At 49.2% G+C, this 142619-nt stretch overlaps 1 protein-coding gene and 1 long non-coding RNA gene across 7 annotated transcripts; both read left to right on the plus strand.

Moving 5' to 3' along the window:
• Positions 1-680: 680 nt before the first annotated feature.
• On the plus strand, positions 681-91302 carry Bcl11b (BAF chromatin remodeling complex subunit BCL11B). 6 transcript variants are annotated; one of them, XM_041633169.1, is made up of 4 exons: positions 681-1741; positions 14552-14914; positions 38714-38929; positions 84652-91302. In XM_041633169.1, the coding sequence occupies exons 1-4, from the start codon at positions 1684-1686 to the stop codon at positions 86661-86663; spliced, it is 2649 nt and encodes an 882-aa protein (XP_041489103.1). In that variant the 5' UTR covers positions 681-1683; the 3' UTR covers positions 86664-91302. The 6 variants fall into 6 exon arrangements, with proteins under 6 accessions (XP_041489103.1, XP_041489102.1, XP_041489104.1 ...); XM_041633168.1 differs by having other exon boundaries at positions 682-1741; positions 14549-14914; XM_041633170.1 differs by having other exon boundaries at positions 682-1741; positions 14549-14914; positions 38714-38881.
• On the plus strand, positions 2691-7056 carry LOC121434328. Its single transcript, XR_005972416.1, has 3 exons — positions 2691-2710; positions 3115-3179; positions 6991-7056. It is a non-coding gene; the product is annotated as an uncharacterized LOC121434328 (long non-coding RNA).
• Positions 91303-142619: the final 51317 nt, after the last annotated feature.

The following is a 142619-nucleotide window of genomic DNA, read 5'->3' on the forward strand; positions in this document are numbered from 1 at the left end:
CCTCTAGCGCGTGCTTCCCAAGGAGACTAGGGTGTGGGGGCGGGGCATTGCTTGACCCCTAGAAGTTAATGGGGCCCGGAAAGGCGAAGATCCCTTCTGGAAAGAGAGCCAAACAAAATGAGCCCCCCACTGTGCCCTCTTAGTATCTTTTATTTAGTTCTCTAAGACCAAATCCCCACGGTTTATATGGAGACACTTTTTGGGAAGTTTCTACAAAGCGTGCCCCCTCCCCCAAGTAAAGCCTACTGTAACTACTTTTTCACGGAAGTGAAGCAACGGTATATATTTCCCCAGTACATTCACACCCCCCTTCATTTCCATCCCCTCTTCCTGAGTGGGTGGATTTGGACTCGCTTGGACTCAGTGTACCTCAGTCATTCACACAGCACCCCGCCCCCTTTCTCAGGGGGTCCTGCTCCTGAGGGAGGAAGAGTGGTGGTGGGGCTAAGGTTTTATTTTATTTGCTTCCCCTCCCCCCGCTTTCGCGCAGCCGGTGCTTGGGGCGGGGGGATAAGACTAGCTCACAAAAACAGCAGTTTGCACGTGTGACCGGCCTGGCTTGCGGGTGTGCGCACTGGCGAGTGTGTGTGAGTGCGCGCGCGCGTGTCTCGGTGTGTGCTTTCTTGTTCTCTTACAGGGTACAATGTTAAAAAGCCACCGCTAGTCGCCCCCAGTGCTCCGACTCTCTGGGTCTTTTTGTCTCTAGAGCAGATTAAACGTCACGTCCGCACTTGAACTTGAATTTTATCCCATTGTACAGAGGCAGCCCCAGCCACAGAGAGACCGAGAGCTCCCGGAGAACCCGGACTCCGCCATCTTCACGTTGCAATCTATAGCTCCTGTCCACGCCCGCACCGACCCGGGCGCACTGGGCGAGCCGCCCCGCAGCCCCGCTCCCCCTGGGCCCGCAGAGCCGGGCAGTGCTGGGGAGCGCGCGCGGGGACTGCAGCCCCTCCGGCCGGCGCCAGCCTGCCAGGTGACCCGGGAAGAAGCCGCTCCCGGAGTCCCCCAGAGCTTCGGAGGGGTCAGCCTCCGAGAAAGAAAAAAGCAGGCAGCGCGCAGAAAACCCAGAAAGAGCCGAACCAAGGCAGTTTTTCATTGCTTTTGGGCTTTTGAGGGGGCGGGGTGAGGGGGTACGAGACAAGTCCCCAAGTTTTCTTTGCTTGTTTTTTTTTCTTCTTTTTTTGAAATTTGTTTGCATTTTTTCTCCCCCCTCCCCTTGGGTGGAAGTGCGCGTTCCACCTACCAGACCCCGAAAGAAAAGTGTCAGAGGCCGGTGCAAAACCCGGCGTAACTTCAAGAAGACATTTACAAGTCTAAGAGGCCAAACACTTTGAAGAAGTGTGAGAGATATTTTTCCTCCAAAAGAATATATTTTTAAAGAAACCAGCCAGTCCGCGGCGAGCAACAGCAGTTTTATCATTTATTTTTGCCTTTTCTATTTTAGACCAAACCATCTTCCTGGCTTTTTCTTTTTTTCAAAAACAAAAACAAAAACACAGCCCAGAAGAAAGAGCAAAATAAAGACGAAGAAGAAGAAGAGGAGGAGGAGGAGGAAGCGAGGAAGGGCAGAGGCACCAACCCGGGCAGAGGAGGAGGCGCAGCGGCGGCGGCGGCTCGGACCCCCTCCCCGACCCGCATCTGTGCAGCTCTCCGGGCGATGCCAGAATAGATGCCGGGGCAATGTCCCGCCGCAAACAGGGCAACCCGCAGCACTTGTCCCAGAGGGAACTCATCACGCGTAAGTGTTTGCGGCGCGCGTGAGGGGCCGGCGGCCGGGACTTCGGGCGCCCGGGGCTGGGGACACCAAACCGGACGCAGCGGCTGGGCGCGGGGCCCTGGGAAAGTTTCTCTGCAGCCTGGGGTAGCAGCTGCGGGCTCCGGGTCGAGGAGGGGACGCGCGGGTTTGCAGGCGGCTATGCGCGCCGAGCCCGGCTGGACGCTCGGCCCTCCAAACGGCGTGTGTGGCGGCGGCGGCGCTGGTGGCAGGGTTTGGAGAGGAGGGGGAGGGAGCAGAGGAGCGGAGGGGGAGGGGGAGCCGAGAAAAGTTGGCGAGCGCGTGGGTCTGCGCTCGGAGGAGCGGGTTGACCAAGCCCCAAGTGCGCCCCGGACCCGGGGACCCGCAGGGCAAGGGGGTGGCCGCGGGCTCCCGGTGCCGGGATTCTGCGCCCCGCCAGGCCGGGCGCCGGCCGCGCTGGTGCTAGGATTCCGAAGCCGCCGTCCCCTCCCCTCCTCTCGCTATTTGCAAAAGAATCCAGCTGCGCAGCTGTTTGCTGGGCTGGAGCACCCCCTCCCCATTTCCCCACCTCCGTCTCCTGGGACGGTCTTGTCTTCCCCCCCAACTCTAAAAGGAAAAAAAAAAAGGTGTGGGGGGAGGATTTGGGTTGGTGAAAAAAAAAATCCCTGCCACGAATTAAAAAAAAAAAGATTGTCAGGAGTGGGAAAAGAGGGATGCACTTATAACAGTAAAAATGAAGAGGAAAAAAAAAGGAAGGGGAGAAAAATACCTATCGACCTCTTATCCATCTCTCTATCTCAATATCTTTCATCTTCCCCATCTAAATAAACAAGGCAGGTCGCGGTGCAAATCCGCCGGATTTCAAGCAAGTGGCGGGGCTCGCGAAGTCAGGCAGCAGGGCAGGCACGCAGCAGCTTCCAACGCCCCAGCTGGGTTCATTTAGAAAAGAAAACGCCGGCGAGAGCCGCGCAGGTACGCAGTTCTCCCGGAGCCCGCCGGGTCCCCGCGCTGGTACCAGCGAGGTCGGCTTGGAGAGCTCCGGGCCGGCCCCAGTCGCCACAGCCTGCTCGAGCCTCTCCCCGCGTTCTTTTGGTCGCGGTTGCTTTTTATTTATTATTATTTTTTATTGCAATAGAAATAAAATTTCCTCTGGGTGCCATCGAGACCTCAGGCAGGTTGTAATCTTGCAATCCTTCGCTCACCTCCCTGCGCCGGGGCCGGGCTCCCCGCGCTGGAGCTGTAGAAAGCTATGAGCGACGGCTGCCGCCTAGGACTGGCTGCCCTGCGGTCGAGAGCCGAATATTTATGTTATATTTTAAAGAATTTAAATAAATAAATAAATATATAAAGGGGCTCTCCCCTCCCCTCCAACCCAGCACAGGAGCCATCTGCTCGGAGCTATTGCTGTTCCCATCTCTCCTTTGTTACCGCAGACACGTTAGTAAGAATTTGTGCATTTATTATTATTGTTTGGGGGATATATATATATATATATATATATATATTAAAGTGAGGTTCTTGGGAGAAGGATGCCTTTTAAGGGAGGAGGGAAGAGGAGTCGCCTTTATTTTTTCAATGTTGTAATGTCAAAGGAGACTTGCTGGTTGTATTTAAAACAAAATGTTTTGCAATCAGATTTGAGCCTGGTCTCATCAAGAGGCATTTGACCACTTGACGTTTATTTCCTTCTTTAGTAAGCTACAGCCACGGGTTATTTCACCGCTCCTTCCTACCTTTAGGTGAGGTAGTTGTTAAAATGTCCATACTCCCAGAGCTTAATTTGTCCAGGAGGCGGTTTGCCCCTGGGAACCCCTGTATCATTGTAAAGATTGTTTTTGGGGAGGGGAGAGAGTCGATGGGAAGGGGGAGAAGCTGGTAGCCTGGTACTGGAGCATTTGCTGTTGAGTATTCTGGAAAAGGCAAGTAGGTTTGCTGTCCCTCTCTGGGCATCCCTGGGACATCCTGAGCAAGCTCGGACCAGAGGGACGGGTGGCAGCTGGGCCTGGGAGTGAGGGGTGCTCGGTGTGACATCCTTCCAACCTGCATTGGTTCACTGTGTCACCCTTGCTCAGAGCAGCTGGGAAAAGGCAGCTGACGTTGTAGCAGAAGCAGAGAAGGCAGAGTGTTGGGAAGGAGAGGGCCAGGAGACTAGGCTGCCTTCCGGGGGGCCTTGGGAGCCCGGGCATTGTTTAAGGGGTTTAAGCAAGAAGAGTGGTCCAACCAGTGCTCAGAAAACACTGCTTATCCCAAAGCAACCGGCTTCCCTTTCTCTGCTCTGTCACCCCGGAGGTGGTAAGACGGATGCAGGAGATCCACCGTGGCTGGGGAATGCGACTAGTGACAAACTGAAGGATGCAGGAGCCTTGGTTGCAAGGATTCTGAAGCCCTGGCCAGGAAAGCAGGTGTTGTCACAGCCCCTTCAGGCGTTCACATGTGAGATTTCAGATGTGAAGGAAACCATCTAAAATGTGGCGTATCGTTTTCAGTTGGGTGACAGCCTTGGGCCTGTGGGGCAACAGCTTAAGGTTCTTTGGGGGTGACGCAACTTAGAATCACCGATGACCAAGGAAACCAGGAAAACACAAAAATAGCATCCATGATCTTGGTGTGTTGGGTATGGGGGTAGGAGGAGGACCCCCGTAATGAAGTTAGTTACATTTTAAAGGCAGGGCAGGTAAGAAGGGGAGCGGGGAAGCTAAGAGTGGCAGACTGCTGGAGAGGAAAGCCTGGCCTTCTGGTTTCAGAAGGTTCGACCCAGATGGATTTGGCTTTTCAAACAAGAGGACAGATACAGACAGCCATTAATAAAAACAAACACAAAAGACACGGGGACAATGGTAGAAGGGGGGTAGGAGAGGTAACCTCTCCTACCAGGCAGAGGGAAGGGCCATGCTGCCAGGCAGGGTCAGGCAGAAGGAAATGTACTCTACAGTCGGTGGGGAAGCTCAAGGCTTTCTGAAGAAATAAGGGAGGTAAAATGGAGTGGTCAATTATAGAACCCTAATTAAGCCAACTTTTCAATAACCCACCAACAGGTTTCCGAGGAAGACTAGTAATTTTTGTATGCCTTCATGATTTTGCACAACAACCAGACACCCAAAATTTGCTGCAGAAGTTAGGCTAGCTGTATTAATTTCATACCAGCCTCTGCAAATAGGGTTTGTGATTGTTGCATGTTTTAAAGGTGGCTACGTTCACAGTGACCCGAACCCTAGAGTGCAATATGTCTATAATGGCCCACTTATCTTACTAAATTGTGTCCCTGGTAAATTTCATAGGACTTGGGCCCTCTTTTATTTTCGTCTTTTCGGTAGTCAGGTAGGGGCAATGAAGTTTGTCTGCCTTTTGCACAGAAGGGAACCCCGTGTCATTAGAAGTGTGATATGTCAGCAGCTTGGATTCCATGGGAGAATAAAAATGTGTTTGTCGAAGGTGTTATGCCAGGTTGATTTTATTCATCTGTAATTCACACCGGAGAGAAAGCAGCCATATGCATATTCTAACAACCCCAATATTTTTAAAGGGTATTTCTCCCCCCTCTTATTTGAAGATTTTTGTATATATGCATGTTTATTGTTTGGAGCCTGGGCTTTGGCAAATTTTGTCTGGTCTTCAGGATCCTTCATAACAGAAAAGCGAGTTGATTGTTTAGTCCTGGGGTGAATATGGTTGCTCCTGGGGAACTGAGACTTGGGAGGGTCAGGGTTAGATGACTAGATGCACCTGGTGCCTTACCACCGAAGGTCTCAGCAAGTCTCCCTTGGCCGGAAGAAAGGGCGACTTTCAGCATGTTTGACAGTAATTGGAACTATGTCTCAGGTGAAATAGATGCATGTAGAACAGTCTAGTTACAGACTCCGGTTTCCTACAGCAGCCAGCCGGCAGGTTTCCAGCACCTAATCAGACTCTAACTGCTGACCGGTCCTCCTAACCTTTGTGTATCCATTTTGCACCTCTTATCTCATTGCCGTGGACTCTTTGTTGCTTGTTGTGATAAAATACTTCACAAAGTAAACTTTTGGTGGAATTGGCTTTGGTTAACGGCAACCCTGATGCTTCAAGCCTCGCCTAGCGCCTCTCGTCAGCTAGGGGGCGCTCGGTGCCCGTGTCATGGTGGTGGCGGCTCCGCTATTCCTGGGAACCCGTGTCCATCAGCAGCATCGGCCGGCAGCAGCAGCACGGGCTGCAGTTTGTGTCGCTGCAAAATGTCTTAAGCGTGAAGTTGTAATATTGATTTTCCAGCAGAGATTCGTGCAGGATAAAATGAGAATATAAGTTTGAGAAATCTATTTTCAAGCCATCGCCATCGATTTGTAAGCCCTTACCTGGCAGGTGGGGAGGTATTTTCTTTTCCTTCAATTTCCTTTTCTTTTTAAACAATTAAAATTGCTATTCCTGAATGAGCATATGTCCCCTGATCTGTCCATGGTCTTGACGTTCTGAACATTTTGTTTTGTTGTATTCAGAATCCATTTGGGGAGTCCGGGAACAGTGAATACCATTTTAGGGGTGGTCCATCTTGGTGCATGTTACCAGAGACGGGGGCACATATCACTGTGAATTGCTGCTTAAGGAAGTCCTGGTCCCAAGACGGCTTTATGGATAACAGTCCTTTCAGGTCCGATCTGTAGCCCGCTCAGCGCCATCCATCCCATAGTGAGCCCACAGAACTGAGGTAGAACCAGCTCTTTCCCTAAAGATATAACATAGCTCAAATCATGTGGGTAATCTTGTGTGCAAGGAGTGTGTGCTTGCCAGGGCCAGCAGCAGCCTTTCACCCCAGACAGTGCCCTACGTGGCTGGCTTATCATGCGGCTACATTGCTCCCCAAACGTGTGATTTAGGACTGGGGAATATATGTACCGTGTTGGTGGTGGGATTACTAGATCTATAACGTCTTTGCTTTAGAGTTCAAGAAATCTGAAGATAGCACAGTGAGCTGGAGTCCTATGCATGAGTTCAGTGGGTGAGCTCAAGAGCTTGCCCTGACACAGGAAAATGCTTTTCTTCTAACCTGAAAGAGAAATAAATTAGGTCAGACAAAAGCCTTCCCTGTCATCAGCTGGAGGAAGAGGGCCAGCCATTTATCTGATGATTTCTCTACTTCATTTAATGTTTGAACCCGGCCAGTTGTAAGCACACTGTGGAGGCCAGCACAGAGGGTAGCTCTGAATTGAAGAATGCAGTACCTTTCAGTTTTGGGTCTGGGCAGTGGCGTTTGGCCTACAGAAAACTGTTTTTTTTTAATCCAGTTTATAGGAAACCCCCAATCATTTGCCCTGGAAGCTGAGGACCTTCTTGAGCGGTGACTACACACCAACACAGACTTTCAATTCATGGGAATATATATATATTGGACTATGGGGTAGGTGGTGGCTGTGAGAAGCTCTCTCTTTTTTTTGGCTGCCTGGTTGTCATTCTTTTTAGCCTAAACTCTCCAAGGATTTTGTTCCTAGGTTAATGCTGATGTTATATCTGGGGAGGATAGGTGAAAATAAACTCTTTTGGGGGACTGTACCCTGCACTGAATGGCCAAGGTATTGATGCCGGCTGAGCATCCAGCCCTGAAGACTTCATTAGCCTTAGGCATACTTGTTTTCTGCTTAGTCGGGAGGAGACAGAAGAAGGCTGGGGATGGTGGGCCCGCATCATACAGCTGTTCTGATCATGGCTTTGTCCTGTCTCAGCACCCCATTGACTCGTTGACTCGTATGATCCTGCCTGGGGGGGTCTTGAGTGCTCTGCCCTCTCTGTCAGTTCTCCGGCCTCATAAATCTGCTTTCCCGAACTGAAGCTAGATATCGGCCTGTGAGCTCTGTTCACATTCCATTCCCCGTGTCTCTGGTTTGTGGACTGCCTCCTTTGAAAGCTTAGCTTTCTTTCCCAGGGTGTGCCCAAAGATTGCTGGGAGCAGGCTGTCAGGGGGACATACATCTTGTGCCCTCCTCAGGAGCTGGTGAGAGGTGGGCATAGCGATCTCTTGTTTACTGGCAGGATGAGCACACTAGATGGTGAGCCGTGTTGTGTTCCGGGGACTCGTGCTGGCGTTTTTGACACATGCAAGTCTTTTGTGTTGCCACTGAAATTCCAGAATTTCATTCTTTTTTTTTCCCCCTCTCTTTCTCTGTGGAAGCTGATAATTTGCTTGGGTGTGGAATTAGCCGGCTCAAGCTATTGACTGCAATGAGATGCCAGACCACACAAAATTAAGTAACTTCTAAGTAAAAAGAGGGTTAAAAAAAATCCTGTTTTGCTATAACTTTTTACGACCTTGTTTCACTGAACTGCTAAAATACAAATACATTTGCGAACCGCTCCAAGGGGCCTTCTAGAACAGCATGCCGAGAGACTGAAGAAAGCTGAGAGCCAGTATTACCGTGATTAGCAAGTGCCTCAGATGGAGGCATTGCTACCGACTGAAGACGATGGGGTTGGAGCCGTGTTTAAATTTCTACCTTGGAGAGGAGACATGGGAAGAAACTGGTGCCCTTGTGGGCTTCTCGTACCCTCTGAGGATCTGGATCCCCTGGAGACAGTCTTACGTGCATTGTACCCATGGACATCTTCCCCCTGTGTCTTTGAAAACCCAAATATTCAACAAAACAAATGCTCTCATTTGGCTGCAGAGAACAGTCTTATATCAAATCATTCCTAGCCCCGCTGTGGCTTGAAGATCGAAGGCACTTGCAGTTTCATGGGCAAATGTGTTTAGAAGCTGTTCTGTCGTTGATAGATTTTTTTCTTCCTCTTTTTTTTATAGGCAGCTGTTTTATTTATCAAAGCGTATGTCAATTCATTCTCACTTGTCATGGCCTTAGCTTTTCATTTGGACTTTTTGGTATGATGAGGGTCTATGAGAATATCTGAGTATTAATTTTTTTAGTCTGTTCTTAGTTTTTAGGGGATCCAGCCTCCTGAACTCTGATTTTGGGGTTCTGGAGAGTAGTGCGCAGTGAGAGAGAGGATGAGGACTAAGCCCGCGGAGCACTTTAGGACACATTTAGGGGCTGATCTTAATCTACCCACGTTTCCCCCAGGTCAGGCTGATAGAGGACAGTCTGCGCAGATGGAGGTCCCCTGCCCTCACCGTGTAATTTCCCTACCTAGAGTCTGTCAAACAAGGCTGTATAAGTGAGGTTCTCCCTGCAGCTAAGATGTCTTCATGGATCAGAAACTCCCTACCTTCCTGGAATGCTGTCTAGGCTCCATCGTGCCCCTAGGTGGTCATATCAGCCCTAATCCCGGTCAGTTTCCGAGGAGGAGAAACCCACTCCGTCCTCACATTCTGTGACAACGGATTTCTGTCTGTCTTTATCCCATTTGTCAGAAATGATGAAAATTCAGGCCAGGTGTGGTGGCACACGCGTTTAAACCTAGCGCGGAGGCAGAGGCAGGCGGATCTCTGAGTTCAAGGTCAGCCAGGTCTACGGAGCTAGTTCTAAGATAGCCAGGACAATACAGAGAAACCCTGTCTTGAAAAACAAAACAAAACAACAACAACAAAAAGAGAAAGCAAGCAAGCAAGAAAGAAAGAAAGAAAGAAAGAAAAGACAAAAGAAAAGAAATGGTGAAATTTTCAAATTTCAGTTTGAGTTGTGTGCTGTGGCTGGCATGAAACAGGCGGCTGGGGGGGGGGGGGGCAGCAGCCTGATGTGTGCTATGGCCCTGTCCTTCTGGGGAGGTGGTTCTTGGAGAGTCTTAGGGAGATGCTGGGAACTGACACTTCTAAACCCTGCCGCACTTCTAAACCCACTGAGGGACAGCGGTCAGGGCAGAGGGAGTGGGATAGATGTGTAATTCCTGCTTTGGATCCTGGTAGTTGGGACCTGCTAGAACGCTGTTGGGAACCTAACCCTTTGCGACCCAGCGTGGGCCTTCCTCCCAGTGTGTGCGTCCTCTCACTTCCACCTCACACTCTCTGGGCACATCAATATTCCCTCGGTTGCAGAACTCCATAAAACCTCTGGTTGTGTCTTGCGTCATCAAGTCATAGATCATTTTCTCCCCCAATTGATTCCTGCTTTCTCCCACCCAGCCCCCTCCTTCCCCTCCCTGGGGTTGTTATTTTCCCCGTGATCCAATAAATTAAAAATTGATGGGAGTTCAGAAAGTGTTGGGCTCTGCCGGGTGCGAGTGTAGGTGGGGCTTCCTGTTGCCATGTGCACCTCTTGGTGTCTCAGCCTCTCCAGAGTGTCCACCCAGCCGAGCGTGAGGAGAGCCTTCTGCAGACTGTTGGTAGGCACAGGCCAGCTGCCTGAGACTCCGGCTTCCTGGGAAGCAGGCATAAAGTCTCCAGTCAGAGGAGGCAGAGCTCGCTGGATGCTGAACGTTTCTTGTAAACATACATATGCATTGTGATGGCGGCTGTGGGCTGTGACGTTGGCGGCACACTGTTTTAACAGCCAGCCCCCTCTCCCCATCCTTTCTTACTGTCTCCACCTACCTTATTGAGACCGTGCAGACTGTGGGTTAGCCATTAAGGATAGAGACTTGGAGTTGAACAGAAGCAAGGGGGAACATGAGCCCATGTACACAATAGTGTGTGTGTGTATGTGTGTGTGTGTAGCAGTGCACACACCCCATGGCCTGGGCACAGCAGGTAGCTGGTTTTCTGGCTGGAATTCCCTGAAGGGCAGGTGTAGGGCGGTTGTTGAAGGACCAGGACGGGCAGGGTCCTGGGATCTGTGTGCACACAGAGGACTCCCAGGCCAGGGGAGGCTTTCTGAACCCCACTGGAGATTTGATGGCTGCCTGACTGGGCCAGTGTGAACAGCTCCTCTCCACTTCTGTCTTCTGTCCCAGATTCCTTCCCAGTGGGGCTGAGACATGGGAAGTTTGCCTTAGGATCAAGGGTTTCCCCTTCCACTTAACAATGATGCCCATTATTATTTGTGAAGCCTGATTTCATTGCCTCTAAATGCGTTTACCAGCTGGGAGAAGGCCCAGCCTTGTAAATAAAGTGTGGTTTTGTTGTAAAAGAAAATCTAGCTCCCCCCCCCCCCCGTGTGTGTAAATATATATTTGTTCACGTGCTTTAGATTTAATATTTCAGAACTCTCTCCAATCCTGTGGTATCATATTCAAGCAAGTTGCTGGCTGCATCCGTCCATTCATTTTCCTCTTTAATGAGTCAAACATTTTAGCAACCGCTGCTCTGATTCGGCTCATGGTGTATGGAAAGCAGTAATATTTCGCAGGCCGCCTGACACTCGGAGTTTTTCAGGGAAGCGCGTATCTTTTCAGAGAAATGTTTTACCTGTGCCCAGCTTGTTAAGGCCTGAGTTTGTGGGATGAGGCTGAGGGAGGGGCTGGTTTGTTGAGTCTGGGGCTGGAAGGCCGGTCTGTCTTCTCTCCTGTGGCAAGTGGGACTCTCTGCCTATGGAAGTGGAGGCTGGGATATGCAAGTGTCTGGGCCAGACCTCCGCCTTCAGTGCAGGGCTGCCGAGGAGGGTTCCCAGAGGGCCAGCCTCCCTTTTCTCAGGACTTGGCCAAGAAGTTCTTTTCCCTTTTCTTTCCTCTGTTATTGATACAGTTCTTAGAAGGGACACACACACACACACACACACACACACACACACACACACACACTACATGCCCAGCCCATATCCGCCTGCCAGCGGAAATGAAACCACAGCTTTTGGGGTGTCTCTCAGAGCTCTGCCTGAGCTTTCAGGCCCAATCAGCTGCCTGGTTCACCCAGAAGTTGGGGTTCAGTGGGACTCTGCTGCCTGAATGCTGGGGGGTGATCTTGCCACCTTCCCCAGGAAAGAATCACTAGCCACAGGCCCCAGTTCAGAGACCCACTCCCATAGACTGGAGGTGGGGAGAGGAACCCCCACTCCTTGGCGTTCATAGGGCGAGCAGGCCGTCACCTTCAGGAGTTTTACTTTCAACACTGGAAGTGGGAGGGGAGGTAGTTTTTATTTTTTTCCTGGTTCCTTCTCCTCCCAACTCCTTGAGTCGTGGCAGTGGGTTGGGTCCCAGTTTTAAAGGCAAGGCCTGAGTTCTGAGCTGAGCCTGTGCCGGCACAGCCTAGCCTGTCTGTAGGGCCCTGGTGCTCCAGGTTGGCTGCCTGTGAGGGGGAGGCACAGAATTCAGAACTACAGCTTAGTAAACAGAATTGGGGGCACTACACCAGTAACTGGGGCTCACGGCCTCACTGTATGAGGGAAGTGAGAAGACAGATTGAACACAGATGGACAGACCTACACCTAGATATTACAAAAGACGATGCTGGTTTGGCGTCTTGGTCAAAGGAAATGTGGACAGGGAAGGAATATCGTGCAGACATATATGACATTTACTAATTTTTATATAAGCCTGTGTTTCTTTGGAATTAGAGAATCACTTTGAAATTTTGTGACTTGAACCCTCCTAGCAGAGAGGGCATAACTCAAACTCTAGAGAATTGTCCGGGTGGGTGGGCATGGCTGAAAAAAAACCTTATTATTATTATTATTGATGGTAGACTCAATTAAAGGTCTGTGGAGCACAACATTGGGTCGGGGATGTGGGTTTATTGTTTCTATCAAAGGCTGTAAGGACCAGGTGCGCTGCCAGGCCGGCTCAAGGTGAGCATTGAAAAACCACAACACAGATACACCTCATCTGCTTCGTTTGGATTCTCAGTTTTATTTTGCCCTCCTTTTTTTCTTTTCTTTTCAGCTCATTTTCTTTGTGCCCCCCCCCCCCCTTTTTTTGGACCAAATAATACTTTGACAGGCTTCTTCTTCCATTTATTAGTGTTTCATTTCTGCAGACGGGCACAACCCAGCCTTCTATTTCTAAAGGGCTGTTCGCACAGCCCTCTCGTTTGGCTCTGAAATTATGTATATGTAATTGGTAATTAAAGGTACAAGCTTTTCAATATAAACAGTATTGCTCAATGTTAGATTATTAAAGGGAAAGGAGGCAACGAACAATTACCTTCTACGTCCCGACAAACGGTTTATAGGAACCCAGTCTTTCCCTCGAACCTTCAGCTTGAAGGTTGTGATTACATTTTAACCATGGCAAGGCAGCTTTTCATAAGATAAATCGGTAAATTAATTACGTAGCATTGTCTTCGAGCTCCCTTTTAAGAAAACTCCGATTTCTTTTTCAAGTATAATTAATGGTTTCTGGGCAGTGTGGCGAGGATTGCCCCTTTACCTATTATTTTTTGTTGTTGTTAAGGTGCAACAACAGATTTAGGATTTACACATCTGCGGGGTGTTTCTGAACTGCCATGTTTTCGGGTGCCTGTCAACATTTAATTCACAGCGGGCCTGCGTACCTCCTGGTGACCACGGGCAGAGACTCAAGGTGTGATTTCCATTGGCGGTACCTGCTCCTCTCTCCCTGCATCACGCGTGGCTCTAGGGGCACATTCTACGTCACCGGCCTCAGACGCTGCAGTCAGTTTTGCACATGGACTCACACAGGCACCGAGCAAACTTATGCTCAGAAAACACAAACAGCGACTTCCACGTAGTATTGGAGATGCCCCAGACTGTTTCCCTTCATGTTTCCACTCTCTGGCTCTGGCCCATTAATAACCTCACTGTCATGGAATGCCTCTTCCTCCTCTTCACCCCTCCAGCTCTGCTGTGCCAATCATTCCCCCTTTCTAATTGCCGTATAGCTTACGATTTACCTTCCTCCTCGGTGTCAGACCTGTGGCTGTTCCCAGATCCCGTGAAGACCTGGCTACTTGTACCTTCTTCCCAGCTGACAGGGAAGAATTCCAGCCAGGGTTGCCCAGACCCCAAGGGGAACACGGAACCTCCCGTCCACTGCCTTTGATTTATTATGCCACTCTGCTGTATGGCTTTCCAACGGTCCCTTGAGGGAGTGGCTGATTCTTGAAGCGTTTATTAGCTTCAAAATATTTAGGTCGTGTGCCCCTTCCAAAATAATAACGCAAACAGCAAAAGGAAGTGCTCTGACTGCTACAGACCCATGGAAAGTGCACTTTGAGATCTGCCAAACAATGATTTTGGAGTCCGAAGAGGCTTCCCCCCCTTCTTTTCTCCCTGTCTTGAATGAAAAGAAAACCGACCGATAGGAAAGGACTGTGTGAGCTGATAAAGCCCTGAGCGTGTTTGAAGGTCTGGAGGACTGAGCAGGAGCCCAGCATGTGGGGAAGCCGGCCTTCCCTTTCACATTCTGGAATCTGACTCTTCCCTCTGAGCACGGGTGCTTCTTTCTCTGGGCAGGACTGGCTTTCTAACGCCTGTCTGGGTTTCTGGGTTTCTGTTTTCCAGTTTGGTGCCTGGCCAGGACTCAGGTGGAAGAATGCGAGCAGGAAGCTCATGAATGGGGAGGCTAAGAACATGAATGAAAGCTGGTGGGGAGAGAGCCCAGCTCCAGATGGAGAGAGGGGTTGGGGCCCAGCGTTACTGCCTTGCTTCTCAGCCTTGTCACCCATTGGAATTAATGGGGGGGGGCAGCTTAAAGAATGCCGATGTTTGGCTTCCAGAGTCATTGATCTGGAGTGAGAAGCTCGCTCTCCCAGTGATGCCCAGATACCCTGAAGTGTGAGAGCCTCGCCGCCTCCAGCCCATGCTGCTGGCAGTCGGGGTGTGCGTGTTGGGAGAAATTGGCAAGGTGTGCTCCAGGGAGCAGAGAATCTGTGCTGCTGTGATGACCTCAGGGCTATGATGGGATGGAATGGCAAACTCCAATTCTGGGAGGATTTGGGGAGCCACAGAAACTGGCAGCCAAGGGGCCTGCTTCTTAGTGGGAAGGGGTGGAGGGAGCTGGTGCCTGTGATCACCTAAGCCCATCTTTGTCTTCTCTGCCCCTCCCCTGTCTCCTTTCTGTCTCCAGCAGAGGCTGACCATGTGGAGGCTGCCATCCTCGAGGAAGACGAGGGTCTGGAGATAGAGGAACCTAGCAGCCTGGGGCTGATGGTGGGTGGCCCCGACCCTGACCTACTCACCTGTGGCCAGTGTCAGATGAACTTCCCTCTGGGGGACATCCTGGTGTTTATAGAGCACAAGAAGAAACAGTGTGGGGGCCTGGGGGCCTGCTACGACAAGGGCCTGGACAAGGGCAGTCCTCCACCCTCCTCTCGCTCTGAGCTCAGGAGAGTGTCGGAGCCAGTGGAGATCGGGATCCAGGTCACCCCTGATGAAGATGACCACCTACTGTCACCCACGAAAGGCATCTGTCCCAAGCAGGAGAACATTGCAGGTATGACATTTGCTCGCCTGGTGGCTGCTGAAACCGCCTCCCCGGCTCGTCCTGCCCCTTAACCTTGGAGCCTTGATTCTTAGGGAGATCCAGGGCCTTCCAAGATGGCCTCTGGGTCACACTATCTGGGGCAGTGGCCCTCTGGGGAAGACAGCTGAGGGAGGCCCGACTCCCGACTGCTGCATGTTGGGTACTTTGCTTTTGGTGAGGGAGCCTTATCTTGAGCTTAATCCAGAGGTGGCCTGGAGTGCAAGACGGAAATTTGGAGGTTGTCTTCGTCCGTAATCTTGGCTCAGTCCCTGGCTTTGAAGCCAGGCTTGGTCTGGACTCTGTTATTCCCAACCCGGAAATGGTGTTTTTCTCATCTCTAAGATGGAGTTCAGGAGACCTTCCTGGTATCTGTCAGTTGCTGTAAGGACTCAGAAGATTCTGAGTGTGGCAGTACCTGGAGGCACTTACATGTGACATTTGTCTCCTCTCCTTTCTTGGGACTCAGTTTCCCAAGCTGTGAAAAGAGGAGGTAGGTAGACCATCTGACCCATAAGCCTGCTTCCTGTTTTGCCTGGCCCTCAGTTTGTGGGAACCTGTCTGAACTCTGATCCCTTAGAGGAGAACGGATATTCTTTTTTTTTTTGGCTAGCTATTTGGTTCTACCTAGATAGCTGTTTTGTTGCCCTGAAGACCAGGTATGGAGCTTCAGCCCTAGGTACCAGTGGTGTCTTTCAGTGGGATGTACCCACTTGGTGACTTTGCTGTATGTCTTTCCTTCTTGGCCATACTGTGGCATGCTAGAGTCTCCCAGGGAACCTCCGTGTGTTGTGCAAACCAAAGGTCTTGCTTCTGGGGAATATGAGAGATTTGTTCTACTGTGTTTCCCCAAAGAGACAGCAAGACAGGCTTTAGGGTTTGTTCAGATAAGGGTTCAAGTTCTGCCTTTTGACTTTGGGCCTGCTGCTTCATGCATTTGAGCCTCCGTTTCCTCTTTTGTCAATAGGGAGTGAATAATCCTAGCAGGCCTGGTATGGGAACGGAGAAAGAAGGGGCTCCACAGGTGCTTGGGCAGCGGAACTTGCTCTCAGAGTTTCCTTCTGACTTGGCCTCATGCAAGTAGGTAGCCAGATGGAGAAACATAAAAACAGTCCCTGTGGTGTTTGGGTCATGAACCCTAAGGACACTGGGACACTGTGTGTTCTGAGGAGGTGACACAAAGCATAGGCCAGGGCCTCACATTAGAGGCAGTCATCGTCCCGGCCAGCCCACCTCCAACACATGCCAGTTGCATGTCTTTGGGTCCCAGTTTGTCACCTGTTTGCTGGGAGGAGCTGCACAGTCTGCAAACGTCTGAAGGCACAGGCTGGGCAGCGGGGAGCAGGCGAGCCTGTGGACGATCTTGGCCTAGACTTTGCTTTCTGGTGGGTGTCTTAGTGGGAATCAGGTATGAAGACAATGCCAACATAACCAGGCACAAAAACACGGCCAGCACGACGCATCACCATTAAGGCAAGAAGGGCGTCTGGTCCCTTGTCATTGCCAGACATACCACTTGGGATGGATTTCAGAAGTGGGGGGACACCTGGTGTCAACAGTGTACAGCAGCCATTGAGGGATGCCTGGCCCTTATTTACTTTCATCTAAGCCCAGCCTCCAAATCCTCATTGTATGTTGAAGTCTTTCCCAAAGAGAGCCTGTGGATCACCGTGGGGAAGTTTGCTTAAGAAAGCAACTAAATGTGATTTTTCAAAAAGTGGTTCATCTCCCGGCAGCTTCGTCCTTATCCTCCAGCTCCCCCGATACCCTGCGTCCCCCATACTGTTAGTGACCCATCGTATTTTTATTTATGTGTGATGGGAGATGTCCTCAGCCCTTCTGTTCAGTGGCACGGCAAGCGACGCAAGGTGGGGAATGGATTTCTTCCATAGGTGGAATAAGCCCTTAGCAGCCTAAAGCGATACGTTTGTTCAAAGCATTTCAGATGTTATTCTAATCAAAGGCACACAGCACTCTGCCTGCCGTGTCAGCTGCCACTGACCATTTTGTTCTCGTGACCCAATCCACCCACCCTTCCTTTCCACGCCCGGGTCTCCTGGCCCCTCCCTACTTGGGTACCAACTTTTCTTTTCTTTCTTTCTTTCCTTCCTTCTTTTTTTTTCTTCATTTAATAGAAAGGAAAGATTAAAGAATAAAACATCAGTGGCTCAAATGTATAAAGTAATTTAATATGGTGAGAGCATTAATTATTTTAGCTTAATTGAATTCTGAGGACTCTGCAGTCCTTGCAGCTTGGTAGACAAGGCCTGTTTATTATTTCTCTGTGTAGATTAACAGTAAAGGAAACACAGATAACTTTCAGTTATTTATTGTAAAATAAATGTGTCAATTCGTGTGTGAAGCAAGCTGCTCAAAGATAATTGAGTCTTCATATTTTAAGAGGGGAGCCAGGAATCGTGGACTCTTCTATATCCAGGCTTCCGGAAATCCTTACAGCTGCTGTCCAGGCCGCTGGCACACTGGCCTCAGTGGGCCCCCTGCTCCTGCCTCCTGGCTGTGGCTTCAGGGGCACTTCCCAGCTGCCCCATGCCCTGCGGCTGTCTTCTCTGGCCTTGCTGGTCCCTGCCAGTAGCTGGTGGGCAGGTGGCTGGTGATCCTCGGGACTCTGCTTCTGGCTGGCTGGGGTAGCAGTGAAAGTATGTCACGTTCTGCAGCCTTCACTTGCTTCCCATAACCTTTCCTTTCTACCAGAAACTTCTAGAAGCAGGGCCCCAGAGATGGATGGAGGTGTTGAGATTTTTTCCTGTCTTTCACTGTGTCCCCAGGGTGAGAATTGAGCTGAGATCTGACTAGTCATCCAACTGAGGTGTGAACTCTGTCCCTACTCTTTCTTTGGCAATATCATTCTGAAGATGTCTGTAAACAGTCTGTGATCTTTTCATTGTTTTAATTGATAGAGGATTAGGAAGGTACAGAGAGGAATTTATAAAGCTCAGCTCCGGGAGGAGGGCACTCTTCATTCATTCATTCATTCATTCAACACCTACCACTCTTCTCAAGAGGATTGTGTGAGGAGATAGCAGCCCTGTCCTTGATGCTGGCCTCCTCGATGATGCTCGCCGATGCTCACTGGCTGTGGTAGAGGAAGTTCCTGGTGGCTGTCAAGGCCCACCTAGGGACAGCGGTGATTGGCTGAAGTAAAGCCTTTGGCTGAGGTCTGAGTCAAGAGTGCAAGGGGTGTTGATGGTAATACTCACCCGTGGAGGTCCTGGGTGCAGCTAGTGATGCCTCCCTATGGGCCTCTCTGCCTCTAGCAGGGATGCTCCACTCAGGCACTAGGTCCATGCACCCAGGCTGACCTGGGTGGGGGGGTGAGGAGATACAGGGTTTGCTGAGGGGCTGTCTAGGGCAGGGACAGAGAGAAAGGATTTCAGTTGTTTGGGGTCTGAAGCTGTGTAGGAAAGACAGGACGTGAGGCCACCCTGCTCCCAGCTGTCCAGCCCTTCAGAGACTCAGTTTTTCTTCTCTGTGCTAATGATGACTCAGGCCTGTGTGTGGGTAGCTGGTACAGGGAGGGCACAAGTACAGTGTACATGTGAGTGCATGCATGTGCTCCCCCCAACCCGAGGTTTTCTATCATGGCTCTCTGCTTCCCAACCGCACACAATTTTGGGTGTTTTAGGAAAGGCTCAGTGAGAACCGTGGAAGCTTCCACTGGGTTCTGAGACTCACACATCAGGAACAACGGCAGGGTGAGATGGGCAAGGGTTCAAGCCCACCCTTCTATCTTTTATCACATCAACGCCATGTTGTGATGTCCGGCACAGTGCCTCATCCTGGGAAGGGGTTGGGGACCTTGGTGTCCCCCAGACTGAACCCAAAGGCATTTACTGCAGTGGGTCTGATGGAGACCCTCTCTACTTTTCCAGTCTCACTTGCTTCTTTTTCTGCATCATGAAGAGGACTTAATGAAAGGAGACCTAGGATATATCACATAGATTGTGGCCTTCAAAGGAAATTTGGTTCTTCATGTTATCACCCGGCCATACTCAAAAGGGGTTTGGTCCAACGGGGAGGAATCTGCTGTCACCATCTTTTCCTTTCCCTGAATTAAAAAGGAAACAAAAGAAGGACATGACTGTTCTTAAGGGGTTGAGGTCTTTTTTTTTTTTTTTTTAATTACAGATATAAGGGAGAAAGCAGGCAGGCAGGCAGGGACAGCAGCATCTGGGAAAGTCCAGAGTAAACATGGCCAGGGTGAGCTGAAGCACGTTTGAGGGAGCGGGAAGGAGAACAAGAGAGATGCCATTTAGACGAGTGCTTGGACTAAGGAACTGGTCAAGAGATGGGCATAGCCAAAATGCCTGAGTTATTTAGGGGCCAGAGAAACTGGGGGAAGGGGAAGCCCAGCCAAGTCCCTGGGCAGGAATAGTTTAGGGTGGAGGGTGGAGGTATGCCGGACAGGAAGACCCTGTAACAGATAGGAACTGAGGGATGCTGGGAGCACCTGGCGACCTGAGTCTATTTTGATGTTACTAGGCATCTCAGTCATTTGTCCCAGGTTTGAGCCCTAACACTCCCAAACCCCAAATGTCAGGCTTCTGAAATGCAGGCTATAGGATAGTAATGGCGGGAGGTGGTAGGTCCCTAGCCTGGAGGTGACAGGTGGCTGTCACCATGGTGTCTGTGCTTGCTGTATGTGTCTTCATTGGAAAACCTGAGCTGGGCCTAGGATGAGCCTGGAGAGCCCTTGGACAGACAGGAGTTTGGTTTATGGTTTCAGAATCCCACTGCTGGAGAAAGGGGGTCCTGGTGAGCCCCATGGTTTCCATGCTGCTCTGAGAATAGTCGCTGCAGGGTATATAGAAAATTCAGTGTGAAAAACAGAAACGTTACCCTGGATGTGAGAGAAAGTGACTAAGTGGCTTGTGCTGGAAGCTGGAGATAACCCAACTTGAGGGGCGTCTCAGAACCCTTGCATTTGATCCATTGGGAGCTGCTATTTTCCCTCAAAATTAAGATGAGTTAAATCCATGTATATTGTGGTATGGATTATCTCGTTTTATTACTAAGTCGTGACAACTAATTATTAGTCCTGTCTGTAGTGAGGAACAGGTCCGTGTTCTGCCTGAGGAACCATAGCCGTGGGAGAACACTGGCTGGTGGACTGACCTCAGGGCTCAGGGTGGCCTGCCGGGAGGTCCAGATAGGCGCCGCTGGATTTTTCTTGTCGTTGTCCTAGAGGAGTTTCCTCAGATTTCTCACTTAAGTGTTAAGCCTCCAAATAGATACTTAAAATCCTATATTGAATTAGGGTTTGGAAGGTTCTTGGAGAAGTTAAGGAACTTGCCCATAGTCACGTAGGAAAGGGGAGTGAGACCTGCTTGACCTGGCCAGCTGACATTGGTTTTAAGGAGAGGAATTCTGTGAGTTGCCTGGAAGATCTGGGGGTAGCGGGCACCAAACACCTCTATTCCCCCATCTGACCTGAGTTTGGAAGCCCATGCTGGAGTCTGGATGCAGCCAGGAATCCTCAGGCCCCCAAAACTTGACCCTTGCATGTGAAGGTGGCAGCTGAGCAAGCTCTAAGATGTAAATTTCCATGGGCCTGGGTTGAAATTTTTTTTTTCTCACTCATGAAAATTATTTGCTTTATTTTATACTCCTTGTTGCAGTTGTTTGTAACCCACAAATACAAACCATTTGTTTTATTTTGTGGAATTGTGGGTTTGAGGAAGTATTAGCTGTTCATTTCTGGGAGTCTCCGCCCCTGTACAACTCGATGGTCCATTGCTTTCCAGGACAGGCTGCTTACTGTAATTTTTACTCAATGTTGTATGGCTGTACACTCAGCCCCTAGACCAGGAGCTGTGGTTACAGGGGGTCACTCAGAGGAAGGCTGGCCTCAGAGATGACATGGAAGAGCTGGAGCTGGCAATGTCACCACAGACTTGGTGGCTTGTGTGAAGTTAGCACTCATGATCCCGAGTCAGGACGGGCACTGACTGGAGGACAGTGCCCCTACCTGTCCTGTGCCCATCTGTGGTTATGTGTCCATTGTTGATAGTGTGGCCCCAGCTGCAGGATGGTAACCAGCAGGCGGCTTCCTGGGTCCAGGGAGAAAGAGTCAGGCTGAGGGGCGGGGGTCTGGCAGAGACCTGGAAAGTATATCACTATCACTAACCATCACTGCCCAACCCTGAGTCTTGGGGCCTTTCATCTCTCCAACAGGGTCCCACTTTACCTGTAACTGGGGTGAGCTTCTGCATAGCAGGGGACAGAGGCTCCCTAGCTGTATAAACCAGAGCAGTTCTAGTGACAGACACGACTTCAGTTCTGAGCTGTAGTCCAAAATCTTAATGGATTTAAAAAGCATTGGTCAGCAAGAAGGGTTTTCTCCCCACCTCCTGTTAGGCATATGTCTCTATTTGCTGAATGACATATTGGCCCATTGCAGTTGAGAAAGGAGGAGAAGGAAGAGGGAAAGAAAGAAGCCTGGCTCTGAGGGAGAATTTAGCCACACTCAGTCTGTTATTGTTTTTGGTTTGGCAGTAGTTAGCAATTGAGTTTCTTTTATTTTGTATGTGCATGTGTGTATGTGTGTGCATGTGTGTGTGTGCATGTGTGTGTGTTGCACAAGGTTTGTTGCTGCTGGTGGTATTAGTCTCATGCAAAGCTAGGGAGATTTGTGTCCACGACTATGCAAAGAAGACAGCCTGGCCTTCGCTCCTGTCCCCCTGGGCTTGTCTTTTCACTGGAGGTTGAGGTTTTCATTGTTGGATTTTCAATTTAATGCATGCTTCTTGGAGCTTAGTATGTGCTATGTGGCCCTGTTTTCAAGGCCTTGTAAAGATTAACCCTCCATTTAATCTTTTAACCTTGCGCGGGAGGTGTTAACCCAAACCCCACTTTACAGAAGGGCAAACGAGCAGAGATGCGGTCATATTTGATTCTTGGTTCCATCTGCGCTCTCCACCCTCTGAAAGCTGTAAGTCAGTTGCTACTTTCGTTTTGTAGGAGAGGCAACTGAGTCCTAGGCAGGGCAGTGTCTAAGTCTGTGGGTGGTTCACTGGAACCTGCCGCCTGCCCCGAAGGGGTCTTCACTGGGCCATCCTTCTGGGGGACCCAGTGTTTACTGTGGTAGGCACAGACTTTCTGCTTCTAGCTGAGCAGTGGGTACTGTGTCCTGGAAGCCATTCTGAGAGGACAGTGCCCCTACCTGTCCTGTGCTTATCTGTGGTTATGTGTTCATTTTTGACCGTGCTGCCCCGGCTGTAGGATGGCTTCCTGGGTCCCGGGAGAAAGAGTCAGGCTGAGGGGCAGGGGTCTGAGACCTGGAAGGTATATTCTTGCTGTGTGACCTTGAATCGGTCCCTTTCCTCTCTGTTTCCCCTGTCTTCTAAGCTAAAATATGAGAAGGTTGTTAGGCCCCTCAGCTTCTCATCTAAGCCCCTCCTACCCAACCACCCGGATTTGACTCATTTACATATGGGGTTTGGGGAGTTAGTTTCCCTGAAGAATTTGCTCTATTGAAAATGAAAACCATTGATTGGGGGGGGGGGGCAAACAGAGTTCCGGGGAGGGGGGTGCTGAGAGGGAAAGCACAGGTCCAGATGTCATCTGTTTGTGGCTTCCCATACAGCATACCTAGACCTCATTCCTGGGGTGAAAGACCCCACTCCCGGTGTAGACGGGAGACAGGCTGTTCAGATGTACCTCCCAAGGCAGAGCACCCCCCTCCCCCCAATCCAAAACAGCCACACCTAAAGATGTGTGATTATAGCTGTCGCTCATAGGCTAGAGCCAGAGGGAAGTTTTCCAAGACTCTTAGGTCGTCAGTATGGACCCAGCCTTAAAGGGGCAGACCAACTGCCGATATCGGGATCAGCGTCTGAATGCAGAGCCTTGTAAAATGGCTGCAGCCCCAGTGCCTGGTTCATGCCCCCAATGAAGGCACAAACGAATCCCAGTTAGCGTCCAGCAAGAATAAACCTTGAACTGTCTAATTGGTCCCCTTTCAGCTTTTCCAAGGCAGGCCAGATTTCTGGAGAGGGCAGGAGTCCATTTAGGGACGGGCTCCTGAGGATGAGGGGCAGGGACTGTTCTAGGTTTAGGGTGAAAGCAAGGGTCTGCATTCTTTTTTCCTTAAAAACAAACAGGCCTATCTTCCCTTGACCCTTTTCCACCTCCAGCAAATGGCTGGCAAACCGTTGTGGGGTCCTAAACCAGAACTAAGTTCTTTCTTGGAGCCCGAGCTGGGTCTGCCCCCACCCCCACCTTAGTTCAAAGCTAGCCAATTAAGAGACCTAAACAGTGCGGTCTTCTCTGCATCACTGGCTTGTAAAACTTTCCCTGAAAACCAGGCGACTTTATTCGCTGGGAAGGGGCAACAAAGGCTTGTAATTTTTCCAACCTGGCCTTTGCTTGGGAGAAAATGGGAAAGAAAGTCATTTTCGTAAACAGAGTCTCTCAGAGCCTCAAAGGAGGTCCGCGCTTCGGGTCGGGGTCTGCACATCGTAGGACAGTGGTCTAGAAAGTGGCCCGTGGTTGTGGTGGTGGTCTGTTAGGTTTTAGGGTGTTTTGAGGCCTGTGATGGGGATCGAGGATGGGGGTAGACATCACTGAATCTCTTCTCAGGCTCTTGGCTCAAGGTACCACTAATGCAATTTTCCAGGCACCCGGACGGTGCTACTTGAAAGAATCCTTTCCCGCCTCTCGGCCAGCAGTCCCTCCCCCACACGGCCTCAGGCCCTCTCCTAGGCTCCTGAGAGTGGGGGTACTGGAACTGCGCTCCCCCGGCCTTGTCCACGTGGTGTGCACCTCAGACCCTGTCTCCTTGAAGGTCACTCTGAAATTTGGGACCATTGACACCAATTCACCCAGCAGGAGAGCACAATGATTTTTCCCCAGAGCCGGCCGCACACTTTTTTGGCCGGGTGCGCGGTGTGGTATGGACATTAACTGCTCGGTGACTGCACCCGGGCCTCTCGGCTACGGGTGACCCTCCCCAGACTCACCCGGGTCTCCTGGGGGCCTCCACCCCACCACTCCTGGGCCTTGGGGCGGGCCCGGTCCTCCTCGGGCCACTCCTGCCCGCCCTCCCCGCCATGCACGTTGATTGAGCCCTGGGCTGGAGGCCGAGGGGCGCCAGGTCCATGCATAATTCGGGGGCTTAATAGACCAGCTGCCCGCGCGGGGCGCAGGGCGGGCGGAGGCGCAGCTGACCCTGTCGGCGTCTGGCCTCGTGGGGCAGGCGCGCCCCTTTCTTCTCCGCCCGCTTTGGCCCGGGTCGGAGAAAGGGGTGGGGGCTGGGTGAGCCGAAAGGCCACTCCACGGGGAGGATTCATGCAACTTTTCTTTTGGGTTTCGGGCACCGCGCACCGAGTCGCAGCCGCCAGGGCCGGCTCCTGCAGGAGTTGCAGTCCGGGTTTCCGCGAAGCGAGCTGAAACCCTAGATTCTATTCTTTTGTTTTACGTACCCCTTTCCCTCGACCCCCCACCTCCACCCCCGCACCTTGGAGCCCTCCCCCACCTCCAGCTCAGCCGCAGTCCAGCAAGCACGCTCCTGGCTCCAAGCCAACCCCTTTCCCCGGCTGTAAGAGAGGGATGGAGGCGGAGACCCAAGGTCAACGGCGGGAGGCCGCCCGGCTTTGGAGCCCTTTGTGCACGGGACGCCCCACCCCCACTGCTCGCCCCCTTTCTGCCCAGAGTGTAACGCGGCGAATCGAGTGACCCCTGGCCTGGGAAATTGCATTTTAGAACCCCTTGGAAGCTGCCAGTGGCCCTTCCCCGAAGCCGCCACGGCAAGGGGCAGACCTCTCAGCCCGCGTGACTTTTGCTTAGGGTCCTGGGACCGTCCAGGGACCCTGTCTCCTTTGCCGCTATTGCTCAGAAGGGATCTTAAGTTCACCTTGGCCTAAGGATCCAGGTGAGACCGGAAGGCAAGGGTCTTGAGATCCCTTCTGTATGCTTGAGTTCCTGCAGGGCAGCTAGGCCTGCCCCAGAGAGGGAAAGAGGGGTGTTGGGGTTGTGACTTTGAAACACTCGGGACAAAAGTTTTCCCCACTGTGTGGGAATGGAACCCTCCAGTGGAGTGAGGCAGAAGCACGAAAGCACGGGATTCCTGGGACTGGAGTAAGATCCCTCCTCAACCTCCACTCTGCCTCTTCCTCTTTCTGTACCTCTAGAGAGATTTGTATGCAAATTATCACCTTGCTAGAATTCCGGCATTCATGCTGCGTCTTAAAAATTGACCTCATTGTTGGAGCTCTCCAAGAGGCCCTTACAATCAGTGGTGAATTTCAGGATCAACCAATAAACTTTTGTTTTGTTCGTTTTGTTCTTTTTTTTTTTTTTGATTTTTTGTTGTTGTTTTTTTTGTTTTTTTTTTGAGACAGGGTTTCTCTGAGAAATACCCTGGCTGTCTTGGAACTCACTCTGTAGACCAGGCTGGCCTCGAACTCTTGCTCCCGCCTGTCTAGTGCTGGGGTTAAAGGTGTGTGTCATCACGCCGGGCTTAATCAATAAGCTCTTAAGAAAACTGGCCAGCATTCTTCTGGAGCTGGTACTCCTGAAATAAAAACGAGTGTTGCTTGCCTGTGGAAGATGAAGTATTTGCCTTCACTGGGACATCTTTTCCAGTCTAGGATTGGGCCCAGCTCTCCACTCACCATTCAGAAATCGGTGTGAGCTAGACAGATTAAATGCATTAGAACAGTAGGCAAGGTGGTTTTAAAATGTGTGTCCATGTGTGCTTATGGTTTGGGCTTGACACGGCAGACTGCGCTTCTGACCTCTCTGGGTCCTGTGTCAACAATCCCTTCCTAGCATTTTGAGAAAGAGTTGCTCTTCAAAAGAAAAAAGGAAAAAACCCCACAGGTTTAGCTAATTTGAGCTTCCAGCAACTGGCTTTTCTGGTGGCGTCTGAAGTACTTGTCAATTTATTTGTTGAAAGGCCTTGGGGAGCAGCAAGTTGTTCCCAGGAACGGAAACCTGCCCGTCCTGGACAAGAAGGGTTTCTCTCTGCCCGAACTTGCTCTTGGATTTCTCAGACGTCCGTTTATGTCAGTTCCAACAAGATAGAAACTGCCTTTGGATATTGTAAATACGGGTAAAGATCACAACCCTGTCCTCAGAATGGGCTGCGACGAAAAGGCAGGTTCTGTGTTTGATTAATATTTACGTACCTGGGTCCTTTTACACAATGAAAGATGAAACACCATGTCTCTGTGTGTGTGTGTGTGTGTATGTGTGTGTATACACATCCCAAATCTGTAGTCAAAAGAGATGGACGTGTTAGTGTGTTTGGAGGCTAGGTATGAGAGAGGATGGGTCCTGTTCATGTTTTGCTTGTGGGACCAGTGCCCAGGGGTTGGCTGGCTTAACGGTTACCACCCTAAGAAGTAGCCCGGGTCTTCACTTGTGTTTTTTCTTTTACTTTGACTGCTTGAAAGTGATTTTAAAAAATTATGCATGATTTTTCCCCCTCTAGATTTGAGCTAAGACTACATAGTGGAGGGTTTTCCTCCGGGGCCTGACCCCCCCCCCCCAATTCCTTGGTGGAAGGGTGTTTAGATCTTTCATGCCTGGGTGTCAGAGTGACAGAGGGCTGCCTGACTATGTGGCTCTGAGCCCTGGGCTGTGTCCTCAGGGCACAGGTGGCTTTGCTTGGCTTTGTTCTGGAGCAGTGTGTGGGAGGTGTGCATGGAAACGGAGCCCTCTGTCAGCTGGATCCTGTGGCAGTTCAACCATCGGGTCGGTAGCTGAAGGGGCGGAGGAAGCCTGCTGCAGCACCACTGCCCGGCGCTTTCCCTTCTGCTGCTTGGAGAAACAGCCACTTTTTTTTTTTTTGTAGGATTTCCTACAGCATTTCTTCCCTCGGGGGCACCTGCACCCCCGCTTAGGCGTTGGATAAATATTTGTGGAGATTGGAGTGTCAGGTGCCACTCCAGGGCTTAGGCACTGGGTTCACCCTTGGCCCCACTGGGTTCTCGTCTCCAAGAACCCAGGGCCAGCCAGCCCCTCAGCCGGTGCCTGTGTCTGTAGAATGGGGACGTATTATTTTTACTTAACAGTTCCCATCTATACAGGAGTGTACGTAAGCCAGTGGTGAGCAAAGTTATGGCTGATTTCGTAGACACCATACCCGCGAGACTGTTATTGTTTGGGCCCTGGGGGCGGGGTGACTAATTTGCAAAGAGGAAAGGCGTCCAGCAGCTGCTTGTATATAGAGGGTGTAGTCTTTAATGCGAGTGAGGAAGCCTGTGGGGGCTTCCGGGAGAGGCTGTGGCGTGTACCACTAGAAAACGTCCCTCACCCATCCCCATTCACGTTAGAGGCCCTTCTCTGCAGCCCCCACCTCCAGCTCCTTACTTTTGGGGAACACCATGTGATCCATGATCTTAATGCCTAGTGGTGTTACTGTTGCCCTTGACCTGAACACCCCAGAAAAGGCCCTTTCCTATCCTGATACTAGCTTCTGGCCTCGGAAGGGTAGGGAGCAAGTTGGGGGTGGGTAGTAGGGTGGGTGTGGGGGGATGGGATCTAGACTGGGAAGCATACAGCAGGTTGCCTTTAAGTGCAGAGTCTTGCTCAATGCAGGTGAAGAAGGGACTCTGGCCAGCCCGATGAGGAAATTCTCCTTTTCCTTTCTCTACCTCCCTACCAAAGCTCACCGAAATGGGCATCTGTGCCCATCGAGTACACAGCTGGTGGGCGATGAAATGGCACCTTCACTAGGGAGATTCAGACCTCCAGTGGCCTGCGGGGGGGCAACATTTTACCTTTTTTTGTTGTAAGTTTGTACTCAGAGAGGTATGGTTTCTTTTCCCTCTGCAAATGCTGGGTGACCTGAAATCGAGTTTTAATAATAACCTCTTACTGGACCCAAAGCCTCCAGGCTCCTCCTGCTCTTTAGGTATACCGACCTTGCTGCGTGTCTGCAGTGTTTGCCAGCTTGGGTTTGGGACAGGGTGGGTGTGTGCGCTCTCCTCTTCCCTCTGGGGACCTAGGCAAAGCCCTTGTTCCAGCTTCTGAGGTGGAGAGGGGTGGGGACTGCAGATAGATGGGAGCTGTATTGTAGCGTAGGCTCTCAGCCAGGTGTGTGGCATTCCATAATTGAATACAGACCTGAGTGAGTTCCATGTGGGCATGCAAAGACGGGCAAGGGAGGTACCGAGGTTCCCTGCGCTCTCTCTCTCTCGGCTGAACCTGGAATCCCAAAATTCTATGGAGCCCAAATGGTGCGTGGAAAAGCTAGGGAGCAGCAGAGATCATAGAAGCCCGAGCATATTCTGTTCGCACGGACAGGCTCTTGCATTTTATTTTTTGTTAGTGGCAGTTACTTAATTAACCCACAGATTCGGGCTGCCTTCTTTTGACACGTGCATATATTTTGGGGGAGAATATTCTTGCTCTCCTCAAATTCCAACCGGAACCGCTCAGCTCAGCCGCCTCCCTGGGGAGCTGTGACCTCTTCTCTCCTTCTTGTCTTCCCAGCTTTCCCTTCCTGTTCCTCCTACCCACCCTTCCCTTAAACTCAAGTGGGCTTGGAGCTGAGTGGAGGACAGGCGTGTTACACACAGCTAAATAAATCATGTTTACGCTTGGCGTTCTTGGTAGTGAAGAAGCTGTTGGCTGTTTCCACTTCCTTATTTCTCAGCGTTTGCTTCCTACCTGTTTTTGAGTACATGCCCAGAATAGTAGTTTTGTCAAATGAGGGGATAATGCCAGCCAGTCTTTTCCGCTGCCAAGGAAGCTGCTGGATTTTGCAAAACAGAGTGACGTTTTTTTAGTGACACTGATTCCTCTCCCCCCTCCCCAAAGAAATTAGGGTGTAGAATAAGGGGTATTAAAAATGCAAGCAGAGAAGGAGAGGGGAAAAAAAGCTTCCTGGCTGCCTTTGCTCAGGGCTTATAGCAAGCAGGGTTAGAGCTGAAAGGTCTGGAGTTTTTGTTGCTAGTGGCTTCTCCCAGGGCGGCAGGCGGCCTTAGGAGGTGCAGAGGCTGTTCTGGGCCCTGAGAACTGAGGCGAGCTCCTCCTTCTTAGTCCCAAGACTTCATTTTCTCAGATTTGGAGATATGGCACAGTGATTTTATTTCATTTTTTTTTCTTTCCTTCTGTTCAGTTTTTGGGTCTGTTTAGTTCTAGAGGCCTCCTGCATGATACTTGCTTCTGTCTTCCTCTGAAGTACCAGTTAGGAATCTCACCCTGGGCCAGGGTGGGAGCTTTTGGGGCCGGACTGAGACTGTCATTGTTTCTGTACAGCACGAGCTACCCAGGCCTTCCCTCCTCCACGTTTCACTCAGGATGTTTTAGGGGCACCTGAAAAAGTCACTTTCTTGTTGGGTCATCTCTGTCAGGCAGAGGACTTCCTGGGTAATTACAGCCAAGTGCAGGCTTTCAGATTAAAAAGAAAAAAAAAATAAAGAAACGATTTCAAAAACAAGTGAGTGGTAGGTGAACACATTGCTCCTGGAGGAAGTTGAGACCTGTGTTCTCTGAAGGATTCCCTTCCGAATTCTATCCATGGTCCAGCAAAAAATTATGATAAAAATCAAAGTAGGCGTGCTGATTTTCCCACAATTTCTAATGGGAATACTCTGTAGTAGAGATGCTTCCATTGAGGACTTGCTGCCGGCGTCTTTACTTACATTAAATAGTGGTATATAAGCCTTCGTTGAATGTAGACCTCTGGTCCGGCCGGCTGCCCTGCGAGCCTGCTGGATTGACCTGTAAGCATCAGAGTTGCTGGTGTTAACGTGATCACCCTCTTTATTAAATTAATCCCACCAAGTGTTAGTTTTTACATATTTTGTGGTGCACATACCCCACATCACCTCTGGTGTGTTAGGAGATGCAAATGGATTTCACGGGGAAAGAAAGTAAGAAGGTGACTGTCAGTGCTTGGTCCTCCTCGGTCCCCTTAAAAGGAAATGAGTGATTTCTCTCTCTCTCTCTCTCTCTCTCTCTCTCTCTCTCTCTCTCTCTCTCTTTTGTTGTGAACAAATGCTACCAGAATGAAAAGCAGGCAGGCTCATAATATGTATGTTAAATGCCATCTACATACAGAAAACCGAGGTAAAGAGACTACTTGGTTGAAAGTAATTACAGGTCTGCTCAGTTCTTTAGTCAGTGACATTTCAGACTTAGCTTCGAAACATAAAGAGACAGAAAGATCCTGTCCTTACGTGAGGCACAGCGTTCAACCCTGCTATTCTATGTCCATTCGAAAAAGGTACAAAGAGATCAAAGGGAGGGACATAGTCATCCACTGAATCTGAGGAGAGCTGGATTTGTTAAAAAAATCACAAGAGGAGAGACCACTTGCTTCTAATTGGCGCATGCAATAAAAACAAAACATGCGTGTAAGGGCTAGCAGGGCTCCTCTTTTTATATCTGATTTTCTTGAACTTTCTTTTTACCAAGTTTACTTGTATTCCTGCTGAGCCGGAGGCTGTCAGTTTGCTTCTGTCTTGGTGGAGTTTCATGGTGCTGTCTGCAGAAGGGCAGCTGTGCAGATTTGCCTCCCCCGCTGCTCCACGTGTGTGTGCCTTCTCTGTGCTCCACGCCCCGAGCTGCAGTCGCTGCACTAACCCCTGTGTTGGCACTGCATTTTCTTCTTTTCATCTGTGCTGTTTTCTTCTCCCGATCGCCGGGATTCTCACACTTCAGACTTCTGTCTTGCTTCTGTTTATTCTCCTGAGTTTTCCCCACGGAGGCTAGAGCGGAATCCCGGGTGGGAGCTCCTGGTACCTGCCGACTGGAATGACGTTTCTGCAGGGTCAGATTTTGGACAAGGGTCAAGTTCAATGTTTTCAGGTTATCGGTGTCAGGCCCAGTGGATGCTGTCGGAGAGGATAAAGGAGTCCTTAGTTTAAAACGCCCAGGAGGCCCCGAACCTGACAATTCATTTCCTGCGACATTTCCCTTGTAATGTGACTTGTTTTCAGTATGCCTCCCCCCTTACCCCCACCCTGGAGCTGTAAATAAAAGGAAACGGGAGGGATTTGTGACAGCTTGCCGATGGAGTCTGGCCCTAAGTTTTATCTGCTAAAGGACCGAAGAGTCCTGACCCCTAGGTCTCAAATTTTTCAGTCTTGGAATGCAAACAATGTATTCAGCTGTTGACTTCCATGTGTGGGCAGTAGCACCGTGGACTGTGATTCCCATGGATACATGCGGTAAACCGTTTGTTCTGGGGGCAAACCAAGACAAAATTTCTCAAGTATTGACTGACTTGTACTGGAGGGCAGAGTCCAATAAGGGCTGATGCAGCTCCCTAGCTTTTGGCTAAAAGGCCTACGCTGGGGAACAGGGATTTCCTCTGCAAGGCCTTGGCTATTTCTTAGGGTTAGATTTAGAGGATCTTTTAGCTCCAGCTTTGTTCTGGCCCCTGTAGACTCCAGGTAGGCAGACGGCTTAACTTGTCTATGTTCCTGAAACAGATGTGTGTGTGTGTGTGTGTGTGTGTGTGTGTGTGTGTGCACGCTCGTTGTGCATGCTTGCTTCTCTAGCCTCTCTCTGGATGTCAGAGATGCACTCACATACATTTTTCTAGCTAGTTAAACACATGGCCTCCTCCTCTGGTGTCCCTAGGCCATGTCATTCCCAGAATCCTGGACCCTAGTTTGGTGGGCTCGTTCCTGCTGGGATCACAGTTGAGCACCCTGTTTGCTGTTGCTAAAGCCACCAGACTGGGGCTTTGTCAGCAGCTGATTGTGGCTGGCCTGCATTCCAGCACTTCTGAGAACTCCAGGCTTCACGTTTCCCAGCAGGTGTCCATCTGGGGCTGCAACAGTGAGGTCCAAACGACTGGCTAGCTTCTCCACTCTACCCTGGGTAGATGCTTCAGGGTCATCTTGATACCTTGGTGGCACCCATACTATCCTCTCCTCTGCCTCTGGAGCCTTTGGGGGAAGCTGTTGGAAGATTCTGGAACAAGTGGTGTAGCCTCACCTGTTTTGGCTATGGGTCCAGAGGATTTCAGCAGCCCCATGTCTGGAGGAAGTTAGGATTGGCAGCCGTTGAGAAAAGTGTTTCTGGACCGTGGGAAGCAGTACCACTATGTACCTGCTTCTGATTGCTGGATGTAGCTGCCTGGGATGGTGGTCCTTTTTCCTTTCCGAGGCTGGCAGACAGCAGGTTTTGGTGTGCCTCTCTTAACCCTTCCTTGGAATGTCTGTCAGGGAGCGAAAACAGTGATGCTGTTTGGCAGACGCAGGGATGCCAGATGAGGGAGGAGCTTGGAGGAAGGCAGCCTGGCTCAGGATCCAAAAGATGTGCTGTTTTCTCTTAGGGTGACTGAGCCTTTTCACGCTGGGTGTAGGAAAGCTGTCCAGCTGTGCACACTGGCTGTGAGTGGTGTCCCTGGGTGGTCATTTCGGGAAAAGGCAGTAACAGTAGGTTTAGGCTCAGTCATGAGCAGTTTCCCGAGTTCTTTAGGCTGTGGCCAGCCATTCTCTTCCCTGCCGTGGGTACCCACAGCGGTCTTCTCTCAGTTCAGTCATAAGCAGGTGGTTGATGGAGAAGTGAGACAGGCCCTTTCACCTGCATCCAGTGTTCCGTCCCCTCCAGCCACCTACAAGGCCACCGACCCTTGAGAAGGCAGCCCAAAGAAGGGCAGGGGTGGGTTTGAATTTTGTGTCTGTCTCTCATGTGAAGGTCTGGAAGGAACTCAGTAAACACAGCTGTGTGACCCCATTTCCTGGTGAGACCCCATTTTATACGCTGATTGCAAAGGACACATGCACCCGATGTCCCTGTCAGCTGGGGACTGGAGACCGAGGATGGGATGCCCATTCCACACTGCTGAGACCAGAGGGGCCTCCGACTCAGACTGAGGAGCTAGGAGTGAGAGGTGGGAGTTGGGGAGCCCTCACCCTCCTCGTGGAGGTCAGTCATTTGCTGTGGGCAGTGAGCCCAGACACCCTCTCACCGACTTTTCGTTCTTGCTCTGTTATGGAGGCCTGGCCCGGCCTTCTGCTTCGTCTTTTCTGCTTTGTTTTATCACTACAATTTATTTCTTATGATGAAAGGACAAAAGATTTTACTTGTTGAGCCTTGCTCCCCAGACCTGCATAGCAGTGACAGTGAGTGACAGAGAGGTTTCCTTAGGATCATTTCTGTTTTTCCCATCTCAGTTACTGCCTCTCCCCCCAAAAAAAGGAGTGGGAGAGAGACTGGCCATGGCAGGCCCAGGCCTTGTCTGCTGGGTTACCAGGCCTGTCTCCATTAAGGTGCCACTCCACCCCTCTGAAATAGGAAATTGCCAGAATGGATGACATTGGCTGCTAATCAGATGACTTTTAACCGCAGGATCATTTTACCAGCCAATACGGTTATTATGTGCTTCCTTCTGGCCCCATGGTGGAGCCGTTACAGTATGAGTTTAACCTCAGCAGCCAGCGAGGGGAGTTGGGTTTTGAGGTTCTTCTCCATGGCAGCTGGCTTTCCCACTCTCTGTGTTTAGACCAGGGCCAGGGAGCAGAGACCCCGAGATGTCCAGATGTGGGCTCCAGGGTCCCCCCCAATCCGTGGGTCTCTGGACTAGCCCAGCCTGTGACTGTCTAGGCCCTGCACCACCACAGCTCATGCTCTGAGCAGGCTCTGGCTTTTCAAGTGTAATCAGGCTTCACCTCCATCTTCTCTCTCTCTCTCTCTCTCTCTCTCTCTCTCTACTAAACCGGAAAAAGAATCTAATTTCCTGTCAGACTGGGAGGAGGCGGGCTAGAGTCAGGATAATGATTCTTAAATATGAGCAATGCGTTTGGTTACGTTATTTTTCTCTACCCTCTTAATACACAGCATTTTTATCATCCTTAAGACAAAGTAGCTGGCAAAATATTTAAGTGATCAGAAACAAATGTTTTTATTTGCCTGCGTGCGAATTGGGTTATCTGCCTATCTTGTTTATGAAATTTGGGGCTGCCTCTCCCGCACAGTATGTTCGCCTCTCGAATCTTCCCCGGCTCCCATTTCCATATTTCTGCGTGCTTGTTCTTTGTTAATCACTTGGCAAGCGCTTATTTGAATATTAAAAATTTCTTTAATCATCAAACGCAGGAGCACAGTCTCATGAATATTCATATTCTCCCCCCTCCTCAGACTGAATTCTAGTTCATTACCCTGCAGTAAAAGCCAAACAGCCATCAATCGCCCTCATTACTGGCTCTGGCGTTTTGATTGGCTGCCTGCTGCCCATAGCTTTTTTTTTTTTTTTTTAAATTTCCCTTCTCCTATGAGCTGTCTTATACCTGCCAACAACTTAAAAAAAAAAATCAACAATGCAAGAATAAATTTCTCTGGTTGAAAACAACTGAGCAAACTTGTCAAACAGCCCTTGTAGCTTGCTGGTTCCTCCCTGGACACTAGACCGAATATCTCCCTCTCCAGTCCTCCTTCCAACCCAGTCCCCCCCAAAACAAAAAAGCTAACAACAACAACAACAACAAAATAACCCACCTCAAAAACAGGAAAGTGGGGGAGAGATAGAATTAAATAAATAAATAAATAAGAGAAACTTGAGCCTCAGAGATGAATATTTGTCAAGAGAGTTGACGTAAGTTTCATTTGCATAATGACTTTGTACTTCTGCATTAATAAAATTTGCATATGAAGCCATGTTAATTACTCCTGATCATGCTTTTTGCATTCATGCATAGTAATTTTCTCCGACTTGTGAGAATTAATGTCTTGGCACGAGGGGGGGGAGGGGCGCGGGGACTGTCAGGTTCCCTCGCCAGAGTCCCTCGCTCACACGCGCTGGCGTGGCTGTCTGTCTCCTTCTTTGATCTCTGACTCATTTCTGCACTATCAGTAGGAGTTCTCGCCTTTAAAAAAAATGTATCTGTTGAAAGGCACCAGTAGGGAGAAAAATAGACCTCTCTGTACGGCGTGCGCCAGGCCACTTCTCGGGCTAGGAACATGGATTCTGCCACCTCCCGGTTGCCTAGTGTCGTCCTGAGGATTCTGTACCAGGAAGGCTGCTTTGGGAAGATTTGGTTTCCCTCAACCTGGACTGGGCGGTTGCAGACATTTTTTTGGTATCTACAGGCTCCTGGCGGTAGGCGTGTCGCTGGTTAGTGCGCATGTGCAAGGCATGGAGCCCAGCTTCTGCAGGGACTGCTTGCGAGAGAGGTGGGCTTTAGGTCCCCTCCGAGTTCTTCACCCCCAGAAAGGCCTTAACAGTGATCTTGGCCCCTGTTTGGGTTTTTAAACAAACATGCCAAAGGCCTTTTGGGGAGACTTTTTGGATATCTCTTCATAGGTGGCGCAGATCCCAAGAAGACTTATCTAACCTTGTCTTTGGAGCCTCCTTTCCCCGTGTTTAAGAGGGCCAGTAAATATATCCCTACTCCATAGGAAGACTTGAGGCCGTGGCATAATATAAGAATCAATTTTTTATTTCTTTCCTCCTAATTAAAACGTACTTTTATGATAAAAATTTGAGCCAGCTAGGGTTTCATTATTAAGCTTCTCATGCCCTAGAATCGGAGATAGCGGCTGCACCCCTCTGCCTATACATCTCTCGGTGCACGTGGTCTGTTTGGACTGGTTTAGCCTGCAAGAGAAAGTGACTTTTCCAAGAAAATTAAAAATTGTAGTGTGCATATTACTACTGTGCCTGAGTGTACCTGATGTGTGGGTGTATGTGCTGTGTGGACACACGCGTGAAGCTCGGAGGACAGTTCTGTGGGTTAGTCCTCCATTCCAGCTCTGTGTGGGTTCTAGGGGGTAAACCCTAACCTGCTGAACCTCACAAGCCTACATCTTTTATTCATTATTTTGGAAATGCAGGGAACGGAACCCAAAAGCTTATGTGTACTAAGAAACACCAAACTCCAGCCCAGAAAGGTTGAAAAAAAAAAAAAGTGTCCTGTGGAGGCTTTTAGGGACCTTGCCTGCTGGAGCCAGCAGGACGCTGTGAGAAGGATGCAGAGGGACAGTCAGAAAGCTCCAGGCCTGGAGATCAATGAGGTTTCGGAGTGAGGATAGTGGTGGCTGTGTTTAAAAACATAAAGACAGAAAAAAATGACCACCTTAGGTCACATGCTAGGAGATGACGGAGGAGGAATGTGAGCTCATTTGTCTGTCTGTCTCTCTCTAAACCCCGTCAGTCTTTCTGCCTTTGCCTCTGTTACTGTTTATCCCCCTCCCTGCCCCCTGCCCAGGCTGACATCCTCTGTGTGCATGTGCGTCAGGTCACAGTCTGTTAGCAGGGCTCAGGAGCTGTCTGTGTCCCGGATCCAAGGCTCCCGTCCCTCTCAGTGGAAGGCTGAGGCTGGAAAGTGGGCAGGGACAGGCACAGGGACATGGTTCTCATGGTTAATTTTCTTTTAAATGAAGATTCACATATTGTGAAACTTACCTTCATTTGTCCCGTTGGTGGCTTTGGGTTTATGTGCAATATTTTACAACCATCACCATTGTTTACTTATCACCCCCTCCCCTCCACAAGAGACCCGCAACCCATGGACCCTCAGTCTCCATGGATTTGCCTGCCCAGGAGCTCATCAGAGAATTATGGGATGGTGGCTCCTCATTCAGCTATGGTAGGAACTTGATTTCAGAGCCGCCTCTGTGTGCAGAGTCCCGAGGTAAGCTGTGTCTTGAGGGGACTTCCTGTGGAGGCAGAGGTTGCTCTATCAGCCCCACACCCTCCTGCCCTTGGAGCAGGTAGACTTAACCAAGGTCATCATGCCTGATGCGGCCCTGTGACCACCTATCTACCCAAGTGTCACCACTTGATGTAGGTGTGTGACTTCATCTTGACAGACTCTGGTGCAGCTCCAGGGACATCCTTCCAGGCTGTGGCAGCCTGAGATTTCCTTTCTGCTCCTTGGCCATTCTTCCCATCAGAGTCAACTTGGAGGAGTCCCTGTGGCTCATGGTGCTGGCTGAGTTATGGCCCTGTGAAGAACCCAGAAGCCTTCTTGTTTTCATTCATGAATATGTTGAGTGAGGCCCAGGGTGCTTGGTCTTCCTCCAGCCCGTGTGGTCCTTGGCTTCAGGATACAAGGTACCTTAGCTGCAACCGTAGAGGTGGAATGAGCATAGTCAAGCTTTGGAGTCATTGTCGCAATCATGTCCGTTCTCTCGAGCCTCAGTTTCCCCCTGTGGAGTGGGAGGTGACGCTCCCTGTCAAGCATGGTGGCTGTCTTATACTTAGTGCAAATTCACTTTGTGATGACGGCTTCTGATGATCCTGGGCTCTCCAGGGTCTAAAAGGAGGACCCACGCAGGAATTCAAGGCCTAAGTGGACAGGGTGAAGTACAGTGTCTGATGCAGTGGGCTTTGAGGCAAGCACTGGCCTTCTGGGAGAGCTAGATGATACAGCCTCAGATGGTCTTGACTTGAGTCCCATAAGAAAACAGCTGTGTGACTTTCTGCTCTATGTTTGGTACAGGAACTATTACTGGGCTTATTAACCATACTCTCCTAGGGCTGTGCCATCCCAGAAACATCTGGGGCCTTGAATGAGTATATCTCTACCTCAGTGGGGTCCAACAGTGTCACTGCCGGCTCTGGCCTCTTGGCTGGGCAGCCGTGAGCTCTGAGCTGGGGATGCTCCTCAAATGCCCTGAGTTACCTTTAGCCTATATTACACGCTGGCAGTGGGGTTTTGAGGAGACCTGCAACTACTCAGGCTTACTGTTTTCTGCAGCTGTGGCATCTGTTTGGGTCTGTGCAGTGGGTGTCCTCCATTCTTTTGCTCAGGGGTATGTTAGAGAACTGGATTGGAGAAGATTGACAGGGTTCCGGCTCCTACTGGGCGTGCATGGTATTGTGGCTGTCCTGGGAGGAGGGAGTTCCCCGTGGTGGCTGTGGGGTAGGCAGATGCCCACCTGCGCAGATCTGCAGGTGCCAGGAGGTGAGGCTTTGGCCTCCCCTGCAGGGCTGGTGAGGCTTAGCTGCCCATCATCTTGTTGATGTTTTCTTGTCTCCCTGATGCTTCTCGGCTCGATTATTTACCCAGGGAATTTGGGCTTCTTCACTTGTGGTTTTGGCAAGGGCTTCACACAAATGTTTTGCCCTGGTGGTCTCTTAACCATGTAAGATAAACGGCCAAATCAGACGCAGGCCTTGCTGGCATTGGAGATTCACTGTGGGGCCGGGTGGGGGCGAGGCAGCAGCTCCCTAGCCCACATATTCATTGCTGTCACTGGCTGTCACATGAGGAAGCGGGGAAACTCCTGAGCTGAGGTGAAGACATTCAGAGGGGTCTGGGCCGTGCTAGGTCTTCTTGTGGTAGGAGGAGGAGGTCAGGCATCTCGTGAGCTGCTGGGGCTTGGGTGCTGCTTGTCAGGGCCTGGAGAGAGGCCTCAGGTGATGAGCTAGGCAGGCAGTCATCAGGGTTCAGAGCCTTGGAAGCAGCCTTGAGGTGACTTGAGCCTGTCCAGATACAGTACAGCTTCCTACCGTGTACGAAAAGGGGTTGTTCATCTTTTGAGAGAACAAATCCTCAACTGAAGCCTGTTTTAGTTTGTTCTGGAAGACCCCGCGTAGGGAACCTTAACTGGGAGTACTGCCCTCATGGGCCTTCTATGTCCTAACACCCTACACTAGGCCCTGAAAGATAGGGTCCCTCAGAAACTATCTGGCAGCTATAGGTGTAGCCCCTCTACTGTGCACCCTAACCCCTTGTCCCTAGCTCGTGCGCCAGTTGCTATCCCTAAAAGACTGGTGTCCTCGAGGCCAAACCCTTTTGGAGGCTGTGCTGTAGCCCTGTGACCCGAGCCCCCTCTATGCCCTAAGCCTCTTGTACAGTCCAGGGCCCAACTGACCGGTCTTTTCTATTGTTTTTTCTCCAGGGCCGTGCAGGCCTGCCCAGCTGCCACCGATGGCCCCCATAGCTGCCTCCTCTTCCCACCCTCCCACATCCGTGATTACTTCACCTCTGCGTGCCCTGGGCGCTCTCCCACCCTGCTTCCCGCTGCCTTGCTGTGGCGCACGCCCTGTCTCGGGCGACGGGACTCAGGGTGAGGGTCAGATGGAGGCTCCCTTTGGATGCCAGTGTCAGTTGTCAGGTAACAGAGCCGCTGCGGTGGGGGAGGCGGGCTCCTGGGATGGCGGGCTGTGCCCCGGGCAGAGCTGGTGGCCCAAGGTGGGGTCCCAGGGGAGATGCACCTCCCCTCCCTCTCTCAGAAAGCTTTTTTTTTTGGGGGGGGGGGATGACAGCGGAAGTGGCAAAGGATGTCAACTGAATTGTAAACCCATGATAGTTCCTAGGGTGTCAGGGGGCCATCGCTTTCACGCATTCCTCCCACCCCCAAATTCTGAGAGTCTCACTCCCAGAATGCACTGCCCAACTTCCAAGTTTCATCTCTTTGGGCTGTTTAGCCAAGTTTAATTGGATAACACGTAACATCTGAAGTTTTCTTCTACCCCTTGCCTCTGCCGCTCTGCCACCCACCCCAGACAAGGGTAGGAGAGGATTCCTGGCTTGTCTGTGTATAGTGCTGGAGCTGTTCAAAATGCTGACTTTCTCTTTGGGACAATGTGTTGCCCATTAACTTAGAGGGAAGGGAAAAAAAAAGTCGTCCCAAAGAGGAGCCTTTTAAAAAAGCTGTGGCCACGGGTAGCAGTGAAATATTGTGGAGTCTGGGGCGGAGACGGTGAAGGTTGGTAGCTCTGGGCAGCCCCTAGACTTGCTCCAGTTCCCTCTGCTGCTGTTGGAGGTCATTGAAGCTGCTGGTCACACAAAGGGGACCCACAGCTAGGTGGTGGCAGGGCCTGCTGTCTCCCCACAAACGCAGATTTCTGTGGCCTGGGGTCCCCACGAGGTCGAGGGGAGAAGGCCCATCTTGCAGCCTCATGGTGGGGCCTGGTTTGCAACACACTGTGGCTTCGGGAGCCAGTATGCTGACACAGACTCACGTGGCGAGCAGCTGTGGCCTGGTTTCCGTGGCCAGGGCCAGGAAGGGAGAGGGTGGCTGCAACGCTGGTACACATTCAATTTGTCCCTGCTTTGTTGCCAGGCACGTTGCAAGCTTTCTCTTGAGTCGAGCTATGAAAGAAAACTATTCTGATTGGGCAGGCTTTGCTTTTCTTTGACCCCGTCTCAGGGACCTCTCTTGTTGGAGACTGGGTTTTGCACAAGGTCACAAGTAGCTGCTGCTCCGGGGTAAGACCTCCCTGGTCTCCCTGTCAGTGGGGTGGTTGGCAGCCTTCAGCACCTCCCTCCTCACACCCCCGCCCCATACTCCTGCCTTGACAGGTGGTTATGTCATTGGATCTGACATCAGGACCAGGAGTTCTGGTTCCTTTCTGGGCTTATGTCTTGAGTGCATACAGCAGAGACCAAAACAACTTACAAGGCTTCCTTCCTGGCCAGCCTGTTCCCCAAGGTGACCGAAGCTTCATGTAGCTTGGAAGATCTGTTTTGGGAATCTGTGGGAGATCCTGCTCATCAAGCTTGGGGTGCCTGCTGGTCTGGGCAGCCGCCCTGTTCCCCGGATCCTTGTAATGCGTGTTGTAGCCTTGCAGCCCCGCACCCACTTAGGGGACCGCACTTGCAAAGATCAGCCTGGTGTTTATGGCTGAACTTGGTCAAGTTCTGCATGTACAAACATGATCTCTTTGTCTCGGGGTGCCACTGGGGTGTGCTTAACCCTCTAGTGGGCTGGCCCTCCTTGGGAACTGCCGGAGTGGATGCCTGAGCTGCCTTTGATTTGACCCGGCTCTCCTGGTACCTTTGTGTCAAGTGTGAGCAGGAACCATTCCTGTCCCCATTTTACAAATGAGTAGGAGGGACAAAGACTGGGAGGCCATGACTGAGCCCCATTCAAGAAGGGGGCTTAGTCTTGGGATTAGCTCATTGAGCCACATGACCTCTGCTTAGGCCCAGTGGAGGACAGACAAGGTCTGTAGGGCCTTGGCATCCAGGGGAGTCTGCTGCCAGTCTGTCCTGACTACTTATTCTCTTAGTGTGTCAGTCTGTCATGTACGAGGCATCTGTGCCTGTGCCAAGGTTTTCCTTTCCCACTTTGTAGGTGAGCTTCAGAACCCCGAGATCTCAGCTCCGATTTGCTCATGCCTTAGTTTACAGTAGGTCCTTAGTAGGCCATGTGCAGATGCAGGCAGAGTCAAGTATGTGGGTCTCTTGCCGACCTTCAGCTCACAGTATGGGCATGGAGATCTATCCTGAGGCCGATGGGAAGGGAGGGAGGAACGCAGAGAGGAAACGGCTGCTTCATCTGTGGTACAGCGGCCACCATGAACTTCAGGGCTCTGTGCCGTCCTGCCCTTGTCTGGTGATTCCACTTCTGGGGAGGGGAGGAGCAGCGAGGGTGAGCCCTGGGACCTCACTAGAGGAGCTGGCTCCTAAGGGACCTGCTGTTTTTCTTCCCATTCTTTGTCCCATATCTAGCACTGTTCTTAGCCCTTGTTCTGCCTTGTTAACTTAGCCTGCATCAGGCTCCGTACCTCTGTGCTGTATTTTCTGATCAATTTCAACACATTCAAATGTCCTCTTCCAGTGGGTTTTGTCCCTTTTGGTTCTGTTTCTGGCACTGGACTGTTTGCTGAAGTGTTTTTAGTGCCTGTTTAATTAGTGGATGCAGAGGAGGCATAAAATCGCCGGGAACCCTCGAGGAAGGAGGGGCCGCAAAGACTGAACACGGCACTACTCAGTGCGCTCTGTCCCTTTTCTGATCAGGGCGCTTTGAACCTATCTCTTCAAATTAACTCAGGAGGCCTGAGCTTCGCACAGGTTAATTGCATGCCCACGAACATGCTCTGGGTTTTTTTTTTTTTTATATATAGAAGGGTGTGATTTCATAGGAGAGAAAGCTACCCAGATACACCCAGGCCCTGCTGGGACCCCTCACCCACGCTTCCCTCTGATGCTTCTAGCGGGAAGAAGGGACACAGGGGCTCATTATTTTGTGGATTCCACAGAGATCCTCTGTGGTCTTGAGTCAAGGTGCTCTTGACAGCTGAAAGATCTTTTCGGATTTATCAAGGTGGCTGTGCAGTCAAGAGCCACAGCCAACTGGCCTATCCCATGCCATCCAAGGAGCAGAGAGGCCTTGAACATGTCATTGTCCCTCTTTAAGCCTCACCTCCCTTTCCTGTTAAAAACAAAAACCCAGAACTAATCCCCTCACATATATATGAGTATACTATTGAAAAGCAAGGTTCCGTGCTTGCGTGGATCTGTGGACTAGAACGAGCTGGGCCTTTGTGGGTCTGGGCCTGGCTAGGGTCTCAAGGCAGAATCTGAGGACACTCAATTGACAGCTGAAACTCACTGGACTCCATCTTGTCCTCAATTCTTTCCTACTTGGAGGTATCATGATCAAAAAGTGGCCTTCAGAACGTATCAGGCTGCCTCAGAGGGTGAAGTATGTAGGTAGCCACGTGGCCACATCCAAGTCATTCTCTGTCCCCTCTGCTCCTCCAGTCTCTCGTCTGCGGAATGGGCGTAAGGATAGGACTTGCTCTACAGTTGTTTGGAGGACTTGTCGTGAGGTCATTTAGGGCAGATATACTCAGCACAGCACTCGGCATGTAACAAGCCCCGCAGACGGTATGATTCATACGCTAGCAGAAGGGGTTTCGCAACCTGATGGTGTTACGTATCTGGCACTGGGCGAGAGCTTCCTTTAAACCGCATCCCTGGTTTCCATGCTTAAAAGCATTTCGTCTCTTGGCTAGCTTCACTGTGCACCGGCGTTCGGAGGTGGGACGGGAACCGGGGAACTTCATTGCATATTTAGAGGCTGTACATGGTCATCAGCCAGAGTGATTAATGCCTGTGCTTGGCGAAGTTCAAGGTCTCACGCAAGAACACACAGCATCCAGGCTCAGGGAAGTGGAAGTGTTTGGATTTAATAGAGGGAGTCAGTTGTAGTCATTAGTATATGCTGAAATCACAGGGCAATCTTGTAAAGTTAAATTCAATTTACTTTTCTACTGAAATTGTGCTTGCTGTGTTATTTAACTAGTCTGGGGTTTCTTGGCATGGGTTAAAGGGACAATAAAGATAAAAGAATACCTGTAAGTAAATAGTAGGGTTTAACAGTAGAATCTATCGCCTTCTCCTCCTTCAATTAGATCCCAGTGTTCGTTTTCTGTTGGTTTTTTCTTTTTTTTTCTTTTTTTTTTTTTATAACCGGAGCCCTCCAATGGGATGCCTAGGATCAGACCACCCTAGCTGTGGAGGCTTGATGCGATTAATACAGTCTGTCTGGAAAGCGGCCTTATTTCGGGAAGTTTTATGTTAATGATATGGTCTGCGCGCTGCACATTTCGTACCAAAACGAAGATGGAGCTGGAGTTTCTTTCTGGACTGGGTTTGATTAGCAACAGGGGCTCCCAGGGCAGCCACTCTCCCAGAGGACAGAGGTTGGCAGTTCTCCTTGGGTTTCACTGCCTGGTGGGTGTGGTGTGCTGGGTGCTGGGCGGCAGGGGTAGGAGGGTGGCCTTCAAGCCTCCGTGGGGACCAAAGGTGGAGGGCCACGAGGGTGTAGTAGGGACTAGGTGTGAGGCAGATGTGTGATGACCTTTGGGGAGAAATGACAGCACATTTGTGAGCTTGATTGCAGTATAATGCTTTTGGGGGGGGGGGGACACTTTCTGAGCTCTCTGGGTCCCTTTGTCATTGGCTGGCTCGGTGGAGTTATTAAAAGTTTAGAGAGCCCTTCTGGGGATGTAGTTCAGGTGGCAGAGTGCTTCCCTAGCAGGCGTGAAGCTCTGGGTTCAATCCCTAGCCCCACATTGTGTAAAGCAGGCATGTGGGGCTAGCATGTTATTCTCACACTTGGGAAATGAAAGCCGGAGGATTAGAGGTTCAAGGTTATCCTCAGCTACACATCATGTTTATAGATTAGCTTGCCCCATGTGAGGCTCTGTCTCAAAAAAAAAAAAAAATTCAGTCAGTCATTTACCCCTTCATGATGCCTAGACAACAGAGACATTGGTGGTCTCGCCCTATGACTGACATTTACAGTATGGTTGCCAGTTCCTGGGGGCTACTTTCTAAGATTGACTCTGGTGTCTGGGTCCTCTTGGGGTGGCCCCACTGAAACTGCTGTCTTCCAGGGCCTGCCTGAGACCTGCACACTATCCTCCCTGACTGGAAGCATTCCAGTCGTGGCTATAGAGACCTGCAAGGCTGCTGGGTGTTCAGGATGCTTATGTTCTTGTTGGCAGAGTTAGCCGAGGTTGACAAGTATTTAGTGGACTCAAAAGAAAGGCCACTGTCCATGTAACTGGCAAATCACACCTTTCAGCACGCTGGGCAGTGGGGTCAGGAAGGGACTGCAGCTGGCCCATCAGGGCAGGACTCACGGGGGTCATCCCAGCCACACAAATGCTACTGCACTCTCTGCAGACACCTTGTCACCCTCTGCTGGCCCTTCGGAAGGCAAACCCAAATCAAAGAATTCTGTTCAGATCTGTACAAGATGTTGCTGTTTTTTTCTGCTCTGACAGGAGAGGCATTTGGAAGAGCAGTTTCTTTTTCTTTCTTTTTTCCTTTTTTTTTTTTTTTATAGCTGTCTTAAAAAGGAGTTTGGCTGTTTAGCACAGCTGGTGCTCATTACATTATGGACTGGCAATAAAATAGCATGTGTAATTAATTTTTAATGCAGCGCTGGATGCAGCACTTCCAAGCAGTTAGTGGATACCAAGACCCAGCGCTGGCTGCGGACATCACAGACCTCAGCGCTAGGCAGCCACAGGCTCCTCTGAAGGGGATTTGACAGTGGCGGGAGAGGCTGGGTACCACCCTCCACATTGAGGGAATCCCATCCAGAGAGGAGTTTGCTATGCATGACCTGAGGTTCAAATCAACCCTTAGTGAACCAGGTTCAGTGGTCCTGATTGGACATCTCATCTGACCACTTCAATATCTAGATGGGGAAAGAGAGCGAGGCGGTGAGGAAGACACCGTAAGACATGAAGGGCTGGCATGAAGAATGGCTTTACATCTCTCGGGCTCTGCCTTGACCTTGAACTTCGGATCTCTGGTCTTAACTGGGAGTACTGGGATTTCAGGTCTATACTACCGTGCCCTGTTTTGTACTGTGCTAAGGACTGAACCCAGGGCTTCATGTGGGCGAGGCAAGCATTCTTCTGATGGTGCCTCATGCCCAGCCTGCCTTCTGAGACCCCTTGAGTTCACACTGAGAGCTAGTGAAGGACACCTGTCAGTGATGATTACAAATCAGTTTCCATGGTACCACCAGGCTTGATGCGCTGTGCCCTGGACTTGGCAGCAGGTAGCGTGGTGACAACACTGAGCCATGTATGTGGTCCTGGGACTCTGATGAGTGTTTTCTTTTTTCTTTGCCTCTGTAGGGCACTCCCCTGTGCGTGTCTCTCTTCTGAGACCTCCGTGCCTCTATGGCTGCTGTCCAGTCTCTGGGAACTGCAGCATAGACTCTTGTTTGAATTACGCTGACATGATTCACATGTATTAACAAAGGAAGCCTCAGACCTGGGACATCCTTGGTCCCCGTCTCTGTGCTAATGGGTATGAATGCATGTCCCTAGGACTGCCCACTTTTCCTTCTCTGCGCCTCAGTTTCCTCACTTGTCAAATGGGGCAAAAATACCCTTTTTGGGAGGGCACTGAGAAACTTCTGCCAGGGTATTGCCAGGGTATCGCCAGGGCTTGAGCTATCAGGCTGGATGACCTTGGGTACAGAGGCCCTGTGATGTCCAGTCTGCCGGCTCTGTGCCTCTCCTCACCTGCCAGCTTCTTAGCATGACTGAAGGGGGGGGGGAAGGGCCATCGCTCTCAATGCTCTTAGGACTTGCTGCTGTTATCTACAAAACCCAGTGTGCACCAGCTCTGGCTCTTGCCTGACGTCTTGTCTGAGTGTGCTCCGCTTAGGGAGCACAGGCTACCCTTTCGAGGTCACACAGCCCCAAACCCGCAGAGGGGCAGTCTGAGCTCTGCTTGGCCTTGAAGATGTGCTTCTGCCCGTCACGTCCCCACTCCTGCTGGCTGTAGGAGCTGGACCTGCCTGACATACATGGAGCATGCTGGTGAGAAACCAACTGATCCTCGGGCATCATCCTCAAGAACATCCCCTGGGTTCTTCATTTCACTGACCACACCTAGAAATGGAACCCTGGGGTGTGTGAGGACCAGAATGTGCTGGAGATGCCTGAGTAGGAGGTAGGAAAGGCTGCCTTTCAATCCTGCTTGGTCAGTGGTCACTTTGACTTGGGCCTTCATGTATGACTGCACTTAAGATGGACATAACAAAGAGAGGTGGCTCCACACAAGACTAGTTTGGCAAATTGCCCTAAGACTGGGTTTCTGGTGTCTGGGTGGGAATCCTGCCTGCCAGTGGCCATCTTTGTGCTATCTGCTTCTCCTGAGATTGTGGCAGGGTCTGCATGCTGGTGCACAGGATGCTGCTGGACATTCAGGGGCCCCAACAAGGTGAGAAGAGGCAGGGCAGGTCCATAGTCAAGGAGCCTGCGGAGGTTTGCTTGCTTGCTTCCTGCTCTGTAGTTCAGTCCCGGCACTCAGGGAGAAGCCGAGTTTGCTCTTGTGGGGTGGCTTGGGAGGACACATTGGATGCTGCAATGGTACAAGGACGTGATCATGGGAGTTTTTTTTTTTTTAAATATAAGTATACATAAGAATTACGATTTTGACTTTTTTGTTTTCTCCTTCTTCTATTGCTAGGGACTGAACTCAGAGCCCTGAGCTTGCGAAGGTAAATAAAATGACTCCCGTTTTCCCAATCTTTGGCAGGGGCAGAAGGGGAAAGGCTGTCTGCTGTAGGTGTCTTACAATAACTCCCAGTAGTTGAGACCATGAAATGCCGTTTATCCAAACACAATTGGGACTGTCCAGTTTAATCCAGCGGTGGGAAGAAGCCATGGGAAGTCTGAGGTTTTCCAGTCCCCATTAGACCTTAGAGGATCCATGCCCTGACCAGTTCTATGGTCCCCTCTCTGGGCATTATTTAATATCAGGAGGTGGCACATTACCTCGGTATGTAGTCGCAGGTGGTGGAGGCAGTACCCTTGACTTCTCTTTCTCCCTTGGGGACTTATATCTAACAGTGGTCCCACCAGGTGGCGGTCAGGCGGTCTTCACAATCCCAGTGCACACGAGATCCTTGGCTAGGGCCTTCTGCGTTTTGAATCCAGACTCTCCTTGGGGGTTGGCTTCTCCCAGAATGCACAAGTGAGGAAGACTCTGGCATCTGAGATGGAGCATGATTGGTATTGGACGGTGTTTCCTGAGTCCGGGTACCGCCACCCATCTTCTACCTGGCGGGTATAGTAGGGGGAGGCACATGAATCACAGAGCTCCTATGGGCCCTGGATAATAAGACCATCTATATTTTGTGGTTTCTGTAGAAGGGGTTGGAGGGCTTGGGTCCTCTCCAAGGAGGTTAATGCAAAACCGAAGCGACTATCTGCAGAAACAGGCAGATGGGATCAGTTCATAAAACTGGACATTAATTATCGCCTTTCTTAGTAAGGTGACGACTGGCTGATGGGTGAGGCCTGCTCTGCTGGGTGGGAGTGTGTCTTTGACTCTAACTGAGGTTAACCTGGCCTTAGTTACATTTAGACTTGGGTCTGTTACTCTGAATCTCCTTGTGTTTTTATTAGCCATCTCGTTTATTCTGTGTTTAATCATAAGAGAAGCCGTCGAATGGTGGTCCATGGTGTGCATGCCCCAGGCTTTTGTTTAATTCTGTGTTTGAGACAGGGTCTCAGGCAGCCTAGATCAGCCTTGAACCTGCTGCCTCTCTCTCAGGGCTACGGTTGCAGGTCTGTGCGACCACGCCCAGTTCCTGTGGTCCTGGAGACCAGACTCAGGGTCTCCTGCACGCTAGACAAGCACCATATTGACTGAGTGGCAGTGTCTCGGCCCCTGATGGATTACAGGTCACAGTAGTTCGAAGGCAAGGGCCATCAAGTTTCTTTTTTCCCCCTGAGACAGGGTTTCTCTGTGTAGTCCTGGAACTCGCTCTGTAGACCAGGCTGGCCTCAAACTCAAGAGATCCGCCCGCCTCTTGTGGTGCTCCCATACCATCTGAAATATATTTTTACTGTTGATAACTGTCTGTAAGACTTACAATTCTGGTAGGTGGCTATCACTGCCAGTGCTGACGGCTACATTTAGAGCCCTGAACTTGCTGGGGCGTGTTCCTCCATTCAGCTGCAACCCTAACCCCTTTATATTTATTTATTTATTTGCCGTTTCTAAGTATGCACTCTAGTTATTCTGAGTATATTGCAGTTATGTGGCGGTCACCTCCTTCCATCTCTGGAACTGTCTCATCTCCAACAGAATTCAGTCTCCCATCGAACAATGACTCCATATCTCCTCTCCCAGCTCCTGGCAGCCACCGTTCTACTTCCTGTTTGTATGAATGCCACAGCTCCAGGGCCTTTGTATGGGTGGGATGAAGTGTACTGCATGGGTGTGAGTGAGCGTGTCTACGTTCCTCGGCTCATCCGGTTGCAGGGGTCATCATGTCTTTCCATTCGGGACTGTGCACTAGTTCCTTGTGCATATGGATTACTTTTGCTCTTGCATCCATCCATCAGTGGGCACTGAACAGCTTCCACAGCCTGGTGTCAACACTACCATTGTGACCCTGGGCATACACATCTGCTTAAGTTCTTTTGGGTGTGTACCTAGAAGAGGTATAGTTGGATCATAGATGACCCTGCATTTAGTTTGAAGGCAGTTGCCCAACTTTTCTACAGAGTTGCATTTTAGAGCTAAGGAAGACGTTCTTTAGAGAGATGGGAACCGACTGAAGGGACATAGTCAGTGCACCTTGGGTGTGATTTGAAGCCAGGCCCCACTGACTTGGGCTTAGAATTGCTTTGAGTTACTTGATCTAATATTTTGTGAGGGTCTCAGCCCCTTAACTCCCCTCATGACAGCTTTGTATTCTCAGTTAGCTGGTTTTAAGCAGTCAGCTAAAGATTTACCTCGTATGAAGATTTGGGGAGGAAACCTAGGCAGATTGGGTGACAGAAAAGTTCCATGTTAAGAAGGGTAACACATTGCCCTCTCTGAGCCTCGGGGATTTCTCTGTCTCACAGAGGATCCTCTTGCTAGCCTCACTCCTGCGACTGGAGGAAGGGCGTCTAGTAATTGGCCTTGGGTCCCTTGTAGACTGGCACTGTAGTTATGATACTTCTGTATAGATGATTGCTCAGGGCTGCGCCTTCTCTCCCATGCCCTTTGTGAGTGTCCCATGCCTGTCTGGGTGTTGAAGAAGTGACAGATTCAAAGCCGAGGCGTTGGCTTCCTTTAGAGGCTGTGGCTGAGGGTCCTTCCTCGCTTCATCCACCTTCAAGTAACTCCAGGAGTCCCTTGGCGTCTGGTCCCGTCGCCTTAATCCCTGCCTTTGTAGCCATGTGATGCCCTCAGCAATCTGCCACATCCTCTTTTAGACAGTGGATTAAGGGTTCACCTAGACTGGTCACAATCCTTAGTTTTATCCACAGAGACCCTTTTCTAAATAAGGTCACACATGGCTTGCACTGATTTCGTTGCGGGCGTGTAGAATATTTGGAGTCTCACTAGCCAACCCCCCACATTCCCCTTGTTGTTAGACTGTAGGCTTCTCCAGGCCAGGAACCCCAATTGGTTCCTTTGGGGAGATGCTGAGGTCTGCTGGGATAGTTCTAGACACTGTGTGATATTCCCTGGCTGGACACCAGAGTGGGTCCCTGATAAGATGGTCACGGGAATGTCACATTTCTCAGTTGCCTGGGACCTCTGGCCAGTTCTCCTCAGGCTCCATGACAAGCTGTGTGGCCACATCTGTCCCCACCAGTCCAACCCGTGTCAAGTCGAGAGTATAGAGAGAGTATGGATGTATTTGGAGTTGGGGGTTCAAAAAGCCTGAAGTGATTATGAGGGAAAAATTAACTGAGTTGAATAGAAGCTAAAAATAGCCGGACACACATTTGCCTATAAACTATTTTTTTTTAAGAAAACATAATTATTTTTGCAAACCAGCTCTGAGAAGCCAGGAGTATTTTTAGCCCATGTCTTCTAGGATGCCAGGCATCATCTCAGGAAGAAGATCTCAGAGCCCCCCAGATTGTAATGATGTCACCATGCTGGGTGACAGCCTCTGGGGGAGCAGGGTCTGATGTTAAGGAGCCCTGTCCTCAGCCCTACTTTCCTGAGTGTGTTTGCTGTAAGTTCTTGAGAGTCAAACTGTGGCTTCTATGGGTGATGCAGCCGGGGACGTCCTGGTCACACCTGGACAGGTAGCTCTCGCATTGGCCAGTTGACAGCTGGCTCAGCTCTGGGTTGGGAAGGTGGGTGGGGGCTAGTGGTGGGACCAGCCCAGTCTGCTACCTTAGCAGACCTGCAGGGATAACTGGGCCTGAGGGAAAGGACTCTAAGTCTTCTTGTTGGGAGACAAACATTGCCTCATGTCATCTCCCCATTTTCCCATTGCCTCTGCCAGGGTTGTTGGGCCTGGCGTAGTCTCTGTCTATATGTGTGTGTGTGCATATACCTGTGCCTGTAGGTAGGTGTGTCGCTGTGTCTGTGTTTGTATGCGTGTGTGCATACCAATGTGTGTTTATATTGGTGTTTGTAGGTGTATTGTGATTCTGTATGTGAATGCAGTGTACGTTGTCACAACAGCACCAGCTGTGTGGTGTATCTTTGGTACAGGCGTGTTCCTCCTGGGTTGTGGTGCATGCTGACATGGCTTAGCATTGTAACCTGTTGTGACGTTGGTGTGAGTGTGTCTCTGAAGACAGATTCTCTTCCCAGTACCTGCTGGGGGAGATCACCGTACCTAGGCCAAGACCCGGTGGCCAGTCCAGAGTGTAGCCACCCATGAATCTGTTCAGGGAGACCAAAGGCTTGGAAGTGGATGTTGAGTTCTCGTCCTGGCTGTGACAAGTTGTGACTGTGGGTGGGTGAGCAAGCCTGTGTCCTCATCTGAAAGATGGGAATGCTGCCAACTGAGTCCCGTCGGCCGTGACAACAGGACCCACGCTTACCACCAGCTACTCTTCAGCACTTCCCGTCCTGCTCTGTGAGGAAGGCTTTGTTATCACGCCCACTTTACAGATGGGGAAACTGAGGCGTGGTAGCTTCAGAAATGTTCTTGTAGCATCTTCCCCTGCTGTGATACACTCACTGCCTCAAGCAGCAGCTGGCCTGGTGTCACTGTTACGTTTTATTGTTGTTATAACTGTAATTACCGTCACAGCAGCCGTTTCCTGGGTGGAGATATTCCTCTGGTGCGGCTCCAGCCAGCCCTGACTTCCAGCCCTGTCTGTCCTTTTTGGGCATCTTATCATCCACCTACGCTTTTCATGCTGCCTCTCTTCCATTTGGGGTCTGTGTGACTGAGGTCTCAGGGCCTTTCTTCTCTAATTAGATAAAGAGCACAGTCCCCCCACCCCCAGAATCTCAGCCTGGAAAGTCAAGTGCAAAGTGATGGTTTTCATTCCTTGATCTACCCTTCCTTTCTCTCCTAACACGCATCTCTTTAAGAAGGGATTGGCTGGATGCGGACAGCTAATAGCCTATGGATTTATGGAGGCAACGCGAGCTGGCTCTCTAAGCTCGGATACCTGCAGTCAGCGTCCTGTCTCTTTAAGCTGAGGCTCTGACTTGCCGCGGTATTTTACAGTGCCTGGTTTCATTTATGCTGGAGCCAGACTTACTATGTGAGCGTCGTCCGCATGCTGGAATTAGTCTTAAGCTTGCTTCTGTGGCGTTGCCAAATTCCATGTTTGTGTTTTATTTAGAATTCTTTTCACGGCCAGCCGATTCTGTGCCGGCACACACAGGCACTGTTGCGCCCCATGGAGAAAATAAGCAAGCTTGCGTTTTCTTTGGCAGAGGCCGCGGCCACAATAGACTGTGGTCTCTGAAACATTTTTTAAAAGCTATTTTAACCCATAACAGATGCATAAAGTCGGCTCAGGCATGCCAGTTTTCTTAGTTTTAATTAAAAAATAATTGCAGTCTAATGGGATGTTAGTGACACATTTGGATGAATGGTCGGTGACATTATCTGCAACTTATAAATTAGTGCCTCTCCCTTGGCTGGGGCAGGGCTAGGGAAGATTTGGGGAGGGACATTTGCATATCTGTTCTTAATTGTAGGGTGGGGGCGGGGAGGAGACTGAGGGACAGGGACAGAGAGAGACCTTGGTCAGTAACACTCAGTCCCAGCATGTATGACACCAGCATCTGATAGCATCCTTCATTCCGGCACCATCAAACAGGAAACTCCCCTGCTGAGTCCTCTTACACGCAGAGGTGGGTGCCTCTGCTCCCGTGATCCTCCTCTCCTTCAGGATGACAGGTAGTACCAACTACGACCTGCTGGGCCTATATGAATAAGAAGGTCCACTGGGAAGGAAAAGGGACAGAAAATGCCACAGCATCCTGCCAGGTACAGAGGCTGTGGGAAGCTTGTAGCCCGCACACCCTAGTTTCAGATTTTGTGGAAACCTTGTCACTCGCTGGACAGAGGTAGGCTAGGAGTTTGTGCATTCTGGGGTCTCTGCAAATACCAGCTGGGAACATATGGGTAGGGCCTTGCATCGCCTTTGCCGAAGAGGCAGCTAATCTATGGTGATAGTGATCCCAGGTTCCCTATGCTATCTTTGGAATCTAAGAATCAGAGTAGGCTGGGCCAGTCTCCTGGGCTCAGTCTCTCTGTGGGTGCTGTTCCTGTTCACCCTGCCCTTCTAGACGGAACAATTCCAGATGGCCAGTGTGCAGCTTGTCCTTCTTCTGTAGATGTGGGGAGCTGTGCCATCCTGTCCTTGGAGATCAGGAAAAAGATCCACCTTAGCTGGGTGCCTGTGCACTTGGTCATGTAGGCTGCCCCTCTGGGGAGTGGTCCAGGCGCCCCTGTGCATCCCTGCCAAGTTTCTTCCACAGGTATCGTCCTGATGTGTCCCCAAGAGGCGACAGGACTTGCCTGGGGCCACTGGGCTGAGCTAGGACCTGTCTGACTTAACTCTCCACTTTCTCTGAATTTCACTGCCCTTAGTTTCAGTGTTTGGGGGACACACTCCATGGCTCATGGCAAGGTCTGGGAGACTGGCTCAGGATCTTTATTTTTACTTCCAGGGCGGTGCTGACACTTCCTGTTGTCCGGGGTATAAAAATGAGTGTTTCTTAGACAATGTTTTTCTGAGCCCAAATTCCTCCTGAGTAAAATTAAGTTCTTCTATTAAAAACATGAGTCACACCAGCCCAGAGGAGAATAGTTTTGACGTTCTTCGAATTGTTTTGGAAGGGAAGCATCACATTCATGCTCATCCTTGCAATTATACCTCACTGCTGGGTAATCCACGCTTGGTAGCCTAGCCCTCTGCTGTGGCTATGCGGTGCCTTCGTCTCTTTCGCTGCCGCTTACCCAGGGGTTCTGTGTAGCACTCCGGGCTTCCTCTGTTCTGGGCTCATCAGATTCCCTGCGCGTGGTCTTGGGTATCTAATTGCCTCAGATGATTAATGTCTGGTTGATAAGGTTCCATGTCTGGCTGCTCACGTGAATTCTAAGGAGATGGGAGTCCAGCTCTGTCTCAGAACTAGGGGGTTTGCTCCCCCTAGAGGGGTTTCTGCTCAGGTGGGGGTGGACCCAGACAGTGGAGACTATTGTGGCCATGTTGTCAACTTTTCTGAACTGTGTGTTTCTTTTACTGTGACCTCTCAGGTCTAAGCTCACCTATTGCTACAGATTGTGGTAGTGAAGTTCCCACTGATCCTGGCACTATGTTGATGTCCCCTTTAACCCTTCCTTGGGTGTCCCCGTTACTGCCAGTTGTGGTCTCTTCCATTTGTCTGGGGAATCCGTATGTCTTGCTGCAGTAGATTGTCTCTGGGGCCTTCTTGAGCCCAGGTCAAAGCAGAAGCCCATTGTGACAGACACCCCCGGTCAGATGCAGTCAGGAACCTGTTTCCTATGGTGTTGGCTGCCTACTTCACTGTCCTAGAACCAAGGACAGCTTGTTGAATACTGGCCCCTGGGCCAGGTGTCAACTGGACCCGAATTGTGTCTCTGCAGCTTTGGGTGCAGCCTTTGAGTTTTGTAGCTTGGAGGGGAGCATTTGGCTTCCATTTCTCTTCATTCTGAAAGTTGCTACAGCTCACCTGCTGCTCATGTGAACCCTTGGCTAGGTGGAGGTTCTGGCACCTTGGGCAGATGGGGGTGGTGGTGGGGAGGATGAGCGAGTGGAAGCCGTGACTACCGTGGCAAAGGCTTTGGGTTTGGAATGGGATACAGAGTGTGGTTTCTGAGTTTGGAATAACACTTCTCTTTGGGATGTGGGGAGCGGGGGTGGGCAGGGGTTCAACTTCATTTACTTGTATTAAGCTGAAGTTTCCTCTTTTTCACGAGTTAGAAGAAGAAGCCCAAGAAAGTGATGAGAAACACAGTCTGGAAAGGCAGTTCGTTTACTCATTAAACTTTCCATAAAATAAACAAAGATTTAGGATGGAGGACCCAGCTGCAGGGCGCTTTAGTGGGAGGGGACAAGTTCGATGTAAGCTCCGAGTGGGAAATGGACCAGCAGGCCAGGATCATGTGTGGGCCCTGCAAGGAAGAACAATAAACCCGAGTGTCCAGGAGGGGTGCATGTAAGCATGTGGGTACACTAGTAGTTCATCTATAAACCTGCAACATGTGAACATGTGAACATGCAGAGACGTGCTTTTATGTATGTCCACATACAAGCAAGCATGCACACATGAGCAGATGCACAGGGGTATAGGTATAGATGCATGTATGTGCTCACGTGCACACATGCGAGTATGCATGTATGTTTATTTGTGCTTGTACACACATGCACAGAGTGTGCTAATGTGCATTCAGATGCAAGTGTAGGCTGTCTATGCGTTTACATGTCTTTATATGTATTCCGCGCAATACGTACCATATGAGGAATGTCTCTGCTCCTCTCCAAGGACCTGCTGTGGTCCTTCAAGAGGGGGTCCAGAGCCATAAATGCACAGCATCAGAAAGAAGTGGGATATAGAAACAGCACCCAAGTGCACAACCCTGCTCTGGTTCAGTGGCGTTCATTGGATGCTGGGCTCAGGGTGGGTGTCCATACCCCTTGATGCTGTCATGGTACTGCCTGAGGTGGGATGTAGTGGGGGAGCAAGGTGGGCCTTGACCCGACCCTGCTGCTTTATAAGCTGGGTGACTCTTCACCTCCATTTCCAGCCTCAGTTTCCTTCTCTGCTCAAAGAAGTTAATGGTTATGCCCGTCCATGTGTGTGTGCAGGGCTCTCAAGGTAAGGCTGCTACCTGGTAGGTTCCAGGAAGCCGGGCTACGATTGACCTTGTGTGGTAAATGTCCATATATGTGGGATGAAGATGCTTTGTTTATAATATTCCGATGAGTCTACAGCAAGCTCTACGCTGAGGGATGATGGGAAGGCTGGGCCCCACCTTGGGACCCTGGGCTTGTCGAGGTTTGGAAACCCTTTCGTCAGTGACATCCTTGTGCCCTGCTCTCCGTCCAGCTAGGGTGAGGCCCTCCCTAAGCTGCCGCTCAGTTTTATCAGACTTTGTCCAAGCCAGAGCAGGGAGAATCCTTGTCATGCTGACTTTGGGCAGTAGGCTTCTCCATCCTCATGTGAGCTGCTCAGACTCATCCGGGAACCTCTTAGACCTAGACAAAGCTAGGCAAGGTACTCGAAGGTGACTGGATGGCCAATGAGATCTTGAAATGGTTTCTCTCCAGAGAAGATGTGGGCATTGAGATCTTTGCCGACAAGATGGCTAAGAAAGCTGTATGCTTGCACTGGGCCCTAGGAGCCCAGGGATCTGGGTAGCTAGTCAGCCCTCTTTCGTCAGTGGTTTCAGGCATTCTTTTGGAACAGCTCAACAGCCTCCCCCCCCCTCCTTTTTTTTTCTCAGTTCTGGCCTCATCTTTTTATTTCTCCTGAAAGGAGCCAGGATGCTGAGGATGCATTTGAGCTAGGTATGCACACAACATTTGTGTCTGAGCGGCTCCCTCCTGCACCATGGCAGACATTACTAGGTGATCACCACCTTCTATGACCTGGATAGCTCAAGAGGGACAGGCAGTGATAATTGGTCATCCTGGCCAGGAGCTAAAGTCTCACTTTTGCTTTGACAGAGCTTTCCTGAATGGAGGGAGGGACACATTAGACAATAGCTTCCCTGGCGAGAGCTGGTATGTGTTAAAGTCAGACCCCCCCCCCCCCAACAGGCTTGCATAGATTGCAGTTTCTTGCTTTTGACTTTAGAGCTCAGAGAAGGGAGGCTTTGACCTGGGGATCCAGACTTAGAGGCAGAAGCATGGCGGATCAGCCAGGACCACCCCAGGGCTCTCATCTCACCAGTGCTAGCGATGCCAGGGTCCCTCCAGGTGGCTCTTGGCTGCTTCACAAGTAGGCACTGGCTCACGGGGTCTAGGCGCCCAGGCATCTTGCTGGGGTGGTGATCTGGCAAAACACTTGCTCCTCCCTTGGGGTCCCACGTGTTCCCCGGGTGCTCTGTTGGAATTACATCCAGGGTAGGGCCTATCCTCATCCTGCCCTAGCCCTGGCTGTGCCTTGTTCTGTCACATGGCCTCTGTGGTCTTTGTGGGTTTCCACCCCAGGGCCATGGCCTGTTCTCCAGTCACCCAAGAATTCTCTGCTGATGTCAGCAGAGGCTGTGTGTTAACAAGGAGTCTTAGGGTCCACTAGGAATGTGAGCTCAGAGAGCGGCGGGAGCCTCCTGCTTCCACCCGTGGTTCAGTCGTTTCCTTTCATCTTCTCCTCTTTGGGTCCAGCAGAAGTGATGGCTACTGTCTTAGAAATGGGTAAACTGAGACTCAGAAGGTCAACGCCCCCCTCAGAGAGACAGACACGCTCTATGGTGCCAGTCCTACTCTCTCGGGCCAGCTTTACCAGCCAGTGCCTCCTCTGACAGGGCTGGTCAGAGCTTCTCACTGCCACCCTTGTGTCTCAGCGCTGCGTGGAACATTATTGTCCTTTTGAGGACTCCAGTCCATGTGTCTGTGCTGGCTGCAGTCCAGCTGCAGTGTATGTATGTGGCTGTCTGTGAGGTCCTCTTCTAAACCGACCCTGACTGAGGGCCAAGGATCCTGATCTCTGTCCCTGCATCAACATTGTGCCTGGCTCACCAAAGGACTGAGGTATACCTGCTGGTCTGTGGGAAACAAAGTCCTGGTTTGACTGGAGCTTAGGGTCAAGCCTTCAGCCTCTTTGGATAAGACGGTCACTGGGATTTGCAGACCAGCCAGCCTAGTTGAGTAACTGTGCTTCAGTGAGAGGCATCTCCAAACATAAAATTAAATGTTTGAGGAAGAAGCGCGCACACACACACACACACACACACACACACACACACACACACCTCTCACCACACACACACACACACACACACCTCTCTCTCTCTCTCTCTCTCTCTCTCTCTCACACACACACACACACACACACACACACTACTGGAGTGGAAATCACACCATCAAGAGATGGAAAGGTTATGTCTCCATAGCCTACCCTGCAGTAGAATACAGACTCTTATTGACAACCGTGGCAAAAACAGGGAAACATGGCTGGCAATGATGAGCTGCGGAGAGCAAGATTTTTGTATCAGCCTTAAGTGCTGGAGGTTTCATCCGAAGGTTTTTTTAGATAAGGAAAGAAGGGCCTCTGTCAAAGATCCAGATAGTGTGTGTTTCAGGCTCTGCGGGCCAGACTGCTCAACTCCTGACTGTAGTTAAGAGCCTCCAGACTCCAGCCCCGGCACGGCATGACCTCAGTAAACCACAAAAGCATGCAGCCTGTCCGCAGCCTGTGCTCTGTGGATCCTGTGTAAAGAATAATGACCATGGCTGTGGTAGATGACTAGGGTGTTCACACGCGCACTCGCTCACACACACATACATGCACACACACGCACAGACACACACAGACACACATACAGGTCTATCTTGACAGCAGTTGAGACTCATTCTGAAGTGGAAGGCTTTGCTCTCTTGTCCTGCACCCTGGCCTCTTCTTCCATGGCTGTCCCAGAGAGTGGATTTCGTGGTCAATTAGGCAGCTGGTCCTGAGCATCACTAGGTGAGCCCATTGGCTCAGTGTCCCTTCCCTATGTCCTATCCTCTCTGGTGAGTTCTAGGAGACCTTCACTACCTTCCCCCAGGACCTTCTACATTGGGCTGCTGTGACATTTGTCAGTAGTATCTGGGATGTGCTCTGGTGGGGGGGGGGGGGGAACCTGAGCTGCTCTGGGAAGAGACACGAGAGCTGCTGCTTCCTTTGCTTCGGTGGAGGCCGACTGTGGGGTGGGAAGTCGCTGGCTTCGTGTTCTCACTCAGTTCACATGCTCCACTTTCTGCCCTCCCATGCTGGCAGGGAGACAGACACAGTGGAGCTGACGTCATTCTTCCTCAGGACAGGAAGCTCATCCCAGGGAGCCTCCCCAGGACAAGCCAGACAGGCAGGAGAGCCTTCATGCCACTGCTCCCTCTCCCTAGGTACTGCGATAGCCAGCCTGGCTGTCAGCTGCACTTGACTGACACCGGAAGTGGGCAAGAAGTGTAGCCATTGGGTGGAGAACAGGATGTCTCTGAATGTACAGACCTGTTCAACGTCTCGCCATTGCAAAATGAAATTCCCACGGGCAAAGAGCTTTTCTGGGAGTTGCAAAATTGAGTTATAAGAAAAATCATACTTGTAAAAATCTCTCTCTCTCTCTCTCTCTCTCTCTCTCTCTCTCTCTCTCTCTCTCTCTCTCTCAGATCTCACTATGTAGCCCTTGCTGTTCTGGAACTCACTATGTAGACCAGGTTGGCCTCAAACTCAGAGATCTGTCTGCCTCTGGCTCCCAAGTGCTGGGATTAAAGGCGTGAGCCACCATGCCCTGCAAAAATCTCTTACTATTTTAAGTTCAGAATTCTGTGTTTGGTTTGGGCCGCATTCATAACTAAGTACCCTTGGTCCCATGCTGCCTGAGGGTCTTAGGTTGTATGTGCCTGCTAGAACATGGGGATCCCTAGAGTCAGGGTGTCCCCGGAGGTTGATTGTTAGGGGTTCAGATCCACTAGACACCCTGCTTTGAAGAATAGCCCAGGATTAAAACACGATTACGACTAGCTTCAGGGTTCCCTTGGCCACCAGCAAGATCCTTAGGGACTTTCTAGATCACCTGAGACCTGCTCTGTCTCTGCCCTGAGAGGTGTAACTGGGAAGTAGCCAGAATATTATCTGCTTGGAGAAGTCATGTGACCATGGGCAGGTGATCTGGGGCCTAGCAGATCTGCCCTTGATGAGGGCAGTGCTACGGGCTGTATCCCACTGATGACACACAGTGGGCTTTATGTAGGCTGTGTACCAGGAAACTGATTGCTTTATGTGGCTGTAGGTGGCAAGGTTCAGGACTTTTCCTTACGGCTTTGGTACTTTGTACATGGAATACTGACAGTCCTTCCTGGCCATCACTGGGGACCCAAGAATGAAGAGCCTCAGTTCTGTCTAGAGTGTTCCTTTTCTCGTTGGTCTCTGCCTGTGTATGGCACATTCCTCGTCACATTCTGGCACTAGTCCTGGCAGTTGAGGAGGCAGCTGGTGGCGGATGCTGGCTGGTCACTGTGTTACACTGCAGAGTGTCACAGGAGTACTGGCTTGGGAGTGTGCATTCAGTGTGAAGGGGTGGAGTTCTGAGGTCCCCTTCTTGCGTCCTCCCTCTGGCCAGCCCACTTCACTCATAGCCGTTGGCTTCTGCAGACATGGTGAGCTCAGATGTGGCTAGCTAATGGGGGGGTGGGGGGGTCTCAAGTTTTCTGGCCTCCCTCCCATCTCCCTTCATTTGAGACCCCCTGGAAATGGCTAGCCACCTTGGACAATGGTTGTCTGGGTCCAGGACTCTGCTCCCTTGGCTGAAACCCTGAGTCATTGTATGAGAGTTAGCCTCTTACATTCTAAGGCAGGTAGGTCCCTAATCAGGGAAGTCTAAGAGTATCCATGCTTTGGGACTGAGCAGTGTTTGGGAGTCCCTAGGAAGGAAGGAAGGAAGGAAGGAAGGAAGGAAGGAAGGAAGGAAGACTGGCTTTCCATCTGTAGAGGTTAAGGGTGGGAGGCAGTAAGGCTTTCTGGGTACTGCTCAAAGCCTGGTGAGGCTCATCAGTTGAGATACTGGCCCAGGGACTTGCCATGCTGAGCCTGCTTCCTTACTCGCTCCACAGCTTTCTATTCCTTCCATGTTATTGCCCTATAGGTGCCTTGGGTGAAGGGGGAGGAGTCCCTTTCCTAATGTCCCTCCCCACCCCGACCCAAAGATGCTCTTGGCCCACCTACTTGTGCAGGGATCAGATAATGAATGGACACCGAATGGGAATGAACTGCTGTGCAGGGTCTTCTACTGGATCTCCCGGAGCCCAGCACAAAGTGGGTACTCAGGAAATTCTTGTCCTGTCAATGGGCTGGCAAAGAAACCCTCTTCCTTGCCTCGGCCCTTAGGGTTCCAGTGTGCACACTCTCTCCCATTAACTTCACCCACCAAGCTTTAAGAAAGGAAAGACGTGGATTCTGCAATCTCTTGTCCTAGACTGACATTATCAGCTGCTAGAAAGGTCTTCATTATCGGGGATATCTCATCCTAGAAGCTTCTCTTTTCTGGCTGAACTGGTGTCCTTTCCACCTTTCGCGGTCCCTCTAAGGTCTCAGAAGACAAGAACAGAGCTTGCCATGAGAGTGGCGTGGTCGCTGCTAGAAGCTCTTTCCCATCTCCAACCCTAGTATCCTCTTCCCAGGGTTCATTCTAGAGGATACATTGAGATCTAGCATGGCTGAAGTCGGCCTTGTACTGGCCCTGGCATGGTAGGAACTTGAGAAGGCTGCTGTTTATTCTGCCAGACAGGGATGGTATTAGCCACTGAGGGTAGAGATGATAGGGCAGGAGCTGGCCCTGCATGGAAATAGTCTCTCAGCCGCTGCCCCTACCCCAGAGCACTTGAGTGGGAGGTGCTGTCTTGGTGGTGCTGTAGGGACTTCTGGTCTACCTTCTCCCTGATGAGAGCTAGGCCAAAGCTCTGAGAGACCCAGGCTTGTTCTACCCAGCTCTAGACCTATCTCATTGTCTTAAACCTTGAGTTATGCTACATTGGGGAGGTTCAGTCGCCCTGTACCCATAAGTGTTGTTGGATTTGGGCTCCAGTAGCTAAGAGGTAACCTTTTCTCCACAGGCCTCTTGAGCTGTGTGTGACTAGAAGAGACTAGCCCTTGCCCTCCTGTCTCATGAGCCCCTGGCATCTTCTTAGGTTCCCTTCTAGAAGGGAACATGCACTGGCGTCTTCCCTCTGCAGGCCTGGGCTGTCTTCTTCTCTACTCTTGGGTATGCCTTGGGAAGATATTCAAATTACCACTCGTCCCCTTCTCTGATGGAAACTCCAGCAGGTGGTAGGCAGAGAGAGAGATCACCATCCCTCAGTCTTAGACAAGTTTACTGCAGAGGAAAAAAAAAAATATAATATGAATGCCCCCTGAGTTCCCTCTTTGGTCAAAGAAGTTGCCAAGTGTGAAGGTTTAGACCTGTCAGCTTGACCATGTCTTTAATCACCTAGGGGAGACAGATCTCTGGGTGTGCCCCACAGTGTCTTCAGAGAGGGCTGAGTGAGGAGGGAAGACCTACCTAGAATGCAGCAGCACTATCCTATGGGAGGGGCTTTTGAAGTGAATAAAACCCAGGAAGGGAGCTGGGAACCACATCCGTCTCTGCCTCCTGACCGTGAATGCACTGTTACCATGCACTGTCTTCCTTTGACATAGAGGCAGAATGAGCTCATCTTGCTGTACTTCGATGTCAGGCATTGTCTAGGAATGTGGAAAGGATCCAATAGGAAAGGCCATGCAAGGGGCTCTGGTGTGGTTGAGGCTGCTACTTCTCCCTGCCATCTGCCTAGAGACCTTGGTGTGGGCACCAACAGACAGTGAGCTGTGTGCTGTGCCAGAGCCCACATTCGCAGGGACAGAGACATCTCATACCCTGCAAAGGACCTGGAGGAGACCCAGAGCACAGGGTTCAAGGGAGGAGGGACTCCTGAGACCTGTCGTCAGCCAGTGATGCTCATCCTTGGGGTGCCTAGGACGGAATGCAGAGGGAAGGTTCACTTGGCTTCTGTCAGCATCTGAAGGCAAACACATTGCTCTAGGGCAGTGTCTCTCAACCTGTGGGGCTCAGCCCTTTTGGGGCTTAAATGATCCTTTCACAGGGCTCACTGAAAACCATTAGAAAACACAGATATTTACATTACAGCTCACGACAGTAGCAAAATTACAGTTATGAAGTAGCAATGAAATATTCTGTGGTTGTGGGGTCACCACAGCATGAGGAATTGTATTAATGGGTCACAGCACTAGGAAGGCTGAGGACCACTGCTCTGTGGCAAGGATGGGTTGCTCATTTCCCAGAGAACAACCTGTTTTGTAAGGACTCAGTGGTATCCTGCTGTGTGATTCTAGGTTCGGGGCTTCACCTCTCTGAGCCCTAGAGGTTCCTCATCTCTAAATGGGGAGGAAACATCTCAGATGGACCGTGAGACGGATAATAGTGGTGGTGCTGGTACATTCCCCAGCTTGTTGCCGTGATTGAATCTAGATGTGAGTGCACATGGTGTGTGTGTCTGTGTGTGTGTGATGTTTTCGTGCTTTCCTCCCCATTTCCAACAGTGTTTGTGTTGTGCCTGGTATGTAACAACTCTTTAGCTCCTGGCTGGTATGATCTCCTCATCTTCTTCAGCGATAGCCCAGCTCTTGCTTTAGGGTAGAAATCCCTGACCAGAGTAGCTTTCCCTGTAGACATATTGGCATAGACCCCTGGCCACTTGCCTTACCCTTTGGGAACCTGTGGTAGCATGTGCCCTTTTGGCTTGCCTTGCTACTGTGTTCTGCCTTCTCCCTGCCTGCTGGGGGTGGCTGAGCCCGTGGTCCCCTGTAGTCCTGTGTGGGCCAGGAGAGACCCGGGAGCCATGCCTTCTGCAGCCAGTGCTTCATCAGTATTTGTTGAGCCGGTATGTTCTGTGCTGGTCTGGGAGGCCCCAGCCTCGAGGTCACCTTCTGGTCGCTCCAGACTCACTGACAGCTTCTGCCTTGCTCTGTGGTAGGCCAGCAGCAGCTGTAGCAACCTCTTGCCCTAGGCCAGGGGCATATGGCCCTGGGGGTGTGGAGGGGACTGCAGCTTAGGTCTTGGAGCAGATCTGCAGGGATCAGGGACTGTGGCTGTGACCCTAAACACATGGTCGGTTGGGCCTGGGCTCTCCTGGACCTCAAGTGAAGGTGTCCTCTTCTGCTTGGTGGTGGTACAGGCTGAGACCTTGGGCAAGCATGAAACATGAAGCCGTCCATAGCTGTTCACATATGCTTAGGTTTGTGTTACTGCTCATGCCCCTTGGCTTGTGTAGTGGGTCCTGGTTCTTGGCACTTAGCAGCGTGTGTGGGGGTGGGGGAGGGGCATGGGCTTCTTCTACTGGGTCCCCTCCTCTGGTGCCCAGGGAATCTGCTGTCTCTTTAGCCCTGACCAAACTGGGCCTTCAGTGCCTGGACTGAGGGCTTTTCTCCTGCTGGAGACTCCTACCACATCTGGATCTCTATATACTCTTGTTGGTGGCTCTTGGGGTTTTGCCACCTACTTGTGCTTTGTGTTCATAGTGTTGTTGTTTAAAAAAGACAAGAGTCCCTGTCCGTGGTAGAATTCGTTGCCTTCGAAGCCGAAGGATGGAGAAGTCAGGGGGAGCTGTTACACAAGAAATAGACTGTCATAGCTTGCAGTTTGGGGAAACAGAACTGGCAGGGTTTTTTTTTTTTTTTCCTTCTTCCTTCTCAGGCACTCTCTATTATTAAGATACTCTGTCTTATAGGGGATGCTGGCTAATTAATCCTGTGGAGAGGTAAAAGCAACAAGCGTTCAAAGAATATACTTAAATAATGAAGAAGTTCTTTAATGTGGACCAGGAAAATTGCTCTGGGCTGGTGGCATGAGAAAGAGAGGGTCTGTCTGTAAGTGTTGAAATGGACTTTCTCCTTCAGAAAATGGGTCTTGTGTACACACACACACACACACACACACACACACTCACTCACGGTGCATCTAGCCAGAACCCTGCTAAGTCTTCTCTCTTTTCAGTAGAAAAGAACCAATTATGTCTTGTGGTCGATTTCCAAAAACCACTTTTGATTGTGTGATTTGGTTGCATTGGAGAGCGCTCCAATCAGCCCCTTAGACATGAGAAGGGAGAATAAAACCCCCCAAATATCTGGGCGAGACTCTCAGCGCTGAGATTATTGACAGCAATCAGGATTCTGCGGCTGCTGAAACTTCGCCTCTAATTGAACTAGGAAAGGTAAACCCGGATTCAGGGCTCTGCACGCTATAATTGCAATAATTTAATTTAGCTATTTAACCTGTAATTCAGTGGTATTTATTAAGGAGCATGGGAGAAAATGAGGCCATTAGGAGCCAGAGATGAATACATTGAAATGAAAATGAACACTTCTAACTGCCAGTTGACCCTCGGTTTGTAGCAGTTTTTATTAGGCTGGTCACGGTAATTACCAGGATGTGAGTCGGGGAGGAAAAGTGAATAATTCAGTAATGAACATTTTTATTCATTATCTCACATTTCCAGGAAGTGAAAAGTATTGGGAAAGTACCAGCCACGCTCTTTCTGTTTGTTTTTCAAAGCATGATTGTTTGTGGACAAAGCATTGTTTTGTGACTTGGGAGCCAGAGTGAGGTATATAGGCTTGTCTCTGGGGCTAGCATGCTTCTGGGGTGCACCCTGGGAGACGGCCATGTGCCTGGCAGGAACAACGAGAGGCCACCTCCCCCCGGCCTTAGACAAACATTGTTTCTCTATGGGAATTCGTGGCATAGGGGGAAAATTTTCCTGATGTACTGATCCCTGCTAGGGGAAGCCAGTGTCCTTGTGGCTGAAGGGTGGGTGTCCGGAGCTGTACACGGGAGCTGGAAGTGTGTGATAAGAGCACTCAGTGCCACTGTCTTAGGGATGTTCCTCCAAGGACACCGTGAAGACTGACCATAGAGGTGCATCAGGACACATAGACTCCTGTGGCATCCTTGTGATAGTGGAAAACTGGAAGGCCGTAGATTCCCATAAGAAGAGAACAGTGGACGCAGACACAGGAAGGAACATTACACAGCAATTAAAAATGGCAACACCACAGGCATTTCCAGGCCTGGGGGAAATGCCAAGAGGGACAAGAATAAATTCAGATTCTGCCACGTGAGGTTGTAACTGGTGTAGCTCTGACACCGGAGCTAATGGCCGCCCCTGGGTCTAACGGAACATACGCTGGCGTCTGTGTTCTCTCCTGTATCCCTGTCTGTATCTTTCACGTTCCCTTCCAGACGAACTTGACCTTTGAAAAGCAGAAAACTCAGTGACCTCAACCCCCAAAGTTTCAGTAACTTTTGCTGATGGGAAAAGAAAGTTTCTGGCTGGGCACCCTGTGCCAGCAGCCTGTGCCAAGCCTGTGGTTTCATTAGCTCTGCTTTTCTCTTCCCAGAAAACCATTCCACCCTTAGATGTAATGGGGATGCACTGAGGATACTAAGTGTCAGCGGGCTGTGATTGATTGATTCCCAACACCGCTCCACACCCCTGGGTCCTGGGGGCGGGGGGGGGGAGAATGCCTTCTGTTTATTGATGTTATTTCCATACCCCACTGGGGGCTCCAAACGGGGAGGCAGGAGCCCAGGGTCCCTCAGAGCCCCGTATCCCAGGGCAGGGATATATGAGAGATGGCTCTCTAAGGATGGGTTCCTTCATGCTGCTGGTAAATGGAAGGATGGCTTCCTAGTCTCCTCCACTGGAACTTTCCCCCAGCCTCTGGCTTTGGCCACTGCCACTCAGATAGATGTAGTAATAATCCTAGTCTGTGCATGTGGCTGGGTGGCAGCCAGAGTGGCTGGGCCTCGCCACGTTATCAGAAAAGGTTCACTAGGTATGCAGGTGATCCTCCGCCCCCACCCACCAGCAAGTTCTTCATTTCCTTCTTGAATGCCCCTCGACACCTCCTGACACCCAGAGGGGCTAGAGTCTTGTCACATAAAGAAAAAATTATTCTCTTTCCAATTTTCAATTTCTCATCTTCTCTCATTTTCTTTATTAGGTGAACTATGGATATGAGAGAGAGAGAGAGAGAGAGAGAGAGAGAGAGAGAGAGAGAGAGAGAGAATGACATTTCTGCCGCGAATTCAAAGCGTGGGACCCTGCTTTGCATAGTAGCTTCTGCTGATTGGCAGGAGGGGCTGCTGGGTCTCTAGCCTCCAGGGTGACGCATGGTACTTGCCGAGTCCCTGATGCTGTGTGTCCTCTGCTCAGGGACTCTTTTTCTTCCCACATACCTGCTCCTTGCTTCTGACTCTGTGTCACCAGCTTTCCATCCAGAGTGTGCTCTAAATTAGGTGGCCATGAGCAGAGGCTGGGTTGTGTACCCACGGACTCAAGGACCAGGGAGGCAAAAGAGCAGGCCCATGGGTGCTGGCTCTAGTTTCAGATCTTGGTTCTTCCAGCCGTGAACAACAACAAAGCGATAGGTGAACTGCTATGTGTAAGAGTAAATCCCCAAGGGCAGGGGAAACATTTGAGTGAAGGTTCCAGCACATAGTAGGTTCGTTTTCTTTCTACAACTTCCAGCCGGAGCCTCTGTGGCACCATGGTTAGTATAGTGAGCTCTCTTCTGTGAAGGTAGGAACCTGAACACCCCCAAGAAACACCCAGCAGGTGAGCTGAGGTATCAAAGTCAGCAGAGGGTATTGGACTTCTGGGATGTCTCTCCTGCTCCGAGATGTGTCATGGTTTCTGAGGTTGTGGGTACACACCACGACTTTAGAGGACTCCATTTACTTCAGACCCCTTTAGAGCCTGCTATCTTACTGGGCCATCTTACACATACACTCTGACTAGGTGTCATTCTTCCAGCCATGTTGAGGATGGGTGCTGGCCTGTTGTCACTGCTGGGGCCCAGCATGGTCAGGAAAGGGAGGGGCTGCTGCAGAGCGAGAGCTGTTTTGGAAAGACAGTGTCCTGGGCCTGTCCCTGCCAGCTCTTTGGGAGCTCGCTGTTTGGAGAGGACAAGGAGCTGCCCCTCGCAGAATGGGTCAGCCTGCCTGGTGCTGACCAGGAGGGTGAGGTGTTTAAATGTTGTCCCTGCCCTGCTTTTTAAGACCCAGAAGAGATATTCGCTGCCAGTAGCCATCATGCAAAGAGCACAGCCATGCTTGCTCGGTCCTGTAGAGGAACTTGGGAACCTTTCGTCTCCCTGGTTGCCTGGTTACGAGATCATCTGTCACGTGTTCCCAGAGAGGGGGGACTTGGCTGGGGAGATGTGGCAGGCAATGGGGGACCCTGGGAGATAGTGTCTGCTGTGGGAATCAATGAGTACCTTCGATCATATCGCATCCCATTTCTATTACACCGGACAGCCCCACTGCCCAGCTGCCCTCTCAAAGCCTCGGACCGCTGGAGCTTTTTTGATGCATGAATGAAGACTGGGAAGTGGGCCAGGACTTGGCTCCTGGGCTTCTTCATCATTTATTAGCTTCTAGTTTTAATTGTTTCTCGACTTCTTTCCAGATATTTATCTAGGAAGAATTGTCAGTTCTTGCTGCCTGGTGTGAATGTACGGGGCGGGTGCCGACTGCAGAAATTTAACAAGCTCTTCTGGGTGGTGGGTAGGAGAGCATCTCAGATGAGTCCAGCAGGAATTGCTTGAGTACCTGCTATGTGCGGTGTGGTGATGGGATTGTGGGGTGAGCAGGGCAATCTCCTGCCCATGAGAGTCTCCTTGGGGTGCAGATAAAGGGATGGTATTCATGTCATGTTTCACATGCTTCCGTGCCAGAAAGTCCTGGGACGGGAGTCAACTGTGTGGCCTCTGGAAGGTTGCTTTATGTCTTGGGGCTTTGGATTCTCAGACAGTAATCCAGAGTGGCTGAATCTTACTTGGGATTGATAAAGGCATTCTGGGCTGCTCAGCAAGCCTCAGGAGGACAGGATATTGTTGAGGGTGTTGAGCCCAGAGAAGTGTCCTGTGATAGAGTGGAACCAGGTTAGGATGTCAGGAGTGCGTTCGTCCTTTGAGTTCTAGTCCACTGTGGGAGACAGAAGTATGATGGAATGTACCACAGAGGAAGCCAGGGGAGTGTTGGGGAGTCATTGGATATGAACTGAGCTGTGGGTCAGAGTAGACAGCAGTGGGTACCTCGGGTGGGTTTGCTGGACAGTACTCGGAAGTGTAGGTCAGGGAGCACAGGCTGGCTCACTCAGCACACTTCAGAGAGCATCACCTTCAGGAGACATAGGTCCTTCCTTTACCTTAGTGGGGCAGTAGCCTGGGATCTCAGACTTGGACATCAGAGGCTCTGAGCCAAGGCCAGCAAAGGTGGGAAGGGTGGGGCGCTATCCTTCCAGATGCCCGCCCTCTGTCAATGGGGCTTTGTGGGAAAATACGCTGTACTCTTGTGCCTTGGCTCTGCGGCACCCCTTGGGAGCCATGGTAAGATGGGATTGCCATGTGAACATGATGAGATGCCCGTCCTCATGTCTGGCTATTAGCTTCCTCCTTGGGCTGTTGCCATGGAAGGCAGTATGACCCTTGATTAAAGGCTGGCTCTTGAGTGCATCCCCCAGGCCTGGACCTGGCTGCCTCCTTCCCTTCCCCTGGGACTAGCCCCCCAGAAACCCTTTGAATCTTTTTTTTTTCCTCCAAGGCTCTTTTATAGACAGGGAATCTCACAACCAGGGACAGACTGAGAGAAGTTAGGTGCCTTGCCCATTCACTTAACTGTGGTGTTAAATTCTTTGCCTGAGCATGTAGGTCACATGAGCTGGGGTTCTGAGAGGCTCAGAGTGCAGACATAGGATGATGGCATGCTGACCACACCTGGGCCTCTTCCTGGTGATATTGTCACCATTCTGTACCTCCAGACCAGTAAAGGGGAACTGGAGGGTCAAGCCTGGATCTAGCCCTAGGATGAGCCTCCATAGGAGGAAGACAGGTCCCTGGGCATCCTTCTTTTCTACCATGTTTGGGAGAACCACCGTGAGCCTCAAATGTATCACGGGTCAGGCATTATTCAGCTTTCACAAAACCCCCATCTTTTTGAGAGCTGTCAGATTCAGATTTCCAGTTTGCTCTTGGAGCCATGTTGATGGGCAGAGATCATCCTGCATTCCAATGCATGAAGCTCCATCAGCCTGGTCTGAAGCTCCATCAGCCTGCCTCAGGACCAGTGAATCTGAGGACATAAAGAAATATTTCTGCTGATGAAAGGAAAGGGGGTGAAATGATTTGCGCACCGACTTCAGGAACGGCCTGTTCAAATCCATCCTGGCTTGAGAGAAAGAGCCTTTCTGGAACTCGAACCCAGATTATTAAAAGAAAATAGCCACCAGCAGTGAGCATGGGATGCCTCAATTACACCCTTCTCCCAGGGACTAGAACTTCTGCTTGCAGTGGGCTCTGAAGACTTGTGTGTGCCCTGTTGTCCTTACACCTTGGACACTTGTTCCAATTGTCCTGGGCTTGGCCACAGCCATTCACTTTACATCTGTGGAAGGGAAGTATTTTTGCGGCGTTTAAGTGGATTGGGGGAGGTTGCCCCTCTGCTGCCGGAATCTGAGTTCCCTGGCGCACTGTGCCAAGTGGTGGTTATTATTCCCCCAGAATAATGTCCTTTTTTTTTTTTCACTTGCTTTTAACATTCTGCCCTTGGCATCTGTTCCAGGCATTGTGGACGCACGGAGACTGTGTTCTGACAATGGGTTAAAGCAAGCTCTATTGAAAAGCATTCTCTACTTAATTACGTTTCCTTCTTCTGGAAGCTATTTTAATTTTTTTTTTATAATCACATGTTAATTGTGTATTAGCGGGGCCTTTCTGATTAGTTGAAAACATAATGAAACCTTTGTAAACAACACAGAGAGAGAAAGAAAGGGGAATGTGTGAAACAGAGCCGGTAGTGACGAGCCAGCTTCGAGAGGCCCAAATAGCTACATTTCTTGATGCTGCGGAACTGGAAATTGTACCTGTGAGTCCTCCTTTGAATGGCAGCTCCCAGTTGCAGGGCCAAGTGGCACGACCAGATCTGTGATGGAGAGGAATTTGCTCACAAGTAGTTGTGAGATGGGACCTTGTAGCCTTGTCTTGTTGGTTTGCATTCATTCATTCATTCACTCACTCACTCATTCATTCATTTCCTCGCCACTTAATCATCCACCCAGTCAATCACTAATTTGCTCACACATTCCTTATCCACTTAGTCACTCATTCATTCACTTACAATCACTCACTCATTTACTCTTTGTAGTCTTGCCTTTTAGGGACTGTGTCTGCAGAGCACTGACCAGACGTAATCCCCCTTACATGCCTTTTCTGGCATCTTTCCTACATCTTCAGCACAGGTATTAGTCACATCATGGTTGAAGAGACTAGAGCTTACTCATTCAAATGCAGCTAAGGCAAGAAGGCTGGAGAGCCAGGTCTGTCCGCCCCTTGTGATTGGAAACACTGGCATCCGTTGGGGTAGCGGGATGCTGTAAGGAGCCAGCAAGGGTGGGCCTGTGTGTGCATGTGCGTGCGTGTGTGTGTGTGTGTGTGTGTGTGTGTGTGTGTGTGCGTACGTGTGTGTGTAGGGAGATGAGAGTTAGCATGTGGCTACTGCCAGAAAGTAGTTTACTGGCATTGTTTTGTTTTCCGCTTTTAATGGGAGCCTTGTTTCTGGACTGAAGGCCCGAGCCTACGTCCCTGTTGTGGTGAGCCGGCCCCAGAGCCCTGCTCTGTTCCCCATTTGAAGGGCTGGGCTCACGAGCGTTTTGCAGTTCCCAGGCTGTTATTAGGGAAGCGTGGCTGGGGCGCTTCAAATGAAAGTGCTACTGTGTGTGCGAGCCAGGTTCACCGTGCGCGCTCCAAGGAAACGCTGCCAAGACAGTCTTATGAACAGGCGCCAAGCAAAACACGCACGCTCCGTCCAGAGGAGCCAGCTCACTTCTGCAAATAGAGGAAGAATTGACTTTCTGATTTGGAGTGTTTTTACAACTAAGAAGAATCACTTCAGTGATTGTTCTAAAAATAGCCCAGAAGCGGCACACTCTGGAAGGCCCCACGATGGTGAGCGTCCCTTAATTGTGCTTTTTATGTAATCTCTCTAGACCATTTCTTTAAAAAAAAAAAAATCACTTATGCTTGCGTGGTCATCCCCCACGTCCCCATATGTAACACAGAGACGCGAGAGTGGTCTACGCAGCAGAAACTATATTTTTATCTCTTCGACTTCAGGAAGTGTATTTGGGTTTTCGTCTCATGCAGCAGCTGCTTGCAAGGCTCGCAGCTGAGCTGCCCAATCTAGGACAGCCTTTGCTGCCCTGCCCTGCCCTGCCCCGGTGCCCGCTGAGCTCTGGATGCTTGGTGGCAGGCTGCAGGACAGGGTCTCTGCCTGCTTTTACTTTTCAAACTACCACCCCCTTTCCAAGGCATGGGGGCTTCAAGGCTGCCATCAGCTGTGAGATTTGTCAACCAAAGGGAGATGATATGGTCTCTTTCACCCTGTCTTCCTCTTGCTGTCCCTTCTGACCTCTCCTTGCCTTCTCTCTCCTCTTCACCACTCTTCTCACTTTTTTTCTGAAGTCTTTTCTGGTAGATGGGCAGCAGGTGGGGTGAGGGGGCAGTCTAGAAACTGAAGAGTCCAGCCCAGGACTGCTCCCACCCCTGGGCTGGACAGTTGGGGTTGGGGCACACTGCGTGTGTAGGAGGAATGGCTTGTGCATCATCATGGCCTTCCAGGCCTTTGCCCAAGAGATGCCAGAAGCTTCCCTCCATTCCTTCTAGATGTGACAATCAGAATGTCTCCAGACAAGGGCCCCTAGAGAAGTGAAATTGAGAACCAGTGGTCCACCCTTTTTCCAAGGCTAGAAAATGCCCCAGGAATGTGAAGATTCATTTCTTTTTATGTTGCAAAATAACAACAGGAAGGAATCTAAGACCTTAGAAATGGAGATTGAATTCCACTGTCAAATTTTACCCCAAAGCATGTTTTAATGCTACATGATTGGCTGGGATTTAAGGGGTGCTTTGATGTGTCCCATGCAGGCAGTAGGGGTCCCAGGTGGCTAGCTGGCTGTCCCAGACACCACCCAAAGAACTCCTGTGGTCAGGTAGGCCAGACACCTGAACCTTCAAGTAATCAAGCTTTTTTTTTTTCTACAGTCTTCCCCATTCTGAGCCCCTAAGACAATGCTGGGAGATTTTATTTATTTATTTATTTATTTATTTATTTATTTATTTATTTGAGACAAAGTCCCTTTAACCCAGGCTACCCTTGTACTTACTATGTAACCCAAGCTGGTCTTTAACTCAGCGTAGCTCTCCTGCCCCCCAAGTGCTGGGATTACAGTTATCAACCAGCACCTGGCTCTGACAGTTGTCTTGGTGAGTGGAGTCTTTTTAGGAATTTTCTGGTGACTATGGAACGTTCCCTGGGACTTGCTTAGTTTTGCCATCTTTCTTCCCTGCTCCTTCCTCACTCTCCTCCCTCCCCACTTCCCTCCTTCCTTGGAGGTCCTTCACCGCCTCTGCCCCCCCCCCCCATTCTTAGGACTCAGCCTGCTCCCAGGCAAATGCCTGCTCTAATGACCCGTGCTGTAACCATTTCCAATAATCATGTTCTATGGCTTTAAATTAACTTATCATTGTGAGGTTCTATAGAGCCAGGTGTCAGGTGTCACTGCCTCTCGGCAGTCCCATCTTCAAGAAATCTAGAATTGGGTGGTCAATGGGTTTTGTGCCCAGCTTCTTTGGAACGCCATGTGGCTACACTAGAGTGATTTCCTGGGCCCAGCTAAAACTCTGGCTTCCTCTGACAGATCTCAGCCAGCTGGCCATGCAGCCAGCCTTGAGGCTCTGCAGACATGTGGAATGCACAGGACCCCTCCTCTCCCGGGGTCTGAGCTTCATGGTTTCTTGTTCTCTGATACAGCATCCAGGTCCAGGGACCTAGCCCCAGACCTTACAGTTCTGGGCTGTGCTTCCCCAGCCCTACCCCTTCCAATCTCCACTGTCTTTGTCACTGGGCCAGCTCTCCTGGCTGCCTGTGCGTTCTTCCTTCTATCCTAGAGTGGTGGGCAAGATGCTGAAAGGACCAGTTGGTCCAGCTGGTGTGGGTCACAGGCTGTGGCTGGACCGGGATGCTAGGCCATGTGGTCACCATGCTAGGGCTGTCAGTGTTTGAAGGATATGTTGTAAGCATAGCGTAACCACTGTTTGACGTTCATGTCTTTCCTTGTCTATGTCCGTGTGTGTGTCACCATGTGTGCGTGTGTGTGTGTGTGTGTGTGTGTGTGTGGTGTCACCCCACATTCCTTGGTTTTCTGTGTGAACGTGTGCTTAACTTCTGTCTTCCACGGTGGCGATGTTGGCCTGCATCCTAGTCCTCTGATTTTCTAATCGTTCATCTGGGTACCCGGAAACTCCGGTGCTGGAGGGCAGTGCCTGGTGAGGATGACCACAGCCCGGCTGCCGGCAGAGGGCTGGAGGAGGCTTGGCACGGTGGCGGAGGGAAAGCTGTGCAGCAGAGCCGCAGGTTTTTCATATGGAAATGTGAAATAATGGGGTGATTAAATAGAGCTGTATATTAAAGTACATCTGACATCAGAATTACCATAATGTGCTGTAGCCTTAGGCTGAGTACTTTATTTGCCATCTGCGTCGGCCCAAAATCCCCCGGGGAAGCGCTAAAATATTCTGAATAAACTCAGCTCCAGTTCTTATTGAGAGTAAAATACCATTTGTGGCACGTCGTATTGATTCGTCTTAATTGTGGTGCAGAAAAGAGCAGTCACTGGCTGATGACTTTTGTGCTTGGTGACAAGCTGGCTGGAGTTACTCTTACAGTGTAGTTGGTTAACCTGGGTAGACTGGCGGCTGGGACCAAGTGGGCACCTGGGCCCACGGCGAAGAGCCACAACGCCGCCGCTGTCCCCGCCCCGGGCTGTGGGCACAGCTGGGGTTCTCTGCTAACCTCTCCTGGGGGGATGGGAACATGGAGGAAGGGGGCCAGAGGGAATTCATACATGTCCCGTGTTGGGCCCCTTCTTGCACCCAGGCTGCCTTCTCCTCAGCCACACAGCAGCCCTAACACCAGCTCTGAGGAAGAGCCTTTTGCCTCAGCTTCCATCTGGGGTTAGAGAGACACGCTGCATACCGGAGGAGACAAAATGGAGAAAGGGGGGCACCTACCCAGGCTAACCCGACTCTAGCTGGTCCCTGCTTAGTGGCTGTGGAATGTGGTGTGTACCTCAACCCTTGGGGGAGGAGTGGGGGTGGTGGCGCTTATGAAATGCATGAAAGATAAAAGAGTCATCGGGGGTAAGCACTCTGATGTACATGGCACTCCCCCCATTCATAAGGTCCAGTTTTTACCCTATAATTGCCTATCATTATACACAATTTAAATATTCAAACATTCTCCACAAACCCTGGGCTAGCATGTTTTTATTACAAATTCAGAACAAGGGAATAACCTTTAACTTCAGAGACAAATGAGACAAATTTACAAGTGCGGATCTGCTGTTTTCTTGTGCTTTATCAATCCCCGCGGACCGGAACACTTTCGCTATAACACCACTCAGAACAATATACATATATTACGACTTGTTTGTAGTGTGTCGGTAATGAGTCCCCTCTGCATTAGCTAACCTATATAACTCGGCGTTGAGGCTCTCCATAACGTCAATTATCTCCTCAGAGCTAAACGTACACTCCATTAAAACGAGATTTACTGCCCTGGTCATACTTCTTGGGGTGGAAAGTGGAAATTTCTGTGGATGTAAGGAAAGGGAGGAAGGATGGAGAGTTTTCTGGGAAGGAAGCCATGACACATGAACTCCTATGTCACCTAGGAGGGAAGGCCATCCACTGGGCGAGGTCCAGCCGCCGTGAGGGAGTACGGGGTGCACACATGGATGCCCCCACACACCTGCAGTGGCTCCCTGCCTTTTCTGTTTGTTTCCTGAATTCATTGCCTTTTGGCCATTAAAGTGATAAGTATGGTTTACCAGTTTCTGGCACATTCTCTATGCAACTCCTTCTCCAGAGCTCTTGAAAGACCCTCCCTGGGTGGGGGTGGCACGGGATGGCACACTGCTGAGATGAATTTGCCCATCAGCACCTCGGATCTCACAGGAGGGGGCTGAGGGTAGCACAGTTGGTGAAACTCATGCTTGCAAGCCTGAGGACCTGCCTTCGATCCCTAGAACCTATGTTTCAGAAAGCCAAGTCAAACATGGCGCCATGAACCTGTGGTCTCAGGGATGGGGAGGCCAAAACAGGCCTGGAACTCTCTAACCAGCTAGTCCAGCCTGTTGAATAAACTGCAGGCCAGTGAGAGGCCCCGTCGCAAAACAAAACCGAGCAGATGCAAGATGGACGGCTCCGGAGGAGTAGCATCCTAGGTGGCCTCCACACACACACTTGGGCCACCTCCTCCGGACACACGTACTTGCCCACACCAGAGCACACACACTGAGAGACAGTCCCACTGGAGGAGTGTTGGCGTGGTCAGAGACGCCTACAACGTGCAGATTTCAAGGGATCTGCGTCTTGTGCCTTGTGCCTCCTGTCCTCCGCAGTTTTCATGTCTGTGACAAACACCAGTGTTTTCGCCCTCCTCGGTCGGATGTGCCTCTTCATCAGAGATCTCTCTTTGTTTTGGAGCTGGGTGGCTGTTGCCCCGAGCCTGACATCGCGCACCTGGTCTGACCACAAAATTGAACGGTTGAGGTATAGACTGTTTTGGGACATAGGGCTGCATGGTGCCTGCAGCTAATGTTCTGCTCTGCTTAGCTTAGATCATGCTGGTCCTGAAGGTGTGGGTTCCGGGTCCTCAGCTGTCAAATAAAAGGTTTTCTGGGATAATCGACCTGTTTGAGAGACAGATAGAGAGCCCCCTCCTACATTAGAGGTCTTTGGAGATTGGCTCCACGTTGCGTTTCTATTGTTGCCTTCACAATCGGGAAGGTAGAGGGGCATCCAGTCGGAAACTGTCTAAGGGCTTCACCGGCATTCTTTGCTATAGTGAGGTTTTGCTAGACAAGAAGACAGTTCTTGACTTGTGAAGGCCTTGCATATGGGCTTGAAAAAAAATTATTATTATTTTTTTTTACTTTGACTGTTTTCACTGGGATTTTTAGAAGTTGGAGTTTACTCTATATCTGGCTAAGTTTCTTTTTTCTTTGCTTCCACGCATTTTCAGTCTCTCCTCAGATGGGCTCCAAACCTTTCTCGAATTTCACCTCCCGTGTTTCCTCTCTTTGTATCAAAGCTACCATCTCCATGCTCCTATTTTCCTCTGTCAGCCTGTCCTTCCTCTCTGGTCTAAAGTCAACATTAGGGTGTCCTCAGAGGGTCTTCCCTGGGGCTCCCAAGCTGCAGGACTCACTCTTTATTAGGGACCAGTGGCTTGAATGCCTGCTGGGAATCCCATAAGCACCAAGGTCTTGCTGGACTGTGTCTCCATGGAAGCAGCCCATGTCCGGATGCTTGGGGATCCTGGCTCACCTTTATACTTCTGTGGAGTGCAGAGAGAGCAAGAGGGAGGGGCCAACACAAGGTTAAAGGGTGCTGGGAACATAGGTACAGTTTCTGGGTTTCCAGACATAGTGCCACCTTTGATATGGAACTCCTGGGAACAGATGGATTCTTCACATTTGGTATTTAGTGGTTTTGGGAGGCTGAGCGGGTGGGTGGGGCCAGCCCCAGCGTCCATGGCTCTGGAATGTAAAACTTCTGGATTCTGTGGGGTGGCTGTGGCATCTCCCATTTCCCTCTCATTCTCCAGGAGGCAGAGCTGTGTCCTCCATCACGGCTGCCTGTCCTCACAAAGTCTACCTTGCAGGCCCATCTCCCTCACCTCAGCACCTCTGGTCCTCTCGGGTCTGGCTTCCAGCCCCACCCCGAATCTCTCTGTGTCCTCCCTCAGTGTCTCTGAAGTCCTTTAACAGCTTCAGCTCAGCCTGACAGTCTTCTGGGTCTGAGGCTTCACTGGCCACTATGCCCATACCCCAGCCTGTGGCCTCCTGGAAGGGAGGGGAGCGAGAGTCACATTTCCAGTAAGACTTGGCTGTTGAGTCGGCCGTGTGGCGGTTGGTTTGTCACTGTGGTTGGAGTGGTAAGTACAGAGCTTTTTCTCCCAGGGTGTGTTAACACCTGGTAGATGAAGCCACATGGTCATCTCTGCCGCACCGGTTCCACGCAGTGGGAGAGAGCAAGATTCTCTCAATGGCACACCTCTTTCTTCTTGGCCCTTTTCTGCACTTGAACCCTCACTACTTGGCTTCCCTTCCTGCCCAGCTGTCTGGTGTTCCCTGGCATAGGTGAAATGACTACATTGAGTGGTCCAGGCCCCCTTCAGGACCGGCAACAGTAGAGTTGGCATTGAATAAAGACCCGGAGTGAACCCAGGTCAGACAGATGTGAGTGCGAATTCTGGCTTTCCAGTTAACAAACTGTGAGACTGTAGGGCCCATTGACCTGTGACGAGATTTGATTTCTTTTTCCTAAGGAGTTTGGGTCAAAACTCTTCTTCTTTTTGTGATTCCGAGATAGCAAGGCTGAGGTCAGAGAATGTTGGTCCAGCATGGTGACCAGCATGAAGTAGGCCTGACTGTGAGGAATCACAGTTGGGAACAGAAGACAGGTACTCCGTGAAACCTGGTGGTGACACTTTCTGTGGCACATTCCTTGGGAAAACACACAGAATATGGTGGCTGGTGTAGGCTGTACCTTTTTGGTGTCTCCTGAGTCGCCTGCTGTGTACTGTACCCAGGAAGTACAGGGTAGAGGACCCTGTCCTGGCAGTTGACTACAATAAACAACCCCAACAAGGCTTCCCCTTTCCTAATGAGAACCCCGAACCTCCCCGATTGATGTCCATCAACTTGGCTGCACTCAAATCTGAAAGAGCTCTGTTTGCACAGACTAAGGAAATGTCCCAGGCTGCAGCGAACTGCAGGATCACAGGGTGCAGACGCTAAATCACACCTATGATGGTCACCACTATCACTATGGGGGTTGCAGTCCCAGCACTCAACACGGAATCCAGCCACAAAATGGAGTCTACATAGATAGTCCAAAGCTAGTCACATGCCTGCATTGACATTGCTTTCTTCTGTGCCTGGTCACAGTGTGCACTTATTATGGTAGTGTAGGACAGAAGCCAGTGCAATGCAGATTCTATAGCGCCCCCCAATGTAGCCAAGCCTGTGGATCTTCTGTTAGTACCCTGAAACTTCCCCCAGCACCACTCATACAACCCTGTTTGTGTGTGTGTGCGCACATGCACATGAGTGCACGCTCGTGTATGGGTGCGTTATGTGTTAGAGGCCAGAGGACAACCTCAAATATTATCTACTTCTCAAACTTTCTTGACAAACCTACAAACTGCTGACCTGGGTAGGCTAACTGGTGAATGGGTGCCCGGGAGCCTCAGGACTCTGCTTCCCCACACTGGGATTCCTAACATGCCTCGTTGAGCCTGGATATTTTGTTAGAGGCAAGCACTTTCCTGACTGAGCCATCTCCCCACTTCCATCACTCTTACTTTTCAGGAAATAGTTACAAGGTAACCTCCAGCTCCCCTGGACTGAGAGCTGCGTGTATCTAGCTGCCGGAGGAGTACCAAGCACTCACAGGGCGTCAGGTCATTGAGGGAAAGGTCTATACTTGACTGTTTTCAGCCCTACCCAGTCCGGTTCCCACTGCTCAAACTCTTGTGTGCAGGGACCCACAGACAGCAGCAGAGGCCCAGGCTCCCTGTGTTTGCTCAAGGCTGTCTGAAGCACAGGCCAAAGAGGATTCCAACAGATGGATCTGTCTGTTCAACTGAGGCCATCACAAAGTGTCAGCGATCATGCATAACCCCACCCCCACAGTTGCTGTCACAGCTACCATGCCGTCACACCCTGCTTGTAGGTCACTTGTGGATCTGCTCCATTCTCCGGAGCCAATCAGCTGAGCACATTTACCATAATTATAGCTCAAAGCAACATATCTTGACTTTTCTTATTTGCACATAAGCTGGGATGGAAGACATAGGTGCCCTATCCCCATTCTAGGTACCCGAGCTCTGGACACTTCTCTCTTGAGCAGCTTTTATCAGGACAGTATCTCCCTGCCACTTGCCCGCTGTGGGACATCAGGCAGATCCCTTTATCTCTTCCAGTCCTCAGGTTTGTCATCTGTGAAACAGCACTGCTGGCAGGTTGTGCTTTCTGAGCTGGGAGAGTGTTGCGTGAGGCCTCTGGGGTTCTTAGCTCATCCCTGGCTCACGTCAGACATTTCCTACTGTCCGTGGCTCCCTCTGTCATTTCTCCACTCCACTTTCCACCTCCCAGGACTGAGGGCTGATTGGGCGACTTGGCATCCGGCAGGGTGTGCTTCATGAATGCTAGGCCAGCGTGCTACCGTCGGAGCACACCTCTAGATGGGGTTTCTCGGTAGCTATGGAGCCAGTCCTGGAACTCATTCTGTAGACCAGGATGGCCTTGAACTCACAGAGATATTCCTACCTCTTGCCTCCTGAGTGCTGGGATAACACCACCCAGCTGGGAGGCAGTTTTTAAATAAACATGGGGCCTCTATGTCACCTGAATAATGGTTGTACTTACTGCCATTGTGACGCTGTGGAGACAGCACTCTTAACGGTTGTGGTTGGTAGGTGATGAGGCTAAACTGGCCTTCTGCTTGGGTACTGGGTGAGGATGATCATTGAGAGGCATCCGGGGGTAAAACTTCATGTCCCACGTTCAGCCATCTCAGTGTCATGTGGTCCCTTCACAAGGCCCCCAGTAGCACATGCTCCCAGTAGGCTCTCTGACTCTGAAAAATGGCTCCCCTCATTCAGCTTAGAGTGAACATAAGCCTAACGGCGGCCGTCCAAGGACAATCAGTGCCCCTCCCTAAGACAGCACTGTTATTGTGAAACTGACCTCTACATGGACGGAAGGGGTGACAGATCCTGCGGTTGGCAGGTTGTGCATGGAGGCCACTAGGGTCCTGTACAGGGCTTGGGAAGATGGTGAGGGTGTGGCCCTGCCACTTCCTGCCTGTGACTTCGATTCTTTAAACTGCGTATTTTCATGATCTAGCATGCTTATGATCCTTGCCTAGCTTCCCTCGGAGGTGGGATGGCACGAGCCGAGGCAGTGGAAATGCCAAACTGCTGTGTGGTGCTGTGGCCTACTGAGGGGTCCAGGAGGCCTGGGGCCAGTTCTTCTGCGTGGACAGAAGTACCCCCCGACATCTGTAGACTTCTGTCTGGAGTTGCTATTTTCAAGTCAAGCTGCATTGCAGTTCATCCAGGCCTTATTACCAACAGTTAAACCAAAAGGCGTCCCTGAAACACCCATAACCACATACAAGGATGGGTGATGAAACCCAAAATGTATAATGCCTATTGCTACATCTATACGGCAATACACAGTTTACAGAGGCAGGAAGGACCTCACCGCCTCCCGCCACCCCGCCCCTGGAGGCAGGTATACTTTTTCTGTTTTAGTACCTGGGAATCAAGACTCAGAGAAGTGACGTCATTTGTTTGGTAGACCCGTTAGGGAGCAAAGCACACACGTTCAGTGATGCTCCCGAGTGTGGGGGCCTCTGGTCAGCACAGATCTGGGGTAAGAGTCTGCATTTGAAAATGGTAAGACAAGCCTCTTGCTAGCTGCAAGAACAAAGAAGGCGTCATGTGTACTTTCCAGATCTATGAAAGTAAGGAGGGAGGAAGCAAGGACAGACACGGCGGGACCCCGGGTTCTGCATTGCTCTGTGTGGTTTAGTGAGGCAAATGCAACTGGCATTTCTGGGTCTGTAGGCCAGGACCGGTGCTTCTGAAGTAATCTGGACCCAGCGCTTGGGATCTTTAGCAGCAGCCCTGTGAGGCCAGGGGACCCTGTCCAGTTCTTTAGCAAAGCAGCCACATCCTACTACACGACATCCAGAACACCTGTGGGCAGGTGGCTGTGAGTTTGAGAGGAGGGGACAGTGAGGGAAAGTTCGGGATGAGCCGAGGCCAGCCCTGAGTCAGAGCAGCCTGGTGTCTAAGGCTCTCCTGTCACGTCTAAAAGCCAGCTGTCCGTGCGTGTGCTGCATCTGGAACATACTTACTCGAAGAGAGAGAGGTTCCAAGTGGCTCGTCAAAGCCTTTCTGACACGGTTCCATTCTTACAGTGAGTAGCCTTGTGCTCAGGGCTATTTCTAGGCTAGAGAGAGTCATGAGGTCATCATATGAAAATGAACATTTTTATTTTAAAAAAAGAAGGGGGTGGCTGGAAAGAGAGTTATCTAGGGAGGGCCTTCAAATGCTGGGAGACTATTTTTCCTCCTTCAGGTACTGGGGAGGCTGCTGCCTACAGCGAATCTTGGAGTTCTATGGAGTGACATTTAGGGGTTCCGATAAAGATAACTCTCACCCTGGGGTGACAAATGGCCCCAAGATCTGACTTGACAAGCAAGCAGCCCTCTTTCTCCTCACAGTTAGCTATAGAGGTGGCACCCACCCCTACATACCTTCAAGAAGTATCTGAGTTTTAGAACATGCGGGCATGTGATCAGTTATTTTGTCTACCTAATCGGCTTTGGGCTTCTGTATTTGTTGGCTAGCCTACTGCTTGACTGATATCCTTAGAACAATCTAGAAAATGTGTGGCCACCAGATAAAGAGGCAGGAAGTGCTTCACAGCTACTTGAGGAAATGGAGACACTGAGATGCAATGGGGCCCAGCTTAAGAACACCCCAGACCTCAGCAGCCATGTGCCATAAATCCATTACTTAGAGTGGCTGGGGCCCAGAGAAGGCTACAGAAACAACTGTGACCTCCTAGGACGTGGTATTTCATTTGTGTTAGTAGCTCCAAAGTGTCGGAAAGGGGCTTGTATTTACCTTATTATGAAACACACACACACACACACACACACACACACACACACACACGGTGTGAGAAGGAGTCTAATCTGTCTTCTGGCCAGCTCCGTGTGAGCTGTCTGAGGCAGGGCATCCTGTCCCTGAAGCACATTAGCTAATAAGCTGAGCATGGGGGTGGGGGTGGGGGTCAGGACTTTGGGAGGCACTGCTCCTCTGTTAGTTGAAGGAAGGCCCTGATCCTGAGCATCTTGGCTGCCCAGGCCTTGTGACACTCGGTTAAGATGGAAGACTCCCTTTTTGGGGTCCTGTGTGGATTACAGACCCATCTAGACAGGCTGGGACACCTGGAGAGGTGAATAGCCTCTGCTTTCCCTGATTGGTTTTTTGTTTTCCTGCTACTTTGTTTGGTCGGAGGGGCTGGGGCTGGGGATTGTCCATTGGAGCTCAGGTCTGCTAGGCCAGTACTCTACCATCGCGCTGTATCCCCAGTGCTCCTGCGGCAGTTTGCAAAACTGGGGTGAGGCCTGGAGATGTGGCTTTCTGCAAAGGCGTGCCACGCAGGTATGAGGACCGAAGTCCAATCCCTAGATACACAAACAAAGCAAGGGGTGGAGTCATTCACTCGTATTCTCAGTGCTGGGAAGGTGGGCAGAGGAGGATCTCTGGGGCATGCTGGCCAGCCGGCCTAGCCTAGTCTGTGAGCCCCAGGTCCCCGGAGAGACCCTGTCTCAAAAACGCTAAGATGGTACTTGGTGAGGAACGACACCCGAAGCTGTCCTCCAGCCTTCACAAGCATGTATATGCACATGCATACTTCTCTGCACACAGGAATACACATATACAGCAGAATGATGCTGGACTTCAGGATTCTTTTATTCCCCTCCTTCTCTCTGCTTTACTTCCTACCACGCCAAACCCACAGATACACTATCAGGGGATTGTGGGATAATCCCTGCCTTGCAAAAGCATGTCTCTGATTCCAGTGCTGCTTGCCCTGGGCCTGCCAATGCCACGGCTGGTCCTGCCCCACGATGGCATAGTACTTTCCTGTGGGCCCTGGAGGTCTGACTTAGGCACACATTGGAAACCGAGGCTGAGACAGACTTCAGAACGTAGATACCCAGCAAGGGATACAGCCAACTAGGAGATGTAATTAGTGGAAGTGGAAGTGTTGTCTACCCAGGGTTATAGAAGTCCCTGGGTAGGCTGGGGTAAGCAAAGATGGGGGCTTGTCAGGTCCGTGCCTGCGGCGCTGTCTGCTGCAGGGCGTGGTAACTGTTCATGTTTGGCTTTGCTCGGGAGTTTGAAACTCTTGACTTGGTGTCTTTTTGATACAGGCAAGTTTAAACAGAGGAGAGGGGCTTTTCGAGGCTGAGGTTGCCATGCTTTGTGCCAGGTCTGGAATGAGAGGCCTATTCTTACCCCCTCTGAGCCGCTGCATCCGATGAAGGCAGACAGGCCTGTCCACACCTGTCTTACTCATCTAAAGCATTAGGAAGGTTCTGGCAGGCAGAATGCGGCCTCGCATCGAGGTCAACCACTGCAGACGAAAGGTCCAGCCTCCATCTTACGACTGCCCCGGGAACTGACATGTGCGTGGTATTTTGGCTCGGGGCCACTAGTGTCCACTAGCATTTGTTACTGGTGTCACCCGAGCCGGTTGTAACAAATCAACACGTGTGGCTGTCCGTCCTGACTGCTGTCACATTTGGCCACCTCCTCTCATTCCTTTGTCTTCTGGCGGAAGACTTCAAACCACTCGTTTAGGCTAGAGCCCATCCCCCACCTTCTGCCCTCCTCATGGACTGTGGAGCTGATTTCCACACTGTGTGTGTGTGTGTGTGTGTGTGAGGCCATAGGTAAGGGTGGCTTTCACAGAACAGCAGACGTCTGAACTGCCTTAGTCTTGCTTCACATATCTGGGTTTCTATTGGACAGTATTTCCTGCACAGATACTGGCCCATGACACAGAAATTTCCTGTGGCTAAAATCTCAAATGTAGGCGAGGTATCATAGCGCTATCTGGATGTCTGTCTCTAGTAGCGCTGGGAATTGAATGTAAGGCCTCATCCGTAGATTCTACCACAGAGTTAGCTTCATAGCAATTTCTGTTAAAAAAAAAAATTAAGTTTGCAAAGCAATGGAGTCAGTAGTCCCCAAGGGGAGGATAAGGTGGAGTTTTTATCCCACGGGAGACTTTTGATGACGTGTATACTTTCCTGTGCGCATCTGTGGAGGGTGGGGATATTGGCATTTACTCTGTGAGGCCTTCTACCTCCTTTTCCCCCAGCAATGAATTATGAGGGTGGGGTCTACATGTCAACAGTGACAGAGTCGAAAACCCTGGTCTAAATGGCGAAGGGGTGAGCTTTATTACCTTGGCTGGCTTTTACATAATGTAACCATTGTCATTCCCTCCCCTCTGGTCCCCAAAATGATGAAAATATGAACACTTTTAAGGGGAGCAAAGCCAGGCCTATTGAATGCATGCTACTCCCTGGTGACCTGGGGCCTGCTCACAGATCCCGTTGTCCCTTGCTGTCTGGGTAGACGCAGTGAGGCCTGTCCACTCCTAGGCTGCAAAAGTGATCCCCTGGAGTCCCGGGGCCTTCTCATAAATCCCATTGTTTCCTGCCGTCTGGGTGGTCATAGTGAGGCCTGTCTGTCTACCCCTCTCCTGCACGAATGACTCCAAGGCTTCCCTGGGTCTGCCCATAGATCTTGTCTTTAGCCGTATGGGTGGACGCAGTGAGGCCTGTCCACTCTGTGGGTACCCCAGCTTCCTGGAAGCTGCTCACGCTCTGCTTTTCTCCTTTGTGTTTCCCCAGGTAAAGATGAGCCTTCCAGCTACATTTGCACAACATGCAAGCAGCCCTTCAACAGCGCCTGGTTTCTGCTGCAGCATGCGCAGAACACGCACGGCTTCCGCATCTACCTGGAGCCCGGGCCGGCCAGCAGCTCGCTCACGCCCAGGCTCACCATCCCGCCTCCGCTCGGACCGGAGGCCGTAGCGCAGTCCCCACTCATGAATTTTCTTGGGGACAGCAACCCCTTCAACCTGCTGCGCATGACTGGCCCCATTCTGCGGGACCACCCCGGCTTCGGCGAGGGCCGCCTGCCAGGTACGCCGCCGCTCTTCAGCCCACCGCCGCGCCATCACCTGGACCCACACCGCCTCAGTGCAGAGGAGATGGGGCTCGTGGCCCAGCACCCCAGTGCCTTCGACCGAGTCATGCGCCTGAACCCCATGGCCATAGACTCTCCCGCCATGGACTTCTCGCGGCGGCTGCGAGAACTGGCTGGCAACAGCTCCACGCCGCCACCTGTGTCCCCAGGCCGTGGCAACCCTATGCACCGGCTGCTGAACCCTTTCCAGCCCAGCCCCAAGTCCCCGTTTCTCAGCACGCCACCGCTGCCACCCATGCCCGCGGGCACGCCGCCGCCACAGCCTCCCGCCAAGAGCAAGTCTTGTGAGTTCTGTGGCAAGACCTTCAAATTCCAGAGCAATCTCATCGTGCACCGGCGCAGCCACACGGGCGAGAAGCCCTACAAGTGCCAGCTGTGCGACCACGCGTGCTCGCAGGCGAGCAAGCTCAAGCGCCACATGAAGACGCACATGCACAAGGCAGGTTCGCTGGCCGGCCGCTCTGATGATGGACTGTCGGCTGCCAGCTCTCCAGAGCCAGGCACCAGCGAGCTGCCTGGCGACCTCAAAGCGGCCGATGGCGACTTCCGTCACCATGAGAGCGACCCATCACTGGGCCCTGAGCCTGAGGACGACGAGGACGAGGAGGAGGAAGAAGAGGAACTGCTGCTGGAGAATGAGAGCCGGCCTGAGTCTAGCTTCAGCATGGACTCGGAGCTGGGTCGTGGCCGTGAAAACGGGGGTGGCGTGCCCGGCGTGGCAGGTGCAGGTGCCTCAGCCGCTGCGCTGGCGGATGAGAAAGCGCTGGCACTGGGCAAAGTGATGGAGGACGCGGGGCTGGGCGCTCTGCCACAGTATGGGGAGAAGCGTGGCGCCTTCCTGAAGCGTGCAGGTGATGCGGGTGATACGGGTGCTGGTGGCTGCGGGGACGCAGGTGCACCGGGTGCTGTGAACGGGCGTGGTGGGGCCTTTGCACCAGGTGCAGAGCCCTTTCCTGCTCTCTTCCCACGCAAGCCTGCACCATTGCCCAGCCCTGGGCTTGGTGGCCCTGCGCTGCACGCGGCCAAGCGCATCAAGGTGGAGAAGGACCTGGAGCTACCGCCCGCCGCGCTCATCCCATCCGAGAACGTGTACTCGCAGTGGCTCGTGGGCTACGCCGCTTCACGCCATTTCATGAAGGACCCGTTCCTGGGCTTCACGGACGCGCGCCAGTCACCTTTCGCCACGTCGTCCGAGCACTCGTCCGAGAACGGTAGCCTGCGCTTCTCCACGCCGCCGGGGGACCTGCTGGATGGTGGGCTATCAGGGCGCAGCGGCACAGCGAGTGGGGGCAGCACGCCTCACCTGGGTGGCCCGGGTCCTGGGCGGCCGAGCTCCAAGGAGGGCCGCCGCAGCGACACGTGCGAGTACTGCGGCAAGGTCTTCAAGAACTGTAGCAACCTGACGGTGCACCGGAGGAGCCACACCGGAGAGCGGCCTTACAAGTGCGAGCTGTGCAACTATGCGTGTGCACAGAGCAGCAAGCTCACGCGCCACATGAAGACGCATGGGCAGATCGGCAAGGAGGTGTACCGCTGCGACATCTGCCAGATGCCCTTCAGCGTCTACAGCACCCTGGAGAAACACATGAAAAAGTGGCACGGTGAACACTTGCTGACTAATGATGTCAAAATCGAGCAGGCCGAGAGGAGCTAAGCACGTGTGCAGGGGGGCACCGCGTGCGTCTGTACAGCGTGACCATTGCCAATCATCGCCAATGGGACCCGTGACCGGACTGGCCTCTGTGTCCCCGGGGCCCAGGGAGGCGGCAGTCCAACCTAACCTGTGTCTGCGAAGTCCTATGGAAACCTGAGGGTTGATTAAGGCAGTAAAAATTAAAAAAAAAAAAATTTGTGGAGCCTTTTAACTGTGCAATATTTTCTGTATTTATTGGGTTTTGTAATTTTTTGGCATGTATGTGCAGGTACTTATTATTATTATTATTTCTGTTTAAATTCCTTTAAAAGATTTTGTTGGGTATCCATCCCTTCATTTTTTAATAACCCAGTAGTAGTTTGAGCAATGACTCGCAAGTGACGTAGAGGGAAGCTATCTTTTAAATTATAATTTTTGTGTGTGGGGGGGGGGTGCTGCTTTTTTGAAATTTAAGCTAAGCATGTGTAATTTCTTGTCAAGAAGCCAACACTTAAATGACTTTTAAAGTTGTTTGCCTTTTCATCATTTACTTTTGTCCTGAAATTAAAAAAAAAAAAGTGGCATGTGGGTTTTTTTTTTTTTCGGGGAGGGCGTGACTTTCAAAAACTTTTTTTTTTTTTGGGAGGTGGATGTACAGCGGATTACAATCTTTAACATTGTAGCACTTTGTTTTAGCATCCGATTGGAGATTTAGCACTGATGTCCTCCTGAGTCGCAGAGATCGTCTCTGTGTGCAATTCAACTTTCATGTTAGGAAGGAAAACTTGGAGGGAGGGGCGTGTGGCAAGCGAGCTTCTCCCGCACTCGGGACCCCTAGAAACTTTCCCAGGTGGCTCTAGGAACAGCCTCAGCCTCCTGCAATTGTGTGTTACCAGGAGATACTGTCCTTTTCTGGGGAACTTAGTGTATCTCTGCCCTTTGCTGTAGATTTGGCTGTATAAAATGGGCTGAGGGTACCTACTGGGTAGACAGTGGTGGCCTGCGGTGGCAGGAAGCGACTTAACAATGTTCTTTTAGGCTTCTCACTCTTCCACTCCCCGGCCTACAGCTAAATCCCAGATGTCCATTGCTACAGTGGTTGGTAATTGGCCATGTCCCAAGCAGACAACTGGCCCTGATGATGACCTAGGGAGTTACCTCCAGGGTCCCTCGGCTAGTGCTGGCGGCACTGTTGGGCAGGGAAATCTTGCCTGTTGGTTTCTTGCTGGAGGAGCTGGGAGGAGTACCATCCAAGGTGCCCCACGCTGCTCCCATTGTTGGTTTTTGTTTTTTCCTTCCTCCAATTAGTTGGGACATCCTATACATTGGACTTGTTCGGATTTGATGTTTGAATTCTGTTGACCCGCACTTTAAAGCTTTTGTTTGCATTTAAATTAAATGGCTTCTAAACAAGAAATTGCAGCATATTCTTGTCTTTGGCCCAGAGGTGGGTTAAACTGTAAGGGACAGCTGAGATTGAGTGTCAGTATTGCTAAGCGTGGCATTCACAATACTGGCACTATAAAGAACAAAATTAAATAATTTATTGGACAGTTTCTCTACTGCCATTCAATTTGATGCGCGTGCCTTGAAAACTGATCTTCCTATTTGAGTCTCTTGAGACAAATGCAAAACTCTTTTTTTTTTGAGATGAAAAGACTTTAAAAAGCAAACAAGAAAAGTACATTCTTTAGAAACAAAGCCACATTTACTTTCAATTTAAAAAAATTCCCGGTTGAAGATAGAGGATGTGAAAATGCCATAAGACCCAATCAAATGAAGAAATAACCCCAGCACAGCCCTGGGCATCCATTTGCCGAATTGTTTTCAGCCCCTTTTGTTTCTGGGACAACGCTGCTTAGATGTGGAGTGGAGGTGATTTACTGCTGAATTAAAACTCAAGTGACACAAGCCGATATCGTTGAATGAAAAAACAACAAAACAATTCAGGAACAATGGCTAATTTTTTTTCCCTAAATTTAAATTTAGTGCACTCTGTCTTAAAAACACGTTTACAGTATTGGATACATACAAGGGTAAAAGAAATCGTGTGTATGTGTGTTGGAGCGATCTTTTTTAATTTTATTTTATTTTCAAAGTTTGCTTAATAGGTTATACAGAAAAAGCCACCATGGCTATGTGTATATTGTTTTCTTTTGGTGACGGGGTTTTAGTATACATTATATATATTGAAATTTCTTGATTACTGTCAAAGTGGACCAGTATTTGTAATAATCGAGAATGCCTGGGCATTTTACAAAATGAGGAAAAAAAGTCCTTTTTCTTTTCCTTGAAACCGTTGCAGTAAGTTTTAAATGGTGGGTCTATGAAATCTGTCGTCACGGTAACTGTAAAGTCGGAGTTTTAGGACATTTTTTTCTGCCTTGGGTGTTGAATTTTTATTTTGAAAAACAAATGTATAGAAACTTGTATTTGGGGATTAAAAGGGGATTGCTACACCGTGTAGAAAAAGTATGTAGAAAAAAAGTGCTTACTATTGTTACTGCTTTGCAGAAAACAAATCCCATTTCTGACCTGTGCTTATTTTTCTCTCCCCCCCTCTGGAATGGATATATCGGTCGGTTCATATGATGTAGGCGCTCGCTGTATTTTTACCGGAGCTTGTAATTTTTTAACTGTAAGCTTGTCCTTTTAAAGGGATTTAATGTACCTTTTTGTTAGTGAATTTGGAAATAAAAAGAAAAAAAAAACCAAAAACAAACAGGCTGCCATAATATATTTTTTTAATTTGGCAGGATAAAATATTGCAAAACAAAACAAACAAACAAAAAACCTCACCCACATTTGTCTTGTTAAGTCCTCTTGTACAAGAGAAAAAAAAAAGGGTTGTTTGACAACCTCCAAGAAAAAAAAAGACACAAAAAGGAAGAGTCAAATCTTTGGTTCACAAGTCATTTTAGTTGTATATATTCTGTCCGAATTGGCTTCGGGATCTGAATGCTCGAACTTTGCTTCAGGCCTCTTTGGTGCGGCCACAAGCAGATGGAAGGGTGGCAGGGGTAGGGGTGAGAGAGCCAGGTCACCTCCCCACGCTGCTGTGGCTGCCCCCTCTGCCCCCTGACCACCCTCAAGAGCAGAGAGAGAATCCACAGCTGCCTTTGCCCTTGAGCAGACCTGGATGAAGCAAAGCTTCTGGAAGGAGCAGCTGGGCTCAGGGGAGCCTCTGCCACTGAGACTGGTGCAGGAAGGACTGAGGAGGGCCTCAAACACAGGTCCTTCTGTTCCACGGAGAGTGTCCGCTCGCTCGCTTTCCTTCTCGGCTTTGCTGCTTTCCTCTGCAATTCCATCGGTTTCAGAATGGTGAGGGCCTGGGATGAAGGAATCTGTGCCTTTTCATCATTCTCCCCTCTGGGCTCCCTCTCCACCCTCCTCCAGTCTCCGCCAACCCTCTAGTCTGTTCATTTCATCCTTAATTTTCCTCCCCCTCTTTGTCCCCTCCCCACCAATCTCCCCCTTTTTCTAAAGCCAAGTAGCAGTTGTTTATTGGATGAGGGAATAATACACTTCTCAAAAATATCTATATCAGGAAGCCATTTTTTTTTTAATTTCAGGAAACGTAAGAAACCATTATTTCAGGTTATGAAAGCATGGCCGTGCATCTTTCCAGGCAGGTCCCTCGAATGCAAAGTCTGTCTCACTGTTTCCCATTTGACTTGCCTTTGCGAAGCTCAAGGATGGGGTCCCGAGTAGGATGCCACGCCTAGGTCTCAGTGTCCCTTATGCTTGCCCCAAGGTCCAGTCCTCCAGCCTCCCTGCCCCTGCGCTGCCCTGTTAGCTGCCTGGAAGCCTCTGTGTGGTTCTCCTGTGCTCATAAAAGCTAGCCAGCGCTTACCAGCTCACCAGAATGCCAGGACTAAGCCATCCTAAAGCACAAGGATTTTCTGTCTCTGCCCAGTGCAGAGAGAAGAGAATTTTGCTTCTCTTATCAAAGAGAAAAACCAACCCACCCACCTCCCCGGAGCAGCAGTCAAAGGGCTGTAGCATGGGTGAGCCAACCGACCTCAGGTCGGGTTCCACACTGCCAAGACTTTACCCAAAGTTGCCCCCAATTCGAACCTGCCACTTGCCATTGGAGGGTTATCCTGGGAGGGGGAGGGGAGAGGACACTGGTTTACTTTAAGCAAAATGTGAACCCCGAGGTGAACACAGCCTTCCACCTGACCCTTCCATCCGAGGTTTTGTTGAACGCAGGTGAATCCGTGATTTTGGTGCTCTCTGTATCAGCCCTGCATAGCAAAGGCACATTGATTTCAGCTGTTTGCTTTTGTACTGGCGAGGCGAAATATTTTTATTACCTTTTCTATTACTTATCGTATGAGCTTTTGTTGTTTGCCTAGAGGGTTTGTCTCTTACAACAAGTTTGGAGCTATTTATTATTGCTTGGTATTTGTGCTCTGTTTTAAAAACAGGCACTTGTTTTTTTTAATTATGGATAAAACGTTGAGATGACAGGAGGTCATTTCAATACAGCTTAGGAAAATATTGATTGTTCCTTTTCTTCTCTGTACAAGATTTTGGACCTCTTTTTTTTTCCCTTAATGTCACAATGTTGAGTTCAGCATGTGTCTGCCATTTCATTTGTACGCTTGTTCAAAACCAAGTTTGTTCTGGTTTCAAGTTATGAAAATAAATTGGGACATTTAACTTGATCTCCAAACTTGTCCTTTTCTGTGTCTTTTAAAGGTGGGTAATGGTCAGCTGATTTCTAAGGGGGGGGGGTGTTGAAGGTCTTTCTCCATTTCCCTCCTGACCCACACCTTAAGCCCGTGGCCAGGAGGAGTTTGCGAAGCGGTGAGGTTTGGAAACCAGGTTCTAAGTAAGCCCTGGCTATACACAATGTGTGCACATAGTGAGACCTTATCTAAAACAAACAAGGAACAAACCAAAACAGAAAACGGAAGCGGCTATGAAGCGTAGTTTAAGACGGCCAAAGATAATTTTGATCTTGATGGAATAGATGCCACGAGCTCTATTCAGTCATGGCCAAGGACCCTGTGGTGGGGTTAGTATATGCAGCTTCTTCAGAGAACTTCGGTCACCTGCAGACTCTTGAGCTCAGTTCAATTCCAGGTAGAACCACATGAAATGACTTGTATTTGTTTTGACTGGAAATTTTTAATTATGGTGGGGTCTTGTAAGCTCAACATTCTGGAAGCAGCAACAGGGTCTCAAGTTCGAGGCCAACCTGGCTTCCAATAATGAGCTCCAGGCTAGCTTGGGGTGCATAGCAAGATCATGTGTGAGAGAGAAATAAAGAGAAAGGGGGAGGGAAGAGGGGAGGAAGGAGAGAAGGAGGGTAGGCAGGCAGGCAGGCAGGCAGGTGCGCTCAGGAGCTGGACACCAGAGTACAGGACTCCTGCCAGCCGTTCTGTGCAGGTACTTTTGGCTTTCCAAGTGCAGAATGAGGGTTCTGGGCCAGACAGCCTCTGACTGTCTCACAGGATGTCTCCCTTCTCTTCTCTTAGGTTAGTTGTTAGTATAGTGAAAGAAACTCTCTTTGGGGTTCACCAAAGTCAAGCCTTGCGTAGGGAATGACCCCTTAACTTGGCTCTCCCAGGTTGAGCCCAGAGCAACTGCATGGAGGAAGGCAGAGTTCTAGGTACGTTTACATGGGTGAACACACGGTTTTCTCCACAAGCAAGGACCAGAACGCACCTGAGCTACATGGGAAGAAAGAAGGGTCCCCTGGGTTCTTGACCTGTTCTCAAGTTTCCTGATCTCCAAGGGACAAGGGACTTTCACCTGAAATCGCCCTGCAAGCCCTCAGGCTGTCATGAGCTGAGTGTTCACTGGGAGGGAGCAATGAAGGGAAACAGATGGGCCTTGTCGCCAAGGTGCGCTGGGGGTTCCACCTTCAGAGATGTCAGGAGAACAGGGGTGCTGTGCTTCTCTGTATCCTGTCTTCACCCCACGCAAGTCAGCATCCTCCCAAGAACCTGTCACCCGGCTGGACAAGAAGAACATTTTGAACTGTTGCCTTGGATGCTGCATGGAGTATGACTAGGTTTGGGGAACTGGGTCTAGAGCTTAAGAGACAAGAATTTCCAGATTGGAAGTTTTCCTTTTCCACAGCCTTTCCCCCAGTTGGCTTAGAAACAGGTTTCTGAGCCTTGGTGTTTCCTGCCCAGAGACCTCTGTGAATAGCCCAACTGAAATGCTCCAGCGTCTTCCAATAACTCACGGAGTGAGCTCTTTTTGGAGAGACACCCCCTTCTTTGAGCCATGGAAACAAATGATCAGGCTGAGTCACAGAAATTCCTCCGATGAGTAAGTTAACTAATGCTCACTAGTAGCTGGCTTACAAGGACAAATTGAGGACAGAGTAGGGCAATAGGAGAGTGATCCATTTCCTACCAGTTTCCTTGATAACTGGTTTTATGATCTCAGGTCAATCCCTTCCCTTTACAGGGTCTCTGTTTCTTTATCTGTATAGTAAAGACAACAGGAAGGAATTATTTTTGCCTTCAGACAGAAAGCCCCCAAGGGTGATGTGGGCTTCCTGGACTCCAAACACTGGGAGAGAGAGAAAGCCTTGAGAACAGAACACCCTACTCGCTGGTTGTGATTTGAAGGCTTCCTCCATGGTATAAATCATGGGGTCTCTGAAATTTCCAACCATCCTGTTGTGGTTTGGGTATCTGTGAAGTTTCTGGGCACCTCTAGTCACCCCATTCTGAGCTGCAAGGTCCAGCAATTAAAATGAGAAAATTTCTTTGTCTGCTTTGGAGATAAAACTAGATGAATGGGACTTTTTATGTTAATGTGATGGAGATACATAATGAATCTCATGTAACTTTCAAGCCGGGGAGGATGAAAACGCTGACTCTGTGCAGGTGAAGCCTGAGCCACTAATTGCCTGCCCTGAATATTCTTCAAAACGGCTTCATTGGATTCTGATTGCAAACCATCGAGGATGCTTAAAAGACGTCAAAGCAGGCTGAACCTGGAAACCAATTTAATTCCCAAAGCCAGGACTGAGCTGGATGTCAAAAGTGGGAACACAAGGAGGGCTCCGGCTGGCTTGTCTTTCGCTCTCAAGAAGAGAAGCAGGATAAGGAGGGTTTTAGGACTAGGTAGTGTGGGCGACAGATGAAGTGGTGACAAAGAGGGAGAAGCAGATGAACCAGGGGCCAGGGGAGCTGGGGAAACTGGGCTGCTCCTCCAAAGATGATTGAAGTTTCCCCAGGAAGACAAGTGAGGGAGAGCAGGTGCGTCTGCAGAGGGTAGAAACTACACAGCAGATGGGATGAGGGAGAAACTTCATGGCGGCTGGAAGAACATAGCCAAGTTCATAGGGAAGCAGAATCCTAGAGTTGAATGGAATCCTTGGAAGTCATTTAGTAGATTCCTAGTGAACATAGGAATAGGAACCACCTCCAAAGCCCCAAAGCACCTCTCGTCCAGTCGTTGATTCTTGAATACATCCACATATGCATGGATTCACCCACATAACCATCCATCCAAACATTCACCCACTACTCACTCACCAACTGAACCACCCATCCATCCATCTACCCACCTCCCTGGATTCACTCATTCAAACATCTCATCCCCCCACCCACAAGTTTGTTCACTTTATAAACATCAAAGACCCGTGCTGCATCAGATACTAAGGGAAGTTAGCGGCAAATAAAAGTCTAGCCTTTCAGGAATTATTCAGCGGGCAGAGCAGGTTCTCCGTATATCCACTCATCCAACTACCTGCCCACCTCCCTGTTCATTTATTCCTTTCACTCTCTTGAGTCCCCACCTGGTGGCCCACACTTCCAGGCCAGGCAATGCAGCCTGCCATGGAGTTCACTGCATGCTGGGAAGGCCATGTTGACTGATAGGGCTCAGTGGGAAGCTGGAGCAAGTGTCCCCCATGCTCATGTCTCCCTTTACTATGGTTTATTTTTTAAAACACAATAAAAAGTTAATCCTATCTTTGTAACCTCTTATAATTAAAAAGCAGTAAAATAGGAGATGTCTGGCTTAGGCCATAGTACAGTTGTGGTCCTAGGAGCCCTGTTTAGAACAAATAGAGGGATATTTATCTGTTCAAATCCCAAGTGATGTTGTATAGCTCCTGCACCAGTCCAAGGAAGACTTTTTGGTTCACTAGAGACTTCAGTCTCTAAAGGCTTGGCTAGCATCTCATCCAAAAAATTAGACCCGGGGTAGGGACAGCACCACTCACCTGTCTCTTCTCTATCAGCAAGATTCTGCCAAGTGCCTGCTCCATGTCCTATGCAGTGTGGATGTGTTTGCTCCATGTCCTATACAGCATGGAGGAGGATGCACAATGGCTGGGTTCCAAGTGAACAGAGGAAGCCAAGAGGTAGTCAGGAAGTCTCGTGCCCCACCAATACCTTTCACAATGAGCACGCCCCTGGCCTTTGCCTGTGTTAGGAGTATGGTTGAGGGTTTGGTTTGATCATCTGTATTATGTTCCGACCATATGTCCCTCTTCTCCCTGGAAGGCTCTGGGCTAGTGTGGATCAGGGCCTAAATGAAAATCTGAGTGTTTGATCTGGTAATGGCAATGCCACTCTTTAAAACTATGCTAGGTGTAATTATTGCTGATTCCCAGATAGAGGTAAAAGCTAGGTGCCTGGATGGTCATGGCATTGTGTTCCATACTTTACTAATAATTGGTGCTTGTCCTTGATTCACAAGGGTCTGAGTAGGCCAGTAAGAAACATACAAGACATAACTAAGCAACAGAACACCAGGACCTGAGAGACTGGAAAATAAAATAAATGTGCACACTCACAAAAATAGAACTGTATACTTAAACCATAAATGGAAGGTAAGCTTCCCAGCATCCAAAGGGAAAAAAGGAACAGAAGCATCCCTTTACTATGCATGAGGAGAGAATATTCATTATTCATGACATGTATGCTGGCAGTTCTAACAGCAGCTTTTCTGCTTGGCAACAAAAGAGTAAATGAATGAAGAAGAGCTTTCTCATTAAGAAATATTTCCATCTACCTGAAAGGAGGGGACTAGAGACTTTGGTAATACCATGGGAACAGTGTATGGGATAATGTTGACTTTTTAAGGCTAGAAAAGGGGACTGGAACAGTGGTTAAGAGCACACACTGTAGTTGCAGAGGACTGAGTTCAGTTCCCAGAACTCATGTTGAGGGATTGACAGTTGACTCCAGTGCCAGCTCTTTGGTTTCCACCACCCTCTTCTGGCCTCTGCAGGCACTGCACTCACATGTGCACATACCCATACACAGATACACATAAATGCACACAAGTAAAAATAAAACAAATCTTACAAACATAAAAGGCTAGAGAATGTTTGGGTGCTATGATTGCAGATTCCTAGTTTAATGTGTAAATGTAGATTGGGCACAGATGGTTGGGGGAAGGAGACACGTAAGTAAGTTTCTCCCACATCAGTGGACAGTATGCAAATGCCTTTCTCCTCCTGTACCTGCCACAGTAGGAACTATCTCATCTTTCTCATTACTCCCTGCAACGACTTCTCTTCTAGAAAACTATCCTGAAGCAGCTGCAGTCCAGCCAAAGATCTAGCCATGTATTTATTCACTGAAGCTGTTCAGGAGGGTGAGGACAGGATGGTGTCTTGGACTCACATCAAAAGAGGTGAGATGATAAATTTCTAGTTTAAGATCTCGTTGGGTATAGGTGACTAACTTCTAGGATCTGTCACTGGATTGGGTAGGTGTTCTGGGTTATGGGTTTTTTTTTGTTTGTTTGTTTTTGTTTTGTTGTTAACTTGACTCAACTAGGGCTACTTGGGAAGGGAATCCTCAAGTGAGAAACTTCTTCCATCTTATTGGCTTGTAGACAAGTCTATCTATTATCTATCTATCTATCTATCTATCTATCTATCTATCTATCATCTATCATCTATCTATCTTCTATATATCATCTATCTATTATCTATCAGTCTGTCAGTCTATCTATTATCTGTCTATATATCTACCATCTATCACCTATCTATCTATCTATCTATCTATCTAGCTATCTATCTATTTATCTATCTATCTGTCGTGCATTGGTGCTTTGCCATGGGTGTTGGATCCCCTGAAACTGGAATTACAAACAGTTGTGATCTTCCAAGTGGGTGTTGGGAATTGAACACAGGTCTTCTGGAAGAGTAATTGGTGTTCTTAACCACTGAGCCATCTTTCCAGTCCACAGGACTCTATAAGAAAGCAGGCTGTGGTGATTTGAAAGAAAATGGCCTCCAAAAGGGTGTGGCACTATTGGGAGGTGTGGTTTTGCCAGAGTAGGTTTGACCTTGTTGGAGGAAGTATGTCACTGTGGAGGTGGGCTTTGAGGTCTCATATATGCTCAAGCCATACATAGTGTTTCAGACTACTTCCTATTTCCTGCTAATCACATTGTAAGACTCTCAGCTCCAGCACTATGTCTGCCTGCACATCATCATATCTTGCCATGATGACAATGAACTAAACCTCTGAAACTGTAAGCTACCCCATTAAATATTTTCTTTTATAAGAGTTGGCATGGTTGTGATGTTTTTGTTTTTTTTTCACAGCAATATAAACCCTAACTAAGAGAGAAGTTGGTATCAGGGACTTGGGTATTGCTGTGTTAGGACTAACCATGTGCTTTTGTTGCGAAGAACTTGGACTTTGGTACTTGGGGTTAAGAAAGTTTTAAGTGCTGCTTAATAGAACATACTAGTAGGAGCATGGAAGACAATGATGTTGATAATGATCTGAACTGTAGGTTTGTGAATCAAGAGTTTCAGAGAAGAAAAATTTTCATATGTTGCCTAGAGATTATTTTTGTGATATTTTGGTGAAGATAGTGGCTGCTTTTTGCCCTTGTTCAAAGAGCCTGCCTGAGACTAACCTGAAGAGGTTTGGATTAATTCCTTTGGCAGAGGAAATCTCAAAGAATCCTAGTATAGACTCTTTCATATGGTTACTAATATTCATGCTTATAAAGATTTAGAATGAAAAGGAGCAAGCTGAGGAGAAAAGGAACATTAGGAAGAAGAATGGATGTTAGTCCTATGTTCAAGGGATAAGCAGATTAAGAAATGGACCAAAGGGAGTGGTGACCTCAGGACAAGATCCTACAGGGCTTAATTTCTAAGTTATGAAAAGGAATTAATGAAAACTTGGAGCCAGGTGTGGTGGGGCACACCTTTCATCCCAGCACACAGAGGGTGGCAGATCTCTGAGTTTGAGTCCATCTTGGTTTATAGAGCAAGTTCCAGGACAGCCAAGCTTAGGGGGTGAAGGAAATCATGGAAAACAGAAAGCTGGTCAAGATGCAATAGAACAAGGGAGCCATGTTCCAGTCTCAGCAAATAGCAGAATTTGATAGCTTCAGACATTGGTCTGTCTTTACAATAAAGGATAGAAGAAAGGGGTTATAGAATTTGCCTCTGTGATTAAGAAAAAACCACAGAGGTTAGGCATGTGTCAGGGCTGTTCCTGAATGGGGGCCTTGAGAGGTCATCTCATGAAGCTGAAATGACATTGAAATCTGGATCACCTTAGAGATCCCAAGATGTTGGAGATGCCAGAGCCATGGGATACTTGTCGAGGAAAGATGCTAACAGGAGGTGGAACCAGCCCAAGAGAAAGAAGTGTGTTGCAGTCCACAAAGCTGAAAGGAGTGGGAGATCTGAGGAGTGTTTGGACATCCTTCATGGAGATGCAGAGTTTGGAATTTGCCTAGTGGTTTTCAGTCTTGCTTTGGTCCAATATTTCCTCACCATGCTCCTACCCTATGTTTTGGAATGGTAATGTATACCCTGTACCATTATATGTTGAAAGTATGTAATAGGTTATTTTTTTTAATTTTGATTTTTCAGATGATTACAGTTAAGAGAATACTTTAATCTCAGAAGAAACTTTGAACTTTAGACTTTTAAATAAGTTTGAGACTGTTATAGACTACAGGACTTTTGAAGTTATGTTGAATTCATTTTTGCATTATGATATGGCTATAAGCCTTTGGGGGCCAGGGAGTAGAATATGGTGGTTTGAAAGAAAATGATTCCCAAAGGGGGTGGCACTATTAGGAGGTGAGGCTTTGATGGAGTAGGTATGACCTTATTGGAGGAGGTATGACACTGTGGAGGTGGGCTTTAAGGTCTCATATATGCTCAAGATACCAACCAGGGTCTCAGTTCACTTCCTGTTGCCCGCAAGATGTAGAATCTTGGTCCCTTCTCTAGCACCTTGTCTGCCTGCATGCCACCACGTCCCACCATGATGTAACCTCTGTAACTGTTTTCTTTCTTTCTTTTCTTTCTTTCTTTCTTTCTTTCTTTCTTTCTTTCTTTTCTTATTGAGACAGGGCCACTCTCTGTAGCCATGACTTTACTGGAACTTGCTCTGTAGACCAGATTAGCCTCGAACTCACAGAGATCCGCCTGCCTCTGCCTCCTCAGTCCTGTGGTTAAAGGTATGTGCCACTACAACCTGGCAAACCTCTGAAACTGTAAGACACCCTATTAAATGGCTTCATTTGTAAGAGTTGCTGTGGTCATGGTGTCTCTTCACAGCAATAAAAACCCTAGGACACAGCTGAGAGAGCCATAAGAATCAAGCTAGTCAGCAGCATTTCTCCATAGCTTCTGCTTTACTTCCTGCCTCCAGATTCCCGCCCTGGCTCCCCTTCATGATAGACTGGAAGCTGTAAACTCTTTTCTCTCCAGGTTGTTTTTGGCCATGGCATTTATTACAGAAGTAGAGAAGCAGACTGAGGCAGTGTGGGAGTGCAGGACAGAAGCAGCAGGGCAAGCTGGGAGCAAAAGCCATGCTGGGAACTGGCCATCCTAGCCTATAGCTGTACCCTGGACTTGCAGGCTGTTGGCTCAGAATCCAACTGTGCAACCTGGTTTTGCCTGTTTCCTCATTTGTACAATAGGGAAATGACAACCTGAGGGATCTGAGGAGGATTCAGATTGTGTAATCTTTGCCCTACCCATATCATCATCTGAAACAAGGTTCACTGCAGTGTTAGGGTTTTCATCTGCTGCCGCCATCCAGCAGTTCTTTATAGACTATACAGACAGAAAGGAAGCTTGCTGGAGCTCTCTACCAAGTTGCTGGCTGTGCAGGGAGCATAGATGTTCTACAGTCTTGCTCAGTGCATTCCATCACCTGTATCCCCTCAAAGGGTTTTGTCTTCTGAGGACTCTCATCCATCTGACTCCTTAGTTTGTAAGCTCATCTCTGTGGACTCATCTCTGCAGCTTCCTCCCCAGTGCATCTGCTGTGTCCCAACTATGAAAACCACCTTAGGAACATCAGTGCTTTCTATGGCTGTGTGTGGGGCTGCCTAGGGACCTTAGCTGGTAGTGAAGCACTGTGATTTGAATGGGTAACCTTCTCAGTGAGTGCCTGTGCTGGAACATTCGGTTCTTACCTCAGGGAGGGCCTTGTGGTGGAACTTTGCTAGTGTGTCACCTGCACCACCTTGAACTGTGGTCAGCCAAGGGCCCGGGGATTAAAGAACACACAGCGATATGGGTCACTCTTGAAGCAAGAATGCCGATTTTATTATGTTCCAAGGCAGCTTATACAGTGCTCTCCTTGACTAGTGGCCACGCCCTAACTCTTCGGATTTTCTACTGAAAGCCCACCAGAAACCACCCTTGTTATCAGGAACTCATGAGGATTTTATGCTCGGAGCAGCTGCAAGAATAGAAAAACAAGTTATGTATTCCAGCATACAAGGGGCCAGAGAAAGTTCAGGGTCTGAAGGTCTGCAGTTCCCAACAGCTCCCCCTTTTCTATATAATTAGACAGGGCTTGTCTTATGTTGCAGAAGCACAAATTCACATCTTACCCATCATCAAGAACACTTGCCTCAGCATGCATGGCCTCTGTCTTAGGTTGATTGTGTTACCTGTCTTACTCATCTCTGGCTCACTGGTCTTCTTGTAGCATGTTGACCCATACTGTGCTTGGAGGAAACCCACTTACTTGGGTAAGCATTAGCTGCTTAGCAGCGATATTAAAGTGCTGCTGCTGTTGCTGATGATGCCTGTTATAAAGGCAGAGCACTAAAAATCCTCCAGCTACAAGAGTTCCTAGGGCAACAGTCTCAGACCAACTCTTCAGCAAGCCTAGGCCATAAAGAATGTCCTTAGTTAGAGAATCTATGGAAGTGGGAGGAACATGAGTCAACTGAATGACAGCAGCACTAAGGTTATTGACTGGCCTGGGTGTGCCACAAATATGATGGAAGGAAGGGGAGCAACTAACCATATGCAAATCCCTTAGGAAATCTAACTGCTCTTGTAAAAGGGCAGTCTGTAGGATAAGTTTCAAAAATGCCCTGGTGAATATGCTTATTAAGGGAATTTTGGGCATTGTTCTCTCCAAACTACTTCCTGCTTTTTGTTGGGCAAAGTGTTTTTTGGGGGTTTTCACAGAGATCTTTCAGGTAGTCTTGGTCCATCAAACCACATTAGTCTGGAAGCAATCCACAGGTTCTCATCTTCTGTGGAAACAAAAGAAGAACCTCTTTTCCAAAGGAACATATCCTTAGACCCAAATTCTGAAGTTGAGATACCTTTATGCTGGTTTAGCTTAGCAGCCCAGACAATGAAATATCTCTTTGTACTTAGCTCCTCCACTGTCAAAAAAATTAAAGAAAACTCAATAATATACATCATCCAGACTTTCTGTGTATTTTTCATCCTCACATGGCTTATTTTTCTGTACTCTTTTACGTTTTTTCTTCTCATTCCCAAGCCTACATGCATTTTTTTCTTTTAATCATGGTTACCCCATTTTTTCAGTAGTATCTGCAATTCCTTTACAGGAGTCGACTTGGAAGAATCCATCCCCATTCTTACAATTCACCCTCTCATCTTCTCTTTGTTACTTACCTGCTAGCCAGCCTTCTGGAGGGTGTTCCTTAGAGGTGTCCCTAGTTCCCAATCCCAGTGGGGCCTCCACCTGTGGTGCCTGCACCACCTGGAACCGTAGTCAGGCAAGGGCCTGGGGATGAAAAAAAAAACAACGATGTGGATCACTCTTGAAGCAAGAATGCCAATTTTATTATGTTCCAAGGCAGCTTATACAGTGCTCTCCTTGACTAATGGCCACGCCCTAGCTCTCAGGATTTTTCACTGCAAGTCCACCAGAAACCATTTCCTTGTTATCGGGAGCTCATGAGGGTTTTGTGCTCAGAGGAGCTGCAAGCACAGGAAAACAAGTTGTTTACTCCAGCAGGCAAGGGGTCATAGAAAGTTCAGGGTCTGAGGGTCTGCAGTGCCCAACATGCTAGGAGAAGTGGGGCACTTTTAGGGTGCAAATGTGATGTGCCACCATGACTTCTCAGTCTTGGTGGCCTGTATTCCTAGGAGCCAAAAGTAAACCCTTTGCCCTGAAGCTGCTTCTTGGCAAGTCTTCCATCACAGCAACTAAAGAGTAAGGAACACAGGTAGAGACTTTCTGGGTGGGCCCCATGTGCACAAGCTTCCCAAGCTTTAGTTCCCAAATAAGGACCAGGTGGACAACACACTTTCTTATCTATCTCCTGATGAATGCGATTTCTCCTGCCCTAGCTTTAATAATAGGAAACTCCCCAAAAAACCGAGCTGTGTCCGTGGGGTTCGATATGTATAGCCACACAGGCATTAAAACTCATGGGTCTGAAACCCTTAAGTTGTGAGTCAATTCTTAGCATCTTACTTTCATTTCTCTAACTTTCGTGGATTCTAAATTTCATGAATTGAATATATGTGCACAAAAGTATTGTTATATATATGTGTGTGTGTATGATATATCACTCAGATCTGCATTTATATTTTTTATAAATGCATACACATAAATTAAACAGGATAGTAAGTATTGGAGATATTTTATTCCTCAGTAAGTCTCTATTAGGGACCAGAAGAACCTAGCAATAGGGACTAAATACTCCCTTAATACCTTAACGTTTTATTTTGTATTCAAATTCATACAACAAACTGCAGTTTACATTTCTTGCCACCACTGTCAGGAAGCTCAGTCTTAAATTTAATGTTCAATCAAAATATCTGAAGTATTTATTTCGGGTTTTAAAAAATTCCTCTTTCTATAGTCTTTGTGATGCAGCATTTTGATAAGATTGTTCTTTATGTAATTTTATTGCAAGCTCATGAATATTGAAGACACTATTATAAAGAACTATTAATAAATAAAGAGATGATGCCCAGTGCCCCACAGAGCCATCCAGGATGCTGTCCGCACTGTCTGCTCCCATCCAGGCTCCTGCTGCGTTTACCATCTAACCCTCTGTGGCTATAATGGGTCACAGCTCTGATACTGCTAATGGCATGGCTTCCAAACTCTACGCATTGTTCTTTGTGCTCTGAAGACCTGAGAAATGTGAGAGCAGACATGTTCAAGCAGTGGTCCCTGGGCCACATGTGGCTGAGGAAAGCCATGAATTCAGCTCAGCACAAAAGCATAAACTGACTGAAAATTTTATGAGATTCCCTTTTGCAAGTTTTTTTTTTTCCCACGTGATTATGTGATTCTCAAGTGTGAACATGAGTACCAAATGTTAGATACATCTTCTGGGGTGGAACTGGGATTTATTCGTTTCACGTGTGTATGGTGTGAGGTACGTGTGGTGCAGGCACACACATGTATGTGGCCGTGCATGCCTATGCATGCTCACAGAGGCAGAGGAGTTGGTGTCCTGCTCTGTCATGATCCACCTTATTCCCCCAAGGCAGGGTCTCTCACTGGAGCTAGGCTGGTGACCAGCAAGCGGTGAGTTCCAGATGCCCGTGTGTGGTCATGCCTACTTATGTTTCCTGTTCCTAGGATCCATGTCCTCATGCTTGTGCAGCAAGTGCTGCTACCCCCAGAGCCATCACTTCAGCACCAAGAATAAGGGATGGAGAAGTGAGCAACCCTGACTTTTGTAGGAACTTTATCTTTTGTCTGCCAGTTAAGTGCCCGAGGGCCAGAATCTCTCTGCCTATTTCCCTATGTACAATGTGAGAACAAGGATACCTACAGAATGCCTGTGAAGCTCTGACAAGTGGAAACAGAGCAGGTGGTACATTGGAAGTGCCCCTGAACACCCCACTGGCCTTTCTTTTCTTGTTGGTCCCTAGAAAGTCCCCCAAATCCCCCCAGGCAGCCCATTTCACTCACACACACACACACACACACACACACACACACACACACACACACACGTCTGTTCTACTGTTGAGGACCAGGCCCTGGACACCTGCTGGTGTTCTTGGTGTCTGTCTCTCTCTCCCCTCCAGCCCCATATATACCTGTGTGGTGACTCCCATATATTCCCTGCCTCCTCTCCCTTAGCTCTTTTCTCCACTTAGCCCGGTTATGCCTCATTGAGAACTCCATAGTCTCTGCTCTGGATGGTCTCTCTGGCTCTTTCTGGGCCTCTGGCCCCAACTCTTCCAGTTCCTTCCTGCCTCCATCCTCTGCATTGCCTGATTTTCAGATTCTTGTACATCATCATGAGATTCTCCCTGGCAGCAGCCTGATCCTCTATCCGTCCCAGCCCCCGTCACTTTTAGAACCCCAGGAAAGGTTCCGCCCCCGTCTGGATGCCCTGCTTCCACTGGGGAAAAGCCTATAGGTGTCCTAAGTGTGTAAGACCAGGACACAGATTTCACCCTGCCTGCACCTCTCACACTTGAACTAGAGGGATCTTCTGTGAACTGTGTGTAAGTGCAGACTCCTGGTTCCCATGTTTGGAATGTAAGCACCCAAGGTAAAGTAATTGTATCCTCAAACATGAATCCTAGAAGGTTCTGAGGCAGGGGATTTTTGAGGGCCATGAGGAAGAAGCATGGTATATAGTAGTCTTTTGGGCTTTCCTGTCCTAGCCTATGAGCTGGTTAGCATGGATCCCCTCACTCTTGCTCACAGCCAGGCAAAGGCCGGGGAGAACGGGAGGCACTGTGTGGGCCTGCAGCTCAGGCCAAGGGTAGCTGTAAAGTAGTGAATAAAACTTGGAACTTGGGCTCCTCAGTCAATCACAGAATCCCAACTGTTTTTCCTGTCCTGTGGGTGACCTTCACATGTCCCCTTGTCTCTTGGTTTGTCCCCTTTTCTTCAGACTCATCGAGGGAACAAGCTGTCAGTGGGCAGGACTGATGACATCATGCACACTAAAATCAACTTAAGAGTTCATGCCTTTAAACCAACGTTAGACGACGATGGTGCACCAAATAAACCACCCCTGTGATGGTGGCCCCCATCCCACTCCACTTGGTTATCTGAGTTGAGGTGATGATTGTGGCTCCCACCCGGCAGTCTCAGAGGCAGTGAATGGACTTTTGCTATGTTGGACTGGGCAGAACAAGCAGGCAGGGCCATATTTGCCCTAGCAATACTGCTGCTTAGGTTTTTAAGAAGTGTTTAGCATTGTAAGAAGTAGTCCTGGTCAGAAAAGGATTACAGATACACAATAAAGACAAATTCAGATGGAGAAGACATCTAAGTGGGTCACTGCATTGGACAAATGTATGTAGACATGGGAGAGAGAAGAAAAAGAGTATAGAAAGTTGGTAAAGAAGTAAATTATTAAAAAATAAGACAAAGTCTCTAAAGAGACAGAGTACAGACAGTAATAGATTAAAGAAATAAAGAAAAAAGAGCCTCATAAATATGGAAAATACACAGAGAGTCTGGATTATGTACACTATTGTGTTTTCTTTGAATTGTTTTCACTGTGAATGAGCTAAGTTCAGAGAGACATTTCATTGTACAGACTGTTAAACTAAACTAGCATATATACTCTTAAGGTATCTTGTCTTCAAAATTTGGGTCTAAGGATATGATGCTTTGGAAAAGAAGTTCTGCTTTGTTTCCACAGAAGATGAGAACCTGTGGATTTCTTCCAGACTAATGTGGTTTGGTGGACCAAGATTCCCCGAAAGGTCTTTATGAACAACCCCCAAAATGCTTTGCCTCATATACAGCAGGAAGTAGTTTGGAGAGAACTATGCCCAAATTCCCAAATATTGTTTATAAATGTTTGTTTACATTTAAAGTGAGATATGCTATAGAGATTTGCATTGGTATGGATCTTGGTTTATTGATACAAATTTAAGGTCAATTTTGTTATACTGCATATATGTATTTCTGATCTTGATTAAATTATTGTGTTTGTTGAGCTCATTTAAAATGTAATGTTTAATTAAAAAATATAGGTTAATAGATAGTCATCTGTATTAGTCAGATTAGCCAGAAATATGCTTAAGCTATTGGTCAAATACTATTGCAAATAATACGGTTTCTGTGTGATTATTTCAATTCTGGGCAGCCAGGAACAAACAAGTGGTCCTCCAATGACAACTACCTGCTCTGGCTGTTGAGACAGCTAAATAAGACACAGTGGGTGAAGGGCACAGCCCATTGTACATAGCGAGCATTCAGTGAGTCTGTGTGTAGAGGGGTCAGGACACATCCTCCACCAGCTGTTGAAACAAGCAATCTTCATATGTCTACAGCTTGGCCCAGTATAGGTTTCTTGCTACGCAGTGGTTAGGGGACAGCCCTTTATGTGGGTCAGTGGCTCCTTCTACCTTGTCCAATATGGAAGGCATTGGCAACAGTTTACAATTAAATTAGTTCAGCTCCTCATTTGCTCTCTCTGCTTGTCAAGTGCTCCACAGTGAGGCTGCTTAGTGTCAACGGGGAACACATACATGGCCTGCTTCTGTCGTCATGGAAAGCTCTCGGATAGCACTGAGAGTCCTTTGCCTTGAGCCATTCACAGTGGAAGTAAGATAGCATGCTATTCTGCATGTGTCCTCATGGTCCAGGCCTGGGAACATGACTATGACTTCTGTCTCCATCTGGTTGATCAGGAGACAGCGGCACAGCCCTACCTTCCTTTCAGGGATGCTGTGGAGGGCTTCATCTTGGGACTGTATTCTGCCTACTGGACTCAGTGTCTCCGGTCCCATCCCACAGCTCCGCTCGGCTCACTTTCAATCCTCCACACTCCACCTCTCTCCATATTGACTGTTGGGGCACACATTGCTGGAATCCCCTCAAACCTCTCAGAAGTCAGGGAGACCTTCTGAAGCTCCCAGACAACTTCTACTCATGTTTCGTTGGCCATTCCCAAACCAGTCCTTTGACTGGAAGGGGCCCACAAACCAATTGCCCATGCCCATGCCATGCCCAGCCTGGTGCAAGGGGTTGGAAGAGTATTGGGTGCAGTCCACAGTGCACACCAGAGTACCATCCCCCACGTGTGGTCCTCTGCAGACCCAGTGCACACCAGAGTACCATCCCCCACGTGTGGTCCTCTGCAGACCACAGTGCACACCAGAGTACCATCCCCCACGTGTGGTCCTCTGCAGACCACAGTGCACACCAGAGTACCATCCCCCACGTGTGGTCCTCTGCAGACCACAGTGCACACCAGAGTACCATCCCCCACGTGTGGTCTTCTGAAGACCACAGTGCACACCAGAGTACCATCCCCCACGTGTGGTCCTCTGCAGACCACAGTGCACACTGTAGTGCCTTGCCCATGTGTGGTCCTCTGCTAGGGATGAGATGAGCATGCGTGACCTTAGTGTGGGAATTTGGAGACCTGTATGCAAACAAATGCGAGTACCTGACTCATCATGAGGTCTAGACAGACAGACAGACAGACAGAACACTCCACTGACTCGCACGGAGTCTACAAGACTGTCCCAGGGGCCTTACAGCATTGCTAGTTAACGTGAGGGCACTGCTTGAACTCTGGCACCTTTCACATACCTGGATAGCTTGGATTATCCAAATGGGCAGGAAGGAGCCTGCCCTACCCACGGTTATTTTCTTCTTATTCATCCTGAGTTCCTGGGTGCCCCTGCCTCTTCCTCACCCAGCCTGACATCCCTTTTCTTCTGCCTCTTCCACCTGGGCTGAGACATTCTAGGTATTTTTCATACGTTCTCCCCATAACAAATGCAGAGTGTGATATTTATTTATTTATTTAGTCAGGGGCGCCCAAGCATTTAGCAGTTACCAATGATCAAGAGTACATTTTGCAAACAAGTAATAAATTTTAACAGCAATTTGTCCATGAATTGTGGCCTTTGGATGATATATTTGATTTTCCCCCAGAAGCTGAACTTCTTTGTCATCTAGGTTTGATTCATATTTTAATTTTTTTAAAAGCAAATGGTGTGTATAACACATTGCAACATCGAGCTGATTGCAAATGCTATTTGGGTTGCCGTCAATATTTTTAATTTATGCTGTTCGAGATATGCAGGGACCCCCGGCCCACTCTGCTAACAGCTGCAAATCCACACATCTCTGCCCCTGACATTTTATACTCTGTAGTTTTCTTAATGCTGTATGGATTTTTTTTTTAAAAAGAGGGAGGATAATTTATGCCAGTGCCTTTTAATGATGCACCTTTACCCGAAGATAAAACGTGTCCCCACTTCCCTTGCCCCCACCCTTTTGGCCTGGGTCCCGAGGATCACATTTTCTTAGGGAAAAAAAAGGCTGCCTTCTCGTTGCACCCCACAACTGGTGCGTTACTTTGTGTTAATTACTTCAGGAGGGGAGAGTGGCTCAGACGCAATCATCTTTGTTTGTTAACACACCCTGGCTGCAGAGACACTCCCCATACATAAAACATAACCGAGATTACAATGTCGTGTTTGTTGCGGCTCCAGACCCTGAGAATCATTCCGGTAGAATTCACAAACCGTTCCCCAGTAGCCAAGCTCCTTGGAGATGCAGTGTGGCCAGAGTGTGGCTTCTCAACCTTAACCATCCTTGCCTCCGCAAGCCCGACTTCATCTATCCCAGCACAAGCTGGGAGATGCAGTCTGTGAAAAAGAACTCTGACTACTCAACGATAAAAGGACAATAACATAAAGACCAGGTAAAAGGTGTGAAAAAATCAGGACAGAGAAGACGTTCCATGGATGTTAAATATATGGATGAAAGGATACTCCCAACCATGGGGCATTAGCAAAAGGCAACCTGCAAAAAGGAAGCGAAGTTGCGAGCTGCTGACTGATGAGCCTGAAAGATTGGCAGTAACAGGTTCTGAGGAGGACAGGAAGCAACAGGGACGCCAAGGGATTGCCGGCCAATGCAAGACGGTAGAGTTCTAGAAAACGGCTTGGTGGAGTCTTAGGAAGTTAAGAGCATACCCTTACCATAGGAAGCAGCAATAGCGCTCCTTAGCATTTGCTGAAGGGTAGTAAAAGCAAAACATTTTATTCAAAATTAGCCAACCACACAGAACAGAACCTCAGTCCCGAGAATATCCCAACTGTTCAGCCATGGCAGCCATGGTTAAATGTATAAACAGGGTGGAATACTAGTCGGCATGAAAAGCAAGGGGCCCTTTACTCATGCAGGAGCACGGAGGGCTCTCAAATTCACTGACGTTATATGAAAGATGCTGATGACATTATTGGATTCATTTAGAACTTTGGTGGGGCAAAGCCAAGCTCTGGAAAGCAGATCGATAGATGGGGCGGGGGCTGACTTCAAAAGGGTACTGGAGGCAATGGAAATGTTTTCTGTGGTGAATATTATATAGTATATGTGTATATATATATAATATGTATATATAATAATGGTGGCTACAGGGCTGAAAACACGCCACAATTTTCTGTGTGTGCTTGCAATTGGTGAATTTCACTGATTAGACTTCCCTGAAGGCAGTTACCAAAAAGAACTCCTAAAATGAACTTGGCACATTTCTAGTAACGAAGGACGGGCACACATCTCGGAGAAGCAGCCGTCTACAACAGTCCTGGTGATTTTAGCCTCTCCAGAACTCACGCTACAGGCTGAGCATGCTGCCAGAAGAACTCGGAAACTGGGAACAATTCCCGGCATTCCTGCTTCATTGACATGAGCTGTCAGCTTCACTCCTTGGTGGTTGCCTTCTCCCACCTACCCAGCCATCACTTCAAAGTTCTTCCCCCTTTATTTCTGTAGCCATACCCACTTTGAACGGACGGAGTCACCTGTGACCCTTCTGCCACAGAACAAACATGCAGAATCCTCACCCTGCCCAGGAGGTTCATCTGTGACCTCTGGGCCCACAGTGGGTCTCAAGTATACCCATGACTAGAGAAGACTCCCACTTGGATGCCGTAGGGCTCTTCGGGATTTGACACGAGACATGAAAACCTCTTAGTTCCTGCTGTTTGGCTCAGAAGACGGGTGACCCCGGGCTGGGATACAAGCACATTCTCACACTGTATGATTGCTTATTTTGAAGCTTTATGAGAAGGATGAAGACAATGTTCTCGGCCTGCTGGCCCGTTTTAATATGCTGTGTGGGCTCGGTGGACTGACAGGTGGCCACAGTGACAGCCATCATTTCACTGTAAATCTGCAGTCTTGATTGATGGAGGAAGGTCATTAGTTAAATAAAAAGAAACTGCTTGGCCCTCATTGGTTAGAAGATAGGTGGGAGGAGTAAACAGAACAGAATGCTGGGAGGAAGAGGAAGTGAGCTCAGACTCCACAGCTCTCCTCTCAGGAGCAGACGCCTCAGAGAGATGCCATGCTCCGCTCTCCCGGGCAGACTCACGCGATGAAGCAAGCCGCCAGGTTAGACATGCTGAACCTTTCCGGTAAGACCGGTGCTCACAGATTATTAGAGATGGGTTGATCGGGATGTGAGAATTAGCCTGTAAGGGCTAGAGCTAAAGGGCCAAGCAGTGTTTAAATGAATACAGTTTGTGTGTTGTTATTTCGGAGCATAAGCTAGCCATGTGGGCAGCTGGAGTGCTGGGGACGCAGCCCCGCCACTCTTATTACTACACTTGATGGAGAAATGAACAGCAGCAAACCCCAAAGCAGAGAAGGATGTGTGTTGCACTGAAGGAAAGGTCAATGTGCTGGCACACTACTTCACTTGGAGATAGCCGTCACAAACCCAAAATCTTCTCTCCCGGGCCTGGTAGATGAACCAAGGTTATAGGCTTGAGAGATCTGGGCACAGAAGACAAGCTCGAAAGGAGGGGGTGGACAGGGTAAGGAGACAGGAGGCTGGGGAGATGCCCCGGCAGTGGTGGTGAGTGGCCCTGTCTATGTGTGTCTGGTTACTATGACTGAGGCAGAGTGCCAGAGTCAGGGGCTGCAGGAGAGCAGCCGATGACATTGTAGGGACTGATGTGTCAGGGAGGTCCTTCCACAGGTTCATCCCCTGCTGGGAATGATTCCCCTGGGAGGTTGTTTTAACTCCACCCACTCAGGAGACTTAATATCAAATGTGTGCGTGTGTGCATGCATGCGTGCATGTGTGTGTTAAATAAACTCTGGTAGGGAATCCGAACAGTTAGTACAAAAATAGAACATATCCCTGGACTTTTGCTTTCTGGGTGCACATTGGTGTCATTTCCAGGTCATTTAGCACTAGCGGTGCTGGTGCGAGAAGGCTGCAGAGGAGGCTCCTACCCAGTTCTGAGGTTGGGTCTGATCTTGGTTGCCCTGGGCTGGACCTCTCCGCCTGGAGCTGCTCTGATGCTTGGGGGTGTCAAAGAAAGAATTTTCATTTCTGCTGGGGACGGTTCAAGTGAGACACTTCAGGGAGTGGAAGGCAGCATGGCTTCCTAAAGGATGGGTGGGCTTGTGTGAGGAGAGGAGCCTGTGACCCCCTCTTCCAAGCTGCTGTGGAGGGAGGACCAGGAAGACTGAAATAAAAAAATACAGGGTACCAAAGGATGGACAAGTCCTGTGCACCAAGTTAATCACCACCTTGTAAAGTGACAGAGAACAGCCCTGAGGGCCGCTTCTACCCTCCATAACATTTGGGTATCTGTGGGAGGTGCTGCTGTTTACAATAGACACAAATAGGTCAGAAGCAGTGACTTCTGCAGGTTGTCCCCTCCATCTGCTCCTTCCCACACCACTGTTTTCCTGGTAACAATGCATTGGTGCTGCTTCCTGTTGAGCTGGGAAGCAATGTGGGGACTGGAGCATTTATGTTCGTTGCATGCTGGAAAAACATGTAATCAGGTTTGTAGAGGTTTACAAAGCTTGGGGAAAATGAAGGTGGTGAGATTATCTTCGAAAATACTTTGCATCTGGGAACATTGGTTCATGTTTGTAATCTTAGCACCTGGGAGGCTGAGGCAAGGGGATTGCCGTGGTTTCAAGGCCAGTTTGGGATATAGATTGAAATCTGTTTCAAACCAACCAACCAACCAACCAACCAACCAACCAACCAACCAACCAACAAACCAAGAACCCTATGACTTTTAGCGCCTTTGAAGGAGAGCTGTGGGCATCTGGGAAGGGCACTTAAGTGGGGGTGGGAATCAGAAGCAGAATTAATCCCAGTTTCAGTGAAGTCTGCATGCCACTGTTTAGGTATTTTTCCTTATCTTTGAACTCTAAGGGAATTCCATAAGCAGTGTAAAAGGAAAGACTATGAGGGGAGGTCATCAGGGGAAGAAGACAAAAGAAACAAAAAACTTGCATGGAATGACAACACATTCATTTATTCTTGCTAGAACTCTGGCACTGAGCTTCCCAGCTATCAAAGCAAGGAGAGAAATAAACCACCACTTGTACTGTCTGCCTGTTCTATGTGTACTATGGTACTACGTCTGTAGTGCGGTACCTGCACTATGAGACGGTTCGTTCACAAGCCTGGCAAGGGGCTGGAGATTTAAACACACACATACACACAGAAACAGTGACACAGTTCATCCTGAAACAAGAATGCCAAGAATGCCAACTTTATTGTGCTCCAGGGCAGCTTACAAAGTGCCTTCCGTGACCAATGTCCACGCCCTAGCTCTCGGGATCCTTCAACTGCAAGCCACCAGAAACCACTCCCCTGTCTCATACTCAGAGCAGCTGCAAATACAGGAAAACAAGTTGTTTTGCTCAGAGCAGCTGCAAGCATAACAAGCTGTTTACGAAAATTCAGGGTCTGGGGGTCCTCAGTCCCCAACATCTCCCTCTTTTCTATATAATTAGACCAAGGTTCCAGACTGGCATGGGTATAGCACAAATATGATAGCAATAAGTTGGAAAATGCCCTAGCGAACATGCTCATTCTACGTTCAACATGAATGATATTAAATGCTGGTGCCAGCTACAAGATAGTCACAGCAGCCGTCTTGCTGATGGCAATTCTGGCTGCTGAGGAAGAGGCGCAAAGGCAGCGGCCACTACAATCCATAGTGATCCCGAAGTCTCTCTCGGCCCGGGTGGCTCCACCAGGCTGGGCACCAACTGGGCCAGGGTGATGCACCTCCCGCTGCTGCCGCTGGGAGCTGGGAAAGCAGGCAGGCTTGGGGACCTTCTGCGGCTGCTGCACAGGTCCCTTGGGTCCTGCAGGAAAGTCCACCACTTGTGACGCAAACCCTTGGGTGCGCAGAACCAGAGACCGCTGCCTTCTCCAGACAGGGTTGTGCAGCCCTGTGTGGTCTGAACGGCTCTGACTCTCCTCAGCTCCAGCACTTGTTGCCACGGTTCCTGATGCTCCTGTCACCACCACCGCCTAGGGTGTATCCCTTCCCAGCCCCACAACCTCCAGTAGGGAATTTGGGCGAAGTTCTCTCAACTACTTCCTGCTGTTTATTGGGTGAAGTATCTTTGGGGTTTTTCACCACAACCTTCAGGGAGTTTGCTCTCATCTTCTGTGCAAACAAAAGCAGAACTTCCCCTCCAAAGCAACATATCCTTAGCAGTCCCCAGAATCAAATGTCTCTCTCCAGTCAAAAAAGAAAACATAATAATATCTAGTCAAAAAACCAAAAGAAAACACAACAATGTTCACATTCCATCTTTCTGAGGCCTCCAATTCACCCTCCCACCTCCTCTTTACTACTTTCCTGTTGGCCAGCTTTTGGAGGGCGTGCCTCAGAGTGTCTCTGGGGGTGAAAAAACACATAGACACACAATCCAGATTCTCTGTACTTAGAACATCTCTTCGCGGTTTACTGTTTTTACTTACTCCTTTCAATCTGACTGTCTATACTCTGTCTCTTTTAAAGACTCACTCTTTTTCTTCCATTCTTTTCGAGGCCTTCAATTCACTCCCCCACCTCCTCTTTATTACTTTCTCGCTGGCCAGCCTTCCAGAGGGCGTCCCTCAGAGAGCCTCTAGTTCTGGATCTCAGCGGTGCCTCCTGCTGTGGTGCTTACACCACCTGAAATCGCTATCAGGCAAGAGTCTGGGAAAGAAAAACACATATAGACCATATACCCATCTTCAATCCACCCTCCCTATTCCCGAGGGTGATCTCTCAGAGTGTTCCTAGTTCCCCATCTCACTGAGGGCCTCCACTTGAGAAGGCACCCCCCCCCACCTGTTCTATGCTCTATGTGCTACGGTACAGTTTGTGAGCGGGACAAGGAGCAGGAGATTGAAACACACACACACACACACACACACACACACACACACACAGAGAGAGAGAGAGAGAGAGAGAGAGAGAGGTCATTCTTGAATCAAGAATGCCCCCTTTATTGTCAGCTTATATAGGGCTCTGGCCATGCCCCAGCTCTTGGCATCTTTTAGCTGCAGGGCCACCAGAAACCACTCCCCTGTCATCAGGGTCTCATGCTCAGAGCAGCTGCAGACTGCTCAGAGCAGAGGAAAACAAATTGTTTACAGGAAATTCAGGGTCTGGGGGTCTAGAGTCCCCAACAACCATTCCCCCAGTTTATACTGTCTTCAGCAAGCAAATCTAGAGCCAGACCGTTGCCCAAGAGCCCACTACAAAATTCTACTTCAATAAACACCATTTCCCAGGGAGAGCCCAGCACAGTCGACGGAAAGCTTTGGCTTGCTAGACCAAGACTCAGGTTTGCATCATGGTTGTAGCACTTTCTTCTATGTGCTGGTCCCAGTAGCACTGAGTGAAGGAAGGCAGCTATGCTGCGGTCCAACAGAAGACGGGAATCATGAAGGTGTGTCTCAGATCCATTCCCTGCTGGAACTGGACATAGCATCCTTGAAGACAGGGATCATGAAGGTGTATCTCAGACCCATGTCCCTGCTGGAAAAGGAGATGGCATGCCTGAAGATGGGAATCATGAAGGTGTGTCTCAGATCCACGTTCCCACTAGAACTGGATGCTGATAGCATCCCTGAAGGTGGGAATCATGAAGGCGTGTCTCACACCCATGTCCCTGCTGGATCTGGAGATAGCATCCCTAAGGCTAGTCTGTGGTGGTTGGGTCAGACCCAGGGCTCAAGGGCCGCATAGACCTCTTGGAGAAAGTGAATAGTCTTTAGAAAGAGAATGCGGTAAGATGAGAGTAAAATGGCCTCCTGGCTCGGCAGCTGGAGTGACTACTAATTTCTGAGGGCAGGACCTGGAGTTTCAGAGGGCTTCCTTGCCCCAGGTTCTTCTTTGTTGAATATTGTTATAGGTATATAAAGTGACTCCCCAGCCCCACCCCTGGCACAAGCTCATGCATTAAATGCTTGATTCCTAGCTATTGAGAATTGAGACACTATTGGTCCAGAGGGCTCTGACATGGGCCCAGATGCCACCAAGCCATAGAGCCTAGTAACCATGACCAAAGTCTCTAAAACCTTTAGCCAAAAGAATCCCTTCTCCCTTAAATGTTTTCCTCAAGTACTCTGTAACAGTGATGAAACTAATACCTTGACCATTGCTGCCCAGAGTTGCCTCTAATGTCCACCCTCTAGAACACAATTGTCAGGGCCGAATTATTAATTCTTCAGTGTGTCTGGAGAGCTCTTTGTGTCTTAGTTAGCTTTTCTTGACAGTGTGGCACACCTGGGAGGAGGGAACCTCAACTGAGGAATTGTCTCTATCAGATTGGCCTATGGGAACATCTGTGGGACATTTTCCTGGTAAATGATTGATGTGGGAGAGCCCAGTCCACTGTGGCATAGAAGGTTAGAACCTAGGAGGTTCTGGGCTGTATAAGAAAGGTAGTTGAGCAAGGCAATGAGGTAGAAAACATAAGTTCTCCATGACCTCAGCTTCAGTTCCTGCCTCTAAGTTCCTGTGGTGTGGGACAATTCTGTAATTTATGTTTTAAATAAATGCTGATTGGCCAGTAGCCAGGCAGGAAGTATAGGTGGGACAACCAGACAGGAAGTAGACACGGGGCAATGAGAACAGGGGTATTCTGGGAAGGAGGAAGCCCTCCTCCTCAGTCCTGTCCAGACACGGAAGAAGCAAGATGTGACCTGCCCCACCGAAAAAGGTCCCGAGCCATGTGGCTAACTGGGACAAGAATAATGGGTTAATATAAGTTATAAGAGTTAATAAGCCCGAGCTAATGGGCCAATCAGTTTATAACTTATGTAGACCTCTGTGTGGTTTTCTTTGGGGCTTACCAGCTGTGGGAACTGGCCAGGACAGAAACCCCAACAAGCAGGCCCCCATGTTACATTCCTGCTGTGGCTTTTCCCTCAATGATGGACTGTAACTGGGATGGGTAAGCCAAATTAACCCTTCCCTCCCTGTCTTAGGGTGGCTATTACTGTGATGAAACCCTAGGGGAGCAAAGGGTTGATTCTGCTTATATTTCCACATCACAGTTCACCATCAAAGGCAGTCAGAGCAGAAACTCAAACAGGTTAGGAACCTGGAGGTAGGAGCTGATGCAGAGGGCATGGAGGGGCGCTGCTTACTGACTTGCTCCTTTTGGCTTGCTCAGCCTGCTTTCTTGCAGTACTCTGGACCACCTGCCTAGGATTGGCACCACCCACAGTAGGCTGGACCCTCCTCCATCAATCACAGCTTAAGAAAGTGCCCTATGGATTTGCCTGCCTATAGCCCAATCTTATGAAGATATTTTTTTTCAATTGAGGCGCTCTCTTCTCAGATGACTTTAGCTTGTGTTAAGCTGACCTGAAACTAGCCAGGACACCCCCCAGGCTGGGTTTGATCGTGATGTTTATCAGACAGCAAACTAGGATGCTCTGCTTTATCTGGCCAGTGCTGCTGCGGTGGAAGCCAACGATGTCATTTAAAGTTTCAAGGGACACCAGAGGGTCAGGGGTCATTTTGCTGGGACTTGTGAAATTTGAGGATATCAGAAAGGGCAGGGTTGAGACCCACTGACCTTGGACTTCCTTGTCAGTGCGGTGATGCCTGTCCATCTGTAGCCAGATGTTTCCACACTGACAGGGACGCTCACAGATCTTGTGACATTTCCATCAACACCAGGTTAAGAGCCTCCCACCCCACTGCAAGCTGGTTAGGGATTGTTTGATGACAGTGACAGAGTTAAACTCAAATGGATCTGTTTCCCGGAAGCCTTCGAGTAGAGCTAGATTCGGAGCCTTGAACGGTGTTACAGAACAGCAGTTGCGTCTTGAAGCTCATGGTCCTATTGACTTCCACTTGACTTCATCCGCCAGGTAAAATGGTTCTGGTGTCTCAGACTCAGCAGGAGCCTCTGACTGTTCTTGTATGGGCTCCTCTGTCCATTTCTGGACAAGCTGCTATAGCTAGGGTGGGGTACTCTGATTGACAGATTGGCTGCTGCCACGGGTGGAAGACAGGATCTGACTGTCTTAACAGGACCATATGGAGCTGGAACATCCTCCAAGGAACCGGAGGAGTGGGCAGAAAGGGAGTGTGATATTCACACGGCACCAGCTTACAACTCTCACTGCCTACTCTAGAGGTCTGGGTAAACCCCTCTGATGGTTAGAGGCAAGAGTCAGGGGTCAGGACACAGGGCAGAGTGGTGTGGTGTGGGGAGGCACAAGGCCAGGCACGAGTTCCTGGGGACCAGAGGCATGGTTGGGTGTGTAAACACAGCACACAGCTAGATAGGGCTCAGGACTGTAGGTGTGGGTCACCTTGCAGAGCCAGGGCTAGAGGCATGGGGGCTCTGGCTAAGAGTAGTGGACTGAGGTCTAGCCCACTCACCTGGTGACAAAGTGGGGTCTACTAGGTGTTCAAAGCTGGCTATATGTGACAGGTGACTGTACTGGTTGTATTTAGACAGTGGCCTAGAGACAGGAACTGAAAACTGGCACTGTGTCTGAGTCCTCAGCCTCCACTGGTAGGCAAATTACTCTTGGCCCTTCCAGTCCTCAGCTACCCATGCATCCTGCCATTCTTTAGACTCTACTAAGGGGAGTTCTTAGTAGCCCGGTAAAAATAGCCTATCTTGTAGCATCTAGAATCTTCTCTGGTATTACAGGAGGTGTCCCCAAGTGTTTCCTACACTCCAGGGACCACACAGGGAAACCCACACTTGCCGCCCAGACCCAGACCCAGGCCTATCTGGGATTCCACAACCGCCACTTCCCCACCCCTGTGGAGCTTATCTTTCCCAGCTGTGAGCAGAGAAGGGGGCCTGAGTAGGACCCCAAGTCCCTGGGAGGGAAATTATGCCACTTTCTGTCTGCCTAATCAAAAGCACGCTCTGGGGAAGGGAGGAGAAGGCAATTTCGTGATTGGTTTCAATTAAAGATTTGCTACTATTTGATTAAGATGTATTATTGATTTGGGATTGTTCCAAGCTAGCCTAGGCCTGCTTCCTGAGGGGGAGGGGTTTGGGAATTGATTGGCGCCAGGCAGGCTGGGAGCTGTGGGGGCCAGCTGCATGCCGCCTTGCTTTCCTTTGCAAAGTCTAGTATGGCCATGTCTTAGCTCTGGTCAGAGCCCCGTCACTGACTGGAGGGGGACCTTCCTGATTCAGCATGGCCGTGGACACCTCCTCTGTGTCTAGCTCTGCCTTCCTACTCTGGCTTCCTCATCGTGCTGCCCCTGCCTGTGTCCTGTCCATCCCCAACCTTCCCTGAGCAGTATCCTTGTCGGTTGTCTTTGCTGTGCATTCCCTTTGCTTGCTATGTAGGTCAAGTCCAGCCCTGTCCCTGTTCCTTTGTGGCATCCCTGATGCTCCCCAGACAGACTGTGTGTGGCCTCTCTTCTCCAAGGCCCGGATATAGCCATGTGTGTGGAATTCCAGGCAGTGGGCCGGCCATGCTGCGTGAGTGAGAGCTCAGACCTTTATAGCCTTGGGCACAGTGGCAGAGGGGGCAGAGAGCTGCTTGGGTGGGAGGGCCTGATCCCAGCTGGCTGGACCACCCACCAGCTTTAGCTGATCTCTGGAGCTCAGCGGGTCCCCGCATATGGTCCTGCTCCACTCTGGGCCAGTGTGTCATTCGATGCTCATTTTCTCATGCCAAGAGCAAGGGACTGGTGGAATGTTGCTCCGGAGGGTGCAGACTCAGGTGACTGGAGAGAGGCGGCTTCTGAACCCAAAGCTGTGGCCTGGCTCTCTCCGCTGGAAGCAGCCACAGGAACTCATCTGTGGTTCACAGTTTCCCACCTGTGGACCGTTGACAGGTGGGCTTATGTGCTATGGTCCTAGAACAATGTCTGGGGCTAAAAGCAGAGCCAGGCCCCTTGGCTCCTGTGTTCCTGTCAGCCCCCAGGTAAGGAGGGGACTTTGATGGGGCTACGGTAGCCATCCTCCCTCAACAATGGGCCTCTTTATCTTGGCAGCTACCCATGGGCCACCGAGTATCTGGTCTTCTGGTGATGAAAGCCCACCCAAGAGCTCCCAGCTTTCCTGTGGTGGCTGGAGGAAGCAGGTCTCCAGGGTAGTGGGGGTTTCTGGTTTCTGGTGAGTTCCCTTCCAAATTCCTCCAGGAGATATGAGGCGTTGGGGGTTCCTGTGGCACAGAAGGAGCTACCCTGAGCAGTCCTTTTCATGTCCCCAGTGGGATGACTCAGTCAGGCTCCGTGGGTTATTAGCCTTCCCATAGACCACACACTCCTCTTGACACCAAACTATCAGCATGTCACATGCTCAAGTGCCACCTCGGGTTCTTGGACGTGACTTTATCCTGTCATGTGTCCATATTTGGGGCCTGGGACCTTTAGCAGTCTCACCCTAACAGGCAGAACTGCTGGCTTATGTTTACCTGTCTATTAGCTGACAGTCCCACATCCCTGGAGACTGTAAACACCGCAGGACAGGTTTTAGTTTCCACTGCATACCCAACACACTGTCCTGAGCCTCGTATAAGCAAGCCCCCCACCCACAGCACTCTACGATGGGTCAGCTAACCAAAGAGCAAGCCCTTCCACCCCCTTCCCCTTACTCTCACCTCTATAGTCTGTCTCAGTGGGCAGAACAGTTTGAGAGTTTGATCTATGCTCTCTAGGGAAGTGGCCCCTTGTCCCTTTTAACAATCCCCTACCCCCAGGTATGAGGTTAAGATTAAGGGCCTTGATCTGAATACCCAGGCTCCCTTTGGCCCCTGCTGACATCTCTTGATCTTTCAAGCACTGCTTATTTCAAAGAGGAAGGGATCCTACTGGGCAGAGGGAGGCCCCAGTACGGGAAGGAGCAGACAGGGGCTGGCAAGGGGATCTGAGGAATCCCGAGTCGAAGCCTCAGGTGGCAGAGGGGAAGCGCCACGAACAGGCTTTCTTGGAAACCTGGGCCTCACCTCTGCCTGATGGTACAGGGGCACCTCTTCATCTTCACGGTCCACTCTGACCCTGCACCTCCCTGGTGTCTGTGAACCCCACTGAGTGCTGAAATCTAGAACTCAGAGTCCCTCAGCCCTCATATTGGAACACATTCTTTGATGTCATTTGGCCAAGCTGCTTTTGACTATGGGTGGACCAAAGGGATGGGCCTGGGAGGGCAGATCTTGAAGATGAGAAAGAGCACGGCCCAAGCTCCCTCCGCTGAACCTGTGGGAGGGCGTTCTGTGAGCAGCCACACTCGGGCTTGTGGACAAGCGTGTGGTAAGGTATTGATTAAATATCAACAGAGATACTTGCTCAGCTGGGCCTCTCTAGGTGGTCTGTCCATCTGGCCTTGCTCATAGTGATATGAATCACAACCAGGGTTATGGAGGCCCTACTGGCTCCAGATACATATGGATAGAAAATCTGGATGGCTAACCCTATGGAGCTTAGGAGGCTTAGGGAGACTGCTCCAGCCCTGCCGGGACAGCGCCTGCTGCTGTGGCTCGAACCACTAGCCTGGGACTGTGGCACCTACACCTTAGCTTTGTGTCCCAATGTTCCCAAGTCCTCGTGGCTTTGTCGTGTGCACAAGGAGATGGAGGCTACAGTACTGAGTGCAGCCATCACCCCTGTCTCTTACCCCTGCGGGCTCCAGCCCCTAAGTGTGGAGGCTTGCTTTCTGCAGTCTCCTGTCAGAAGTGTCTAAACCCTCCCCTTGATAGAAGGATTCCTTTCTTTGATTTCTTGCTGGGGATTCTGGTTGGAAACATGATCCCACTGAGTACAAACAGGGCCATGTCATTTTCTGTGTAGCTCTTTGAAATGTTCCCCCAGGAACAGCAGCCCAGGAGTAGCTCAGGGCCTATGTTGTTTTATTACTCCGTGTTCAACACTGGGAGACGCTGTAAACTGTACCCAGGTGTGAATGTTCTGGGCAACAACTGGCCTTGGAAAACAGAATGGTCAGGGATGGAATACATGTCAGGTGGGTTCCCGGGAGCAAGGAGAGGCTCCTGGGAGGGAGCATGAAGGACACCTGGAAGGCAGGATGTTTTGTAGACATGAAGTCTGGCTCCGGTTGGGAGTCGGAGGCCTGGCATCTGCGTGTCCTTCCCTGATTGAGATCATGTGGAATCTTGCTGGGCTCCTCCTGGGGACTGCTCTCCGACTTTAACTGTGGGCCTCCCTTGCCACCCCCCACCCCACCCCGGCTTCCTTCCAAGAAGTCTGTTCTGTAAGACATTGGCCCTGGCTCTCCTGTCTTCACTCAGAGAGGAGACTGTCATTCCTGAAACAGGGCCTCGTAAACCTGCAGCAGACACAGGGCAGAGGGCCGGCTGGGAGGCTGCAGTGCTGACAGGGAGATCTGCTTTCCCTAGAGAGCAGCTGCTTCATAGGAGAGCAGGAAAACGCGCCCAGAGAAGAGTCTTCAGCTCAGCTGCCATCTGTGGTGATGGCCAGACTGCGGCTGGAAGCTCACCTTGTTCTCCATGTGAACATGCTCTTATGGCAGAAATGCGACAAGTTCCTTTCCTCTCCCAAGGACACCTAATGCTGGTCCAATCAAAATCCACGCAGAGACTTTTAGACATGAAACCACTTTGGGAAGAAACAGAAGGCCACTTCATCCTTTGATGCCCGACCGCTCCCTCCCGTCAAACATGCAGCCCCTGCTTCCCAGTCCTTTCTGATTGTGGCTCCTTTCTTTTGTTCATTCCAGATATTTCCAGCTCTGACTGGGGCAAGGGAGAGAGTCATGAATGCTTCAGGCTCCGTCTTCCTCTGCTATTCTCAGAAAGAAGGGGAAAATATAAACACAAGAACATAGGGATGGGAGGGGTCCTATAGTGTGGGTAGGGCTGTTGCCAAGATGTGGGGATCCTGTAGTGTGGGGAGGGCTGCCACCAGGATGTGGGGATCCTATAGTGTGGGGAGGGCTGCCGCCAGGATGTGGGGATCCTATAGTGTGGGGAGGGCTGCCGCCAGGATGTGGGGATCCTATAGTGTGGGGAGGGCTGTCTGAACCATGGCCTTGTTATGATTATTTCATTTATCTCTTTCCAGGAAAAAGAAGTGAAGGTGAAGACAAGACAACTAGGCGGTCTGTTACCCTGAGTGGTGCGGACATGGCCTCTGTTTCTCCATCTTGGGAAGAAGTACAGGGCTCCAGGCTCTCAGGATTGCTGTCCAAACAAAGAAGAATGCGTTCTGGAACCGCCATCTGAGCAGAGGTTTGTTTCCTTAGTCTCTGTCTGTCATGGGTCCTTGCGATGCTTGTCACGGGCTTATTCCAACATGGTTGTTTTTGGTCAGTCTTGGGTCTGAGACCCCATTTCTCAGAGGAGAAGCAAAGGGACCTTGTGAGGCAGGCAGAAGCAGACCTAGGGTCAGAGTGTCTCCTGACTCAGCTTGCCATTAGGACCCAGGTATTGACAGAGTTCGCACAGTTCTGCTGGCATTCCCAGGCAAGTGGACAGGGCTCAGAGCTGACCCCTCTGTGGATGGTATTTCCTCTCACTGTCAACCACATCACAGGATGCTTAATGTAAGTCCATTTTATAGAGGAGAAAGTAAGGACAGGCCAAGTGTCTACGAGGGCTCAGTGCTGGGATTTAGAGCCATGTCTCTCTGGTTCAGATTCTGGGGCTGGGTGGTACAGAGGGAGAACCCAAGTCTGCAGCATCTTCCCTACATGCCGAGGCTGCAGCGGAGCTGTCCCATCATCCTCTTGCCAGGGCCATTTTCCCCAAGCCCCACTCCTGCTCAGCCCTCTCGTATCCCCACGGAGCACCACATACTTCCTGGCTGTGTTCCCTGGACCACCTGATAACCCCATTTTAAAGCTGGAGAGGGAAACTGACTGCTCTTGACATTGCCTCTGACCTCTGTCCACCCACCCTGCAATGTGGAGCCTGAGCTGGCTCCCTCCCAGCTCATCTCAATAGCAGCCAGAGAGTATGAGACCCTAGATCCCTGATATGTGTGCTCTACTCTTAAAAAACAAAAACAACTTTTTTAAAAACTGATTTTGTTGAGCTCTACATTTTTCTCTGCTTCCTTCCCTTCCTCTCCCATGGTCCACATGCTCCCAATTTACTCAGGAGATCTTGTCTTTTTCTACTTCCCATGTAGATTAGACTCATGTATGTCTCTCTTAGGGTCCTCATTGTTGTCTAGGTTCTCTGGGATTGTGAATTGTAGGCTGTTTTCTTTGCTTTATGTCTAAAAGCCTCTTGTGAGTAAGTACATATGATGTTTGTCTTCCTGGGTCTAAGTTACCTCACTCAATATGATGTTTTCTAGATCCATCCATTTGCCTGTAAATTTCATTATTTTTTTCTGCTGTATAGTACTTACTGTGTAAATGTACCACATTTTTCCTTATCCATTCTTCAGTGAGGGGCATGTAGGTTGTTTCCAGGTTCTGGCTATGACAGACACAGCTGCTGTGAACATAGTTGTGTGCTGTACTCTTCATAGTGACTCCCACAGTAGACTGCGACCTCTGCCCAGACCCTTCCCATAATGGGGAGCTCGCGACTTTCTAAGGTAGCCAGTGACATATCTAGACAGTTCCTATTGTTACAATATTCTCTTTCATAAATTTATATTGCTTTAAATGTTTTTATAGCTTCATGGTATAAGCTATGTACTTTTATAAACTATATGTTGTCACATATAAATTTACATGCATTATATAAATTAAATACGCATCACCTACAAAGATCTTCTTATAATGTTCATTTCAATTTAAGCCAAAAACTTTATTTAGTCTTTTTCATTTTGATCTACTGAGATGAGACGTGTGTGTGTGTGTGTGTGTGTGTGTGTGTGTGTGTGTGTGTGTGATGATCCTCCTTCCTTTAGCCTGCTGAGTGCTGGGTTCCAGGCGTGTGCCACCACACTCCATGTGAGCCTTCCTAGCTATTGCTACAGTGTCCTCTGTTGCCAGCATCGCCCTCTCTTCTTAGCATATAGCGGTGCTCAGAACCTTGTCTCCTTCTTCTCGTCCACCGGCAACCCAGAAGCTCATGTGCCACCTGCTCTTTCCTAGTTTGTGGCTATTTAATTTCATCAGTTTTTAGACAAGTAGGCCAAGAAGGGTCTCTCTGTTCCACAGCAAAGGCTTTATTTCTAGAATTGTCTACCGGCTCGTCCTTCTGCCAAATGGGCTCCAGCCTAGCTGTCTCTGGAGAAGAGGGACTAAGAACAATTCTGGGATAGTTTGATACAGGAAGCCCTGTGATAAGGAGATCTGGGTAACGGGGAGCCGGGAGGCTGAGCTGGGAGAGGAGAGCAAGGTGGGGTTCAGGAGTGTCCTCATGCCTGTCCCCACATCCATGTCACAGCAGCTTTTGGTCCCTGAATGCTACCTTGTGGGCTCCTTCCCCCCTGCCCCATGCATGACTTCAGTGGTCCTCCTTAGAGTCTGCTGAGACATTTTTCAGCATGGGAAGCTTTCTCTCAGAGGTCAGAGATCAGTGAACACTGGCAGCCTGAGCCTGGGTAAGTGGAGCCCGACTCTGAAGCCGAGGCTGATGCCCTCAGCTCTTGTGTGGTCAGGTCAGGAAAGGCGCTTGGGGGGAGCTGCTCTGGGGAAGAGAGCCTGGAGGGACAGGGATGGGAAACTAGGAGTGATCAGAAGAGCCTGAAGCTGGAGGCTTCCTTGACCACTGAGAGGCACGAGTGGGGGTACGGGCAGGGCAGGGGGATTTCACAGGGTCAGAGGGAAAGGGTGAAAAGATGGGCTGGGGGCGGAGGTCAGGGGCAGGGCCAGACCCTGCAGAAGGCCCCACGTTTTTCACTTCAGCTGCCTCCATTCCTCTGCAGGGGGCTTCTGTCCCTTCAAAGGACCCCAACTTTTATATGTTGTGGCCTTCCAGTGAGGTTGTCAGCCAAACTCAGGTCTAGAAGGAGCTGAAGTTCCACGACCTGCACTGGGGCCTTCTAGTCTCAACAGGCCTCGGATGTCCTGGGCGCTGGCAGCTGCTCAATCCAAACAGAGCAGGAGACTCAGTCCCAGGATCCTTTGTAAAGAAGGGGACAGTGGCACCCTTTTCCAGGTAGCCCTCTGTCCAGACTTAACCCAGACAGAAGAGCTGGCCCAGCACAGCAACCACCACACAAAAAGCCCTGCTTTCCTCGATGCTCCTCCACACACCTTACCACACACTGAAGGGAAAGCCACACCATCTACCCGGGGCCCCAGACTTGGAGCTAGCTGTTATGGTAAAAATAAAACGCCGTAGGTCCCCAAGTGGCAACAGCGGGTGGACAGCGGGCCACAAGGAGCAGCAAGTCCCAGGCAGGGAGCCATGTGGCGGGTGAGAGACCGAGATGGATAGGCACGCGGTGCAGAGTGAGGTAGGCCATTACACTAGTGACTGCGGTTCTGATTGTCCCTTCACCTGCCTAGCTCTGAGGACTGTGGAGGAGCAGCGGATACTTTCCGGAGTGTCACGCAACAGTCTCTATTCAGAAGGGTCACACGGACAAGATGCTCCACAGTTAGAAGGACCCCAGCCTGCTGGGGTCGGCTAACCCTCTCCCCATAGGCGTCCTCCCACATAACAGGCTGGACTCGGCATCATGGGCCTACAGCTCAGTCCCATGTGCAGTTCAGTGTAATGGAGCCCAAGGAGGATGCAGGGTGCATTTATCTTCATCACCATACTGAGAACTTCGCCTCCTGCAGGCTTCTCCAGTGTGGCTTTATTTCTTGGGCACAATACAACCATGGGAGGCTCAGTACTTTTCTGCCTGTAGGTTTTAGGGATGGACAGGGTGGAAGGAAGTTTTGGTGGTAATTCAACCAGAAAGCATCTCTTCAGTGTGTCCGCTTCTAGGCAGTGCTGTTTCATGGGGGAGGCTATGTGGTTTAGTGGATTCTACCCCCAACTCACACAGATGTACCACATACTCACAGACATGATTTAAGCACACACATGCACAAGTACACATAGTGTGAAAGAGAAAACACGCATCATGTTTCACAGGCTCTAGGAGGAGCCTGGCAGTACAAGCTTTCTGTTGATCTTGGAACAGGCTGGAGTGAGCGAATTACCCCTCCTTGGAGCAGCCTGGGGATTTCTTGCCTGCGTGCTTGGGGGAAAGGGGTGAAGGATTAGTTTCCTGTCCTGATGGGACAGTGGGGAGGCAAGTCGTGGCAGTGAGCGAGTGTGTGCTTGCCTGTGTCCACCCAGAAAGCTGGGTGGCTGGGTTTGGCAGGGTCCTTCAGTGGCTGCAGCTAATCTTTGGAGGTCTTTGTTGACAGTTTCCACACTGAAAAAACGTGCTTTAGGGTTGATTTTTCAAACTCCAGGCTTCCTCATGTATTGATGGCATTATTAAGGCAATATGCCAGAGGCGGGGACCCTCTAAAAGGGAAAACTCAACTCCTCTATCAAAGTCAGGCTAAAATGCCCAAGCGGGACTGACCTCTGTGTTAGCTGCCACCTTCAAGGTAGCAATGACACCAACCACATACAGCTTGTCCCTCTGGACTTGTAGAGCAGGGGCAAAGAATAGGCACTCCACCAGTAGTTGCCTGGGTTGGTGCTCCTGGCCCTCCACCTACCAACTGTGAAATCGGTGCCAGTTGCTCAGTCCTTTGTGTCTGTGTTTCTTCCTTTGTAAGCAAGGATGCTAACGCTGAAGCTGGTCACAAACAAAGGCCGTTAGGGCCTTACAGGGTCCCAAATGGGAAATATTGGGAGAGTCTGCTCTATGCTCAACCTCAATAAATCTTTGTTCTTAATATAACGTAAAACAACACACTCAGTTCTGTGCTAAGCCCTCTCTAGATATTTTTCCTGCAAGATGCTATGAAGGGACTTCTGCATATTTCTACAGAAGCCATTTGTGTTAAGGGACTTGGTTAAGGCCATCGACCAGGTACTGGGTGAACATGGGCCAGAACTCAATGAAGCCGATGAACTCCTTGATAGTCAGGGAGTCACTTCCTGAGGTCACTCACTCACTGCCATTGCCTTGCAGATGGAGCAGGGGCAGGGCAGTGGCCAGTGGCCTTTTGAAGATCGCTGGGCTTTATATAAACAGGAGGTGGGGCAGAGGGCACTCCCCTATGTGGTAATGTGATAGGGAGATCCTTACGGTGGGCACTAATCAATTAATAGCCCCATGTGCACTTGAAACAGATGATCCTCCAGCAACGCTCGCCCTGTGCAGCATGGCGGCTGCGTGCGAGGCCGTGGGGGAGACGGGGCCTGCTAACTGAATTTGTAAAGCGGTGTGAGAGTAATGTGCTTATGTAAAACCAGTGGACCAAAAATACAGACTAAGAAAACCCAAAGGCCACACAATTAGTAATAGAGAACAAACATGCTATTTTCCATTATTTTTTTTTTCTTGACATTGCCATGGAGGGTTTCCTCTCATCCATCAGAGGCGAGAGCCTGCTGACAGTCTCCAGGAGCTTGGCTGGCTGGCTAGGGTGGGCTGGGGGTGGTGCCAGGGGCCCAGGGACTCTCTAGTTCCATGCCTGGCACTGGGCCTGACTTGTTGGATTTGAACTCTGGCTGTTCAGGCTGACTCTAGTCTTTACAGGGAATTAGAGCACTCTGTCCCTGTAACTATACCCTAGAGGGTTCTAGAAGGGATCAGGCACTGTAGCCCGGTGGGTAAAGAGTTCTTGGCAGGGCTAGGACTTTCTGTGTAGAGGCCCAAGGTTTCTCCTGGCCTCATTCTCCCTGGCTATCGTCTATATGTCTGAGCTCTGGAGTAGGCTCTGCCTGTCATGTGGAGGGTGCCTGCCTCCAGCTTGGGTTTTCTATGTCCTGTTTGTTTTTCCCCTGCCTTGGGAGCTCATGATTTGTACACCTGCCAGAAGTCCTTACAAGGGAATCTTGGGGACATGGACTAGAGCCACAGCTCAGAAGGCAGCCATCTTGCTTGAACCAAAGGTCCTGAATTTAGAACTGCTCAGGAAGTGCACAGAAGGTGGCTGGGCCACCTTCTCCTGGCCACGGCCATCTGGGTCTCACGGAACAGCAGGATGGGAAGCCCAGAGAGATAGATACAAAGCACTAAATTAGCTATAGGGGCCTAGGGAATGCCTGGTCCCTTCCTGAATATGGCATTATGTATGAATATCAGCCTTCTCTGAGTCAAGGTTTCTTGCTCCCTGGTCAGCGCACTGAAGTGCTGAATAGTCAAGGAGAGAAATGATATGGGAGTGATCCCTGAATGTTTGTCATGCACCTGCTATGGGCGTGACACTGCGCTAAATCGTGATTTCCTGTAAAACAACCAGTGGCCCAGCAAACCAACCAACTAAGTGATTAACCAACATAATAATCAACCAACAAGTTAGCCAATAGAATGATCAACCAATCAACCAAACAACTGTCTATTGGATAGGTTACTGACCATCCTGCCAGTGAATGACTGACCAGTCAACAAGCCATATATTCAAGAAACCAATCAACCAACACAATAACCAACTATCAACGATCAAAACTGCCCAATTAACCAACCAGCTTGCTAACTAATCAGCCAACTAACTTACCCAGTCAATTACTAAACTGACCAAATAACCAATTTACCAATAACCAGTCCACCAAACTAACTAGTTCACCCACCCATTAACTAGTTGACAGGCTGGTTGACTGGCTTGTCGGTCAGCAGAATAAGAGGCATTGCTTTGCTGAGGAGAGAGATGTAGAAGTCCCACAGCACAGGTGACATGCCCTCTAGACAGGTGTAGAGGAGACAGATGGAGGAATCCATAAACACCCGTGAGATGGCCCTCTGGAAAGGGGCAGAGGGGGGAAGTCAGGAAGTGTAGGATGTGTTGAGATAGCATGAGATAGCCCATACTAGGTCTTCCTGGTGGGTACATTTTAAAATGACAGAGACAGGATGAAGGACCTGCAATTTACTCATGAATCCAACCAGCTCCGTGTATCAGGTGACACACCACAAACCAAGTGAAGGTGAGGAGGTGGGTTCATATTTGACCTGAGTGACCTTGGCAGATCTGACCCTTTCTGAGGCAGGATCTCCCATCAATAGAGTGAGATGTGGTCCCCTAATTCCAGGGCTCCCACATTGGTGCCAGGGTGGCTGCTTCTTTTCTCCTCTGAAAACTCGGGTCTTAAGATAAACTCACATCGCCCAGACATGGCCTTCGTGGAATTCCTGCTTCACTGGAGAGAAAAGGGAATGATGTCCCAGAACAAAAGTAGTATTTGGGCCACCTTTAAAAATATCCATTTAGAATGCTTAATTAGTGTTTATTGCTGCTATGACATGATGTGGTTTGTCTCCATCAAAATTCCTGTTGAAATCTGGCCACCTGTGTGGGAACTCATGCCTGTAATCCCAGCATTTGGGAAGTTGAGGCAGGAGGATATGGAATTCCAGGCTATCCAGGGCTGCATAGACCCATCTGAAAAAGAGGAAAAATATAGTTGTCAATGGGAAAATTGAAAGGGATCAATGTGGTTCTCTTGGGACTAGATTACTTGAACTTGGGTGTGATATAGTCAATATTGGCTGTTAATATGGTAAAAATCTAGTGCCACCCAGGAGACAAACCTCTAGTTAAATCTGTGAGGGAGCTTCTGGATTGGGCTAATGGAGGCAAGAAGACCCACCTTAATTGCATGTGGCAACACACTGGGCTGGGGTCCCAGACTGTACAGAAGGGAGGAGGCACAGGGACTCGACTCGTATCTCTTTGCTTCCTGGATGCAGATGCCACGTGGCCAGTTCATTCACACCCCAATGCCAAGCCTTCCCTACCACAGTGGGTGGTACTCTCTGGGACCGTGAGCCGAAGTAAACTCCTCCACCCAGAAGCTGCTTTCTGTCGGGCACTTTGTCACAGCTCATCCGGTGGATGCATCCCTCGCAGACTCTGCTGTGCTTTTCTGCAGGCAGCAGCTCTTGCATCTCCTTCCTGCGGAGCTGAAGTTGCATGAGAGCCTCACCTGCAGCCAAGCAGGCGATGCACCACACCCTCTGCCCCCAAAGGCGGGAGCCAAACCTGGTTTTCTTTCTGCCTTGTCCACTCTCATGCATTTCTTTCTAGCTACAGAAAGCAGACCGGGGTGCTGTGTTCTGGCATTTCTGCTGGTCTCAGCATCCCAGGAAACCTAGGTGGGTGTCATGCATGTGTAGAGTACTGATGGGCAGCCATGTACAGGGTGGGCACCACACTTGTCCAAAGCGGTGGCTTGTGAGCTGTATTTACAGCCAAGGACCAGAGTTACATATGTGAAGTCTGTGTTTTTGCTCCATTTTAACAGTACATACCCTTCTGCGGGGACTTGTTCATTAATATTGGTTGGGTGCCCAAATGCTATACGGGACTTCTTTAGACTCGGGCTCTGGCAAATTTGATTTTTTTTTTTTTACTCAAAATTACCCATTTTTTAACATTTAAAATGTTATCGAGCCATGTGGCCAATGCTGTCTTGGGCAGAAAACATCTTGAATGAATTTGCATTTTTAATTCTTGGCATTTTTATTCTGCTTCAGTTCCCAAAGAGCATCTTTTTTTCCTTCGTGGGGGAGGGGGAACTGAAGAAAGAAGGTGGCCTGTAACCAGGCATGAGTGCCAAGCAAACGTCATCATGGTTGTAACGTGTGTTCCCTCACTGCTAATTACCCCACATTTACTGTGTACTCCTGAGGTGGAGCCTGCCCGCCACTCTCCAAACCCATCCTCCAGAGTCACTTAACAGAATAACACATAGCTCGATGGGCAGCTTCTCCCCTGGGTGGTTGCCAGGAGACTGATTCTGGCCAGAGCCTGGGTCAGCACTTTGGGCCTGGTCCTATATGACAGGTCGTTGTCTTGAGCTCTTCAGTCACTGTCAAGCCCTTGGGGCTCTTACCTTGACTGGAGGAATTGGACCAAATGGTGTTAGAGCTACGTAGGGCTTTCCAGATTCCTAGGCCATGTCCTAGATGGGGAAACTGAGGCTCAGAGAAGGAAATGAAAATGGGGTTCCCTTTAATGTTCAATGATAAAAAATGTACCTGTGAGAGCCAAGCAGCGGAGGAGTTGGACATGGCTCTGCCCTAATCTTGAGGTTGGGCCGACCAAGAACAGAAAATTCTCCCACAGGTTATGTGCTTGGCAAGGGCGGGTCACCTGGGTGTTCCACTTCATTTCACAGTTCAGGGAGCTGAATCTCAGCTCCAGCTCACATCTGGGGCTGCTGGAGATGCAGCCTGAAGCTCACCGTAGAGGCTGGAATGCTAGTACCTCAGGATGGGCAACAAATACCCTCTGATCACTAGGCTCCATGCTGGACTCCAGGAGTCCCTGGGTGACAAGGCAAGCTGGAGCCCTTCCGGCTTGGACATGGCCTTCTGGTGAGGGGAGCACAAGCAACAACCAGACTAATAAGTACGGCAATTTCATAGCCGACCAATACGCAGAGAAGAAAGTACAGAAGGATGGGTGAAAGGGAGGGGCCAGAAGGAAGGGAGGGGCTAAATGACATCAGCAAGAGGTTCCAGATGCCAGCCAGGTGGCAATGGACCGACCGCAGCTCCACTGGCATCCACTATTGCTTGTTGTGTGGGCACAGGCCAGTTTTTCAGTCTCTCTGTGCCCCCGTCTACACTTCTATAGGATGGGATAGCAATGGTAGATGCCGCATAAGGTGGTTGTGCAAAAGACAGGGAGCACACATATGATATGTGTGAAGTGTGCCATGCTTAGCCAAGCGCCTGACAGAATACCCCCGGCGTGTGTCGGGTGCGACAATGCACCTAGTGCCAATGTACAGATCACACATCGCGGCAACTCCCTTCTCCCTTCCGCAACTCCGTGGGGCCAGTCAAGCCCGCTTTACTAACTGAGGAAGCCACATTTGAATTTGTTAAAAAAAACAAAAAACAAAACAAAACAACAACAACAACAACAAAAAACAACAAAAGCCCCAAACCAAACAAACACTGTGCTACAGGGGACGTTGTTTCCTTCAGCCGGCGCCTTCCACAATATGGTGTGACGGGCCGGGAAATCTTGGCCACAGATGGCAGGCTTGGTACCAGCTCTGTTTTCCAAACAGCGGGCTCCTGGACGTAAATGGTACTGCTCAGACACATGCTGCTGCCTGGCTCCCAGGAGGCTCCCACAAGAGCGTGCTTCTTGGCCCACAGCCCCAGGTCCAGCTCTCTTCCTCCAGATGGTGGCCATCAGAACCTTCCAGAAGGTGGGAATTGGGTGCTGATATTCAGGGTAACCCCACCTTCTGTTAGTGCTCCCCACTAAGACTTGCTTCCTAGCCTGTTGTCTCTTAGCTTAGCCCCTGGGGCAGTATGCATGGGTACCTGTGGGGAACCTTGAAATGATGTCACATCTCCAGTCACCAGTGAAGCTGGGACTTGAACCTGGTTCTTCTGGGTGTGGTCCTGAGGCTACTGATCCTTTCAGCAAAGTATGCCTTCCCAGGAGGAGTGTTGAGTGCCCTGTCAAAGGCAAAAAGGAGCCTTGGAAAGAGGGATGTTCATCACTCCTTGGACGAAACTTGACATTTCCAGACTGAGGCAGCTCATCCAGCTCAGTAGCTTACTACTTGACCCTAAGCTCCAGGTCTCCGCCACCTGCCTCTCCTTTTCTCTCCCCTCATGAGTACATGAGACATAGGTTCATGTCAGGTGTCACCCTCATTTTTTGGGGGGGCAGGGTCTCTCACAACCTGAAGGTTACCCCTTTGACTAGGTCGTTGGCAGCTAGCCCCAGAGAACCACTTGCCTCCTCCTGCCCCTAGTGCTGGCTTACAGACACATGCTGCCATGCCTGACTATGGGTTTCATTTTGCTTACTTTCAACATGGACGTTAGAGATGAAACTCAGATCTGTATGGTTGTATGGCAGGTACTTTATTGACTGAGCTGTCTCCCCACTCTCCAAAGCCAGTCCTTATTTTATAGGTCAGAGGTCGTGTACACAGAGCAGGACCCGAGGGACAGCCTGTCTATGGGGGCAGTGCCTACCAAGAGTTTACGAGATGAACTCTGACTCACAGGGAGCTGAGCTTTTATTTCAGTTACAGATGTCTGTTAGGAGAATAAATTCTTAATGGCCTGGTCCACGCTGGACCCTTGCTACACTGGAGCATCCTGCATCTTAACTGTAGACAGGAAATGTAATAACAGCCAGTGACAGGCCTATGACTGTTCAAAGTTACCAAGGGCAGTGTGGCTAAAACTTAACGTATGGACTACTATTCAGTTGGAATATGGGCCCTTCAGTTGTTGGTTAAGTCTCAGATTCCCCATCCATTGGGTGTGTGAGGTTCTGCATCCATTTCTGAAACCTAGAGAACCCAAATCTGTCCAGCTGGAATCCAATGGGCTCACCTAGTTTAGGATTTTTCTGCTAGGGCTGACCCGGTTATACTGAGCCGTTGACTCTGGCTTCCCTTTTCCCCTCTTGGCTTCTACTCTTTTGAAAGCTTTGCTTGATTTTGGCTCCTGAAGACCTGTTCTTCTGGAAGGCACCATCTCTTTTCCCATAGTAACTCAAGGAATGACTTATGAGACAAGAGCTAATGACATTCCCGTGTGCACAGCAGCTGTGGTAGAAAGACATCCTCGTGTGTCTGTGTTGACAAGTGGGGGGCTCCTGACACAGGCAGAACCCTGCAGATCATACCAGAGAGCAGGGAAAACCCAAGAAGGGATGTGGTCCAGGAAGCAGGAAGCAAAAATATGGCCTGGAACATTGCCGTGTATTGACTCAAGAGGCAGGTCTTACAAGACAGGCGCTGATCAGCTGGGGGCAGATCTTGGTTCCCCCAGAAGGACTGTGGGCCTTTTGGCTTCTGAAGCCGGAGATGTTACATGGAACCACTCCAGGGACCACATTGAGGGACAGCTGACTCCCTCTTCCAGCCCATCTGCTTCCAGGTGGAGGTGAACTGCAGACTCAGCAAACATACCCGTGGCTCTCCCGCCCACCTGCGTGGTGGTGAAGGTCACAGTCAGACCTCTGTACTGTGTTCAAAGAAAAACTCTATTTAAAGCTTACCGTGTACTCAGGGTTTGGATGGGGCTCTTCACACCTTCTCTCTTTTAAATGCTGCATTCCTGGAGGTATGCATAGTAGCCCTGGGTTTCAGAGGAACACAGAGATTCTGCAGCGTGACAACTCATGGATTCTCTTAGGAGTCTTGATGCAAAAAGCCAAAGGCATCAGAGGGCAGGAAAAGATGCCAGGCTCTTCTAAAGTGCTTCTGTTTCTACGATCGAGCATTCCGACCAAAAGCAACTTGGGGAGGAAAGGGTTTATTTCACCTTACAGCTCATATTCCATCACTAAGGGAGCTAGCGCAGGAACCTGGATGCAGGAAGTGAGGCTGAGGCCATGGGGGCAATCTCTGCTCTCTGGCTTGCTCATGACTTTGGCTCACATAGCCCCCAACCTTCTGTCTAAGAATGGTGCTGCCAGCAGTGGGTTGGGCCCTCTCATGTCAATCATCAATCAAGACAGTCTCTTAGAGACATGGCCACAGGCCAATTTGATTTGGAAAATCCTCAGTTGAGGTTTTCTTTCCAGGTGACTCTAAGTTATATCTCACTGATAGCAAAATTAACCAGAACAAGGGCTGATGGAGCTGAAGGGGGGATTTGTGTGTCAGAGACCAGTGGGGCCTTCTAGGGAAAAGAACTTCTGGGGTTCCCACAATCCTACGCCACTGCGATCAAATCTTATATTTTTGGAAGGAGTGTAGAATTCCTGGGTGTCTGACCTGGGTGGTATTATAAAGTTGTGTTGTTATTATTGTTTGTCAACTTGACTACATCTGGGATGTAAAACCCAAATGGCTGGGCACACCTGCAAAGGGTATTTCTTATTTAAATTATTTGAAATGGGAAGGCCCACTTCTAATAGGGATCTTTGGGGTGGGAAGATCCACCTTTATTCTAGGCCACACTGTGTGAGGGAAGCCTGTATCAGGGCATGGAAGAAGGAAGCTTGCTCTCTCTCTCTCACTGGCAGTCCATTCCTTCACTACATTGGAGCTACTTCTTTGGGATTCCAGAGTATACTAAAGGCCAGTTCAGAAATTTAACCTTGTAGACAGAATGACTATGGATTCTTGGACCTTCTGTTGGTAGACATCCATTGTTGGCCTAGATGAACCACAGCCTGTAAAACAGTCTAATAAATCCCCAACACACACACACACACACACACACTTCATTCTATAAGTTCTGTTACTCTATAGAACCCTGACTAATAGACAAGTGAACCCATAGAAGGTCCCCAGAACTTTTTTCAGTGCTGGGAATTGAACTTGGGTTTCACATACAGCAAGTGCTTTACCACCGAGCTTCGTTTCTGGGTCTGACTTAAGTTCAATGCTCTGCTCATTCAGTATTGAAATTCTTAACCATGTTGAGCAAGGGGCCGCATGGTCTCTCTTTGTTCTGGGCTCTGCAGATGACACGCGAGTCCTGCTTTAGAATGAGGGGGTACCAGACATTTTTTCTCCCACAGTCACGCGTTGGATGCTCTTTGTAGCCTTGAGTGTGTTGTCCCGGCACGCCAACACCCTTTTCCATGCACATAGTTTTCCCTCGAATTCCTTCCCCTGAAGTCATCAATGGACCTGTATCTCCTGGCAGAAGAGGCCAGAAGAGGAAGTGCTCACCATGCAGAAGTTAGATCGTGTTTCAGGAACTTTTGCTGTGGCTTCCTTCTCTATAAATGTAAATCACGCAAACAACATCCCATGTATCATATAGTCTATCAAAGGGCCAGAGAACAGTAGCAATTGAGATTTTTACCCAAAGAAAGAGAAATAACTGGGTGTTGTGGGGCCTGTAATCCCAACTCTCAGGAGGCAAAGACAGGTGGATTCCTGCAAGTTTGAGAACAGCCTGGTTTCCGTATCAAGTTCCAGGCTAGCCGGAGTAGCAGAACAAGACCATGTGTCAGACAGACAGACAAACAGACAAACAGACAGACAAACAGTGCACTGTATACATACATAATGGAAAAAGTGCTTTAAAATAAGGAGTATTGTAATGAGAGGTACCTGCATTTTAGGTAAGAGAAAGAATAACAATAAGCATTGAGCATGTGTTGGTTAATTTTTTTGTGAACTCGACACACATTTTGGGTCACCTTGGAAGAAGGAACTTGATTGAGAAACTCTTTTATCTTATTGGCTTGTAAGCGAGTCTGTGGGGGCATTTTCTTGGTTAGTAACTGATGTGGCACCATCCCTGGGAAGGTGATCCTGAGCTGTATAAGAAAACAGTTTGAGCAAACTTTGGGGAGAAAGCCTAAGCCCTGCTCCTCCATGGCCTCTGTATCAGTTCCTGCCTCTAGGTTCCTGCTTATGTTCCCTTCCTGTAAGCCGAAATAAGCACTTTCCTCCCAAGCTGCCTTTAGTTATTGTGTTTTATAGCAATAGGAATCAAACTAGGACGAAACAGAAAGGAAGTATAACAGTTCAGTAAACCTCAGTGTGCAGCCAGACACAGCGGAGAGAAGACCACATGAATTAAAATAGTGAACCTTCCCACATGACTTCTGAAGCAGGGGCAGGAGAATCACAAGTTCAAGGCCAACCTGAACCACACAGTGAGACCTTGTTTAAAAATAAAGTTCTCAGATGCAGCGTAGGGATGGAGCTGTAGCCTAATGTGCATGTAGCTCTGAGTTCAATCCCTAGAATAAAAATGATTAAAGATATAGAAAATAGAAAGCAGAACTTAAGGCAAAATGAGGTCTTTTAGTATGCGGAATAGACAGTTAAGCTAACAGAAATAGCAACTTTGAATGAAATACAGTGATATTGAATATGGAATGGAAATCTCCCATATGAACTTAACAAGATGAAAATTATTGAAATAGAAAAGAAAATACAAAAGAGAATTCAAGTAGCATACGTTCTTACATATATAAAGAAAGATGGGTGGTGGATAGTGAGGTGAACTGTAAAGTTGTAATAGCTGAGAACTTTTCAAAGGCCGTGAAGATTCACACCCAGTCACCCCTAGTGAAACTATAGAGTATCAAGAGGAAAGAGAAAGTCACCAGGTCACCGGAGAACGAAATACACACTGTTTTCCACAAAACAGCTGTCAGACTGCCAACCAGTTTCTCAAGAACAGCAACATATGCCAGAAAGAAACAGAAATACATCTTTGTGGCTGACAGAAAATAACTATTAATATACAATTACATTCTAATAAAACTATGGTTTAAGGGCCAAAATAACAAAAAAATATTTTTAGATAATCAGAACATGGGAGAGAAACTACACAATATGATCCCTAATGTAATGATTATATAAAACACTTAAGCAAGCAAAAATAATCCAGAAGGAAGAAATGAAATACAAAAAATTAAAATGTAAAGATATGTAGTGACTCAAAGAATAACATTTAAATCAGTAGTAGAAAACAAATTGATATAGAAAATTTAATTTATCAACAAAAGAAATAAGTAAAAGCACACAAGAAAGATAAAAGGAATCATGAAGGTATAGAGCTATATGTATTAGTAAATAGAATAAATGTAAATAGGTTAAAGTCACAATTAAAAGACAAAGACTTCAGATTATATTAAAATCTTACAAGTATATGATGGCATTTGAAACCTGAAGTGTAAAGAGAATATACAAGGTATTTACCAGCATGAAGGATATTAGTACAATATATAATGGATGGAAATATATAATTTAATATGAAAACATTACATTTTAGATTAGAAAGGCCTGTTTTACATTGATATAAAGAATAACCCTCAGTTAGGAGTGGCAGTGCACACCTTTCATTCCTGTACTTGGGAGGTAGAGGCAAGTGGATCTCTGCAAGTTTGATGCCAGCCTGGTCTACAGAGTGAGTTCCAGGACAGCTGGGGCTACACAGAGAAACCCAGTCTCAAAAAAAAAAAAATCCCTCCAAGAGAACATATCAATTATCAGTGTGCACACAAGTGGTAGCTATATAGCTTTAAAATACAAAGAGCAGTAACAGCCCAAATGACAGATGCAATTGATTAAACCTGCAATAATGATGTTTTTAATGCTACATAGTCTCCCAGAAATAGATTATTTGAGAAAAAACAAAAGATGAGAATACAAAACACAAACAAAAAACCAACCCTAAACAAACAAAAACCTAAACAGCAAAGCTAATATGAAAGAATACATGTAGGGGAGACCCAGCCAATCACCTTGCTTGTAGGGCGGGGCCCTCCAAGGATATTTTTTACTTATAATGCTGCAGGCGTGCTCCCTGCCTTCACTTCTGCTTTCCTGTTCTCCGCTGGAACTTCTGGTTCTGTAAGTCTATTTCCCAATTAAAGCTGTATATATTATTACAATTTCTGTCTGATTTCATTTAAGCCACTACAAATACATATAGAAATCTGTTCTTTAGGAACATAATTATTATTAGGTATACATTAACTATTCATGGGTAAGTTTAATATAACTTACCTTTAAGAACATTGCAAAGAGGAGTCAACACACAAAGCACACCCTTTCACCATATATGCAGCTTGAAATATTAATAGTTAACAACAACCCTTCCACATGTGTTTGGAGACATTAGATATAAGAGAAAAATTTGCAGACTTCACAGGCTAACGAGAAAATCATAAAGGAAAACAAATATACAAAACTGAGTTATAATGAAATCTTTACCTGTAAAAACATGGACAGTATAGGAGAATTTAACTCAGAGAGTTAAATAGTTTCATGTGCATTTATTTGGAAATATTTGAAATGTAGAAGCGGTCCAGGGAGGTTTCTAATAAGACATATTTGAGCATGTCACCTTTGTACTGTGTGAATACATGGCTTCTTTTGTATGAATCTAAAAAAGAGATAGATGATAGATAGATAGATAGATAGATAGATAGATAGATAGAAAAACTCATACCCATCTACTTAGAGAGAGACACAGAAACAATGATATGCACATATATAAAGATAAATATGACATATACACATACAACACATGCAAGAGACATGGACAGACACATACAGATAACTGATATCTCACCATTTCTTGTGTGTATGGATGTTTCGTCTGAATGTATGTCTGTTATTGCATGTGGACCTGGGACCTGTGGAGGCCAAAAGGGGGCATCACTTGGAACTGGAATTATAGGTAATTGCAATCCACCATGTAGGTGCTAGAAAACCGAATCTGGCAAGAACGAACTGCAAGAGTGGCCAGTGCTCCTAACTGCGGAGTCACCTCTCTAGCCCTGGGTATCTCTCCTCAGGAAAGTATCATCCTCACCCGCCCTACTTCAATTGATCTTCACTGTCTTCTCAGGCTTTGTTTCCAAGCGCAGTCACATGGAGGTTTAGGGTTTTAGTATTCTATCTGCCGTACGGATCATCAGTCTATGTGTGATCCTGAATCTTCCTTATCAGCCACCAACAAAAAGAAAAACCCTAAATGCTTTCCACGGAGGAGAGACCACAAGGGAGAGTTCAGATGAATAATGTCTCTGGCTTCTCTCAGGAACCGTTCATGTCAAGTGTGAAAGGGGAAATAGAAAATATAATCTTGGCTACTTAGAAGTTTATATCCCAAAGGAAACCTTCCAAAAAAGTGAAATAAAGACTTTCCCTACCTGACAAGAAACAAGAAATTTGTCACCAGCAGACCTGTGCTAATGAGTGTCAAACAAACACTGACAGACAGACGGACAGACAGACCACACACACACACACACACACACACATTCACTCCAGGTAGAGAGTTCATAGCAGATCAAAGTGCAGATACCACTGAAGTCCAACTTGGTGAACTAATGAGTTTTATTGGGGTTACTTACAGGAATGTGGGTGAGAGGTCACTTACAGGAGCAGAACAACTCAAAGTCAGCTGTATCACCAAAGCCCACCCTAGCATAGCTGGCTCACAGGTTGGGAGCCTGGAGCACCCTGCACAGCCTGTAGGCAGCTGCACAGGTTGGAGAGCGTCTTTTCCCAGCAGCTTGGCCAGTCCGAAGCTCTTCCAGGCAACTCATTCCTGCTTTTTTTCAAGGCTGCTTGGCTCATCTGAGAGTCTCCTTTTCAGCTTGCTTTGTTTGAAGATCTGAATATGACTCTCAGAAATCTTTACTGTTTATTACTGGGCAGCAGGATGGGGGCTGGGGGGAGGGGTCTATTGAATCTGGTCAGTTTTAGGGACTTCCTGAACCTGTTTTGAATTACTTTCTACTTTAAGGAGTTCTTCGGGAGGGAATGTTTCAAGCATGGAGAAATTTGCTATACAATTTACTTTGCTGATAAGTGATAATTGGCTGATAAATATCATCTATGGGGGGCTGATTACAGAAGAAATGAAATATATAGCAAGATAGCAGAAAGTATGCCGAGAGGGAAGTCCAGGAAAGGCGCATTCTCAAGATAGCACAAAGTATGCCGAGAGGGGAGTCCAGGAAAGGCGCATTCTCCACTCATGGCACTGGGCTACCACTCAAGGAGCTGTGGATTTGGGAAGCATTTTGGATGTTTTGATCAGGGATATTTGACTTGTAGGAAAAATCCTCATTAACCCAGGTGTTGGTGGGAGAGAGGGGGACAGAACAAAGAAGAGAGGGAGTCAATATGAATGAAATTACAATAGGGTGGACTTAAAAGCAAGCACACCTTTGTCAGTTCTAAGAGGGCAGACACTCCAGTTGAAAGGTGGCAATCCCAGTGCTCCAAGAAGAAACAGATGGGCAAAACTGGAGGATGAACTGGTTACAGCATGGAAGCCAGGGGCGAGTGGATGCAAAGGCTGTGATCTCACCAGAGGAGGAAACCAATGATACCTAAGATTGCGGGGTTCCAATGATGGCTTTGCTGAGATGACAGCAGTTCTGTGAACCTAACCACACCTTCCAACTACACGAAGAAAAGTGGCTGCAATAACGAGAAACGAGGAAAGGATGATGAAACTCTGTGTGTGTGTGTGTGTGTGTGTGTGTGTGTGTTTGTGTGTGTAGGTGTGGAGTCTGCTACTGTTTGGAGGTAAAATAAAACTGTTCAAATTATCTATGGGTCAAAGAGGAGTCATAAAGAAAGGAAACAATATTTTGAATGGAAACAGGATAGAAAGGAAACATAAAAACTCTAAGTTTTAAGGGATTTGGAGGTAAATGATTTTAAGCATTTCTATTAGAGAAAAGACGTAAAATAAAAGCCCCAAGACTCAACCTTAAGAAAGCGGAACCTGGGCATAGGGTGCACACCTCAAATCCCAGCATTCAGGGGCTGAGTCAGGAGCACCAGACCAAACCTGGTACATAGCTAGACTCTGTCCCCTCCATCCAAACTAAGCAGAACAAGAACAAAAAACAGAAGCAGAACAACAAATGAATTAAAACCTTAAATAAGCAAAAAGAAGGCCATCAGAGGAGCAGCAGGCAAGAGGACAGCAAACATAGAACAGTTAGTTGGGTAGAAGTGAAAGAAAACCAGTCTGTTCTCCATCAGTGTGGTGTGTTGTGAGACCCCTGCATTGCTTGGTCAGAGAGGTGCCTGGGGCTGTCTTTTGAGTGAGAGTCAACAGAGAGGAGCTCTTACCACAGAGCCTGCAGACACTCAAATGTCACAAGACACCACAAAGGATCTGCAGATGTGCAAAAGGTGGCCCTGGTTTGTAATTCCTCAGGAGGCTGGGGATAAAGGACCCCAAGTTCAAGGCCTGCCTGGCTACAGGGAGCATTCAAGAACTGTTTGACCACCTAATTGAGGCTCTCCCTCAAAATACAAATGCGTTGGTATCATTAACAGGATATGCTAAGGTAGTGGGCTTGCCTAGTGCACTTGAGGACCTGGGTCCAAATACCACAGGAGTGGGGAGAGCTACTAACAAACTATCTTGACAATCTTAGTTCCAATAACTAAAATATATATTTGTATTTTATATGTAAGTTTTGCCTGAGTATATGTGTGTATACTGTGTGTGTGCCTGGTACCTTAGGAGGCCAGAGGAGGTATCAGATTCCTTGGAACTGTAGTTATAAATGGCTGTGAGCCAACATATGGGTGCTGGGAACCGAAACACGGTCCTCTGCAAGAACAGCAAGTGCTCTTAACTGCAGAGCCATCTTTCCAGCCCGTTAATGCCAATAATTTAAATAAACTGAGTTGAACTAAAAATTTTTGAAGTGTATAGCTTGCTAGAATAGATGTAAAGAAATTAAAGGTATCAATAATCATAATTTAATACCTAAATGTTTCAATGAGCAAATTCAATTAAATATCTAACATGTAAATGTTTTTGTGAAACAGAAAAAAGAGGAACCATTGCTGTGATGATGTGATGTGAACTGACATAAAGAAAATATAAGGAAAATACATGCCAGTTTATGTCATGAATATGGAGGGAAAATAGTTACAATGTGCTATCATGTTGGGAACATTGCTGAGATTTTGCTAAGGTGCATGGGTTTTTTTTTTGTCCTCAAAAAAGCAGCCAACATACTTCACAATATTTCCAGCGAAGCCAAAGTACATATAATGATTGTTTTAAGAGTTGTATAAAATCATTTGACAATATTTGGCACACACAGAATATCGAAAGTAGTAAAAACCTGGTTAGAAAAGAAAAAAATTTCAGTA

Source organism: Microtus oregoni, unplaced genomic scaffold (genome assembly GCF_018167655.1).
Source record: "Microtus oregoni isolate MIOR12 unplaced genomic scaffold, Mior012 000043F_ref0000047, whole genome shotgun sequence".
Taxonomy (NCBI): domain Eukaryota; kingdom Metazoa; phylum Chordata; class Mammalia; order Rodentia; family Cricetidae; genus Microtus; species Microtus oregoni.

Bases quoted from the DNA above. Each gene is read 5' to 3' on its own strand.
- Bcl11b (XM_041633168.1), top strand. From the start codon at position 1,684: ATGTCCCGCCGCAAACAGGGCAACCCGCAGCACTTGTCCCAGAGGGAA. The intron at 1,742-14,548 runs GTAAGTGTTTGC...TTCTGTCTCCAG, and splicing joins CCAGAGGGAACTCATCACGC to CAGAGGCTGACCATGTGGAG. The intron at 14,915-38,713 runs GTATGACATTTG...TTTTTTCTCCAG, and splicing joins CAAGCAGGAGAACATTGCAG to GGCCGTGCAGGCCTGCCCAG.